Source organism: Equus quagga, chromosome 7 (assembly GCF_021613505.1).
Source record: "Equus quagga isolate Etosha38 chromosome 7, UCLA_HA_Equagga_1.0, whole genome shotgun sequence".
NCBI classification, from domain to species: domain Eukaryota; kingdom Metazoa; phylum Chordata; class Mammalia; order Perissodactyla; family Equidae; genus Equus; species Equus quagga.
The window spans coordinates 110,569,427-110,713,605 of record NC_060273.1 but is presented as its reverse complement, the minus strand read 5'-3'; the positions used below and the strand labels follow the sequence as shown (position 1 = coordinate 110,713,605).

At 36.2% G+C, this 144,179-nt stretch overlaps 1 protein-coding gene across 1 annotated transcript; it reads right to left on the bottom strand.

Annotated features, from left to right (window-relative positions):
* Positions 1-28,129: 28,129 nt before the first annotated feature.
* On the bottom strand, positions 28,130-121,343 carry ST8SIA4 (ST8 alpha-N-acetyl-neuraminide alpha-2,8-sialyltransferase 4). Its single transcript, XM_046665275.1, has 5 exons — positions 120,935-121,343; positions 114,469-114,600; positions 105,513-105,770; positions 79,672-79,965; positions 28,130-32,407 (listed from the first exon to the last, which is right to left on the bottom strand). Exons 1-5 carry the CDS (start codon positions 121,045-121,047, stop codon positions 32,125-32,127), a joined length of 1,080 nt encoding a protein of 359 aa, XP_046521231.1. The 5' UTR covers positions 121,048-121,343; the 3' UTR covers positions 28,130-32,124.
* Between the last annotated feature and the right edge of the window lie 22,836 nt (positions 121,344-144,179).

The following is a 144,179-nucleotide window of genomic DNA, read 5'->3' as shown; positions in this document are numbered from 1 at the left end:
ACAACTTTTATTTTGGTAGCTTCCTAGGGCAATAGTAGACAAGCACACAACAAACAACCCCCTCTCCCCAAAAAACACAAACACACGTGATGGATGTCACATAATTTTGTTTAATATAAAAATTTAGACTTTTATAGGAATAAGTTTATGAGCAAGTGTGATTATTTATATAGCCTTTCAATAGTCTCTGGTTTGCAGCATTTAGCTATAGAAAAATAAAGCCTTCTCTGACAAGACATTATGGCATTTCAAGATTCCTCTCTGCTACCACCTCCAACAAAAACCCTGTATGATTTGCTATTATCAGTTATAATTCCATTAAAAAAATACATTTCTGTGTTCTGAAATGGCAGCATATGTTCGAATATTTGATTCACCAAAAGAGGTACATATTAATTCACAGACAGTAACTCTAAGTTACTTTTTAGTTATTGTAGTCAAACAGCATGGGTGTCCTTGGACAAAATAACAAAGAAATCAGCAAACCAGAAAAGAAACTCTTTCTAATACAGAGGGAAAAATAATAGACATTGTTTGACTTTTTCCTTAATATAGATTATAATTTGGCTTTGGAGAGCCTCATTAATAAAGTATTTTTGCAGACAAGTTAGAAAGGTGATTTTCTGTAAATCATTGGAAAAATAAAAAATGAATGCTATAACTATGGCTTCCATCCATGCATTATATCATCTATAAGCTCAGGGAAGCAAGAACTGATTAGGGCTCCTCTACACGGGTCATTAGTTAAGCAGAAAGCATGTGGCTAGGAAAGTCATTTGCTATTTTTTTCTGGTAGAATGTTTTCTTAATGCATGGTACAACCTAGGTGACAAAATGGGAGCAATTTTGACTTTCATTTTATAAAAAAGGAAAACAAGAAAGGCCTTAAGAGCTGTCATTTAAAAAAATTTTTTTAAGCCCACAGTTATTCAGAAAGTTTTTACCATAATTATTAAATAGAAAGAGGAATCCATTAGCTAACAAAGAGATGGGATAAATCCAAACTGATTACTGCATAAATACAATTTACCTTAAATCCCGAAAGAACAAAGGCAATTTTGCTAGATGAACTACCCTCTCTCTCAGGACTATTTTTTTAATTGCTTCTTGTTTCACAGATAAATAGCGTCAAATAAAAAAACCATAGATTTGCTTATTAGATGTCACAATTGTGGAACAATGTGTTTAAAATTGAAACGGAATCTTATTAGTTGTACTAAAGTTCCATGCACACTTCTTACGGAAAAGTGTTTACTAGATTCTGAGGACATATTTCTTTTTCTTAACTTTTATGTAAAATTTCTTTTAGCATAATTCTAGTGAATTCAGTTCATGTCAGAGCAATAAATCTATATTAAGTACTTACTCTTTATAACGCACGATGCTAGATAAGATGTGGGATATGAAGATACTAAGACTTGACAGCTGGCCTCTAAGGGATCAGAATCTAGTGTGGGAGAAAGAAGTTTAGAGCAATTAACCATAAAGTAAGACATCGTGTATTAAGTGCTGTAATATAGAAGCTATGTGACAGGAGAGCAGAACAAAAGGAAGAATTAATTCTGACTAGGAGAGGGAAAAGATTCCTGAAAGTGATTTTGAGCCAATTCTTTTTGAAAAGCTCAGATTTTGATAGGTAAAGGAAAGAAGAAAACTTGGAGACCTACAGGAGTTAATGCATACGATGAGACGAGCGTAGAGTCTTCCGGAGGTTAGGATGCTGAGAGCCAGGGAGGAGGTAGCAGGAGTTGAGGCTGGAAGGTGAGGTTGAAGTTAGTTCATGTAGGACTTTGGACACAAATCTAGAGTATGGGCTCTATCATTTAAGTACTAGGAATCCACAACAGGTTTCTAAGCCCGGTAGAGCACAATCTGGCCTGTGTTTGGGAAGGTCAACTTGCTGGCCAAGAAAGTAATAGCTTGCAGAGGCAAGAAATTCAAGTTAAAGAGTTCATTTAACAAATGATTAACACGATAGCAGGAGAATGTGTGGAGTAGAATCACATCACAGCTGTGGCCAGGAAAACATAAAGGAAGGGACAAATTGCCAGAATCAGTGACATGGGATCTGGTGGGATATATGGAGTGAGGAACAAAGGTCAAAAATGATTGTGGATACTGCGAGCATAATGATGCATTTAAACAAGATATAGACTGAGAAGGTTTGGCAAAGTCAAGGTAAAAAATGTATTTTTTTTTTTAATATAGCAAGTACTTAAAAATTTGCTAGAAGTTAGAACGTTCCTGATGTCAGAGATCCTAAAGATCATCTAATCCAGTGGCTCTTGACTCTGGCTGAACCATAGAGTCAAATGAGGAGCAATTTTTTAAAAATCCTGATATCTGTATCCCCACTGCAAGAGATTTAGATTTCAGTGGTCTAACCAGGCATTCTTTTCTTTTATCATTTTTTTTAAATTCCCCAAGTGATGAGAGTACACAGCCAGGTTTGAAATCTCTAAAATAATCTATCTCCTTTAATTTAAAAAAATATTCTCATATTCAATGAGATTTCAATCCTTTTGAAAGGCTTTAATTTCTTTCATCTTTAACCAGATTATGCTGCTGGTTCTTTTCCCCACTTATCTGATTTCATTTCCTCTCCTCTCTCTCTGTTCTTTTCATACATTTGTCCAACGAGTCCAATCAGTAAAGCCCAGATATTGTTTAAGAATTTGGAATTCAAAAATGACTGGAACACGCCTCCTGCTTATATTAAATGTGTTTTCAGTGGTCACACTTATAGCTTTAACCACCGCATCTTTACGCTTAACTCTTAAACTATGTCCCTAGTCCAGATCTCTCCTACTTCCCAGCACTACATTTCCAATTTGCTTTCTAGATGTCTCATCCTGGATGCCCTACTGTCACCACACATTCAATATTTTTAGATTAAAAGTTACTTTCCCTCCAAATTGTCATCACTAGTTCCACAAATATGTAATGAGCATCTAACATATGTCTCGTTCATGCAAAACCATCCATCTCCTCATTCAAATTTAACTTCCAGAGTCATCTTTGCCTGCCACCTCTGTTGTGAGGATCCCACCAAGGCTATTCACGGTGCCATGTACAGCACAGGATTGTTACCAATTAACATTTCCTGAGGTCTTTTTAGAGGAAACAAGATCCTCAATTCAGGATCACTTTCATCTTTTTTTTCTTCATTTCTCACTCCCCCACCTACATCTAGACATCTAAACTGGAAGAATTTTTCTCTAGTCTGGAAGGTATGGCATCCTCCTCTTCCCTAATTTGATATTTTTCCCTCAAAGGTACAATTTATAATGTGATATTTTCCTCAAACATTGTATTACTAAACTTAGGTTTAAGGATACACAAAAACCAGAGACTGGCTGTTTCTTTCTTTTCCTCAAATCCCATCATGTGATGATGAACTCACTATTTCGTTTGGAAGATTAGGTGGAAGTAACAGGAGGGAAAAAATTCTGCAAATAACGCACTCTTCCCAGCTGTATTTTAATCTCTTTGTGCTTTGCTTCCTCATTAATAATATAATGATAGTTGCACCTATCCATCATGGTTATTAAAAGATTAATAAGAAAAATGAATAGACGACACTTGTTAACTCATCATTATTATTCTTTCTGATGGTCAAAGACTTCACCTTTGACATCTAGTTAACTGGTGCTATTTGTCACCAAAAAAAAACAGTCAAAGAATATGAATATTTAGGGAAAAAATGTTATGAGTAGAGCTGCTACACGGATCATCACCAAAAAGCATCTCCTGCAATATTAGTGAATGGTGGTCTTTTTGGGGCTGAGTGGCAGGTGATTCTGGGCAACTAGATCTTCCAAAGCAATCCTGGAGGACTGGTCAGATGTTTGATTAATTGCTGTTTTTGAAGCAGAAGGAAGAGTATCACAAAACCATGATCAAACACCAGACTTCCAAATAAGCTCAAATCCAGCACAGCTCCCTGCCAGCCAAGGTGCTCAGCTGTAAACTGGAGGTACTTACTTGCTTTCTAAAGTCATCAAAGAGCTTAGCCGACCAGCAAATGATAACAATAAACAGCTAACCATGCATGAAACAAGAAATCAGAATTTTCTACTTGTATGCATGCTTAAGCTAGGAGAGATGCCAGTCAATGAGCTTAAAAAAAAAAAAAAAGGCCGAGGCAACTGCAAGATGGTATTTAGAATCTCCATCAAGACCTAGGGAAACGTGCCCAGTGCTTTCCATGGTGGAGGGAAGCTATGGCTGTTGGAGGCTCTGGAAATAAGCTTCCTGCAATAAGCAGGGCCCCCTAAAGCAGATTCTAGCTGTTAAGTGGCGTAGAAGTGCCTTTGTTTGGTCAGGCAGAGACTTCCCTGCTGTGCTCCTGTTGGGATTTTTCATGCAAATTACAGTTGCCTGGGTTCAACTGCTTCCCTTGGCAAAGGGATTCTAAGGGCCTCACTTCTGACATTCTAAGTGCCCAGCTGAGTAGAGAGGACCAAGAGGCACTGGAGAAGAGGCACCTCACTCACCTGGGGAGGCAGGACGGAGTGTGGCTCTTAGCTCCTCCAGATTCTGCGTTTAGCTCACAGTTCAATTATTTACTGAAAGTGAGGAAGAAAATCATGTGTTTTAGCCCTTGATTAAAGAGAAGATAATGTTTTGTTAGAAAAGTCAGCTGCAGAGATTCCATCTGAATGTGGCTGCTGCTGCCGCTGAAAGGTTTTGATTTGGCTAATCACAGAGGTCTTTCTCGAATACTAACTAAGGATTCCAAGCAGAACAAATTCATTCCTGATGAAGTCTTGCAGCTGACAACGTGGAATAATTTGAATCACAGACCTGTAAAATTTGATCAGGATGGAATTAACTCTCCTGAAGTGCCTTGGCAACTCTATTTTCACCAAGGCATTGCAGAGACAGTGGGTAGCCAACGAAGGGCCATTTGCATCTACCATCTCGCTCAATGTCCTGCTGTCAAGAGGGATTGTGAGGGTCATGCCATAGAGAATATGCTTGCTTGACTAGGTCAAACTTAAAGATACAGTACAACACTCACACATTGTCTTCATTCCCATTTATGGCTCCATCATTTACAAAGGTGTCCAGACCTTTTTAGGATCCATTAATGCCAGGAATACCTCTTGGAGTGATGGTACTTTTACATTTATTGCCATCTGTGTAAAATATAATTTCTTCTTATTCCTCCTACACTTTATATCTCATACAGTTTAAAGAGTACTAAGTACATGGAGACAAAATTGGAAACTAGCGTAAAAGCATCTTCCCCAACCTTGAACTACACTGACCCCACAGTAGAATTTTTTTTTAAATGGCCTTGATGAAATATGTTGAATAATTCACTTCTGTTCTCAGAGCTTGCCGGTCAGGCAGTATTAGCCTGGCCTTCTGAGCTCAGGGTGGGAGTGAGGGGATGGAGCCAAAGAGGGGACAGAGACTCCTCAAGTTCCAGTTTAGTGGTTGTGAATTCTGCTGTTGGAAAAGAAGCAATTTGTACCAAGGCATTTCTTTTGTGTTTGCAAGAATATGTTAGAAATCAGTATCAGAACATTTTACTACAAAAAGGTGAAACAGCTGAAAAGATTCTTTTTATGTTTCATGTTATGGCCTGCTACTTTGACCTGCAGTGGCACCTACATTTCGTAGGCATTTGGTGATTCCAACACCAGGGGCCCAAACACGTGTGGTTTGGACCCACTCATTTTGCAGCAGAAAGCAAGGGTATAACACTGCTGTATTTTCCTTTTTTGTCTCTTTCTCTTTCTTTTAAACTTTTTTTTTAACCTTGAAAACCCAATGATGAGACAGTCCAAAATGAAGTTTGAGATAGTGCTAGAAGATGACAGTCCGGGTAGGAAGGCACCAGTTACTGGAGAAGAGAAAAGAACAAGTATGAACAGCACTGTTGCTAATGATGCAACTAGACTGAAGCCGGAAGGACGTCTCGTGGCTGAAGTGTTCAATGGTGAAAGAAACGTCTGATGCTGTACCACATACACAATTGAAATGCAAAATGTCAGAAGCACGAGCCAAGGTGAACTGGAAATTGTAAAGCGAGAAGTAGAAAGTTTAAATATCACAGTGCTTGGTGTTAGCAAACTAAAATGAACTGGAATGGGATGCATTCAGTCAGACAACTACAAAGTGTTCTACTCTGGAAATGACAAACTCAGAAGAAATGGAGCGGCTCTATATCAGGCAAGACATAGCACAGGGAGTTAGGGGCTCTCGTGCAAGGTCTGACCAAATTACATCAATCAGACTTCTGAGAAAACCTAACACAACCATCATCCAAGTCTGTGCTCCAACTATAGGTGCTGAAGAAGATGAGATTGAAAGATTTTACACAAGTATCCAAGAAGAAATTGATCATACACCAAAAGAAGACATGCTGATAACTATAGGTGACTGGAACACAGAGGTAGGAAATAGAGTGAAATCAAACATCACTGGAAAATTTGAACTAGGGGTCAGAAACGAAGCAGGAGACTGGCTCACGAATTTCTGCAAAGCCAGCAATCTGTCCATTGCAGAAACATGCTTCAAGCAACTGAACAGACAACTGTATACATAGATGTCACCAGATGGCCAATATAGAAATGAAATAGACTATGTAATTGGAAGCAGGAGATGGAGAAGCTATATTTTCTCTGCCAAAACAAGACCAGGAGCAGATTGTGGTACAGACCATGAACTGTTCATATCAAATATCAGAATAAAGCTGAAGAAGAGCACTAAAAGAATTGTCATGCCAAAATACAAGGTAAACTACATTCCAGATGAATTTAAAGTCCACGTAAAAAACAGGTTTACATTGTTAAACTTAATTGACCAAGAACCAGAACAATGTACTGAAACCAGAAATATTATTAAAGAAGAATGTGAACGGAAAATGCCTGAAGTAAAAAGAAAAGAAAAATCAAAATGGATGACAGAAGAAACACCAAAAATTGTTAAGGACAGGTGAGAAGTGAAAGTAAAAAGTGACAAAAGTAGGGTTAGAATCCTGAACACTGTTTTTCAGCCACTATCATGTAGAGATAAACAGAACTACTATAATAACCAATCAAAGAGATAGAAGAAAACAATAAAATGGAGGAACAAGAAGTTTCTTCCAGAAGATTCAAGAAATCAAAGGGAAATTTAAAACTAGATGGAATGCTGGGTGACAAACAGGGAAGCACATCATCTGATCTGATGGAGAAAGTAAAGGGAAGGGGGAAACAGTATTCTGAAGATCTATACAGAAGAGACAAAAGGATGATAGATTCCTTTGAAGAAGATTCCTATGAGGAAGAACCACAACTCTAGAAAGGGAAGTGAAAGCTGCCCTGAAAATACTGGGAAGAAATAAGTTACCAGGGGTAGATGGGGTATTAGAAGAATTATTTGAAGCCACGGAGACTGAATCTGTCAAAATCCTAACAAGAATACGCTAACAAACATGGAAAATAAAACAATGGCCTACAGACTAGAAACACTCAGTATATGTCTCAATCTCCAAGAACGGAGATGCCAAGGAGTACAGTAACTATAGGACCATTGCTCTAATTTCCCATGCTAAGTAAAGTGATGCTCAGGGTGCTGCAACACAGGGTTTTACCTTATATGGAGCAAGAAATGCCTGATGTCCAGGGTGGATTTCAAAAAGGGAGAGGCTCATGAGATCTAATTGCAATTTTTTGCTGGCTGTTGGAGTGCTCCAAAGAATTTCAGAAGAAAGTTAGCCTGTTTTATAGACTACAGTAAAGCCTTTGACTGCGTGGATCATGAAAAGCTCTGGGCTACTCTGAAAGAAATGGGCGGACCTCGGCACTTGATTGTCCTGACGCGTAACCTGCAATGTGGACAAGGAGCCACTGTTGGGACAGAATATGCAGAGACAGAATGGTTTCCTACAGGCAAAGGTGGCGGACAAGCAGGGATTTTATCTCCCTATCTCTTTAATCTGTACACAGAGCATATCATACAAAAAACTGGGCTAGACTCAGAAGAAGGAGGAAGGAAAACGAGTGAAAGAAATATCAACAATCTAAGATATGCAGATGATGCCATCTTACTGGCAGAAAGCAGCAATGACTTGAAACAATTTCTGCTGAAAGTGAAAGAAGAAAGTGCCAAAGCAGGACTACATTTGAACATCAAGAAGACAAGAATTATGACCACAGGGGCCAGCCTGGTGGCCGAGTGGTTAACATCACACACTCTGCTTCGGCAGCCCAGGGTTTCTCTGGTTTGGATCCTGGTAGTGGACATGGCACAGCTTGTCAGGCCATGCTGAGGTGGCGTGCCACATAGCACAACCAGAGGCACTCACAACTACAATATACAACTGTGCAGTAGGGGAGAAGAAGAAAAAAAAAAGGAAGAAGAAAATTGGCAACAGTTGTTAGCTCAGGTGCCAATCTACAAAAAACATCATGACCACGGATCTACCTAGCTTTAACATGGACAAGGAAGACACTGAAATTGTTAAAGATTTTGTCTACCTTGGTTCAGTCATCAATTTAAATGGAGACTGCAGCCAAGAAATCAAGAGAAGACTGACACTTGGAAGGGCAACAATGAAGGAATTAGGAAAGATCATCAAGTGCAAGGGAGTGTAGTTAGAGACTAAGGCCGAGGTTGTCCACACCCTCATATGCCCAATTACTATGTGCAGATGTGAAAGCTGGCCAGTAAGGAAGGCGAACAGAAAAAAAAATGGATTCATATAACATATGGCATTGGAAGGGATCTCTATGGATAACCTGGACTGCCAGAAAGATAAGCAAGTGGGTCCTAGAGCAAATTAAGCCTAATTATTGCTGGAGGCAAAAACAATAAGACTGAGGCTGTCCCACTTTCGGCATATCACGAGAAGGCAGGATTCTTTGGAAAAGACAATAATGCTGGGAAAAGTAGAAGGCAGCAGGAAAAGAGGAAGAGCAAAATGAGATGGACTGACTCCATAAAGGAAGCCACAGGCATGAGTCTACAGGAGCTGAGTAGGGCCGTTGAGGACGGGACAGTGTGGACACCACTCATTCGTAGAGTCGCCAGGAGTTGGAGCTGACTTGATAGCATGTAACAACTGCTACTTTTCCTCTTAGATATAAGGCACGATGAGGGAAGTTTCCGAGAAAGATATATTGGGCACAGCTAAGCAAATTTTAAAAGATGTGTATGTGATGTGGTGAGGGTTCAGGATAACAGTTGTTTGCAAAGGAAAGGAAGATGGAAAAAGGAGTATCCAAGACAGATAGTGTAACAACAAATTACTGAGATTCAGAGGAATGAGGTACATAGGAGATTTAAGAGGACTGGAAGGTGAAGATGATCCAAGAAAATCCAGTATAAAAATTGCTGAATTTTTGCAACAAACATATTATATTTTATTGATTGGTCTTAAAATTTGCTAATGAGTGATAACAAGGGTAACATTCTTACTAGAACCAGGAGTCAAGCGCTTGACCTCATAGCAACGAACAGGCTTTCACTTCCAGTTACTTCTCCAGTAGGATGACTTCTGCGTGTTCCCTGAGGCATGCAGAATGACACTGTGGGCTAAGGCACAGGCCGAAGGGTGCTGAAGCCTGTGAGTTTGATGTTTACTTACAAATGCATATGAGAGTGGGCATGCTTACTGTTTAAAACATTCTCTAAATTCGAAGAGAATTCTTTTTAAACTGAGGTTCGCTTTTCTAACGTGCTGCAAACATTTCCAGGGTGGAAGTCTGCTTTTCTTTCGGTTAGGTTATAATCCATTCAGAGATAAGCATAGTGATGAGGAAATTAGTCAACTCATGTGACATATTTTCTTTTCATATTCATACTTATGTTACCCTTTTTTTGAAGATGGAATGACCTAAGTAAAAAAATACAGTCTTTTCCCTATCACAACTCTATGCTATGGCTTAAGTTATTTTTAAAAAAACCTCTACTTGAATATAATTTTATATACACACATGTATATACGTTTTATGTATATATGTTTATATATGCATATATAAGCGAACCATGTTTATATATATACAGGTATATATACATGTGGTTGTATATAACCATTTATATGTGTGAAATATAAGACTCATATACAGAAGATGCTGAATGAAGAAGCGTTTGTTCTGAGTCACATCATACTAGAATACAAAATGGAAGTCTGTATCCCTGTTGAATCCTATGTCAGCATTGATTTAAGGGAGAGAAGAATTCTTTTAATAAGTTTGGAAGAAATTTTTGCATGTGGTTATACTTAACAAATCACAATTTTTCTTTGCTACAATTTGTTTAAAAATAAACTGTGGAAGAATGCACTGAAAATAAAAAGCTTCTTTAGGCAAATTGGAAGGCATTCCAAGTGCTATTCATATAAAATGATAAGCCCATTTTGTCTCTGCTTTACTGGAGCAATTATGACAAGTCACTTGATATCTCCGTGGGTTTAGAATATCCAGCTGGGAATGGAGATACTAATCTTGATGTGACTCAGAGAATTGTTCACATCTATCACTAATATCATGTATGTTTATAACATTTTCACGTAAACATTATAATGGCAAAATTAAAAAGAGAATATTTTATTTTTCTGATATTCTCCTGTTGAACCCAGAGATATAGAAATATTGATTATTAGAAAGATTTTAGATCCTTCAGAAAACGGTCAGTAAATGTTTTGAGAAATATCTATAGACTTTACAAATTCCTAGCAAATTGACTCTAGCCTCCATCACCACCTTCAGTCATGATAAAATTAGTTTCATGGGATATATCTCATCTCTTTAGTTTCTCTGTGGTTCTTGTAACTGATCACAGGCCCTTTCTTAAAACTTTCTTCCTTCAACCCCTGTGAAGTTGTACTTGTTTCTCCCATGACTCGTACCTTCTTCATTTCCTGTTACAGCTCCTCTTCCCCATTCTGCTACATAAATGGGGCCTCTGCCAAGATTCTGGTCTCTTTCTACACTTTCCCCCTCATATTTTTCATATACTCTCATGGTTTCAAATTAGACTACTGAGTTGAAAATTTCTTAACCCATTTCCTTAGCAACAGACCTCTCTTATGGTTCCAGTTCCAATTTCAGACTCTCCTCCTTAACACCAATGCCCTCTCTAATTGAAACCTCTAGGCTCCAGATCAATTCATTCAATGTATTCAACTGACTCCTTACTAGTTCCATCTTAAAATCAAAAAAATCTATAGCAATTCAACTTATCACCCAAAAAGCTCTTGATTTACCACTCTCTCAATCTGATCCTTTTCTGGTGTTCTTTCCTCAATGAATTGTATCACCCTCCATCTTGTTTCACAAACCAGAAACATGGGAATTATCTTTGACTCAGCCCCATATACAATACAGTCCAATCATCATTGTTGATTTAATCACAGCTACCATTGTCTTTCCCCATGCTACCACCATAACCTCCTGTTTTCTGCACATAAGCACTTTTTCTTCTCTACTCTGTTTTCTTTACTGCAACTAGAATCAAGCCTCATTTCCATTCTCTTCATTTATCTGAAATTTTATCCATTCTTAAAATCTCAGCTTATAGTTCACTTTTTCTTCAAACTGTCCCATTATTCCCACCAACCCTTGGATTTTATTTTAGATTTTAAAGTAGAAATATGATGGCAAGCTCTGTGCTTTGATTACACACATTTCACAGATGTGGGATCTAAGGCTCAAAAGAGAAATGATATACCCAAAGTCATCTAACTATTTGGTAACAGAGCAGGACTTTGAAACCTGGATTATGTGACTCAAAATTCATCCTTGTCTACAATACCACTTCCCTCAATGGTCAGTCTTTTCTCTAACATATTAGTGTTACTAATATGATACTTCTATCGTGCTTCCAATCTTTCATATTTCCACTTAAAGTAGAAAGTTCTTGAGAGAGGGACCATCACTGCATTCACTCACTTAACAAGTACTTGTCCATTATGTACCCAGCACAACATGAGGACCTAGGAACACAGTGCTGATATGTCAGATTTTAGCCTGTCTCCAGCATAAAACACAGTGTTTCAGGGGATCTTCTGAAACCATCATCTATGGTCTTTTACAGACTCTCAACCACCGACAGTCCTTCCTCCCTCTGAGTGACCTCTGACTTTTCCAGCCCCAACTACTGTCCTTTCCTGTTTTGAGGCTACTGTGTAAGTGAGGCCTGTAGAGTGAGCACAGCTAACTCATAAGTGAGTGTGACCTTAGGAGTCAAATTTCCTGACGTTGAGTTCCTGCTTCACTCTTCACTCATGTAACCTCAGATTCCTCATCAGTAAGATGAGGTGACATTAATACTAAAGACTAAATAAAGTCATTTACAGAAAGCTCTTAGCAGGACACATAGCACAGAGTAAGCTTTCACTAAATGGAAAGAAATTATGTTCTTTTTATTGTCTTAAAAAAATAGCTTGGAGATGATTTAAAAGTTCTATTTGTGTATGGTTTTCACACAGAGTGGTGGGTTTTGTGTTAATTGCCTATCATTATCTCAAAAACCCCTGGGGGTTTATAATGTAATCTGGGAGGAGATGGAAAGTGCCGCAACAAGATGATGTTTAGACCGAGTTTTGAGTGACGAGCAAGAAGATGTTAAAGAGATAGGGGACTGAGTGTAGAAAGAGAATGAATAGGATGTGGAGGTGAGAGTGAGTTTGGCTCTGTTTAGGAATTAATCTTAGAAATTTGTGTATGGATTTCTAGAGGAGGGAACAAACTGAGATGGAAAAGTTACTTGGGAACAGATAATGGAGGGTTTTGCCAAGCAGGTTAAGGAGTCTTGAATTATGTCAGAAGATTGATGGCATTATAAATAAGGAGTAGAAAATCAGCTTTGTCTTTGGATCTGCCCCTGTGTGAGAATGGAGTAGTAGGGTCAGGGAGACCAGACAAAGGATCCTGTAGTTGATCCTGTAGGTGAAAGATTAGAATATCTCAGACTATAACGGCAAAGGATTGGAGAGAAATCTATGTATTCAAGAGGTGTTTAGAGTTATAACCAACAACATTTGATTATGTGTAGGGAATGAAGAAAATAGATGACTACATTTTGGCTTTAGTACTTGGATGGATGATGATGCCACTTGTTAAGACAGGAAACATCATAAGAAAAAAATGGGTAGAAATGGGGGGAAATGTTTAGCTTTTAGTGTGTTACACTTGCCAATAAGCAGTTGTTGTCTGAGTCTGGAGGTGGGGAGATAAGTCTGGGCTGAAAGATCAGCTGAGAGATATTGGTATAGGGAGGCCACTGAAGCCATGAGAAGAGAGGAGAGTAGACAGTGGGAGAAGAGATGAGGATTGCAGCTCACCTGTATTTAGTGACTTACACAGGACCCCTCATGTGTGGTTGATATTCAACAAGTCCAAAATTGATTAAGATTTGATTAAAAAAGAAGAATATAACCTTCTAATTTTGAGAGTCTTCTCAGTGCAAAGATAGACTTCTGCAAATTAAAATTTTTAAAGTTTGGTATTAGCTTTCAATTTGATTTGGTCTGTCACTGCCAGGTAGTAGTTGGCTGGCGATGGCCTGACTTCCTGCCATAGCTTTAAGGGAAGAGCACTGAAGCTCCTTGCCTGTGGCCTGGGACACAAGATCCTAGCAACAGCTACCTCCAGGAGTGGCTGTTCGGAGAAAAATCTGTCCTCTTAAAAGTAATAAGCTTCTAATAGGCTTATTATTTAAACCTTAATAAGAACTTCATGAATAAATGGGCACCCAAGAAAAATCTATTTTGCTTTTGGCTACAGGAGTCATAACGGAAGAAAAGCAGAAAGAAGAAATAATTCAAGATTCATGGAAAGCAGAGGAAAATTAAATTGTGTAGACAGAAATGACAAGGTAACTAGGTCCCTCAGACTTGAAACACAATGTTAATCCTAGCCTTTGAGGCTACTCATATTTTAGTGATCTTGATGCCATCATCATCACAACAAATATTTACTTAATTGGAATCCAAAGTTTCATTGCACACCAATTTTAATCAAAAATCATATTACCTGCATATTAACATCTTTTAAAATATTAGGAACAAATTAATATTTAAATGCTGTCAGGTTTTATGTGCCATCTCCGGAAATGTGCGGCCTATGGATTATCCCAGCAGAATCACACCCTTCCTGTGCAATTGTGTCCTTTCTGATCTGATTCTACGCAGCAGAGGAGCTCCTTCAAGGAATGCTCTGTCCCTAAGCATTGCTAAGCACCTCCTGAAGGCAGCTTTACCTCACTGAGCCACCTCTTCGGGATCCCTGACTCTCAGGGGCACTGAAGTATAGCTTTGAAGTGATAGGTGACATTCTGCTGCTTATTGTGTTTTCATACAATGCAGCCCTTGACCATGTTGTCACTTCACATGAAGGGACTCAGATGGAGAGCAAGTTGACTTTTGCTGTCTCCTCAGAAATGAACAGGGGAGCTCTCTTTGGGAGAGTGAGATCTTGAATTTTCTAACTGGATTGAGCAATACTTCACCTGGCTGCAAACTACCATATGCTGCACGCTCTGCAATTGCCTTTAAACTTGCTAAATGCATTAGAGACTGAGAACGAGCAGTAGGAAAAATGTGGTAGATGAAATGAAATCTTTTTCACACTGCCCCTTTTATTATTACGTTATAAAAACCAAGGCTCAAAATAGATGGAGGTAGATTTATCTTTTAATGAAAATCGCCAGGAGGTTTGAAGTCAAATATTCTTATCTTTTTCTCACGTCTCCAGCGCAGGGCTCCTTTGCAGTGCTGACCTTGCAGTCTGGTCCTAGAGGGAGCTACAATGAGATTGTGGACTGACTTCCTTCAGAAGGGACTTTTAAAAGAGACAATGAAGCCCGCATGCTTCCTTTTAGGCTCCATTGTCCAAGGTTGTGCCTGTCAGCTTTTCTGGAGAGCGAAGTTCAGGGGCATTGTGTGCAGCAGACAGGAGCAAGTTCTCAGGACATTGTTAGCAGGCTGGCCTCAGCTGTTCAAGAGGTGACTGCAGTGCCTACAGGCTTCAGTGGGTACCCGAACTGCAGGCTGGAGGCTGGGTGGGTTTATACCACTGGGTCCTTTTGTCCCTTCCCGCGCCGGGGGCACTGCCCAGAGCAGCTGAGGAATACCAGCCAGGCTCCTCAGCACTCGGCAGGGCAAACGCCTTTTCCTACTGTCATTGCAGCCTCATGAGCCCTGAAATGGGCTCTCAGAAACCTGATTAGTACAAGAGTGATTTTCCCACTTGTTTCCTGTCTTGAGTTTTTCTTCTTACTTAAACCAGTGGGGAAATAATTTTATGCTTCTCTTTGTTTTTAGTTCCTTTGTGCCTGAATTGCAAAGTTCATAACAAAGAAGAGGTCAGGTGTTGGTGCTGGGAGGGATGAAAGCAGAGGCAAGAAGCAGAAGTAGGCAAGGGAATGGCATTTAGGGGAAGATTGTCATCAGTCAGCGTTTCCACAAATATCTGTAAAAAGATCACACTGGGGAAATACAGTAATGAGAATTTAATGTCAAAATGATTGTAATTTTATGCCTAAATACACTCAACATGACAAAGAATTCTCTTAATCTTAATTAGGAATAGGTGGGGGCATTGTAATTTTTTCCCACAAACTGTATATCTCCTGGAACTAATCGCCTTCCAAGAGCAATAGATAATAGAAAAACACGATTGCATCATATGTTCTAGAGAACGTAAATAGCATCCCACTGATTTCTTAACTCCCTGAACTGGAGCAGCATCTCAATCTAGCTGGTAGTAATTAAAATGCCATATATCTATCTATCCGAATGGAAGCTTTTACATTTTACGTCTGTTACTGTACAGTCACCTTGCTATGAATGAATTCCATGTGCAAATGGCAAAGCAAGCCTGAAGAACTGATTCGCGTAAGTACTTTTCCATGTATTAACCCTGAATGAAAGTCTCAATGAAATTCTGTGCTGCTTAACATTTTAAGGATTTCTGTGAATTGTTGAAACAAATATATCTTCAATGTAGATGTGCTTATAGGACTTACCTCTTGTAGTAAAATGCACCCCCTACCTATGCCTGCCCTCCTTTTCTAATGATTCACAGAACCACTTAGCATCCAGCCAGGGATGGCTGAACAGCTTGATTAAATTTAACCTTCTCCACTCGCCTGAAACTGGCAGATCTCCCCTTAAAACCTCCTGGAGCTCCCCTGAAACTAAGCATTGTTAAAGAGATTTCTCAAAAAATGAAAAATAAATTTTTCTTTCCTCCTCTCACTTAATTTTTTCCTATTCTAAGACACACTCCAACTTAAATTCAATTGGCTCCTGAAAATTATGTTCATAACTGGATCTGATTGAAAAAGTTTACTTTATCCACATTAGTGAAAAATATATAAAGATCTTTTAATAGTGAAAACTTATAAACTAGAATAATAAAATTAAAGCTGGAAAAGAAAAAAGCCGAAACCATCCGTGTGGGCACAGGTTTTAGTACGTGTGTAAGTTGGTGTGAAATGAGCACCCTGTCCTCCAATCTGAGCAACACACCTGTGCCCTGTCCTTTAGGAGAAGGCCTATGAGACAAAGTTAGAAGACTCCCATGTCTTAGATACAATTAGAGGAACATATCTGACACCATGGATGAAGAAAAATTAGACATTTTCAAGGAAAACAAAGTCTATTTTGTCTTAGTTGCTCGGTGAAGTTCTGTAACTGAGATCACAAAGTCTATATTTACTGTTTGTTGTTTTGTTTTATAGGGTGACCCATGATAATCCAAATTGACTAGTGGTACCACAAGGTTGTTGAGAATATTTGACACAGAGGAGGCATTTTATAATCCTTTATTAAAAGAGTGAGCAAGTAAATGAATGATAGCTTGAATTTAATTTATGATTATGGTGTGAGAAATTTATGAAAATGTGAAAGATGAGCTCAACATTTTTAAATGTACAGCTTTAGATACTTTTTTTAATGAATACTCAATGTTCCACTGAATTCTAATATACAAAATTATGAGTTTTAGTCATAAATAACGGGTTTGTTGAATTACACATAGGATATTTTCCCATGTTAGTCTCTTTATTGGCAATCAAAATTACAGATGTGAATATCATGGTAACCCTGAATCTGTACATATTTTTTAAATGTTTCTTTTCTTCAAAAACTGTTTTTTGAGCATCTACAATGTGCCAGAGACTGCGTAAATGCTGAGAATAGAGCAATGAATAATAGAAACTAGCCTTTCTGCCTTCTCAAGGTAACATTCTAGTAAATGGAAGTAGATCATAAGTAAGAAGTAAGTAACATAGATAACAGATAGTGATGAATGTTGGGGAAACAGAGCAGGAAAGGAAGATGGGTATAAATTTAATATAACATAATTAGGAAAGGCCCACTGAGAACGTGACATTTGGGAAAAGAACAAAAGATGGACTGAGTCATGGAGATATCCAGGAGTGGAGGGAACACTAAGGAGAGCGTATGGTAGAGCAAAGCCTCTTAGGCAGAAGAATGAATGACACTTCAGAAGAGCAGCAAGGAGGCCAGTGCGGCCGGAGTAGCGTGGAGAGGAACATGGTAGTATGCGAGGGGTCAGTGCCGCAGGTCATGGAGGGCCACTGTTAGGTCTGACTTTATGTCTGAATGAGATGGGGAGGTAGGTACTTCACCCTTAAATTTCCACTGCTTGGATACATAAATGTTATCTGAGCATCAAGATTCATTTGTCAGTTACTCTTTTGGAACATGAATTCAAATCAAGGTTAATCCCCAAGACTTCAGCTTTCTGAGTCAGGAGGAAGGGTTTGATTGTACTTTGTCACATAATTGTCCATATTGTGAAGACTTACAGGAGCATGAACGTTTGATGAAGCGCACTGGAATTAAAGCAATGTAGACCCAGTAAATTGGACCCAGAAGACCTACATGTATTTCCCATACTGATGATCATCTTGAAAATCTCAAGACAGGCTTCTTGGTGCAGTGGGCTGATAACAAGGGTGGAGTAAAGTGGGTGGGAGCCAATGCCCATGTGTCCAGGCCTTCTTCCCAGAGCCAGAATCAGGCTGGACACCTGGTGTCTGATTCTTCAGGAAAGTCTGGTGACCAAGGGGAGGAAGCACTTGCTTGGCAGTGACAACTCAGAACAAAGAGAGCAACACTTCCTTCCCACTGAGCCCTGGAGTCTGACTTTAGAACAAGACGTTGCCAGGGGCACCTGTGTCCTGGCACAGCTACAAGGTCAATATGGAAAAGCACTTTTCAGCCTCAAAATGGGTCCACAACACCTCCCCTTCAGATGAAATGATAGGCATTCTAGACCGTTTGTTGGTTGTTTCTAATTTTTTAAATTTGCACTTGAAAATAAAGTAATTTAGATTTAAACACATGGTGAAACACTTTCTAGCCCTTCAGACAGAAAGCACAGAGTGTTTGTGGTCTGAGTGTGATGGCCAGTGCCAGGTTACTCAATAGGAAGATAATCAGCATGAAAAGGACACAATTTTAGGAATTTGATAATTGATTTTAAAAATATAAATCCATCTTGGAGATTTAATTTATTTTCTTACAATTATTTTGCTACATTGTAGCATCATAGTGTTTCTATTTTTGATACTATATGGAAGGACACTATAAATTTTTGGGGTTAAGTTCTCTAAAGAATTTACTTCTTGCCTGGCTGGAGCTAACTTATATTACTCTCTCAAGCTGCAAAGATCTTTCTTTGCAGATAACCTGGTCAGGTTAACATATATAATGCTTCTCAATAAGATATTTTGAGATTCTGCTGAGCAAATTTTGGTTTGCAGCAATTTACGGCATGAGAACAAGCTAATACTGCCTAAAAGAAATAGTTAAGCAACTTGTCTTGAAAATACAAATGTTACAGAAAGGATCAGGTCAACACTAACGGATGATTAATAATTAACTCATTTTTACATTATTTGTATACTTATTATTTATTAAATATCAAACACTACAGTGAGAAGATAATTTCAAACTTCAAGCATTTTCATTGTTAATTACCATCTTTCTGTAAAATTAAATACATCCTCAACTGTAAGATTCTATAATTTTAGGTGAAATTAAAACAAAACAAATCTTTCAATTAATCTATAAACATTACCAATGCTAAATAGCACTCTGACTTTAGAGATGTTAGAATATTAAAATATGTGCACCTAGGAATCAATGGAAAACAGTAATTAAATAATTTAGCCAACTAAAAATATCACAGGCCTACCATGTGCCAGGTACTGTGAGAGGCACCTTAGCCACAATAGACAGGACTGATACAATGCAATCTCTGTCCCCAAGCAGTTAACAGTTTTGCAAAGTAGAGAGAAAACTAAATAAGTGATAGTGATAAAGTGAGATGGCACTTTTGATATGGGAAATGTAGATTAATGTTTGATCTGAGACCCAAATGCTAAATAAATGCTAGCCAGAGAATATGTAGTGGGAAGGGGTGTCAGGAAGGGTGTTCTAGCTAAAAGTAATAGACCAGAGGGGGTAAAAAAAAAAGGATGGTGCTGGAAAACTTGAGTATGGCTGGAACATACTGTTTGGCTCATAAAGTTTAGTGTCAAGAAATGCAATTAAAGAGACAAAAAGAGACAAGTTATTAAAGGGTTGAAAAGCGAAGAGTAATAGAAAACTATATTTAGATGTATGATAGCCATCATTTAATACAGTCAGGGTCCTCGGCACAGTAAGTACATCTTCTCCTTGAGATGCCCTGTTTCCTTCGGAGTGAATGAAATTAAATGTTTGTGGTAAGGAAGATGTTTTCCTGGAGGATTAACCTGTAATTAACAGAACTCTTTGACCTGAGACGTACAGGTGTGCAGTGTGCACTCAGAGCACATCTTGACGCATGCAGAGAAACTTTGGTTTTGCATCTTGAAAGCTGCAGGCAGGATCTTGTCTGAAAATTATTCTTTCACCTGAGTATTCCGACAGGACTTTGAAATGTACATTCACACAATAGAACAGTAAATAGGAATGAAAGTGAACCAAATAGTGCTACGTGCATCAACATCAATATGGCCCATAAATATCATGCTAACAGAAAAATTCAGTGTTAAAATGATACATAACGTATGATTCTACTTTTCTTGAGCTTAAACCATGCATAATAAACTACATATCATTTAATCATATAAACATGTGGTAAAATTATCATGGAAAATCAATTGTTCTATATTCTATTTTATTATGAATATATGTTGATATATATGTTAAAGTTTCTATAACTTATTTGTTATGAGAAAGTCGTGCCTTTGCAACATTTCTAATATCTAACATCCTCAGTGCATAGTACATTACAAATTCTTCTCACCATTAAAATTGTTTTCTATCAATGATCATATCTTAGCATGTCTAAGTGTCAGACTCTATGTGGATCATAACTCTCTCCAGTTAACAGATAACTTGAAAATCGCATATTTCACAGCAAATAAATGAGGGAGAAAGGACTAGACCAGGTCTTTTTGTCTGTAGCCCTGAGCGCCTGCCTGCATAGACATATCCACCTTACGTAACACCTGCAGTCTATCGAAGAAAGAATGTTTTGAGTTGTGCTCTCCGAGTCAATAGTCATTGGCTCTATACTGCCACTGAACACTTTAAAAGTGATTCAGGGAAATCTAGGAATTCAATATTTTGGAAGGAGTCAACCTATGTGCCCTTGATTTCTTTTTCCCAATCAAGGCACTGATTTTGATAAAACAAGCTTCCTTGGTTGAGAGTTTTACCTGCTTCAGAGCTGGGCTATTCAGATGATTAAGTTTTAGGCCTGGTCCTCAGCTTTCTCTGCTTTCCCACTTCAGAGGAAGAATGTATCTCTGTGAACTCCCAGGAGTCTCTTTATTTATCTTTCATATGGCTTTTCAACTGCCTTGTAATTAGCAATAGCTTTTTATTATGTTTTTCTAGGGCATCAGTTATGGTGCTTAGCAATAGCCACTCAATCCTATTGTCCTTAAAATTACTATAGGGGAAACCCTACACCTGTTATATGGCATTGGTTTACTATCTGAATTCACTGAGTGAGGATCAGGCCTATGAGAGTCTAGGGTGCACACATAAGTTACACAAATAGGTGGTTCAGAATTACGTATCAACTACTTATATGAAACCATTGTTTATCCCTCAGCTCACACCTATGGCCTCCTAGGGGGTTCCGTAGGACCAAGTGACGGAGAGGGCAAATTCAAGTCTGGTTCTCAGATGGGTCAGCTTAATAAATTGATGTAAGCTGAAAATGTACACTTGCTGTAATTCAGCTCAGTCCAGGTGTAGTCCTATAAGACAGTGGTGAGAGGAAATCCTCCTAGTGAGCAGAGCTGGGCGTAGCATCCTTGGTCATTCACTTTGTATCAAAGTGGCAAATGGTTTGACTATTTGGATAGGGACCTAGGCAGACAAAGATAGGAAGACAGAAAAAAGGAAATCTGGAGCATTATATGTAGATGGATTTGAGAAAAGGCACAAAGTTTGTGGATTATTGTGTGTCTCACATTAAAGTCTAACATAGACAGAAAGCCTCTATCACAGAAGAGAAGTTCAACCACCAGGTGGACAAGATTGCCCATCCTGCCAATGTCAATCAGCTCATTTCTCAGCCAGCACAGTGTTGATAAAATGGACCTTTGAACAGGTTGACCCCGGTGGTTGAAATGGAGCTATGCATGGGCCTAGTAGTGTGGGTTCCCTCTCACTAAGGTAGATTAGCTATTGTCACTGCTGAATGTACAACCTGTCAGTGACAGAAACCAATGTGGGCCCTCAATATGGTACCAACTCAAGCTGAACAATTTGGAGGCGTGTTGAAATGATACGAGGTGAAATTCTTGGACCCTTTCAAATTAGACCCTTTCAACTCTGGAGGAAGCAGCAACTTAACCTTGCCAAAATTAACATAATTCTGGATATGGATTTGCTTTCCTACACACAGTGTTTCTTCCAACCTTACCATCCAGTCTCTTACAAAATCCTTAATTCATTGGAATGGATCCTACAAATTTCCTCAGACTAACAAAACAATTTTACAGCAAACATGGTGAGGCAATGGGTGCACTACCATTACCATGGAATCTATTTGTCTCACTACACACTTTATCACCACAAAGGGCTAACCTGTTATAATAATAGAATGACCTCTTACCTGCTCAGTAAAATGACAAGTTCAGAGCCAAGACACCATGCAGGTGGTATGCTGTCATTTAAGATACATAATGTCCATTAAACTAAAGGCCATTTTATGGTGCTGTGTTGCTAATATCTAGAATATCAGGCCCATAACCAAGTAATAAAAGTACCATTGACTCCTTTTCCAGTTATTCTTGTCAATCCATTTTGGAAATTTGTATTTCCTGTACTCACAATTTAGACTCTGTTAGATTATAAGTCTTGATTTCTAATGGGGGAATGTTTCTTCCAGGGGACACAATAAAGATCTCACTGAACTTGAAGCTAAGATTACCACCTCATCAGATTGGGCTGCTCATTCCAGTGAGCCAATAGGCAAGGCAATGAGTTATCATACTTTCAGGAGTATTTGACACTGATCAAGACAGAGTTAGATTTGATACTATACGCTGGAGAAAGAAGCGAGTATATCTGGAACCCAGAAGATTCACTTCGTATCTCTTGGTGCTTTAGTGCCCAGAAATAAATGTTAGTAGACAATTAGAGCAATTAAGGTCGATCAGGGACAAGTCAACTAAGTGCTCAGACTCCTTGAAAATTTAAGTCACTTCTTAGTCAAGAAACCCACACTAATTGAAGTGAGGGGCCTCTAAGAAAGAAGGAGATGATGAATACCAGTTATGACTTGAGATGATTTACAGATGGTGGGACTATAGTTGCCAAACTAACCCCTTTTATATAAACTCTTCTGTAAAGTTGACAGCCATCTAACAATTTGGAGAGTTGCTTATGGATTGGAATTAATGGAGGGCACAAGCTTATTCAAGTGGTGCACTAGAAGGACTATATTAAACACCCTGTCCACTACCCCATTTATTTTCTGTCTCACCTCCCATTCCAGTCACTGATTCAGCAAACAATATGGTGCAGACTGTACCTCAAGTCAACCATGCAGTGCCTTTCTCGCGTACTGCTTGGGTTCTTCTCTGGCATATGCTTTGGGACATCTGTGGGAGCTAGCTCAGAACTCACATGTGCAACCCAGAAGTTCAGGGAGTTTATGACTCATAGGAAAACTCTCAGTGGGGAACAGGGTCTAGTGGGTAATTGCTTCCTCTTTACATCCCTTGAATCCTGAGATCCTTATCATAAATTTCCTCAGATAGTCCAAGTGAGATTGAGCACTCAGTATCCATAGAAGCAGTCAATTTAAAAACATACCTTTATATAGGTTTTCTCTCCTTTCCTGTTATGCTTTCTCTATGTCTTAGTCCATTCAGCCTGCTGTAACCAAATATAACAGGCTAGGCGGCTTATAAACAACATTTATTTCTCACAGTTCCAGAAACTGGAAAGTCGAAGATAAAAGCACCAGCAGATTTGGTGTCAGGTGAGGGCCTGCTTCTTGGTTCAAAGACAGCTATCTTCTTGCTGTGCCATCACATGGTGCAGAGGATGAGGGAGCTCTCTGGGGTCTCTTCTGGAAGACCTCTAATCTCATTCACGATGGCTCCGCTTTCATGACCTAAGAACCTCCCAAAAGCCCCACCTCCAAATGCTATCACATTGGGGATCAAGTTTCAATATGTGAATTTTGGAGGGACCCAAACACCTGGTTTATAGCACCCTGGTTCCTCACTCTGCTTCTTGCGGGCATTTGCGCCAATAGACTATTTGCCTTAAAATTCCTATAAGCTCTGTTTTAAAGAGAACCTACACTATGAATACGACATGAATGTACACATTTTTCTATAAATAGATTCCTTAATTTTATTATTATCTCCACGTGTCCATATATCTGCCAGTTAACAAAGCATCAGAATAGATAAGATCTCTGGAAATGGGGAGATAAAAGAAGACTGAAGAAAAGTTGTACAGAAACACATTTTAGACAAGAGAAGGAGCCTACAGAGGAGAGAGAAGCGTGGTTATTGAATGAGAAGTAATATGAGAAGACTCATGTTCTACGTCTTGGAAAGTTTGGGTAGGTGGATTTTCAAATTCTGGGAGTATCCCAAAATCAAACTTAAAAGTCATGATAATTCAGAAACATGTATTAGGGTGACAGAAATAAATCCTTTTTAAAAGTCATTACTTGAAAGGAAGTACAAGACATTTTCTTTGATGGTTCATTCCTTCAAGCTAGAAATGCAAAGTAAATATTAAGATAGAGATATTTGGGAGTGGAGGGTCTTGTATAATGGATAATTTCAGTAGGTCTGCAGCCACTTGGTCTTGGTGTAAGTGCTTGGTTTAGGGTAGACTTCAGTTTTCTTTAAATTTGTAATTCAACAATGGTCCTGGGGAAGAATGGTCAAGAGAGGGAGTGGAAATTGTGTAATTTCCATAAGCAGAGATTTTGAGTATTTCAGTTTTTTAGGGTGATAGTTTCTCAAACTCTGCTGTTTAACTTACTACTACTACTATTAATAATACAAATGCAGCTAGTTTCTGTTTTTGGGGTCTTCTGGGTTAATGAACTATTGCTTGTCTCGATTTTGCCACCTGACTACAAACCATGCTCGGTGTAGCCTGCATCTTCTGCCCGGCTTCCTCTCTGCTCCCCTAACTCCCTGGGCTCTCTAGGAATGGAATACTTGTCACCATAGGATATGAGTCTTTATTTCCTTGTAAGTGTCTTCCATCTAAATTTTGAAAACCAAGAGGAAAGACACACCTCATGTTTAGTAGACTGCCTAGTAGATAGTATTGATAAATGCTGGATAAATGTAATCATTTTACAAAATGAAGTATTTTTAGATTTTACATACTGTCAAGATTTGAAAATATACATATTAAATGCATTTATAAATTCACATAATAAAAACACGCCATCAGTGTCTGTTGAATTAATTAAAATTACCCATAAATGAATGCCTAGTATATTGATAAAAAGTGAGACTGAGAACTATGAATACAGACAGTTATTATAACAACTCAAGAGAAGAGTAACAATTCAAACAATGACCAGAGAAAAGCCAAGAGTATAGTTACTTATATTTCTTTTACTAAGCCTATGTTTTACATTTGAAGAGCTCAACAAATAAGGTCTTAAAGTAAAATAAAGGCTCATATTTTAAAAAGGAGAAATCTTGGGGCTGGCCCAGTGGAGCAGCGGTTAAGTGCACACGTTCGCTTTGGCAGCCTGAGGTTCGCCGGTTTGGATCCCGGGTGCGGACATGGCACCGCTTGGCAAGCCATGCTGTGGCAGGCGTCCCACATTTAAAGTAGAGGAAGATGGGCATGGATGTTAGCTCAGGGCCAGTCTTCCTCAGCAAAAAGAGGAGGATTGGCAGCAGATGTTAGCTCAGGGCTAATCTTCCTCAAAAAAAAAAAAAGGAAAAATCTTGACTTAGTAGAAGAGTGTTCAGAAACACTTCTACATATATGCACATGGTGAACATCAAACAGTGGAGCCTACATCTACCCTGTTAATTGTTCTGTACTTGAGAGACAAATGATTTATTTGAACACAATAACCTTATGCCCAATCACGGAGATCAACTAACATAGACTCCAAAGCAGAACGATTCCAGTGGTAGCTATCTTTCCAGGAAGACATCTGCTACCAGCCGAGTGTGTTTACATTTTGGCAGCACGGGCAGATGTGCTCGTAGACAGCCCATCTGTGTGGTGACGGGAGGCTGGAGCTAAGGAAGCTGCGCTGGACAGACAGCAGAGATCTTAATGTAATATACTGAGTTATTCTAGAAAATGCAAAGTAGCACCTCATAGCATTTTTATTTTCTTCCTGTGCTGTTAATGCCTTAAAGCTAATTTGTGTGCATTGCCTAGAATGAGCACTAAAGCTTAGGTTTGGGACTGCTCTTAGGAATGTAGCCAGGGTATGATTAATATTTTAGAAAAGAGTAATGATTGATGTAAAAATTAATATAAAAAGTTTAGAGAATAAATAGATATATGGGCTTAAATATTTTCATATTTGAAAATATTATTAAAATATTTTGATCTATGAGAAAAGAAAACACTGAAGAAAGTAAGCATCAACCTGTCTAACTGAAGCTCTCACTTGTTCTCTTCTCTTGTATTGTTTGTTATATTCAGAAGTTTTATTCAAAGTAGTTCTGTAGAACATAATTTCATACTTAATACAAGTTATATATAAAATTATCTATGACTTTTTAAACCATTGAAATTTCTTTCTCTATGCAAGATTTCTCAGATCTTTTTCTGTTAATGTATTTTCTGAATCTCTAAGGGAAAGGTACATGGAATTGTCACTCACGGAGCACACTTTTGTGGAGCATGTCCTGGACTAGTATTCTCTGATGTTTACTTGGGAAATTCTACTTTGGTAACCGAGTCAGAAATCAGCAATCTGGAGGCAAGAAAATTTAAAAAAGAGAGATTTATATTGGCATTCAATTCTTCCCAATAATTTATCTATCGAGATTCCAGAAATTGAGCAATCAAAAGACTGAAATCTATCTTTCAAGAATGGATCAAATCATAATTTTATTCTTATATCTGAGATTATGCTTTTGCTTTCATGGGCTTGTGCACGATGAAGCTAGTATAAAGTGGAAAACGTTAAGCTGCCCCCTTAATTTAGAGATTGGGTTACTCTCATTCCCAGGAAAAAAGGGAAACCAATTTAAAAAAAATCAATATAAAATGGATAAACTTAGCCCTCTGCAGAAGTTCAACCTTAAGATATTTCTGTAAATAGTTACTAATGGAGATGAATGAAACATCCAAATTCAATCAAAATGTTTGTATAGGAACCTTATAATTAGACTTTAAAATAGCTGTAATGTAATACATTTTGTATTACATCAAGTCAGATTCTAACATAAGAGTAATCCAGCTTGCATGAAAAAAATATCTGAAGAATCTGGAGCAAGAATTGGCAGTGTTTATGCAGCACCAGCCAGGGGGACTGCCACAGCCCTGGAAGGAGCAGATCTCGTCATTAGAGATGATTGTTCTAATTGGGGGCAGGGGTTATTAGACTGTTTCAAAGTCTAAATTATATATCCCTCCTATATACTTACCTATATTTTTGATCTGTGCTCATTAAAAGTAATTTATTTGCAAAGTTAACTTTCCCAGGGAACTTCTTGCGAATTAAAGAGGCGACATCAAAATGTGATGGTTAAGACAGTGGACGTTGAAGTCAGACAGACCAGTAGGGTTCAAATCCTGGTGTTCTCATTTCTGAGCCACGTGACATTTAGCAAGTTACATAACCTCTCATTTAATCTCATCTGTAAAGCCAGAATATTTTGAGTACCATCTCATAGGCTCATATGAGGTCTGATTATATCCCAAGGATAGATGGGAATGACCATATAGATCTTCGACAGCAAAAAGTAATTATGCAAATATAAATACGATCTATATTTGTTAACCTTTGTTAGTGGGTTCACTGTTGGTCTCTAGCAAATGTTTCAAAATCGCAGAATGGTAAAAGTGACCTCATGGAAATAGAGTTAATAATTTCTGGAGAAAATAGTGCAGAGTCTGAAAAGATAGACTAGCCACTTACAGAAAGCCATGAAAGAAGATTTAAACACGCAGTTTTTCAGAATCATCTCCTAGAAGATGAACTGTGAACAGTAGTAGCAAGTGAATGTAATAGCAGTTGAAATCACAAGTCAAAGGGCAGCCATAAAAATGTGCAGTGTGTAAGGAGCGATGGGCCTCTCCAGACATGATGCTAGAGTGACCCAGTGACAGCAGTCAGTAGGAATATAAATTGGATATAAATGACTGTAACTTGTGTAACACTCCGTCCTCTCAACCACAAACAGAATGCACCACACAAAAATTGTTAAGGATTTCCCAATGTTCACGGGGCTTTTGACAATGCTCAGATTCCCATGCATACACTTTAAAATAAATGGTTTGCCAAATCGCCAATGACAAGGGCTGAGAGGCAGGGATGACAAAAGCACTAGCTAAAGCTTGTTAAAAACAATCACCTTATATTGATATATAAATTGGAACCGAGGGTTTGAATATAAGAGAGAAGAGAAAAATTGAAAAAAAAAAGAGATTTAATTTATTTTACAAATGAGAAAACAGCAACACCCAATTCCTATACATGAACAATAGGGGAACAGTATTGGACAGCATGAACTTGACAGAATAAACCTCATTTTTCAATTCCACAAATGATATAAGAAATACTCAGTAGCAATTATTCTGTGCAGCAGCGCTAGCTCTGTAAACTTTTTTTTCCTGCTATATACATTTGAAACACTTGTGCTTTTGCCTACACAAAGAAACAGTATTTATTAAAAGGTGCTACTTCAATGGGAAACACAGGGCCTGGAGCCACAATCTGAAAACTAATTCAAATACATTGCCAGCTTGAAGACTTTTTTTAAAAAATTTTCTTTTTCTTTTTTAAGATTTGGACAAACTAGACCCTTATTGTAACTCTAGGTATGAACAACATACAATTCAGTTATAAAGCAGATCTCTCTTAAAGCAGGTTAGTAACTGAAGTCTCAAAAGAACTTCTTTATTCTAAAGTGGTCTTCTCTCCAGAGCGCTTCAGACAGCAGCCCCTGAAGATGTTGGCGTCACACAAATCTAGCGTGTGTATATTACAGACTCAGTGTGTATACACACAGATACACATATATAACATTATATATATGCATCACACACGTCTATTTGTACTATATAGGTATATCTATAGCACATATATAATAAAATATCTATTTCTAGGTGGGCTTTATTTGGATTTCCTTTCATCAAATATGAACAATAACCCTCTTTCACTCAATTTTTAAACATTGGTATATTGATAATGTCTCATGGGGAAACTTTCAAACTTGTAGAGGAAACAGCTAACTGTACATCACTCCTCCTACACCCTTCCACAATTATAGATACTCCCAACAACAACCACATGAAAACAACTCCTTTATGAACCAAATACCACATTGTGTGCATTATGACTAACTGGCTCAATTAGAAATAAATTACTTTGTTCACCCTTTTCCTGTGTAGTAGCTTAATAACTAGTTGGTATGTACACTACCGATAGCATTATTTAAATAAATTGCTTCTGTAAGCATATATGTAGAAATTCCCATTAGCAATTGATATACATTTCATATGATATACAATGCATAAATACATTTGAATGCCCAGCACTTTCTTTCAGATAGAAAAACTTCCACAGTAATTTCATCAGTCCTGTGGGCTGAATCATTAGATTTGCCCAGAAAAATCTGTTACTGATTCATTTTTTTATTCCGGCAACTTAATATTAAGCATGGAACAGGCTGGGTAATAATGATGAAAATGTTTCCATGGCCTATTCATGTCAACAGCACAGTAGCAAACATGTTCTCTAAAGGACAGGAATATTTCACAACCAGCTGCCTGAGCATTGCCAGGTACAGGGTTAAATGGTGAAAAAGAAATAAAAAATTAAAGCTCTGAACATATGATAGTCTCAAAAGAAACCACTCCAGATATTTCAAGTATGTATTTATAATTTGATTTTATCATGATCTCTTTTGCACCTGTATTGGTTAAATCTCAATTCTTTTTCTCATTCTTGCTGTTAGCCTTCGCTGACCTCCTTGCGCTAGCTTTGTCAGAAGACCACAGTGGACTGTGAAGGGGGAGTGTGGATGGAAAGGTATACTGCAGGGAATGAAATGGTCTTGTACAGTGTGTCTTCTTTGAACGCTAAATGCCTTTAATTGAATTCAGTCTTGAGTATTGAAAGTTCCCTGAGATGAACAAAAGTAGTCTCAGTCGATACTGAAGCCCTTTTTATATGCTGAACATTTTCAGAACTGGGCAACGTATTTAGAAAACACAAAGCATTGGGTAACAAAGCAATGGGAAGCTAAAAAGGCACTACTCAATGCATCTACGAGATAGACATCAACGCACGGAACAGTGAATGGCAGTGATGCTTTTGCTGTGGCCTTAAAATTGTTTAAATGCATTTGTTGAAAATGCAGTAAAAATGTCAAGGTACTTTGCTGCTGCTTTTTAAGACATAGTTTGAATGAATTCTGAGATGGATTTTACCTAAAAGAATTTACTTGTGACTTCAAAATATCTATTGAATTCAAATGAAAGACTCTTCAAACAACTGATATGCAAGTAGTTGAATTTAAGATTCTATAAATCACCTACTTTTGATTTGTTAAGTAAATCAGACTTTTCAACTTTACATTCAAAACATGTACCTAATTCTTTGAAAATTTCCAGTAGATAAGAGGTTAATGATAAAAGTTCATCATGTTCTATTTATTTTTAGCTAGGCATCTCCTTTATGCATTCTATTTTGTTTTCTTAGAGACACATGAATTATAAGAAAATATAGTCGTCTGTATCCCAAGGTTCTACTGTATTTTTAAAAATAATGCCAAATATTATTAATATACTGAGAACTACACTACTGTGAATATCCTTTTCCGTGATAATATGTATATACTCCATGCTATTTATTCTTTTTTCAGACAGTCTTTCCTAAGAAACAAAATGTACATACTCCCCATGCCATTTCTTCTTTCCTCAGACTGCCTTCCCTAAGAAACAAGAAGTCACCTAACTGGTTTCAGGCCAAGAGTAGAAGTGGGAACACAGTGCTTCTGCTTTCTAAAGAAACAATTTACCGTCAGAATTACCTACCAGTGTAGTACAAGTTACCAGAAAACTGGCTTATTAGTCAATTCTGTCACTTGTTAAAATTTTAAAATCATTTTATTAATAATTCCATGTGCTTCTTTGAAAACACATTCACGTGATAATGTGAATAAATTTAACCACAGAAAAAATATTGATCAATTTAATCCATTTGAAGTGCAAAGTATTGACACACAATTTCATTGTTAAACCTCTTAAAATTGATCATCTCTGTTATGGAAACAATACTCTCTTCATCTTGTTATTTCTGCACTAAGACAACAACAATAATATAAAGAGCATGCCGATATTTTCATTTGAATAAAGGGGGATATCAAAGAACTGGCAGTCACATTTCAGCCCTATGAGTCAAACATTTATTCTAAGGGGAAAAATGGTTCCACAAAATTATCATGAAGTGTAAAAGCTGGGGAAGTCTTCCTTCAAATAAAAATAAAGTTTGAGTTTGGAAAATTTAAAATATCTAGAGACAGCTTTTACATTAGTAACATAATAACATATTAATATATTCTTTTTTATGAAAGGAGAATGGTTTGTTGTGTAGTATAATCTTTGGTACCAAAAGTACATTATTTTCCCGCGCACTTTACCATCTCAGAGGACATAGAACATCTTTCCTTTAGAAGGGCTCAAGATTACTGAATGGTATGGTTTAGCTGGTACCTTCTACACCATTGGAAAAAAATCTGGAGGTTTACAGCCGTGCAAAACAAAACTTTTTTTACAAAGTCATTGTGTGTGATTGCACCTTAAAAAATATAAGAACTTTAAAAATGATTACTTGAAGGTTATCTCATTCATATTTATCTCAGAAAGGATTTCTAAGCAGCCCAATACCCAAACCAAAAGAGATTCCAGAAGACAAACAAAAATAGAAAGCAAAACATAAAATTCATGATCAGACTCAAGAGTCCTGACTGAAGGCATTTACTTGAGTTATTCAATCTTATGAATTTCACTGCTCAAACTTATTTCCATCTTGATTTCTGTGGACAAGGATGGTTTGATTTCCCCAAGGGCTGAGTTGTGTTCCTGGGTTCCTCTTCTAATGTGCTTGGCGTTGCAGTGGCAGCCCAACAGTGATGAACACATTTGCTTCGTTAACTAATGGCGAGTGCATTGTTGGATCTTGTAAACACTACTGATTATACATTCAAACTGTGTTCTCAGTGGAAGTGGCACTTACTAGGACCCTTGAAGTCAAAATATTTGATTTTTAGAGCACTTTGCAGGTATTTCATCAGCTGGTAGTGGATTTGTCATGAACGTCCTTTATCACCTTTCAGATAATTCGTGGATGTTGAAACCGAGTCTTGTTTTGGATCCTATTTTCAAATCTTAGGAAGCATCTTCAGAAAAGAAGTGCATATTTAGTTTGTTTGTATGGTTTCCAATGTGCTTTATTGCTTTACACACTTTCCTGTTGTCAGTTTCAGAGCTCCTCTATTATGTAGCACATTTAATGTTTTGAATTCTAGTGGCATTCTGTGAGGACTTGCATTGGAAAAGTACCTATATTTTAAGTCATCATAGTAATGATATTTGACGGCTTTTCCATTCAAATCCTTAGGGAATGGCCAGAATCCATAAAGGTGAATTTCGTCACAGAATCTTGTGGCGAGTGTATACATGAGGAGACCTGTGCTGGGTCTTTTGATGGGAACTTTGTTTGTCAGCCAGTACCTAGAAGAAAAAACACACACACAGAAGAGTTTAGAGAAATATACAAGATAACCCATAGCAAATATACTATATAGAATTAAAGTAGATGAAATTTGAAAAGTATCTTTATGAATAATAATCAAAAAAATGCTGAAGGAATAATATACTTCTTAAGAATTTAGAAATTTAATGCATTTATTTTATTTTTTTATCTTTTATTTTCTTGCTTATTTTAGAGGTCATATAAATAGCCAACGGACCTGAAATGTAGATAAATATTACTGTGGAATCTCGTATTCAAAATGATTTAGCAATAAACATTTATATAAAATAGAGAGTAGAATCTTCTCAGAAAGGTTAAATGTGACCAGAAAAGTCACAGTAATTGGGCAGTGAGTAAATGTTTCTCCGAGAAAAAGAGAATTTGAAACTATGCCTATAGGTTTTCAAAATCTCTAATGTTTCAAGTAAAAATCTAAACAAATTAATGTTTTGCCTGCATTATAATAACTGACTCATTCAACTTCAATTGTCCAAGCCACATTTTCCTAAAGCTAATTGAAAATATTGCCTCAACCCACAGAAGAACCACATTAAACAAATAACATATATTCGTTAACAGTTCACCACTTACGCAGCTTAACATTTTAATGGGTACAATATATTCCAATGCTGATAAATATTTTATATTATTCACTTTCAAAGGCAATAAAACACTCCAAAATGTTCAGATGCATCATTGTTGCCAAACTCTGTTCACCTGAATATCATGCAAAGTCACAGGTTTTAATCACTATGGGGCTTTCCGATACTTCTTGGCATATTCATTTTCTTATATGGAAACAGCTAAAAGAGGAAGGGTGTGGATTTTCTTTTACTTTCAAAGTTGTATAATTATAAATAGAATAAAGTTAATAAATTGCTTGTTTTTTAATTTTGTTTTTATTATTATCTCATATTAGGAAAATATATACCCTGCTATCCAAATGTAAGGGGAAGACTATTAAATTATGGGCATTGCTGTATTTAAACACTTGCCTTAGATTTTATATAATATTATTTTTTTATCTTTAAAAAATGGTTTATAAAGCTTTCCAAGAGAGATCAAATACATCCAGACTATTGAATACGAAAAATCAAAATTTTATTTTATTTCATTTGGTTAAAGAAATATTGAATTTTCAAACCTCACTACAAATACGCAAAACAGGGAAAATATACTCAGCCATTATCATTCCTCTTTTTTTCTTCTTTTTTCTCCCTTCTTTGAACCAAGATTGACCTTTCAAACTTTCTGTTTTTCTCATTGGGCAAAGGCCACGTGCTGAATGTCTTGAACAATGTGAAATGCATCATGGACCTTTTGTTATCACAAATGTTTTGAGAAGGCCTATTCTCAGTAAAGAAGATTTGCAAGGAATTTTCAGAGAAGAACATCTGAGAATTTTCTGTCAACCCGAAGGTAGCCGAATGAGTAAAGACCGTAGCACACATATTGTTAACATCATGAAGAAACCACAGACATTGATTCCGCGTAAGGAGCAGAGTTAAACTAGTTTGAAGGCGTAGAAGAGACTGGAATACAGCGTGGAGCTCTCAGCTTTGAGAAAGCAGGTGTTCTAAACATGAAATGACTATTATAGAAAATGAAGGTTTTGTGATTGTGATTTGTGTGTGGTTACATGTCAGTTGATGAAGTTGGTTAGTTTAAAAAAACGCATTTATTTGTGCATTTTTTAAAGTGGGTGAGGCAAGTTCAAACTCAGTCAAAAAAATGATTACTTCCATCAGGGAATGTCAACGATTGGGAATAGTTTGGCAGTATGAAGGTGATTCTGAATTATCTTATTCCTAAAGTGAGAAAAAAAATAGCTAGCATAAAATAATATAATGCTATATTATTTGTATGGGGCTCCAAGTTCACATTACATGTGACTTGAAGATCACATTATCAATAAACGCTTTCCATTTCCTAATTCTGGACATATTTTCTGGAAATCCACTGAATTATGGTCATTTATAGACAAAATATCAAAGGAACTTCCATATATAACACAAATAGGCAAGTGTAGTATTAGAAAGAAAAGCTAAAGGCGAAATTATTGAGCTGAATGTTTCAAAATAGTATGGGAGATGTACAATCACTCATTTTTTCATCCGGGCACCATATGAGATATCACAAACAGAAAATCAGTGAGGTCATCTTCTTATCCTCAAGTACCTGACATCTACAAGGGAGCAAGCGAATGAGCCTGATAGAGACATCAGCACATCCAGAAGAAAATGATAGAAGAATATAATTATTGGGACAATTCCCGACTCTGTCATGTGACTTCAGGGATGATTTTATGGAGGAGATAAATTTGTGAATTTTTTAATAGGGAGGATATAAATTAATTAATATTAGTAGAAATAGTGTTTTGAAAACTAAACTCTGATCACAGAGCATTCTATTTGAAAATAATTGGTAGAGAGGTTTTAGGAACTTGTATTCTTTTAATCTACGGCTAAAATACCAGTAGTAATAAACTTTGCTTTAGAAATGTTAACAGAAGAATAAATTAAGCTTTGTGATATCTGGCTTGTAACAATTCAAACGATTTCCAAGAAAAATAAACTACCCATTTGTCAGGACAATTTTGAAGAAAAAGCACAAAATAAACGCCATTTATCTTATTGATTTCTAAAAAACGTTACAGGAAAATAGACCCTAACAAATGGCATTGATATGTAACAGACAAATTGAAACAAAACCTTAGAGCAGGTCAAGAACTAAGGTTACAACTGAAAACATTCTGTGAAATTAAAAAACACTGGAGCTGATGCAAATGCAATCAGCAAGAGTTTAATATGTGCTTATTATAAATCTAGTGTGCTCGAAATTGTGTAGGGCAACCTAAATTACTGAGATTCAGTATCTGCTCAGGAACACATGTGAAAAGGACAAAATGGACAGAAGGACAAAAATGGATTTTATTTTTAAATCCTACTGGCATAATCAGTTAGATAATATCTGTCACCTTTACAAGGCCAGAGTATAATTTTAAAATCCATATCTGAAAGTATCCACTTAAATACAAGCTGACATTTAAAAACTACAAATTTCTTGTGAGGCGTTTATCAAAAATATATAGAATATTAACTTGTGTTTAATCCTAATTAGGAAAAAATTGAATTGAAAATAATTCATTGATAAAATAACGAACTATTCATACACTAACTCAGTACAAGCCGTTCTAATTTTTATCTCAAATTCATATCTACTGTAGTAAAATTTAGGAATGTTTTCAATCAGCAAATAATCTAGTTTCCACAGATGTATTTCTTTTTATAGAAATTGGTTATTTTAATTATAAAATCAATGTGGTCTCCCTATAGAAAATTTGAAGAAAAAAGAAATGAATGAAGAAGAAAAATATTACCTACAATCCAACCACATAGATAATTATTGTTATAATGTGCTGCTTTCTTTTATTTTCCTGGCTGTTTTGGATCTGACTATATGTAACAATCATTCATAGACATATATAGACTCTTTTTTCATCAGTTAGGCTAAGCTTTATTTCAGATTCTATTAATTCCCTCCCTTCCTTTCTGCTTTAATGTTGTAATACTCTGTCTTGTATGAAACAAACTCACCCCGGATTTTATGTGTAAATTGAACATTTCTAACTTTCTATATATACAACAGCCTCCCTAAGCCTCACTACTTGCCAGCATTGAAGCTCTATTCTTGCTAAGCCAGGAGTCTTATCCACTCTTCTCCAACATATCAGTCCCATTTCTTACTTCAAACAAACGACACTTGGAATGCCTTTACCCACCAAATCGGTGTGTGTAGAAGCCCATATTTATGGTCACAAGACATGGGTGTGAATCTGCACTATAATGCTTCTGAGTCCTTGGGAAAGCTACGTCACTTCCTTGGATCTCGGTTAATAATATTTAGCATACAAGGTTGTTATGATAATGCAAAAGAGACAGTAAATGTGGAAGAACATAGTATAAAGTTTGACACATGGTAAGTAGTATTAGTTGAATTTCAACATATCCCACAACTCATTCTTTTTTTTTTTCAGGTGTACATCTTTTATTTCTATTTCTGTGGTGACACCCAAAGTCTAATTGCTGTCCGTCACGGTACGCACCTGCCCTTTTACCCCCTTCGTCCTTCCCCTCTTCCGTCCCCTCTTCCTCTCCCATAACCACCAATCTATTCTCTCTGTCTATGTGTTTCTTTGTTGTTATTATTGTTGTTTTTAATCTTCCACATATGAGTGAAGTCATGCGGTATTTGGCTTTCTCCATCTGACTTATTTCCCTTAGCATAATGTCCTCAAGGTCCATCCCACTCACACATCCCACTTCTCTCTTGGTGCCTTCTGTTACTACATATTGGTTGGACAATTGTGGTCATGTCATTTAACCTCAATGGGCATGTTTCTTTGGTTGAGAAATAAAAACATTTCATTGTATGGCTTTGAGGTTTCCTCTATCTATAAGATTCTATTGCCATTTCAAATCTTCTCCCTTCATGAAACTCCACATTCCCTGAAACTGTGTGAAACACTCTTGGTCCTGGTCTAATTCCTCCTCATCATCCTGTTTCCCTTACCTTCTTTCAGGTTTCAATATATTGCAAAGCAAAGGATGGACTTAATAAATGCCTGTTAATTTTAAAACTAGCAATATGTTAGATTTTTATCTCATAATAAAATTAGATAAAATCTACCTGATGAGCCAAAGTATATGATTATTTCAAGCAACCAATGTTTCAAAAATAAAAGCAAAAGTGTTATATTTAACAGCATTTAGTATACTTACGACAGTTCACACTCAACATATTGGCAAACAAGGAATATTAATTTGTAATTATATTTAAAAAAAGTTTAAAAGTTTAGAAGTAATATATTTTGTCCTTTTAAAATAACATTATTCTTCCTAAAATCAAACATGAAAATTTCCAGAAGAACTTGAATATAGAGTATGGAATCCCACTATGCCAACAATTTTAACTTAATATTATGTTACATGCAGAGTCCAGGAATTCTTTTGTCTGGAACGTGAGATAAAGTACATAGTACAAGGTCCCTGTGCACTCTTAGTTCAGAGGATTCGTCTCTATTTCTCCCCTCATTTTTATCATCCCACGACTGAGCTTTGTGCTTGGTTGCACGGGAAAATTCAGTTAAGGGTAAATAATACAGCTTCTGGTTCTAAAACATCTACAGAAGTCTGAGATGTTATGGAAGAATTAGCTTTGTATAATTCATCTTTGCAGAAGATGTCTGCATCTTCCCGATTCTACACTCCACTCCGCCAAAACTAATTCTTTTATAATATCTGAGTATTATACACAAATTTTCAGAGGTTCTGTCCTCCATATTTGTCAATATGTTGGCTCATTCTTAGGAGGAGTCTATGTGCATAGGCTATAAAATATAAAACTTGAAGCACTCATCCCTGGGCATATTGAAATGGAATATCTGCTGTTTTCAACTGTTCAAATAGTCCTTTATAGTGTTCCCAGTCTGCAGCATGCTACACAACATGAATTCATTTTTTAAAGTGCATAAAACTTAATTTTGTTTTTAAAACTGTTTTGGTGAAGTTCATGATACCTTTTAAGATTATGACATGGTTTGTCTTGCCACAAAAGTAGGGTTGGTGACGACTTCTTTAAAAAAAATGGAATTTCTAGCAGAGCAGTCACTGAGAATAATTCAGTCCACCATGAGAAACAAAAAGTGACAGATGTTGAATCTCCTTCTCATGTGAGGCAACAAAGGGACAGACAAGCATATTTAATGTGATTTAACAAGCTAGGAGTAAACTCAGGAGTAAAAAATAAGCAATTTATTAAAAGGTAGCAATGATAGTACCAATTTATTGAATATTTATAATGGGCCAGGGACGGTGTTAAGAGCTCTTTTTGTTCATTTAATGCTCACCACAAACCTATCAATAGATATTATTTCACAGCGGAGGACACCGAGGCTTGGGGAGGTTGAATAACCAGTTTAAGGTCATGCAGATTGCAGGTGACAGGACCAGGATTTAAAGCCCCATAGATCTGGCTATGATGCTTTCAATTCTAACTAAAATGGAATTGGATTCTTTAGCTTCTTGAGAGCACCCAGCTTGGAATAGCAAGCCCTTGGGACCATTCTCAACACAGAGTTCATAATGGGGAAAAATAAAGATCTGTATGTATTTGGCGATTAACAGTTCAACGTCAACCATGTTTTACATATGGAGCTTTTTTGGCTTTTTTGGCTTTTTCAAAGGTAAATAAAAGGTGACCAGTATATAGGACCCACTTTTCCCATAAACACTCTCCAAAGTGTTTGAAGTCAGAATACGATTTTATTGTTTCAATACATAACTTACTTAACCACATTGCAAATGCCAAAGGCAGTGATGCTGTATCAAAGAGTGGGAATTTCCATGCAGATTTTCAATAAGCCTTCTTAAAGTATTTTAAGTGTTATTAAAATGAAAACAGGAATTTGTAACTTCAAGAGGTCAATTGGTGAATATTTTTTTTCTGTGTCCTTTGTATACAGAGCTTTGTAGTAAGCAGGTGATGAAAAGAAAACAGAAAATCCTTTCTGCAGACACCTTTTGTAGCATATGTACAGAAAATGCTATCAACCCTCGTAAGCCCAATTCATCAGAGGGATAGAGGACTCATGGAATGGCGAAATTGGTGGGAATATTACTTTAGGCCCAATTATCTCCAGATTCTACTTGGTACCTATTTATGTTATTTGATGTCTACTATAGGAATCAGGCTTTGACATTAACTTTGAGGGCCAGCCCGGTGGCGCAGTGGTTAAGTGCGCTCGTTCCACTTCAGCGGCCGGGGTTCGCCAGTTCAGATTCCGGGTGTGGACATGGCACTGCTTGGCACACCATGCTGTGGCAGGCATCCCACATATAAAGTAGAGGAAGATGGGCATGGATGTTAGCTCAGGACCAGTCTTCCTCAGCAAAAAGAGGAGGGTTGGCAGCAGATGTTAGCTCAGGGCTAATCTTCCTCAAAAAAAATAAAAAATGAAAAGGCTTTGAATTTCACCCTTCTTCCTTTTATCTGGCCAGGTACATAGTCAGGTTGAGTGTAGATACAGTGTTAAGAAACTCTTGATGTACCTATACTGTATAGGATTTATAGTCTCATATTTTATTGGTGAACATATAACTCTCATTATTGTGATATTAGTAATTCTATTTCATACTCACAGTTCCAAAGTACTTTCACATGATCCTTAGAAAACCCTGTGATATATGCTATAGTATATATTAATCGTCCCTACTTCACAGAGGATGTAGTTAATAGCTCAAGAAGTAAAATCACTTGTCCAATTTGCTCAGCCAACGTGTTGTACATTGGTGTGTTAATAAATGTTTAAGAGCAAACTCTGACTGGATGAGAGAGAGAGTTGCTGACTTGTACTATTTGCCAGTTTCTGAAGTGTAAATGTTCCCATTATAGATGATTTCAATCTACTAACCTAACATCAGTGACTACTGCGTTGGGAGGAGATGGCACAATCAGCTATTGCAAGCCAGCACAAGCCGGCTCCGGTGCATCACTGGCTGTAGAAAAAGATAGAAAACATTCCTCCTGACCTTAATGCTGTAAGGCTTGCACAAGAAAATTCAACATTAAAGAACTTTGCCTTTGAAAATTTTCCATGTAGTTACTTTACTCCATTTGTAAAGAGAAAAGATGAGGGTATAACTTGCATGTTTGCAAAAGAGAGCTTCCCTACATACTAATAAAGAAATTTAACATTCTTATATAACGAAAATAGAAAGAGGTGAGTGATGCTTCCATTTTTATCTCTTAGGATATTTAGCTCAGTGCTGGATACACAGTCGGTGCTTAATGATTGCTTACTTAATGTATTCTTGCTGGCATTTTAGAGATTTGTAGTGTTAATAAAATGGAGCATACTCATGGCTTGGCAATCTCTGAGTGACAATATTCAATAGTGGGAAAGCTTTGGAACAGCTGGAGTCTTGGCCTTGCTTTACCTTTAGCTAACTATACGATCTTGGGCAAGCCGTTTAAACTTATTCGGCCTTAGTTTACTCACCAACAAAAAGAGATTCTTACTGTGGTTTCTACTACAACTAAAGCTCTCATTAATAAGAGGTCACAAGTAATCTGAATTCAGACCGAGGAACATGAGAGTTCGTCCAGCTGTAGCAGTGGTCTGAGCTTTATGTCTTGCTCGTAGTGTTTAACCACTCCTACTTTTACAGAGTGGTCTGACATAACACGCAGCAGTAACATGATAGAGCTGTTCAAGAAAATCATCCTTGCTGAAAAACTGAACATCATTTCTAATTTCCTGTGATACTTGTCACTAGAGGACATAAAATTTTCTCTACTTACAAATTCATAATAAATTGATTTTTTATTATCTAAAAATTATAAAATTACCCTTAATAACCTCAAAGATAAAGCTAATGAAAGAGAATGATTTCACGGGAAAATGGAATCTTGCTGAGAAGTAAGAAAAATTAAACTAAAAGAAACAGAGGACACCTGTTAGACTTTGTTTACCATATACAGAAACCTGATTGGGATTTAAATGGGTCACTCCAAAACTACATCATATGTTGGTTAGATTTTAGTGAAGGAGAATTAAAATAATAATTACCATATAGATGGATTCTAACTGTATTTAAGAAAATATCTTTTAGAACTCCTCAAAGATAATGGTTAAAAACTTGAACTGGTGTGTGGGGGCTATGGCAAAAAATGAAGTAGATGTAATGCCGCAGGTTTTAATGACCTTCTCTTTTAACCCAATTGAATTCTGAAAGAAAACTGAAATTTAAAATGGAAACTGCCAGAATGAGGAATTGGTGACGTCCAAAGTGAAATACTGGAAACAGAGATGGAAGCCTAGAAGGGGGTGCTCTTTTGAAGTCTGATCATGGAGTCAAAGGAGGTTAATGCCTAAGTGCCTTGTGTATGATCCTCCTTATGATCAGATTGCTTTCTGAAAATCAAAAATTATGGAAACGTTACATTTTTTCCTATTAAAAGAGAGCAGTGAAATAGTTTTTCGCAGGACATGGAATCCCACAAGAAAGAAGAATTGAAAGCAAGTGGGGGTAGGTAATCCTAAAACTTAGCAAAAATGGATTAGATATTGGAAGATGAAAATGATAGCAGTGCTTTATCCATGCAAATTTTTCATTTACATAAACATTTATTGCAAGGAGGCACTTAGAGATTATACTTCCACATACCCCAGCCAACATCAGGACAGTTTCCCAATAAAAGTCCATTTTACTATGATAACAAAATGTAAACAACTCTTCTAATGGTCTGACAATCTCATTTTAGCTTGATTTGGACTATTTACAAATGGATATGCCCAATTTACATCAGTAAGTCAGGTTACATTAACCTTTCAGATAGGAGTTGTGCTAAAATCTATTTCAAGTGGAGTAAGGACCAACAAATGCGATCTATAATCCATTCAATAAGGTAAAATCCTTGCTGGCAAAATGTGCAAACTAAACATCAGCCAAAGATTAGAGCCTTCTCAAAGCCCGGTGAAGAAATAGAATCAAGACAGCCATAAGCAAGTTCAAAGTATTCTCTGAAGCTTTTCCGACAAGTATCAAAATAATAGCATTTGGGGAAGTTAGTCAAATTTATACCACTATTCTCTATTTTTATTCCTGCCATAAAGGGTGTGATGCTGAAGGGACTGCCCATTTTAGACAATTGCCTTTTCCTTGGCATAAATTTATCACGCAATAAAGGACTTTCTATAAGCACATAAGTGGAGAAAGGGGTTTCCAGCTGAGGGAAAAGCCCCATGAAGGAATATTCTGAGGCAATCCCAGGGATGCAGGCTTTGGGATCTGAATTATATTCCAAAGTACCTATCATTAGAAATACCACTGCTGTAATTCTGCTCTGCAAGATTAATTAAGGGATAATTTTAAATTTTTATCCCTGAAATGTTGAAGGGCTATGAGGTGATATATAATATTTTTCATTGTCAAATATCAGTAAATACTTGGGGTTTTTCCCCTCTAGATGTCAATCTCTATTTGGTGAAATCCAAACTAATGGAATTGATGATAACTTTTCTCCTTTTTCTCTTTTTAGCCTCATTTAATGCTGATCCCTTCAACAAAATTTTAGGCATAATCATTTAATTTATAAATCACATTTATAAAATAGTTCCTGAATGAAAGGCTATTAGTAGATATTTTTTAAACAATAATATTCATGTTCTCCTGAGGGAATAAAACAATCAGAAATACAGCTGTAAAGATAATTACATTATGTAATATACTATTCTTTGCAATAAAAAGTATGAAAGTGAGAGCAGTACTACAAAATCAGGCCATTGTGTAACAAAGTATACTTTGCCTGACCCTTGTCCCTATGGTGATGTTCGCCATAATATTCAGTTAAAATGCAATGTTGAAAGAATGAAGTTGGACTCCTTCATCACACTATACACAAAAAGTAACTCAAAATGGATCATAGACCAAAATTTAAGAGCTAAAATTCTTAGAAGAAATACAAGAGTGAAGTACTCTGACCTCAGGCAAAGCCTTCTTAAATATGAGACCAAAAGTGCAGCCGACAACAGAAAAAATAAATTGGACTTCATCAAAATTAAAAATTTTGCGCTTCAAGGATATGATCAAAAAAGTGAAAAAATCCACGGGAGAAAATATTTGCAAATCATGTATCTGATAAGGGACTTGTGTCTCAAATGCACAAATAAATCCTACAATTCAATAATAAAAAGAAAAATCAACTTAAAAAATAAACAAAGGAATAGACATTTTTCCCAAGAAGACATACAAATGGCCAATATAGATATGAAAAGATGGTCAACATTATTAGAGATCAGGGAAATTTCTCAAAACTACAATGAGATACTTTTTCACACCATCTAGATGATTATAATAAAAAAGACAATAAGTGCTGGTGAGGATGTGATGCAATTGCAAACTTCATACATTGACAGTGCCTGTCTGTGAGAGTAAAATGGTGTAGTTAGCCCCTTTGGAAAACAGTCGGGAGCTTCCTCAAAAGTTTAAACATAGAGTTAGCATATGATGCAGCTAGTTCACTCATGGTATAAGATTCTTTCCTCAAGCAAACTTTAGTTAGGCTTCTCTGAGCCCTCTTCTCAACTGGGCCTCTACTTTGGCCTTCTATGTCCATCCTTGCTGAGTCCAGTTTTAGCAAGAATTCTGCCAAGTTAGTTTAGTGAGAATCATTCTGTCCTTGATATCTGACCACCCTTGATAGCTGATCAAATTCCTCATCCCCATCTTTGATGTCTAAGTTCTTCACCTATCTTTAACAGAATCTTGTTAATCCTATTTAGCAAGAATGTCTCTACCTCTGATGTGTTCTCTTGTCAATTTTCCAACCTTCACTCTCCTCTTTGGCTATAAATCTCCACTTCTCTTCGCTATGTTCGGAATTGAGTTCAGTTCTATACTGAAGTCTCTTTTGCGCTATTGCAATAGTTTCTGAATAAAATCTGTCTTTACCACTTTTAACCAGTGTCTGACTCTGTTTCTCTTTGACGATACTCAAGAGAATTGAAAACATATGTTTGCACAAAAACTTGCGCACAGATATTTATAGCAGCATTATTCATAATAACCAAAAAGTGAAAACAGTCCACATGTTCATTAACTGATGAATGGATAAATAAAATGTGGTATATTCATATAATGAAATATTACATGGCAATTAAAATGACATACTAATACATGTTACAGTATGGATGAACCTTGAAAACATTATGGTAAGTGAAAGAAGCCAGTCGTATCAGACCACACGTTACTACATGATTCCATTTATATGACATGTTTGCAAGAAACTAACCCGTAGAGACAAGAAGTAGATTAGTGCTTGCCAAGAGCTGGAGTTGGGGATTCGGGGGAAAATAAGGAGTGACGGCTAATGGGTATGGGGTTTCTTTCTGGGTGAAGAAAATATTCTAAAAGTGATTGTGATAATAGTTGCACAACACTGTCGATATATTAAAAACAATTTAATTGTATACTTTAAAAGTGAATCATATGGTATGCAAATTATATATCAATACAGTTATTCTATAAAACAATGCAATATTGAGCGTCTATACCTCACATTGGTAAGCAGATAAATTCCTGAGTCAAACATTACTTTCTTTTAATATTATAAATCATTTACAACTCTCAAAAATTAAAGAATAGGGAATTATAACCCTAAAGAAACTAAAGAACAATTTTAAAATCAAGATATCTATCATCTACTTATCTACTTATATCATTCATTTATACATCAGTTATATGAATCAACTCTTTACTATTATAATATTCCTCAGAATGAGAAATGGAAAAAATTAATTCAGAAGCCAGTATAAAATTGGCTTTATTGTGTTGTTCAACTGAGCAGCTTTGGTACGATGGAAAATTCTAGGGCTTAGAATGAAGTCAGCTATCAGAGAATGAGCTCTGAGTTTCATTTACTTTGTGAGACTCGCTGTTCCTTCTCATGTCTCTGTTTCAGTTTCCTACTCTATAAATGTGAACTAAAACAACTTACCTTCTGGGAATATTGGAGGAATTGAAAGATATGATACAAATAGCAATTCACTGTGAATTATGAATATATGCAAACGACATTTAATATATCATGCTGATGCAATCGTATTAGGAAAGGTCAGGCACATTACTTATATACATGTCTATACAAGACTCAACTAGTGATCCTGAGTACAGTTTAGTTTAGTTCTTGTTTTTGTTTAAAGAACTTGATGAGTTATTGCTTGCATTATACAACTAGTGCTTAAAAATCATCTAGCAAAACAAAACAAACGAACAAACAAAAAACCCAATAGTTACTTCTTTTAAACTTGATAAATTTTAAAAGGCAAGGAGAAATGATCATTAGGTTTCCATCTAGATGTGAACTATACAAGTCAACTGAATATAGCAATCATGAAATTCACATAAATTTAGAGGCACTGCCTAAAGACAACCATTTATTTCATACGATTTGTTTTCTTTTAGCTATACTGATATAATAGAAATTCAGGAATTAGAATCACAAAACTTTTTTTCCAGACTCTTTGAATAAGAATACAAGTTGATGGAGATAATTAGCTCAGACTTCATAACAATAAACTTATCAAGAGAGTGAAACATAACTTTCTTTAAAATGAAAATGTAATTGAAATGGCTTTTTGTTGTTGTTGTTCAAGAGGAATATTTCCATAATAAAGACTTTCAAATCACTTGTCTGATGATTGATACTACTTAGGGGAAAAAAAATCTGAAGACAGGCAATCTGTGGGAGTTGGTTTACAAAGCATGTGTACAGTATTCTTGACCATCTGTTTCTCTTTGTGTTAGCATATTCACATAATATTGTTTTGTGTGCTGACTCAAACTTCATTTATAAACTTTCTTAATGGATGAAACATGCATAGAGTGCAGAAAGCAGGAGATGAATCTGGGGAATACACAGGTTCAGAAAAGGTGTATACACTACTGGAGAATAAATTACATTTAAATTTGGAATAAGAGTGATTAGGATTAAAATACTTCGAAATCTCACACTGAATTTCTAATGATCTTGCTTAACTAATAAAACACCTCTAAAATGTCTCAATTGCTCTCTTAATATTCATCCCTTCAAATAAAGAGGATAAATGAAATTCAACACCAAAAAGACTGCAAATCGTTAAAATTCATGGGCACTCTGTAAGAACTGTCCAGAGGGCCCCTCATTTTGTACAAGCATGAAAACAAGCCTATAGAATTCCTTAATTAAATAAAATCTACCTAACGATTTCCTCAAAATGGCAGCCTATGTGAGAGAGTTGGTTAATAAGATGCTTTACTAGCTTGTTAGAACCAGTGTTTATTTACTGAAGAAGGGGAAACAGGAAAATTTCTGGACTGGAGTGGAAGTAGAAGAAGCATAATAAATATTATAGTTGTTTTGACTGGGTTTAAGTCATTGTATTGAATTTATTTTGAAATTCCAAATATAATTAAAAAAGGGCATGAGATCTCATGGTTTCAAGAGAGGGCAAGGTTTACAAAAGCTTTCAGGAGGGTCTATGAATTCTACCTGAAAATAATAGCAACACTAAACTTTCTAAGTTGGTGATGTTGAAATGTAGTAATGAACGCAGGAGGAACAAGTGCATTGATGGCTGTCTTTGAGAGTTCACATTTCGGTTATTAAATTCTGTCTAGCACATGGAGTTTCCAAATTGCTAAGTGTTCAAGAAGTCAGAGTTATCTAGTCTAAACAGTTGCCAATTAGTTTGCTCTCATAGACCTTAATTTAAAGAAAGTTGAAATGCTCACTATGCTCGTTCCATGGCTAGAATTATCAGGTCAGGGACAGACTCTGAAAGTTCAGGGCAGTGACTGAACTGTAGACATTGAGTGGTCTTTTAGGACTGGTAACTGGTTGTGGTGAGGAAAATAAGTTATATTATTTACAAATGGAACACCAATGTATAGATAAATGTGCATTTTAGAGCTACAGAATTAAGATCTATCTGCCTTAGGTAGTTCTTTCTTGTCTTTTTTTTTTTTTAAAGAAAAGAGCATTTAACTAACTTATAGCTTATAGAGAGCTTTCTCTAAAACTGAATTGCCAGTAAGGCTCAATTTAATTTGAGTATATTAATGTCAAAAATATAATTTGTAAAATCTACATAAAATGTAATTTGGCAGGAGAAACAGATCCTTGCAGAATAGTTCATTTCCTTCTCTCTTAACGTTGCATCAGCACTTGCTGCATTTCCAGAACTCCAGTTCTTTGAAAAGTATTCTGACCAGAGACGAACACAGGCAACTTGATACATACACTAGTTAAAAACCCTCTTTTCAAACTGTGATGGAACTTTGGTTGCTTTGGAATGACCTAAAACTATTTTTTACATGTGGTTCTGTAGACTAAGGAAACTGGAACTACACTGCAACACTAAGTGATGATCTTTCAGTTTTTATTGTCACATACTCTGGCCAGTTTCCCTGCTCCCTATCTTGTCCATCTTTAAGAGCTGACTACATATTCCAATGTGGGAAAACAGTGCTCTTTTTCAAACCAAAGTTCTACATAAGTTTCAATCTCCAGATGATTCATCAAAACAAAGCTGGTTCAGAAAGGGGAAAAATTACAAATTGCCTACATCTGTTCAACCTAAAACATTATTCATAATCTGCCAGTGATGATGGCTAAGCCATCTGGGGAATATGATAGGTGTTTGGGGGAAAAAAAATCTGTCACAGTGCAATGAAGAAATGACACGTGTGAAAATTCCAAGGTTACCTCACAGTTCAGTGATGGCTTTCAGGTATTTTGGGATAGACAAGTTCTGAATTTATATACACACAAACTAGAAACACTTATCTACTAAACAATTTCAGATAGTAAGCGTGAACATATTTGTCAAAGAAATTAATGAATTATTGGAATCAAGAGTTTCTGAGATAAACAAGTGAAACAAATTATTACATGTATGATTAGGAAATAGGATTTTTCATTCTAACTAATAAAGTGAATCTCTATAAGCATACTATTAAGTACGGCTATATATATAGTTTATGTCATACATTATATTTACATATATATTATATATAATACATTAATATGTAGAAATACATATGTAAATAAACAATATAATGTATATGCAAATATATATTGCTAGTTTGCTATGCAAATATATATATACACAAACATCCCATAGGTATATTACAATTATTTAAATATCAGAATACATAGTTGACAATATTGCCTAAAATCAAAACTAATTTGGGATAGCAAGACTTTTTTAACTAGTGTTAGTTGAATCAAATGTTTCTCTCATTTCCTTTTTGTTATTAGAAGGAAGCCTGTTGGGTGACAACGTAGATCTGCACAATTCCTGATAAAACTCTGCCTAAGATGAGGGATTTTTGTTATGAGATGCATTTCAATCATTTTCATCAAGAGTTTATCAAATTCAACAGTGAATTTGGTACTTGACCCTGTTTCCTACTGTTTAGAAACTTTTAATACAAAGTTAAAAGAAAACAAATTTGTTCTCAAATTGATTTATTACCACCTATTTGGATACACCTGAGGGACCACGCATGTTAATTCTTTATTAGGAAAATGCTCATATAATCACTAATCTTATTCATGAGCTTCTCTTGACATTAGTGGTACAAGTTAGAAGTTTTCAAATTCTATTATAAATTTTGGCGTTAGTGCTATAAATTGATAAAAATGATGAGCAAAGAACTAAATATGAAATAATTCTTTTAAATCTAGATTATGGAATCCTCTCTTTTTCAAACAATTCATTGAAACACCTCGGGGATCCACAGCAATTTTGTCTTCATTGAGGAAAGAGTAAGACAACTGAATATCTTAATTCTGTAAGGCTTCCAAATATTTCCTGCCCCTCTCAAATAGGGCCGAAGAGAATTATTGAACTAGTTTGCTCCCAGAAAATGCTCAGCAATCAAAGATAAGAAGAGGTACTTGGGTCACATCCACTCATCTGTATATTTAGTGTAGACGATCCTGTTGAAAAGATCACATTCAAATGGGACTGGAGCTGTGCATTTGTATTCATTCCACCATGGAAACAGTTTGAATGCTTTCCTCTGGAGACTTATGTGTCTCAGCGACAGCTGCATTGCCACAATATGCTGAAGTGGCTCATCTCGACAGGTCATATCCTGGATTTCACATTCTGAATGGCAGCTGGGATGCCAGAGAGTTTTCTCACAGTGCGTGGGCCCTGTGTTTAATCACACCCTCCCTGGCTTCAGAGACAAGCTGCACGTGTGGCTACAGGCCACTCTATGAAGTCCAAGATGTACCTCTGTCGCTCTAGTTGCTCCCTAAATAGCACTGACATTCATGGCTGCAATTTCCGTGGCTCTAAAAGAACAGTGTGGAGTGCTTTTGAAGATGACAGATTTCCTGTGCTCCACGATAGCACTCTTCCCTGACACCACGTGCCATGTACACTGTTGGTAAACAGTGGTTAAGAGATTCAAGTTTCAAACTGAAATCTATATCTACATCCATTTATCTATGTATTTACAGAAGTAAAAATTAAAACACCCTAATTTCCAGTTCTGGACATCTCACCAATCAGCAAATCTGTGATTTTAACAACAAAACATGAGTCCACTCCCATTAACTGGAAAGTAAATTACCTGTCCTGGGTGAGTCCTTGCTTCTTTCTAGGGGTGAGTTTTCACTTCTCAAGTTCATTACCAACTGGCGCCTACACAAATCAACCACTATGCAAAATCCTAATGAGCTGATGGGTGATAAATTAATATGTGCTGACGTGAGGAGTATTTCCCTCAGCCTCTCAGGGTCCCTCTTTTGTGCCAGGCAAGCAGTTTTTCAGAGCATTCAGTCAGAGAACCTGAGAGAGAAACTGTCTGCTACTCCTTTGCAGTCTCAAAGCTCCACTTTTCACACCTCGAAGACTCAAAAAGCAATACCGCTTTGAAAACCTCTGAGAGCAGCTCATAATGGAATCAAAAGTTTTTGTGTTAGATGGAAACATAGGTTGAGTTTAAGATTTCTAAGCACATCTTTGCAAAAAGGCTCCTCTCAGGCCAAAAGCCGAGATTGTGCCCTAGATTTTCTCATTTGTGGGGCTCCAGAGACATCTAGGGCCATGTTCCATGATTAAAACTTCAGTTTGCCCGTCAAAAATCTAGGTAGAAAGCTCCAGAATTCTAATAGAGGAGGATGAGCTGTTTGCATGGCGTGTGGCAGATCCTTAGTCCACTGGTGTCACTTCGAGTCAAAAGAGGCAAAGGCCTTCAGCTAATTGAGCAGGGGAAGAGTTCAGTTTTTTCAAAGGCCCAGATTCCTGTGAAATGTTCTTAGCAAGCCTGAGACTGAGGAGAATTTCCATTAGCTTAATTATTACAGTCAGGAAAAGAAGAGAGCCCTGTCAGGTGACCCACTATGCAATGCTGATGAATTCTGATGCAGACAATATTTGAGCCCAAAATACAGTACAATGATCCTCCTATGGACAGTGTGGGAATACGGATTTGTAGGTATAGGAATATTCCCAAGTTACAAATCGTTACTCATGAACTACGAATATCCTGCATGTAGAAACATCATTGTATGCCCTCACACCCACAGCCCTCTGTGCTCTGCCCTCTCAGCAGAATTACCAGAAGGGTCCTAGTGAATTACAGAAGCTGGTGAGACCCTGAGAGCTCTGTGAACCAAGCACCCCTCCCCAGCACTGTCTCTCTCCCCCTTCAAAGCAATTATCTTTAGGCCGGATGCCCTCTTCTCTTTTTTTCTCTCACGGATTATAAATTTAACCTTAATCCTTTTTGAAACATAAGCACATATATCCTCTTTGATCCATTTTTCTTGACTCCTCCCTACTGTTGCCCAAATGCTTTGATAAATCTTTTCATTTACTTGAAGTTTATTCTTTGCCTTAATTCTACTTTAGGGCACTAAAGAAAAGGTTGAAGAACAAAGGAATTGACAGTGACAAATCTATAATAGGGAAAGGAGAGTCATAAGTTAAACAGAAAATGGACGTAATAAATTACTTGTGTCCTTAACCTCCAAATGCCTGTACACATCCTTTAGAATTACCACAATGTTTCTCTCTAGTAACTCATTCTCCTCTGAGTAAAACTGATTTTTCTAAAGCACAATTAAACAAGATAAAGAAATACAAATTCTTATCTATTTGTTATTTATGCTGTACTATTAATAGTGTAACAGTGATAGTTTTGCAATCTTTGGCCGTGAATATGCAGCATTAGAGATAAGGAGCTCGTGTGTCCCAGTCTAAGAGTTTAGCTCGTTATAAAAATTATAAAAATGTTGTATGAGATCTGTTCCAAAGGGCAAGCAAGTGAAAGGCAGCAAAGTTTAGCAAGCTGTATCCCTGTACAGTAGTTATGGACACATTGGAGTCAGACTGATGGGTTTCAAGGCCCAGTGCCACCACTTACTATGTGTGCTTGTACAAGACATTTGATTTCGTTGTGTCTCACTGCATCATCAATAAAATGGGGATAAGATTTACCTTATAGGATTGTTATGGAGACTAAGTTAAAACTTGCAAAGTGCTGCAAGCAATGCCTGGCACATAGTTAGGACTAGACTATTTATCGTTGAATAAAACAGCCAGTAAGGAAGCAATTTTTGAAGCTCAATCCATTTCTAAGTTAGAAACTGTGCATGTGCAGCAAATATCTATATAAAACAAAGATTTTATTCTTCTGAATTTAGGATATCCTTTCAAAACCTCAGTAGACCTATTTTATGCCTTGTAATATCTTTGGATGGTAACATATCGCAATGATGCTTGTGAGTTTAGGCAAGAAGTAAGGGATACTTCATGAAGAATGACACGGCAATTCATTGTTATTTTCAGTGAAGATACCTTTCGAATGGTTGCATTATATTGTCTACGTATGTGTGCATGTGTGTGTATATGTGTGTAGACATGCAAAAAGCATATGTGCACAAATACAACTAAAATTAATTTCAAAAAAGATACAGACAAATGATTTCTACAGAGGATTAAGTAAATAATCATATCTATTCATATAACCATACTTACATATGACTTCAAATATAATTACTATTTTTTATTATATTTACTTAGGTTGTAACTCTATGTACAGTGTTTTAATAACAAATTGCTAAAATATAATGTGACCAATACCTCAGTTCTTAAAATTTAGACCCAAAGGTTGTCAAAATAGATCCTACTGTGAATACATATAGGACCTGATTCAAGTGTCCATTGACAACTCTCTGTAACAGTGTGAGTTGAAACTCAAGTTGCTGGTTTTACCAGTGGATCATTAGTTACATTATATAATTATATTTATCTGCATAAATTAATTTTGGAAAGATTTCCCTTTTTTCATTTATTGCTCCAGTCCCCCAGCAACCACTTAGTTTTGAGGGTCTATTATTTACCAGGTACCCTTCTGGTGAACCACTGCAGAACAGAACAGACACAGTCTACCATCCTGTAGAAAGTGACAATCTCCACCCCATAACTGAGCACCCAGTGAGCTGTTTCCAAGCCAAGCAAGGGAAAGCATGGAATGCCTTGAAGATGCCAGATCAGGAAAAGCTCCAAAATGTGACTATAAAAATACTAGGATTATATCGTATGAAATTAAATATTTCCCAATTCTACAACATCGTACCTGGATTCTTGAACAAGTTTCTTACTCTTTCTGAGCCCCAATTTTTCTCACCATAAAAAGAGACTTATAGAACCTACTTGTTATGAGGATTAAATGAAAAAATAAATGTTCAGTAAATGGAGTTATTCTTACTGCCATTGTCCTTCCTCTAGTGCAGAGACACACAACTCTTCACCAGCATATCATCCCAGCTCAATCCTACTTCATCACATTCACTTTTCCTTCATTTTCCACTATCTCTGCTCCACTGCTTAAACTTCCAGTCAAGCTGGAGTCCAGTTCTTAGCTGGAGAAAGTGTTCCTTGATGGGTCAGGCCCGATCATCTCTGAGGAGGCCCCAATATAAATTACTTCATTTTAAAAACTCTTCTCATCTCACTCTTGATCTAACTTTCCACAGATTTTTCTCTTTTTTTTGGAGGGGGTGACGATGGGTAACATAGGAGTTGAGACACGATGGGAATCCATATAAGCAAATGAAAAATATTTGAGTATGGTCTCAGAATCTAGAACTATAACTTTGTTTAAAACATTGATTCTGGAAAAGACTTAGAATTTCTCTATGGGTTCTAAACGGAATCCAGTTTCATTTAAACACTACCTTTGTCTAAGTAAATACTGGCTATCGGTAACAGAGACTTCACGTTTGGATACATTAAATGTGTTGTGTTCATTTACACTTAAAGCAAGAGCTTTGATACAAATCAGGCAACACTTTAGGTTTTACCCTTTTTTTCTTTTCTTACTTAACTCCATATGGACTAAGTTTTCCTTTTGGGTCTCTGCTGGGGCACCACAATTTTTGCAATTATACCTAAAATGTGATACTGTATATCTGGGACATATGCCTGAGGGAAGCCTTCCAAATTCTTAAAAATATGTTGGGGATATTTCAGTATCACAGATGTTTCATTTTCAAACATGCTTTGGGTCACTGCAACTGTATTAATGAGAAGAAAGATCTGCTATTCCCATCAATGAAGTGAAGGAAATTGTTCTTATTTTCAAAGTGTGGCTCTCCTTCTTTCAGTTAATGTAGGTTAGTGCACTAAAGCATATTGCAGTATTCTGAAAATTCAATATGCTCTCAGCTAACTTCCATGCCTTTCTCTTTCCGTCTCTTCTTGCTTTTATTGGCCTGCTTTAGGTCACCATTAATTTGCACACGGTGTAACAAATTAACCTCTAAAATATTCTTATAGGTTCCAGTTACCCAGTGCAACACTAATTTTATGAAAGTACAGCTCTGATCTTGTCACTTCTTGCTCACAAGCCTCTACTGATTCTCTACCTTCAAAACAATAAAGCTCATTACATCTTTCAAGTCTTTTTAGAATCTTAGACTAGTCAAACCTTTTAGTAAATTCTCTCGTTGTTCTTATTCAATACCTACTTTTCTACTCTAATGATTTTGTTCATCCTCTCCTCTATGGGGCAAACAAGTTTCATTTACCCTGCTACGCTACCATCTTCCATTAGGGAAATCCAATTCACTATTCAGGGCCTGGAATGCCTCCTTTACTGAAATATCTCATGATGTACCCTGATGAAAGTAATTCTTCTCTTTATAGCACATTGTTGTATTCATTCATTCATTTCATATTTAATCAGGTGCTAGACACTGTGCTATGAATTCAAAGGTTTTGTTGTATGTGTTGCAAATTTTATACACTGTTATTGATTAACACATCACCTCAAAGGCAAAATTGAGAAGCCTTGAAGGGCAGAGATTAAATTAATTGATCTTTACATCCCTGGGACCTAGCAGGGAATTTTGCATGTAGAGGAAGACAATACATCTTTCTTAAAGTGAAAATTCCTAGCCTATTGTGGACTTCTGGTTCAGGATAAATGACACAGAGACTTTTTGGTGATTTACATTATTCTTTCAGCTATTGTAAGTTGATCTCTAAAATAATTTTACTGGTTTTATTGGATGCCAAAATGAATACCTAGTATAATAAGTTAAATTTTTGCTTTGATCCATATCCATTGTAAAAGGTAGTACAGAATTGAGAGGAAGAGTACAGATTATGGAATCAAGCTGCTTCACTTGGAGTCAGGCTTTGCCTTTTACTAGTTGTGTAAACTTGGACAAACTATTGACTAGTTCCTTCCTCAGTTTCCCCACGTGGAAATGGAAGTAATAACAGAACTAGTTGACAGGTTGTTTACATAGTGTGAAAATCACTTTAATACTGACTAGCACATAGTGAGTGTTACATTAGTGTTAGCTAATATTACACAGGCTAGTCCTGGTGGCATAGTGGCTCAGAGTCTGCTCTCTCACTGCTGAGGCCCTGGTTTGTTTCCTGGTCAGGAAACCATACCACCTGTTGGTTGGTTGTCATACCATGACGATATGTTGCTCTGATGCTGAAAGCTATGCCACAGATATTTCAAATACCAGCAGGGTCACTCATGGTGAATGGGTTTCAGAGGAGCTTCCAGACTAGACAAACTAGGAAGAAAGGCCTGGCCATCCACTTCTGAAAAACTTAGCCATGAAAATTTTGTGAATAGCAGTAAAGCATTGTTTATAAAAAGACCAGGCAGGGTTCTGCTCTATACAGACCCTGCTGTATAGAGGGTCACTAGGAGTCAGAATTGACTAGACAGCACTAACAATAACATGACAAAATACTATATAATGAAATGCCACCTGTCTTTACACATGCATTTTCTCTGCCTGAAATACTTCCTGCTCATTCCTGGCATTAATGAAAGCATCAATTTCTCCAGCAGGTCTTTTTCTTCTAATTAATCTCCATTCTCACTTCCTCTAGCAATTCTGCTCCCTCCCCCTATCATGGAACTTATTACACTTTACTGAAATTTCCTGGTATGGATATAATCATCCAAGTGAAGGTGAGACTTGTGTCTGTTTAATCCAAATTTGCACCCCCGACTTAGCAAAGTACCTGGCACATAGCATATATTCAAGGAAAGTTGAATGAATAGATGAAAGAATTAAAGAAAATTGAAGTTTAGGAAATCAACTTAATCAAGTGAGTACTAACATAATAATAAGGAAGATTACTATAAAATGCAATCTAAATATATATACACATATAAAATGTATTCAGGTCTATGTTTAATAGAAGTAGAAAAGTCAAAAAACAAAAGACCAATAAAAGGAAACAGAACATGAAATCTGATAGTGACAAAAGGAGCAATTGTTAGCTCATGGGGCGTGGAAAGAGAGTAGAACAGTTTAGGATTTAGCATTTCTTAAAACTTCACTTGGATATTAAATATAGTAACCTCATTGTTATCTATCTCACATAAAAAAGAAATGTCCTTTTTGTGACAATAGCTGTAATTTGGTATCTAATGGGGACATTAAAACATAGCTGCTGGAGGGAATTATTGTGACATTTTAATTTGATGGCTTTGAATGCTTAAAAAATATGCTTTCTGCCCTTAATTTTTTTCTCATTCTCAAGTTGTCACTCCTGATGAAACTGACCCATCCTTCTTGTATTAATTTTTTCAAAGCCATAAAACAAGGGAGAAATGAGAAGAAGTCTTGCAATTTATATCCTTAAATTTATAGCTGCAGCACTTTTCATTCTAGACATGATACTAATTTGGTCTTTTCAATTTGTACACAAAGTTCTCAATCACAAATTCTAAAGAGATCCATAAGTTCAGATCTATTAGCAAGTGGCCATTTCATTAACCATACAAAGTGACATTTCTTTCTCAGATTATGTGGTATCATAAGAATACATTTGGTCTTTGTCTCCAGTTCCTGGCACAGAGCTCCTAAAACCCTTGGCATTTCCTGAGTGGTAGGCGTGTCTTTTGTTATTCATAACAAGTGCCCTTTCAATTACACCTGAGTTTATATCAATGAAGTGACTTAAGTTGGGGCCGCTAGATGCCTCAGGACTGGGGCTAATGATTGGAAAAGCCAACTGGTTAGAAGGTGAGAACTTTCAGCCCCACCTCTGACCTCCAGAAAGGGGAGGGGGTCTGGAGATTGGGTTATAAAAGCTCTTGAACAAGGAGATTCAGAGAGCTTCCTGGTTAATATACCCACCAAGGTGATGGAAACTCTTAGCCAGCTCCCTTTTCCCATTCACCCTCACCACACCCTGCCATATGTGTGTCTTCCACTCAGCATTTCCTAAGTTATATCCCTTATGATAAATCAGTAATAGCAAGTAAAGCACTTTCCTGAGTTATGTGAGTTGTTCTAGCAAATTATCAAACCTGAGGCAGGGGTTATGAGAACCCTTGATGTATACAGAAGTACAGGTGGCCTGGGACTTGCCACTGATGTCTGAAGTCGGGGCAGGCATATGGGACTGTGCCCTTTAACTTTTGGGATCTGATGCTAATTCCAGTTAGATTCTGTCAAAATTGAATTAAATTGGTGGACCCCTAGTTGGCGTCCAGAGAACTGGGAAATTGGTTGTTGGTATCAGAAAACACTCCAGAGACTACCATATGGCGAGTTAGTCAATTGTTCAGGGAAATGATAGATATCTTGACAGCCAAGCATGGTTCTCTATTTATTTTGAAAGAAGTTGCCGTTTTTCTCAAACATAACCAAATTATATGGGTAAATGAATAAGAAAATGGATAGGAAAAAGCATTAATGTTTTTTAAAATTCTTTTTTTTTAAAAAGTCACAGTAAGTGTGGCCACCAGAAATTGGAACACGTACGATGCTATAGAAGGGGAATGTTGGCCAATTTGCTTCATGCAATATTGATATTACTGGTAGTTGAGGTAAGTTTCATATTCATTCATACCAAATTCTCATCAGAAGTTGTACTTATCCTTCATGTAAAAAGCTTAAGATGAAGTTTAAGATAGAAAAAATCATTACAGATACTGTGGTTGCCAATTAGTATTTCAGAAATAACATAGTAAAAGACAATAGAGATTTACCAACACCTAATGTAGAGCGGTTTCATCGGCCAAGTTTGGAATGGATGTGTTTCCTCTTTTGGGGATGCATTAGACATATTTATCCATTATTAATATGCACCAAAATGGAAAGATAAACCTCAGATGACTTCAAACCAAATTGAGAGAGATATAGAAGTAGAGAGGAAGATAAACTCAAGCATCTGGAGTGCAATAATTTCTGATATCAGAGTAAAGCCTAAGATGTAATTTCTGGGTCTCCTATTGGTTTTTCTAGCCAAAGTTTTTATTTATTTCAATATATTTTATTAGAAGCAACTGCTATTAATTTAAATAAACCAGCAGAAAGGGGGAGAAGGGGAAAGAGGAATACCTGGAGAGAGAAATGAGTTTTTCTTAAATACCCAAAGGGTAATTTATTGAACCTGTTTTTTACTGATGCGTTAATTAGAGCTAAGTCTTAGCACTTACTGTGTGCCAGGTACTGTTCTATATGCTTTACATGTAACTCACATGATCCTCTCAGCAACCCTGTGAGGGAAGTACTTTTAATAACCCCATTTTATAGATCAGAAATCTGAAGCAAGATGAGAATAAAGAACTGGCCCAAAGTCATAGAGTTAGTCAGCTGTGGAACTGGGAATTAAAAACCATCTCTCTCCAGAATCTGTGCCCTAAAAATTATGTTGAGCTGAATCTCAGTAATGCTATTAATTTGGCCTTGCCATTTTTAGTTGGCATTACATCAATTTCAAATTTAAAAATTAAACTACTAAAAAGTAAAACGTGACTGAGGATCCAATACCGCATTTTATCAGCTTTCTTGCGTATTATTCTGAGATTAATCATTAGGTGTGTTGCATTAACTAATAAAAAGAAAAACAAGAGAGAAATTGAAATTCTTCTAAAATCTATTGGAAAAAAGGTTAACATGCTTTTCTCAGTTGAATATATTACTAAGTGTAACCTGGAATTAAACAACTTTCACTTTTCTATGGCAAATGTTAAATCCCATATTGACTTCTTCAATTTGTCAAAACAAAGTTATCATTCCATATCTCTGAAGGGGACAAATAGTTTTTAGAAATAAAAAATAATGTAAACAATCAACTTTAACTACACATAATTAGAAAAAAAGTTTCTAGAGAAGCATTTTATCATCTCTAGATTGTATTTTTACTTAGATTTGGCAGAATAATGCTGATACTTGGAAAAAAATAAAATCCATCAGAGAAAATTGCCACTGTTCTGTGCTGATATTAAAATGGAACACTTTGAAGACTTAATTTCCAATTTCCAGGTAAAATACTCCCATGCCAGTTATTGTCACTATTGACTTTACTCACAGGCACTCTAAAGGAAGACTGGGGAATTTTCTCATTAGTGCTAAAAGACACACATACACCTTAATACGTGAGGAAAATAAGATACCATTGTGATTAGTAGCTCTACTTTCCACTTGTAACAGCTGGGTCATCATAAGTGTTAGAGGTACTTTGAGGAGTCAGTGTTGAACTGATTTACAACGAAAGAAAGAAAAAATACAGATAGATAGATAGATAGATAGATAAATAGATAGATAGATTCCTGTAGTTTTATTTTCCATTCCACACTCTTTCTTTAAATTTGGGGAAAACACATAAAACAAAATAAGTCAATTTATATCTTAGTCTTATGCATCCATTTCTACCCCCAAATTCTGTCTCAAGGATAATTCTAGAATACTAGAGCACCATCTATTTTACCTTTTTCTTATGTTAGTTTTTTCTTTCATAAACTACTCACCCCAAACTCAAAGTCCTAACCTTCCCCAAACAATTGAGCAAAAGAGATTATTTCCTTTTTGCCATGGATGGAGAACTATAAATAACAGAGGATAGAGTTCAACAACTGTTTCAAGTGATTCTCCCGGGACAACACACTCACACGTTCTTCCATTTTGCCAGTCTTTTCACAGACAAAATAAACTAAATGGGGTTCATACATCCCCATTTATTGAGTAGCAGCAACCTTTCACTAGTATTTTAATATTCATCTCCAAATCTTATCTTTACTTGCTTTTCCTAAATCAAATATACATTTGCCTTTTTTCTGATTGCTTCTTTCACCCAGATAAGACAATTAATGGAAACAAATGGCACAGATTCACCACCTGTAACATTTAATAATTCTGTGGCACTGGGCAAAAGAGGTGAAATATTTCAGATGCAATGGTTACAACGGAACCACATTCAACTATAAGAATCAACTATAGGAATGCATTTAAGAGGAATTAGATGAATTATTTTATTTGCCAGCAGCACTATTTTATTTTGCCAGAACAGCTCTGTAAAATCACAGTTTTCTTGACAGAATCATTCCCTTCAATTATAAGAGTAAAACTGCTAGAAGATAAAGTATTGATGAACTATGTAGGATCTCAAGTATTGTTGAGAAACATTTGGTTCTAATTCTCTTTGCTGATGAGATGCTTTTTATAATGGAATGAAGAAGAAACAGTATTTCAGTGTCTTAACCTAAAACATCTTTGAAATAAAAAACTGAGAGTTATAGTAAAACATCACAGATGAAATTAATTTTTATTTCCTAAAAATCCAAACTGCTACTTTGTACACATACATCTTTTTTCTATTTAGAAATGAATCTTAATCTGTATTAATAATTAGTTCAATGAGTTCAATAAAATACTACATTACAGTTCTGCAACTAAATATAGAATTAGATGTACATTAAGTGGAATACACACATGCATATGTACATATATACAAACATGTATATATGTTATAATATTTTAGTATTATCAAGCATTAAAACTTATTTCTGTTTTCTGTATAAAACTTTTACCAAAAATTATTTTTTCTTTCTATGTATTTAGTTATGCTAAAGGAAATTACTAATACAATTTTACTTTCTCAGATAGGTTATTATCATTTTTACTAATATCATCTTGGTTTTTATGAATAGTATTTAAGAAATCAAATTTTTCCAATAGAGTAAGTAAACAGTCTTCTTACCTGTGAGAATCAATGTCAAAACTACAAAATTTCTAGAATAAAATGGAAAATTTTAACTCCTGTTACGATGCTTTCAAGCATTTATAATAGAGGAATTAGTATATAAGAATTTTGCCATATCATAACTATTATTAAGAAGATTGGGAGTTCTTACATTTTAGAAAAAAAGATGAATATGTAGGTAAATAATAATAGGTTTAGAGTAAACATTCATTTCCGACAAGCATCATAAAACTTGACTGCCATTCAACAGCATTTAGCCAGGCCAAACTCATTAGCAGGGTGAAGAATTTGAGCACTTTTTCTCTAGTCAATAATATTCAGAGACTCCACTTCAGGGATTATTAAATAAAACACCCTTTATGAATGCTTATATTTGATCAGTATAATAAACCAAAGAAATGAATTATATAAAAGTTATTGATTTTGCTTTTATATATATCACTGTTGTCGGTGCATTTGTATTAGCCAATCTAAACTATGATGACAGATAGAGTAAAAAAAGAATAATTCTAATAAATGAGACAGACATTTCTGGTAGAGTTGCCAGTGTGATGGAAAGGTTTTCATTTAATAAGCTTGTATGTTAATGGCTTGAATTTCTCTGTAACACAAGCAAGAATCTCCTTGATTCACAAATTTATTCTGGTGGGTTGGAGCTATCTCTTATTGGTTCACAAGAGCCATTGTTAAATTTTCTTGAATTTTATAAGCTGGCTGACATCTCATCAGTAGCTTGAAATTGGACATGGTGGGAGTATTTACACTATGGAAATTGACAAATGCTATAATCCTGGTTTGTTTGTTTTCCCTGAGAGCTGATTAATAAACATTTATTAGCATACCCTACTTGAAAAGAACCTCCACTGGTGAAATGCTGAGTAATTTTCTGCAACTATTTCACAGTTTCATAAGCTAATGACGAGAGCATGACATGTGGTGTCAACAGATAGGTGTTTCAGACCAAGCCGCTACATAGAGAGTCTTACTAAGTCACTTAACCTGCCCAAATATGCCTTAATCTCATTATTTTTAATGAGATTAAATGATAATCTTTGACTAGATGCTATGCAAAGTCTTCTCCTTTCAAAGACTGCCTGAATAAATTACCATACATGTCTATAACTCATTTTCCTCCCAAAAGGTAGAACAATGAATTTAATGGTTAAGAACTGGATAAAGCAGAAAACCAGGATGAGTCGGGCTGATTGTTAAGATGGAAGAGACAAAGGGGTACATGGACTGTGAAGAAGTGGATAACAATGCCTAGACCATAGAAGACAGAACACTCAGTTCTGGCTCACAGTTATCAAGCAGAAATAAAAGTCCAGTACTGCCAGATCTTCTGATTTTTTTTAAAGAGTCAACAAGAATCAAAATTTTTAATTTAAAGCCCTTGGTTCCTAAATGCTGGCAACAAACTTCATTTTCAAATATCTGTGTTGTTAAATAGGTCAGTAGACTGGAATCAAATTGTTAGTCATCAGTTGCTCCTCTTATTCAATAATGAGAAAGAGAAACAGAAATGCTAATAAGGTGTTTCTACAAGAGAAATGAAAGGAATCAGGGATTTTAATGAAGATCAATATCATATTACTTAGACTGCTAACAAAGAGATAAGTAAATGCAAAATAGACACTAAATAATATATTAAAAATTCTATCTTGACCAGAAATAATATCTAAATTACACTCTTCTCATTCCAGTCCCAATATCAGTAACTGATTATGGTCGGAACACTACAGGGAGCACTAAAGAAAAAACCCTGCTAAATTCAATATTAAATTAGTCACAGTACTACAAGTCATTTGCTTATTTAAGAACGCAATTAGTTTAATCTGAATTAAAATAAAGACTTTTTGGAATTTTTGGAATTTCAGAGACTGAAGTGTAAGTCAACAACATTGTAGTTACTTAGAATACATTCTGTGGCATTTTTTTCATGTCTATCCTCATGAATATTTGCTTTGTATAGAATAATAAATGCAGACAATAGAAAACAAAATTGTCACTAGGTAATTTCAGCAAACTGTGAAACAGTGACATTCTGATTCTAACACTGTCATTCACAGTAAACTTCCCAGCAAAATTATTTAAACCCTGTTGACAAAGTTTGCTCTAAAAACAGAGGATTATTTTCTATTCTTATAACCTTTCACCAACTTAGAGTATGTAAGTATGTAAGTATGTAAGAATTCCTATTTAGTTATGATACACATTTCACTTGTTCTCTGGCCAAATACATATTTTAAAGTTCCTTATTGTGTTTCGAATTTCATTTAAAATAAAATACTTCAAATTTAGATGGTTTCAGCTTTACAAATAAGATGGCACACCACCAATCAATTTTCTAGAAGAGATCTTGATTTTGCTCTGCAGATGTCAGCTGAAAGCCTGAGTAGATGAATGAACTTGAGTTTAATGAAATGCTTCAGAACCCTGCTATGTCTCTCTTAGAGTTTTTAAAAAAGCACAAATATTGGAATTCTATTTTAGAATGACTTAAAAACTTGTATTGGAAGTTTGGAGTATAAATCCTTAGCTAGATAGGCAGTTTATTTAGTTGTTTCCTCTTCTTATCTGTGAAAAATAATCTTTTTATCTCTGGCCAGGAAACACAAGCCAGAAACAGCTTAAGATTTGTGACAATTTATATCAATAGGAATGCATTCACTTTCTGAATATCATTTTGGCAAAGGGTACAAAGCTATATAAATTAATAGGTTTCATTACATTGAAAAATCATACATCAAAAGGAATGCTAAAATGGCACAAATATTGTCATGCTAATAAAGCAACACTCTTCTATAGAGATATTGGTGGACAGTGAGCTGCTCCTGGAATCAGCGATTCTGGCTCTGCCACTGAGTGTCTACTTTTGGATGAGACTCGGCCTCAAAAGCCTCCTTTGTACAATGAGGGGTTTAACTAGATTATGTCAAAGGATCATTAAAATCTCTTCAATCTGTATTAATTACCTATTCATAATATATTTATATATTTTAGGATAATTATATCATTTTAATATTATCCCTACACCTAAAACCTTTTTTTAACTATTTCTGACCCTGATCTTTCACATTATGTTCTATACAGTTTTATTAGTGAGACACAGCAAAATTATCTGATGTATATAACGAGAGCTTTTAATGCTTTTCAGATGGGTTTAGATTTTTCTAAGCGGTTATGAATTTCCTCGCACCTTTCCAACATTTTCAAATATTTCCTACTTATTTTAGGGAGGATTATAGGGCTATTTTTAAAGAAATCCAAAGCAGAGGATACAGTTGCTTGATGAACATATATAAGTACATGGCTATTTTAGAGTCTTTTTAGGGTAAAAGATGGGGGATTTTCAAAGAACTACAAAACTTGTTTTCAATATATTACTATAGTGGAATAACGAACAGGTTATAAAATGTTCCCTAATATCATCAACCATCAGTTTGGTTAGAAAGTCCCCAGTCATACCTAAGTGTTAAAAGGTCCAGAACTTAGAGCGTGCTTGCCAAATTCCCCTAGCAGTTCACATCATGGTGAGTCACAGCGCTTGGGCAATGCGAAGTCATTTCCTGATACGATAACTGCTGGTGAGGAAACCACATGGCCCCCATCATCTCCTGGCCACAAGGGGCAGCAGCACATTTGAATAGTTTTGTCTGGCTTTGAGTCTCTTTCCTAGTCAGCCTGTTTGCTCTTGTAACATTCCTGTCCCCAGGTTATTTAACAATATAAGAAAACCAATCTCCAACATTTTCCTATTACATAGATCCAAAATAGTAAAACAAAATGAAGAGAATTTGTCTACTGTGTCACTTTTTTCTTTTGTAATTGCTTCTTCCTGTTTTATTCTCCAGTAAGTCCTGGGCCTCCACCTAGTCTACTTGCAGTCACAGTATGCCTCCTCATTGTCACGTTCAGTGTCTCACTGCAGTGAGAGATACAAGTGCTCAGTTCCTGTGCACACTGAGTTAAATGAGAAAACCAGGATAAGGGAAATGTCAACCTCTGTATATCACGGTGGGGAAAGAAGAGAGATTCATAAATCTATTTGAAAATAATTTTGTCCTGTCACCTTGAATTATTTCTAAATAGGTTACTCATTTCAGCAGTTGCATAACTGTTTCCTTCTATCACCTTCCAACCCTTTCTAGGATAAATTTTAACATGTAGAATCATTGTTTGGATCCTGAAGCTTTTTGTAAATTGATACTCTGATTAATATTCACTTTTTAAATCAAGCCATAAGGTATTGGAGTCATTTTATTTAGAGTTTTCAAAAGAGGACTATTATTCAATATTTAGCTGTGATACAACTTGTGAATAGGTACTACTATAAATTCTTTTTTTTTTTTTTTTTGAGGAAGATTAGCCCTGAGCTAACATCTGTCGCCGACCCTCCTCTTTTTGCTGAGGAAGACTGGCCCCTAGCTAACATCCATGCCCATCTCCCTCTACTTTATATGTGGGATGCCTGCCACAGCATGGCTTGACCAGCAGTGCGTAGGTCCGCATCCAGGATCCGAACCGGGCAACCCCAGACCGCCAAATCGGAACGTGTGAAGTTAACAACTGCGTCACCAGGCTGGCTCCTACACTACTGTATATTCTTGATCTATGCTTTTAGCTGACCTTTAGTCCTGCTTGGGAACTCTTCTGGGCGGCTAGACTCCATGACCCCACTCACATATCCCACTGGAGGTATTCCAAGCATTTGCCAAATCCCTTGAATTAGCATTCCCAAATTATTTGTCACCTCCTGATGTAAATCTCTGGACTATGAAGGTGGTGATTCTATCACTTGAGGAAGCCCATGCTTTTGTTACCTTCTTTGTAACTTCAGACCCAATCCAGCTCCTGGCACAGGGCGCACTCTCTAAATGTTGTTGAAAGAGTGAATGTGCAGAAACACATCTATTCATATTTTCCAAACATGGAATGATGTGATTTAAAGTATTTTGCTGCTTCAATATAGACTTTTTTAATGAAAAATTTTGTATTTCGTTTTTTATCCTTTCTGATGGGAATGCCATGCTTTGTGCATTGCTAAAATATTTGTATGAAACATATTCTGTGTTAATTATTTCCCGTAAAATAATCAGCTTACTTATTTTGAAACTGACAGCAATTAGTTGTAGGCATCTGTTCTAGGGAAAAAAGAAAAAGAGAAAATATTTCCCAGCTGAATAGACTACAAAATGTGCTTAGCAGCATTGATGCTTCCTAGTAGTGACTTTTATTAATGGAGACCTGCTGAAAGATTATTTGACTACAATACATATGGATTACGCTAAGTATCAAATTCTTTTTTTTTGTAAGATGGCTCTTAAGAAGCAAAAACAAACATAAGAGTTTTGGGAAAGTGCCCACATCTCACCTCAATTTAATTTTATTATTTTAAAATAGGTACTGCCAAACATTTATAATGACTATACAATTTTCTCAAGGACTACTGAGAAACAGATATTTTAACAGAAAAGATCAGCTCGTCATATTGTAAAAGTTTTATATGTGGCTATAAAATTATTTCTGCAGGAAGTTTACAGAACTCTACTGACAGGAGTAAGATCATCGATGGAATAAAATGCAAAATCATAACTTCAGCTGCAAGTAATAATTTTACTTTAAGTAAGATCCATGGGAGCAACGGGAAAAAAAGAAGTTAGCTCCTATTAGACTAACTTATCAAAAATATTAACAGTGTAATATAGAAGTCCTTGTATTTTAGATTACATAAAGAATATCCAGATGTCACATGATTGTTTTAGCTATTTAATTTCACCCAAGGTTGTAACTGGCACAAATATCATTGGATATCTGAAACAAGGAAGCTCTAAATCTGAACTCAGTTGCTTGGTGCTATAGCCTAATTAATTTTGCAAATTTCTCTGAAATTGTTATGAAGGCCAAGCAAACTCAGTCCATATAATTGATTCAGTGGAATCTATAGAAGCCAAGTACCTAAGAATTCCTAATTACTTTATTACACTATCATTGTATTACTTTATTTTTTATAGAAGGAGAAATGGATTCTTCTGATTTTACCAACTCTAGAGTGACATCAAAGGGCAAAATTTTCTTCAAGAGTGTGCTTTACATGAGTAATTACAGAATGGGACAAGCAAAACGAACCATGCCTTCATTATGAAAACAACTTCGTTTTGATAATGAAAATCTATACTGCTTGAAACAAAACCAATTTATTCTTGGTAAGAAATTAATGATAAGATAGCAACCGCCAGCACAATCTCTCTCTGCAACACATTCCATTTGACCATCAGTATGGTCACTGGATGATGGTTTGGAAGATAAAAGTGGAAGCAGGGTAGAATTGAGTGATTGTACCTAAGTTCTTAGTATGCTAGCGTTTGACTCTCCAGGATAATTTAATCAGGAAATATAGCCAAATAATATCTTGCTGAGGTAATGAGGTCTTGTGTTGAAAACTCATGCGAAAACAAGAAAGCGGCAGGCATTTAGCCAATAAAGAGCAGTGACTAGTAACCTAAGGTTTTTTGGTACCAACCTTAACCGTGATGCCTAACTTCCTGATCCAGCTGAACAAAGGTGCACAGGGACAGAGCAACACGAGCGCAGAAATCAGCAGCGCGGCTGCTCCCACATCTTTTCTACTTCTTACTCCCCAAATCTCCAAAGTCTATTCATCGGGACTTTAGGATTGCTTTCCTTTAATCACGACAACTTATTTGTCACTAAGTAAGAATTAGCTATCAGTTATGCATACCTTACTATTTATCTAAGTTATTTTATTATCTCTGTCCTGAACATTTGAAGTTTAGGTGGTTATTTCTCATTGAGACTGAAATCTGTTCAAAGCACATAGGAGTAAGGTCTTTTGAGGAATCCTTCACGGCACATACAAAAATTCTACCATATAAGTGGAAACTTAATTTATCAACAAGTTGTAAAAATGTTGTATAAGAAGGCTAAAGTTCTTATGATATGATGGAAACTATCCTTTCTTAAGAACTGAGAAAATACCTTAGGATTTCACTTTCACTTAGGCAGCTGAAGTGACAGTCACAGAATAATACCATTTGGAGGAAACAATTGTGACAAGGAACACTGATCTGAAAAAACAGTATAATAATTTCCTACTTATTTAATGTGATTTGATTGTTTTTCAAAATGAACTATTGAACAATATTTCCCACATGTATCGACAAACATATATTGTGTGTAAATATAGTCTTCAGGAAACCATATTGAACCACAAATGCCCTATTTTGAAGGGAGAGCATACTCACTTATGAATGCATAAGAGAGAACATTATTCAGCATATTAGTGGGGAACAGAGAATAGCCTTGGCTGTTTGGGACGCACATTGATGAAGAGAAGCTGGCAGCGGTATCAGACTCAAACCACTGTGATGTGGTTTCCCTTGTTACTAGTGAATATTGGTTTTCACTAGGGCTCTACAATTTTGATTCTTCTCTTTACCCTCTGAATATTTTTCTTGATTTATTTCATCCATGGGACATGCAAGTTTAAATGTCTTATTTCTGAGAAGTCAATCCCAGGTATATGGCTCCAACCAGAAACTATAGGAAATAGTACTTCCAGCCTGCCCCTGGACAATAAGCTTTTCAATTCTTGGTTTTCACATAAACACAAAACTAAAAGAAATTGTCAAAGGGACTTTTTAAAAATATTACATAGTCAAAGTCCTTATTCTGGTACAATATGTTTATTTACTCAGATTTTTCAGTGTTTTGGGGTTAAGGCTGTCAAGGAGAGAGAAAAAGAGAGACGGATCTTTACTTGATCTCTTGCCAATAGGAATCATGGTGTGCTGGAACACAGGCCTTTGACATATGCAACAGACCTTATTAATAACTTGTTTACTACATGAAAATATGAGTAATCGAGCCCTAAGCCTTTTGCCTTATTCTCTTCTCATATATTATTGGTATCCTGAGTTGGCATTTCAAATATCTATAGCCATGATCTGGAAGTTGTAGCCTGAGGTTGTGATCATCTGATCAAACATATTAGGAGCTAGAGTCAGCCAACTGAACTATAATCAATCACATGGATACACCTAATCTGAACTATTTCCTTCAAGCTAAACCACATCTAAATTATTCTAGAGAGATAAGAAATAGTAAATTTTTAAAGATTTATGGGATACTTGATTCAATAATTTTTCTCAACAAACTCAGTATCTAATCATGCTCATTGTTTAAAAATTCATTACTATATATTTGCTTTTTATTTTAAATTCACAACCAATTATTTTAATGTATATAAGAAGTCTCTGAATGTAGTAATTCCCTAGTCATCTGGACTTAAATTAGAGTAGCTTTATGCAGATTAATTCAATATGAATTTTGCATGTTGATCAGTGTTCCTCTTTTTTCCTGAAAGGTCAGAGAAACAAGGGAATTTCTAAGGTTATTTACGTACTTTCTATCGTTCAGTGCAACAGTGGGTCTCGTAAGCAGGAGGGCAATAAAACAACAAGAAGCATGTAATGAATATAACCTATGAAATAAATTCATGAATTTTTCCTGTAGTTCTTAATTATGGCAGTGTAAACCTTTGTACCTTTGTTCTGAATACTAAATTTCAGTCTTGGAATTAAAAAATAATGAAAATCAATTTCTTTCCCAGCCAAAGTGTTTAAAATAATCACTCTTCTTCTAGAAAGCACCATAATAGATTAATATTATTTTTTAAGTGAATAGATTAATCTCTCTTTATATACAGACTTTGAAGATAAAAATCAAGAGGTAATACCAAGTTACTAAATTATGGAACTAAGGCAACTTTCTCAGGTGCCCAGGATGAATTTGTAGATGTTCAGTCTGGATATTCCCAAGTGTCACACTTCATTATTATGATCCATTTTCTTTTTAATCAGAACTTAGAACATTCTAATAACACCTTATGCAGGTAAAATTTAGTAAGTCTTCGGTTCATAATTCTGTGGATACTGGGCACAAGTTGGTTCTTGATATATACCAGTTGATTAATTAGTAAATTGCTGGGAAGACAAGATATCCAGGTTCTATCTTCATTATTTGAGATTCAAGCCTTCCTTATTGGCATCGTTTCCCTCTGTTCCAGCATAAGCTTATGGTGAATTTGATTTCCAGAGGTAACTAGATTGATTAAAAAAAAAAAAATCCTTTTCTCCATTCTGCTTGCTGCCCTGCTTCTTTGATTGCTCTAAAGAACTAATTGTGAACCAAACTTCAAAGTCTTTCTTCAGCACAACTTTGGCCTTTTTCAAACTCCATTCTTCACCCCTTTGCACCTGTGCCCCAGCCTCCACCACAATGAAAACAGAGCTTTCATGCTTCTTCTTAGGTATATATAGAGATGAAAAAATCAATCTTTGCTCTCATGGAACTTACAATATAAACAGACAGAGAACAAAATGAACAATAATCATACATTCTGATGACTGTTCTATTAGAGACATGCACCCTTTGTGAAAAGAATACAGAGAAAAGACACCCGGATCAATCTCAGAGACAGGGACAAGAACGAAGAATTGTGCCTAACTGGAACTTACTTTAAGCTGAGGCTCGAAGGAGTGGAAATGATCCAGGTGGAGAAGAGAGAAAAATGCATACCAAAGAGAAAAACCAGCATATGTCAATGTCACTGAGCACCATGAAGGCTTCCCCACTCCTCAAAGACATTCTAGATACTTTGCAGAGCCTCTTAGTCTCAATGAGAGAGAAATAAGAATTGCAAAGCATGTTGGCCAAGGGTGCCTGGCAGCTCTGTTTCCCATAGGTTCCTGTCTGAGCCATACACCTTTGAATGACTTCTCAGATATAAGTCATTTACATTTTCACATTGCATAGTGAAATACGAATGATGGGAGCTGCTAGGAAATAATATTGTGACTCAAGGGTAACTGGGTTAAGATATCAGGAATACTGCAATGCCAGAAGGGTGGATATCCGAGTCCCCAATAAGGGAAGGAATATTCCATCATGGAAATATCATGAGGTTTAAAAACAGTATCTAGCTAGGGGCTGGCCCCGTGGCCGAGTGGTTAAGTTTGCGCGCTCCGCTGCAGGCGGCTCAGTGTTTTGTTAGTTCGAATCCTGGGCACGGACATGGCACTGCTCATCAGACCACGCTGAGGCAGCGTCCCACATGCCACAACTAGAAGAACCCACAACGAAGAATACACAACTATGTACCGGGGGGCTTTGGGGAGAAAAAGGAAAAAATAAAAAAAATCTTAAAAAAAAAACAAACAGTATCTAGCTATTCAAAAACATAAAGAAGGATACATGTTTTATAAAGAAATATTACAGCTGTGTTGCTCATTGGTCAAAATAGAAACCATATGGAAATGTTTTTGGCATAAAACTAAATTTAATACAAGCAAGTCATTTTCAGAAAGCATTCGTGGCGAATGTCTCCATTTTCAAAGTTGTTTTTTAAAATTGCTTTTCCTTATATGACTTTGAATTGATTCAATACCCCAAAACAATCCATTTGATTAACAGTGATAAACTCTAATTTTGTGAAGCCTACTAATGATCTAGTTCAGCCTATACTTTTACTTGGGACTCTATGGGGAGCCTAGTCTGATTTAAATTGGTCTGCAAGCACACACCATTCACGTGAATTAACTTGCAGAGGATCACCCTAATTTTATACAGCCTTTTATCTTTACACTCATTTAAAATGGACAGATTTTCATATTTGAAAGATGAATGTAGTAACTAAAGTCTGAGAAATGGTATTTTTGTGTTAGTCTTAAAACTCGACAAAAAGCTGATGCTGGAAGATGTGTGACAATACAACCTGTTTATTTGTTAAGAATCAAAAACAATCACACTTTGTAACAAAGCAACTAATGCGTGCCTTTTTTCTTTTTTAGATAGACTTGACCAATGAAATATTTCACAACAGAATGACAGCTGCACAGATAAGAGGTGAGCTAGAGATGTCACTTGATTTGATTTCTGCCAGGCTAGTTATTCCTTCCTACATTTAAATCCACAAGTTAGGAATTTTGACCTTGATCATTACATTGTGAATTAAATACTCAGCTAGTTTATGGGCTGCCTGCCAAAAGAAAACCCTGATCAACGATCCAGCAAAACCCTGGGAAACTTAGGAAGGTATATTAAATGATATCCCATTGTTCAATATAATTTTATTTAACGACAAAAATGGAGAAATAAGTATATTGCTCATGAAATATGAATATTAATTAGAATATTATCATATATTCCGAATAAGAGGAAATAATTCAAAAGTTATGTAGTCACTTACAGTAACGGTGTAAAAGAATACTTATCCTCTCAATGCAAAATGAAATTACCAGGAATAAATTCAAGATAGCACAGCAAACAACAACAACATAAATCTAAAGTGGGAGACTTTTGCTATATATTAAGCACAGTAAAGCCAATTTTTGAATATCCCAAGTGACAACAAGTTGAATATGAATCAACAGTGTATCATCATTATAAGAAAAGTCAATGTATTCTTGGTACAGTGTTTGACATGCAAAAGGTCTGGCAAAGCAACTTGCGTGGAATAAGTTCACATACAAACTATATTATATAGTATGTACATAACAGTTGTCTTATATTAAATATTTGTGTAAAGTGTATATAAAATATTAATGGTATGTTAAATATTGTTATATGCTGTGTGTGTATGTATATAGCATGTAGGTTGTGAAAATAAATAAAGGAAACCTCACTTAAAATGGAGTCCGGAAGCCTGAAGGGGGAACGCCCACCTGTACCACTCACTGCAGCCCGAATGACCAGCAGAAAGAAGGAAGATAAAAGCTATTTTGACAAGAGAAGATGTTAATGGCATGGGAGTTTCATCTCCTGCCTTTAAGAAAACGAAGATCCCTCCTTGACCCAGACGACACACTAACCACCACTTGCAGCCAACGAGAAACCACACAACCTCAAACTCCTGTTCTTCGCCAATGAACTTTTGTTCATAACAACCCTCCCCAATTTCCTCCTAAAACCTGATAAAAGCTGACCTTCCCTTTGTCTCTTCAGGCTTGCCCAGGTTTCACCACAGCTTGCGTATCCTGAATTACAATTCCTCTGCCATTCCCAAATAAACCCATTTTTGCTGGTAAAATAACTGGCTGTTTTATTTTTAAAGTAGACATTACATACTACATTTATTTTTCATATATGCAATATTTAAACACTACTCTAGAAATAATTTTCCAAAATTTGCATTTATAGAAAGAGCCATGCTTTCTTAGAAGTTTAAGAATTGTAGAAATTCAAAGAAAGAATAAATTCAATAGATTAAATGGCCCCATAACAAATATATATACCTGTATCTTCCATATCAATCTATATACATAATACATACATATACATATTTGCATGTATATATGTGTTTGCTTGTGTCAGTGTATCTTTTACTATAAACAGGAAATATTTAGTTGAGGGTGGGTTAGCTTAGTTATGGTTTTAAAGAATATAAAGAATATTTAAATTTCAAGAGAAATGACTTTAAAGAAGGAATATTCTAGTAAGCTACCTCAATTATTGTGAGGATCAAAAGTTAAATAAAAAGTTAAAGAAGACATTCCTGAGGATGTTTATGAAAATTAGCCACAAATGTTTACTGTGGCTGTTTGAATATTCATTTGAGTAAGAGCAATTAAAGTATAGAAACAGGGAAACTTGGAGCCTAAAGGAATATGAACAATTATTATATCAATACCCACATTTCAAATGATACAATTCTGAGACTCAAGAATGTAAATAGTCTTGTCCACGGTAAATAGTCTTGTCCACCCATAGAAAGGGTTTGTTTTGACCTTCCTCAGAAAACAAACTCCCACATAAGTCTTGAAAATTCTCTAAGCCAGTGTTCTCAGTCTGCATTAATATAAACACACATTTTAAAGAGAGTAACATTTTCTCAGAACCTACAAAATACATCTGTGAACTCTAATTTGAGAAACACTGCTGTAGGTCATAAAGGGTATACCAAGCATTTCAAATAAAACTTCTTAATTTCAAGCAGATTTAAAGCATTCACGTAGTCAGTTTACCTCACACTAGCACATTTTTTTGGAGGGTGTTAAATTATCCTTCAAACAAAAACATTTGGGAGATTTGTCAAATATAAGGGTTACATATGTATTCTTCACTGAAGCATAAAGAACAAAAGTCACAAGTAGAACGTGCATAAAAATTTTCAAAATCTATAAGAACTAAATGTACCCCTTAAAAATCATTTTGGTGAAGATATTTGTTTATAAAATTGTTGGATAACTTTAGAATTATTAACTATGAGGGTGACATCACAGAACATTATGTACTTTTATTTATCTTAATAATCACCAGTGAAACCTCAATTCAAGCGTTTACTTTGATTAATACAAAGTATCAGCTTATTAATTTAATGAGTATAGTTCCTATTATATGAATACTGATATTAAAACAAATTGATAATTAGACTGTTTTGACAAAATAGGACAAATGCAATATTTTTGTTACAGTAGAATTAAAATAATAAAACTAATGGATCATATAAATTTATAAAATTAAGACAAATATTTTATTTTTGGTTTAAATATTTTAATAATAGTTTATAATAATTGCCGGGGGCAAAGGATTCAAATATAAATGTTTAAATATTATTTCCAGAACTGATTATAAATAAATTTAAAGTTTAAATTAATTAAGCTCTTAAATATAAATATCTGAATAAGAGCGTTATGATAAAGGATTAAAAAAATAGAAAAGAACTATGAGAGCAAACTTCCCAAAGTGCAAACTTCAAAAAGAATTTCAGAAGAGTACATATTATTCTAGCCTACAGCTAACAATCTATATGTAATATATTTATGCATATAAAATATAACTTTAAAAAATGCTTATTTATCTATGTATCTATTTCCTGGAAGAATTCTTAAGAAATTATCTATGGTAGTTGGTAGTTGAACCAAGGATCTACTTTTTGCACTGCTTGATTTTTTTTTTCCCTATGTTAAAAAATAAGAAAATAAAATATAACAATCCCACTGAAAAAAGTACTTGGCTATTATGAATCAAATTATAGTAATTATTAAAATAGGACTTTTTTACCTAACACTAATATTTTATAAAAATATATTTTGATATGTCATATAATAATTAAAAATTGTATGTTAACTTATGTAATTGGGTTAAATTTTTTTTCAGGAGATTTTAGGTTGTACATTGATACATTAGCTTGTACATTATAATTTTATTACAAATGCATAAGCAATTAACCGACTTTTTTATCGTGTAGACACATTTTTAAAGTTTCAACAAGTCATTTTAAAATTTAAAAATCTCCTCTTCACTCTTAAAGTCTTACAAAAATTGTTCCATTCTTCACAAGGCAAATTACAAAATAATAATAAATATATGTAGACATGTAGGGCTTCTGAAGAAGTACCAATGAAAAGCTTGCAATTCCAAACGTGCTTAACACATTCATGTAGTCTCTTAAATTTGTAATTATATCTTTTATTTGTCCCCATTAGATTATGCTTTCATTATTTTGTAAGATTATTTTAAAATTAGAATCCAGCTGTATTTTTTCCCTCTTGTTTCACTTAATGTGGCTTGTGAAGAATGACCATAAATTAAAGCATAATCTAAGAATCTCTCTGAGTTATGTGATCGATGGTTATATTTCTACAGTTTTTTAAGAAACCTATAATTAAGTGGATACTTAAAGTGAGTAAGCCATTATAATTTTCAGAGAGGGAAATGTTTAAATAATGAGGCTGGACAATATGAAAAGTACCTAAATGATTCTCATTGTGATCAAGAGTCATTTGCTTTCCAGATCACTTAAACTTTCTACTTATAATTGCAGTACTGGAAAGGCCTTCACATTTTAACTTGGTGACTATGTGTACCCTAACATGCATGTGCTGGGGGCTGTAAGCCTTTCATGAGAGACAACAAACTCCAGTAGTCCACAGAGGAAATGAAACTCTCTAACCTATTTTCCTGAATTGTATTAACCACAGGATTTCAGAAATGTAAGACAAATACTTAAAGAACAGAGCTTTGGGAAATTTGCTCTTGCTTTCATATCATGTGAATCTTCTTTGCTTCATCAGCGCTCACACTTCCTTATTTTCCTGGAAGAATTTTAGTAGTTTTGTAGAGTACAAACATGATGTTGAAATGCTACATTGCATGGATTAATATATTAATTTCATTAATTCCATAAGTGAATTCACCTTTCACATACACCACGTGTACAAATTTCCAATGTATTTGAAAGGTGAAAGGGAACTCTAGAGCTGCTTTTTATATCCTGGGCCACAGTTTAGAACTCAATCACTTGACACATGGGAGGTACTATGTAGATGCACAAGCAGGAAAGTAGCAAGGTGATTTCTTTCTGTAGGATTCAAAATCAGTCCTGTCAAAAACACCTAAAGCACAGTAATCAAAAGAAAGCATACCATTAACTTCACCAGAGGTCAGAAGTTTGGCCTCGTTGCTCTTTGCAAGAAAAAGCTTAGGAATTAGTCAAGTAGTTTATATTTATAATAATTATGGAGAAAAAATGGATAAGACAAAACATAAAAGGAGAATATTAGTGAACTAATTATTAAAAAGCTCTGTACTTTCTGTGTAAAATATCTGTAAAATCCTATATGAATTCACAGTTCTTAATCATATATACTTCTATCAGGATTCTAACTTACTGATATTGCTCTATTCAACCAAGCCTCTTGTTTTGTGTTTTGCTATTAGCAGTAAATGGAGAAATATAAACCAGAATCTAGGAACAAAAGTACTAACTCTAAAGTTTATATGAGAGGCAAAAAACTCAGAACAGTCAACACAATGTTGATGGAGAAGAACAAAGTCAGAAGACAGACACTACCCCACTTCAAGTCTTACTATAAAGCTACAGTAATCAGGACAGTGTGGTATTGTGAAGAACAGGCAAATAGATCAATGGAACAGATAAAGAGCCCAGAAATAGAGCCACATAAATATAGGCAACTAATGTTTGAGAAAGTAGCACACTACTATAATGGAGCAAAGAAAGATAGTCTTTTCAACAAATGGTGCTGGAATTATTGGACGTCTACATACACAAAAATCAATCTAGACACATATCTTACACACTTCACAAAAATTAACTCAAAGTGGATCACAGATCTAAATGTAAAATGCAAAACTATTTATAGCAGCTTTATTCATAATTACCAAAACTTGGAAGTAATAGGCGAATGAATAAATAAACTGGTACATCCAGAGAATGGAATATTATTCAGCCCCCAAAACAAAGGAGCCATCCTCAGTAGTTTAGTGGTTAAGATTTGGCACTCTCACTGCCACGGCCTGTGTTCATTTTTCGGTCAGGGAACCATACCTCCCATCTATTGGTTGTCATACTGTGGTGATAGCATGTTGCTGTGATGCTGAAAGCTATGCCACCAGTATTTCAAACACGGCAAGGTCATCCATGGTGGACAGGTTTCAGCAGAGCTTCCAGACTAAAACAGACTAGGAAGAAGCATCTGGCCACCCACTACCCAAGAAAATTGCCCGTGAAAAGCCTATAAATAGCAGCAGAGCATTGTCTGACACAGCACTGGGAGGTGAGAGGATGGTGCAAAAAGATTGAGCAGGGTTCTGCTCTGCTGTCCACGGGGGCACCAGGAGTCAGAATAAACTCAATGTCACTAAAACAACACCAAAAACGAAATGAGCTATCAAGTCATGAAAACACACAGAGGAAACTTAATTACATATTACTAAGTGAAAGAAGCATACGTGAAAAGGCTACATACTATGTGATTCCAACTTTATGACATTCAGGAAAAGGCAAAACTATGGAGACAGTAAAACTATCAGTGATTGCTATAGGTTATTGGAGAGGGAGGGATGAATACGCTGAGCACAGAGGATTTTTAGGGCAGTGAAATTTCTCTTTATGATACTATAATGGTGGATATATCTCATTATACATCTGTCAAACCCATAGAATGTACAAACTAAGAGTGAACTGTGGTGTAAACTATGGACTTTGGGTGATAATGATGTGTCAATGTAGGTTCATCAATTGTAACAAATGTATGACTTTGGTGGAAGATAGTGATAATGGGAGAGGCTGTACATGTATGGGGGCAGGGAGTAGACGAGAAATTTCTGTTCCTTCTTCTTAATTTTGCTGCTAATCTAAAACTGCTCTAAAAATAATCTATTAAAAAAAAGTACTAATTCAGAGTAATCTTAAATTTTCTTATTAGTTTCCTATAGTCAAGGAGTACTTCAAAGTATTTGTTTTGAATCTTAAAATGCTACCGCTTGAGTGTGTGTATATGTGTATGTATGTGTCAGTGTGTGAGTGTGTAAGATAGGACAAAGTGACATCTTTCAGTTTTTCTTTGAACCAAATGATATCAACATTGACAAATCAAAAATTAAGATGTGTTCTTAGCACAATGCATTATAAAGCTTTTGTTAAGAACCCATCATTTTCTTTCAGAGTCAAATTGTAATTATCAGGAATCTTTGTAACTTAAAAAAAATTACTGACTTATCCTCCAAATGAACTTATTTTATCTTACTTTGTTGAAACTTCATGTCAAACATCAAGAGAATGCATGTTGAATAACCATGATCTAATTATAAGAATGCAATTTGTGTGCCGAATAACACATCCAAGAAACTGTCCCGAGGATTAAACAAGGAAATGGTAAATCCTTGAAGGGAAGCGTCTCAACAACAAAACAACACGAAAGCACTTTAGCCCAGTCCCAATTACAGTATAGGAAGCAAACTATTTTTAACTCTGGGTTTGGAAACCCTTTTCTTTTAGGCCTTCTGGCCATTGTATTTAATAGAGTCCCTGAACTTGCTCTTCTTTTCCACGTCCACTGATTCTGCCCTACATCTTTACCATCTTCTGAGTAAGTTAATCAAAAAGCTTAATCGGCCTTCATACCTCTAGCATCTCTCCTTGCCAGTGCAGAGTCTGCAGTTACAAGATTTACTCTCCTAAACTCACACATCTAACTGTGCTTAAAACAGGATAAAACTGATTCTCTCCCCAGCTAGATCACAAGTTATTTTTCCAGTGCTCCACAATGGACTCCATTATTCCACAAGTTTACCATATGCTTAATTATTTCCTTGCCTCTCTTGGCTGTAATGATGCAATTACATTTCTTTCTGTTTAGTTTTCTCTCTCTCTCTTTCTCTCTGTCTCTCTGTCTCTGTCTCTTTCTCTCTCACGCTTTGTCTTTTTTTTCCTGACAATTGCTACTTTGTTTTGAAAGTCTAGTTCAAATGTTAGACTTTTAAGACTTCTTTGCTAGCCTGAGGGACAGATCCTACACTCCTGACAATATAACTCCTTACCGTTTGTTTATGCCCTGGCTAGTTGTACATGCCTCTGTTTCCACCAGAAAGCTTACGCATTCCTTTAAAGGAGTGGTCAGTTTTTGTTATCTACAGTATCTGACACGCAGTGGATATTCAATAAACATGTACATTATTGCTTATCTTTGTGTTGTGTATTTTACTACACACAAATGTATGCATGACTGTGTCTGGTCTTTTAGTCATTTGACACTTTTAAACAAGAGTCTATTTCTTAAGTTTTTCTCCTGAGCTTGTGTTAATAAAAGGGAAATGTTGACAATTCATAAAAATGGCATCTGTGACTTTTGGGGAGAAGCATTAAAGCATATTATCTCAGCCAGCCTTCTCTATCACTAGTAGGCCTCTTAACTACAGATGGGGCTTAATTGCTCCTCAAATACACCTAACATTTATGCTTGCACAATATTGCCCATTAGCCATTGAACACTTCTGTTGGTATTTTCTTACCCCAAATTTATCAATTTTACTATCAATTCTTATTACTCTTTACCACAGCAAAATATAAAAATCAGTAGCTTGTTCATGAGAAGACATAAATAAGCTCCAAGTTCAAATATTTGCTTTTTCAAGACAGAGAATGAGCTAAAATAATATAGAACATAAACAAAATTCAAGTTGGTGAATAGAGTAGCCATTATAAAATAATGGAAACGCACATCCGTTGGGAGATTACTGAGGCTCCTTCCTGTCTAGGGAAAATGTTTGGTTATGTGTTCCATTGTGCCAAGGACAGACTGGTCCTTTCCAGACACTTACCCTCTGACAGCATGAATAAGTCTCAATGATGGATAGGCAGTTCGCACTTTCAGTTTATTCTTAAGGATTAACGCATTAACCCACTCCACGTGCTTCTCTCCTCCTTTGACCATGAAAGCAGGGATCCAAAGGACACTGTCATTCAGCATGGAAAGTCTATGCACAAATTTTTCTCTGTCACTCTCATTCCGAAAGCCTCCAAATGCTCTTTGTACCACTGATGGATTCATGGTAATAAAATCTGATTTAGTTCCCACATCTGCAGCAAACTCCACCACAGGGGCTAGATTACACCTGAAGAGGAAAAAATTAATGGACATATGAAAAATAAATATGAAACATTCACTCCTAAAATGGGGTGCATGAAAAGAAGAATGGGGAACGAGCATGTTTTTTCCACCAGGTAGAAAAAAATAAAGATAATCTATCTGGTAAAATTATATTCTCAATAAGTCACCACATATTCAAGAATATTGTCTTCAATAAGGATGTGCACTCTTAGTATAGGGCTCCAATTGTTATTTACATTAATTCAATCTGCTGTTCTAGAATACTCTGTGAAGTTATCTTCATAAAACCACGTAATATGAATTCTTAATCAGTGCATTTACGATGGGAAATTCACAAAGGCTCTGTTGCCATGCAGTAGGCAATCTCAGCCACATGCTGTTCTAGAAGTCAGTCAAACACATTAGACCTGATATTCCAATCTGCACCACCTGCCAAGCTTAAGTCATTTCAACAACTTTATAAACGTTAAGTAAGTGAAGATGGCTTTTCTGTATCCTAAAGTTAACTGAAAAGTATAATTCTTTATAATTTTCCACAAACATATTTGTATTTACCTTCTATAGGCCTAAATAGGAAAGAAAAGTAAGAAAAATAGAGTTATCATTTTTTTTTTTTTAAGATTGACACCTGAGCATCTGTTGCCAATCTTTTTTTTTCCCTTTTTCTTCTTCTTCCCAAAGCCCCCCCCAGTACACAGTTGTATATTCTAGTTGTAGGTCCTTCTAGTTCTGCCATGTGGGATGCTGCCTCAGCATGGCTTGATGAGCAATGCTAGGGCCATGCCCAAGATCCGAACCAGCGACACCCTGGGCTGTGGAAGCTAAGAGGTCACGTCGGCCTTCTGTGGAGGAGAAACAGAATTTGTTGTCCTGTTCTCTCCACTGAAGCTCCAGGGCCTCACAAAGTTCCTGGGCCTGAATTTATTCTTGGAACCTGATTTCATTCGTGCATTATGAGAAAACACTTTGATTTTCATCTTCAAGCAGTTTGTGATGCTTCTTTGATTTTGTCACATGGGTCTTCAGACACTAGACTTAAAAAAAAAGCTTTTTATTTTAAAATATTTTAACTTGCTAAGAAAGGCAAATTTTAACTAGTTGATAAGCAAAAAATGAAAGTTCAAAAAAACAAGAGTTTGCTGATTTGGAAAAAATCGTTTGAATCTATTCAATCTACACCTTCATGAAAACACAGATACCCACAGAATTTCTTTTTCTTTTCTTTCTCTTTCCTTATATCAGCCTTTTAAGAGGAAGGAAAATAAACTGACTTTTTCTTTCTGCATTTTTGCTGATTTGACACCATTATGACAGTTTTTTACATTTCTCTTCCTTGTGCATTTTATCACATTAATTAAATTCTCAAACAAATTAAATTTAATTAAAAAGTAAAGAGTCTACTCTGCTATTAAAAATACTGGCTTGTATATCCTTCATTATCTCTCTTAGTTAATATATCTTGTTACTTCCTAGATCTCTCACAACATTTAGCCACCACAAAAAATATCTTTCATCTCACACAGTTACTCAGTCTGTACTATCTAGGATGAGCTACTGAGAGAAAACAAATAAAAATTAACACATCATATTACTTGGGAACAATCTTTTCAAGTTATATCTTTATATATATCTTTCTATATATCTTTAATTACACCTACTATATTATATGGTAGAGTACTTATTTCTCTCTATCCATGACCCACACACTGTTTGAGATTAGATATTATTCTTCCCCATCTCAGTAAAGATATTTTGAAAGGGTCTGCCCCAGAAAAGAACAGCTACACGTGCACAGAAGCCGAAGTGAAGATCTTACTGTGGAACTCATCAAAGACTGAGGACATGATAATTTTTACAGTCCTAAAATGCACTCCATACCAGCTTTAAAAATAGTCTAAAATTCTGACCAAGCTGATTATAAGATGAATCTGGATGCTGTGGAGAAAAAGCATTCTCAACATCATTATTACAGACACTTCTCCTTCCTCAGGTGAAAAATAAACAAAATTTGTTAACATTACAGTTAACATGTTTCTGTCGGGGGGATGGCTTCAGATACATCTTTCTGCTATAAGAATTCCTCGGTAATTCTTTTCAGAGGATTTCTACTGTAGAAAGATAATATCTATACTTCATTTTCTCTATAATTATAAAAATAATCAGAGCCAAACCAGTTAAAGAGAGCAAAAAAACATTCTACTGAATTATTTTTTCAGGAAAGAAAACCAAATCAATTACTTTGTGCTTTTCATTACTTATCGCATACTTAAAAACCCCTCCACCCCCATGTTTGCTAACACTCGCTCTTTTAGGATTGACTCAGCATGTTTCTTAAACATGATTGTCTGGCCATCTGTCTTTTAAGAGACAATAAGGTATTCATTAATAAAGTTGGGTGTCGAAAGACAGGTACTTTCCACTTTGGAAGCAAAAGGAAACTAACAGTATAAGAATATTTCTGGAGAATAAGGTTGATCTGGAAGACAAACCAACAGAGTTGACGCAATCAAAGAATGCTGAGTGACTGTGATGCTACCTAAGAAAGCACCAGGAGATCCAAGAATAATCAATTTCCGAGAGCCTTACCGTAAAGCTTTTATGACCTAAGCATGGCCCAATTAGGCTTTGTGAGGGATGGAAATAGGGGTACAGAAAATAGCGTGACAGAAGGACACACTGCAAAATATAATCTATGTTGGCTCTAGGAGTCCGGCTTGTTCATCTTCCTTGGAGTGACTATGTTTACTTTTTCACTGGAAGGGAAGATTAAAATCAGGTCCCTATGTGGCCAGTAAATTAACTCTGTGGTTGAGTCAGATATTTAGTCAAATAATTAGCTGAATGCCACATAATCAGGGCAAGCATTAAGAAAGCCAAAATAACCAACCAGCTGTGTTGCACTCCAACAATTCTGCCGTCTTGGTGTGAACTTCATAGTGTTACTACCAGCAATAACTGCTGATTGAGCAAGATTATAAATAGATTTGCAATCGTACATTCCTCAACTTTCTTTTTAAAAATCTTCTTAGGGGTTATAACATTCAAAAGGATCCAGAATGTGTAGCAAGAATTTATGAAGTAGCACATTATTTCACATGTTATTCTCAGTCTCATAAAATTGAAGAGTGGCCAATTTTTAAATGATGGATTTTTAGGAGTCAAAACTACTGAGTTCATAAGAATCTTTAATACACTCAAGCTCTATTTCTTTAGCCAAATTAAATTTTTTGTACTGTCCAACTATTTTTGGCATATCAAAAACATGAAAACATATGCACAGAATTAGGTATGCTGGCCAAACTCTCTGTGTACTCTAAGATGCCCAAATTTAAATTTACTTGTGTTTATTTTCCATCATTGATTAAAAACCTGCAGGAATGCAGCTAGCTCCACTGGTACTTCTAGACCTCTGAAATTTCTTCTATCATCTCACAGTGGATGTGATTACCTCTCAACACCCTTTATATGCAAAATTGAAGGGACTTTCATTTATTTCAAGGCTATATAAATTTTTTTCAATTCATATGGAAGAAATGCTTATTTCATGTTGAACACCTCAAGATCACAGAATTCCCTAGGAAGACATATCTCTTAAATTTGTCAATATTCTCTGCATTCCCTTAAGTTATAGCTCAACAGTCTAAGATACAAGGAGTTCCCTCTTTCAATAGTTCAGCAGATATGTCTTGAGAGTTCATTGTGCAAATACTACACCACGTGCTCAGAACTCTTTTTCCAGCTATTTTGCCATTTGTGCTATTTTGCAATGATATAATCTGGACAAAATATAATCTTGACAGTTATTACTAGTAATATCAATAAGATAATACTCATTCACTTAGCCATGTGTTTACTCATCCCATGTGCATATTATACATTTGTGCTAGCTGTAAAACTAGTCATCTGAGTTACCTTGAGGTAATACCTGTGCTGTGATACAGGAGGTTGTTGATTACATCTTTATACAAACAATGTAGATTAAATGAGAAGAAAACAATATCGAGTAGATTATACATTAAACTCTAGCCTTTCTCACCATTAGTTAATGTTCAGACAAGTTCCAAACATATGATTTGCGTCCTTTTTCTCTTTTGGTCAATCCCACTGTGTATTTCTCTGTACTAACACTGAAACCCCTCAACCCAAACCATCACTACCAGTGAACCACATTTGTTACTGACCATGAAGTGGGAGATAGCCTCTTCTCTTTTCTGCCCCCACAGGAAACTTATGGTTCCTGTCTGCTCCCATTCTGTTTTTGAGCTTGAAGAGCCATGAAAACAAAGAATCTGTGATACCTGTCTTTTTTTAAGCTTTGCGGTTACCCTCTCAAAATTGATAGTGGAAGCTGAAACATACAACCTATCTGTCTCCCCGACTTTCTTGAGGTGAGGGTAGTAGGCCTCAAATAGAACTGAAACCAATAGTTTTTGCAATACTTTAAGGTAAGAGTAATATTATCCCCACTTTAGAGATGAGGAGCTAAGGTCAGCATGGATAAGGAACACGTCCAAGGACACAGTGTACATATAAGAAAAGCACGGCTACTTTAGAACGACTTCAGGACAGGAGCTTTAAAGGACACTATTGACACATGTGATTCTTCAAGAATTGGAGCAAATGTCTAAATGTTCATCCTTCACCCCAACCTTCCTGTAGCAGAAAGAGCGCTTCACCAGTTAGTCTTAGGTTTTAGTCTCAGACTCCCAGGACTGAAACATATTATACAAGTCCTCTCAGCCGTGGCATTCCCCAAATCCTGAGCAGTTATTAAACAAAGGGTTTTAGGTATCTAAAACATAAAAAACAATATTTACACCTCAGATCTCTTGAGGGGAAGGACTTTCAAAATGCTGGTAAAAAGGTTAAATTGATGTGACTCTGAAACATGAAGCACAGGATTAATAGTTGATTTATATGTTGGATATCATTATGTAGTAAACAAAGGGTAAGAAATAGAGACGCGACATCATGCTGAAGATTTGCATTTCAGTATGGTGGATGCGCACAAGAAGACACACACATCACATTTTATGCATGCTGATAATTAAGGAAATCCTCAACTTGATAGAAATAAAAACAAATGACGCTTATGTCATGAAAATAACTAAGTGACTAAACAGAAGAGGAAAGTTTTTCACAAACCCAGATTTGTTTACATTACTGGCAAAGGTGAGAAGAACAGTGTCATGTTATTTCTAGGGAAATCACAGGACGGAAAAAAACACTCAAATCCACTCTAGACGACAAAGATCTGAATACCAAGAAATATGTTAGACTATGTCATTCCCATACTTTAGTCAAAACCAAAATGTAGTCATTGGGCAAATTTGCTACAACTACACAGATGTTACTTAATAACAATTTTGAGGCTGAGGGGAAATCATGCCAAGGAATGGATATATTGTGCTTAATTCAAAGAAAATGTTAAATATGCACCTAATATATATCTAACTTTTGCTTAAACTTTGAGGAATGACAGGTATTCAGTTTAGTTTCTGCCCTCAGGCATCTTTTCAACAGTAGCTGCAAGGGCCTTGTCATTAACATCCCAATCTATGTGACCTCAGGCAAGTAACCTAACCTTTCTGAGAGGCAACTTTTTCTATGAATGAGGCTATTAATAGTGATTGAATTGCTTTTGAGACAATTAAATAAAGCAAAATATCTGAATTTCCTCTCAGAATTGCTTGCTTAAAATTGTTAATAAATATTAGCTCATGCTCATCTTTTTACATGCTCTTTCCTTTTACAACCTATTGTGAGAGGCAAAAGAAATGCATGCAGGCAAATCAAAGAGCACATCAGATAGAAAGAAGTTACTGAGCAACAGTGTAGGGAAAAAAAGATTTATTTATAGAACATTGAATAAACCATTTTGCCTGGAATTTAGCCCCCTGTCTGAAACCAACTATGGCCTGAATGATTGATTCAATGGTTGATTGCGAACATATTGAATATTAGAGAAAACAAATTTGACCCCTTAAGCAACGTGAAAACTTGAAGTTCATAGACATGGCCAAGTGTACTTAAGACAAAGAATACAACACAGGTGTGCAGGAGAAGTCAGAATAAGGCTCTACAATTAGAACTTTGAAATAGTTCATATATAAGGTAGTAAGGTCTTTCAATATGACAGTGAGAAGAAGAGATAAGTTTATTGAGCACTTATTATGTGCCAGAAGTTGTTCTTATTTGCTTTGCATGTAAAATCACAGGCAATTCTAGTAATAATCCCATGAGACAGGCACTATCCTTATATTTCCCTACTGAAGAAGTAACTCACTCATGGTAAGTTGTACAAACTCACATAGTTTATAAGCAGTAACGGCAGGTTTTAAGCTCTTAAACGTTGTGCACCTCTTAATGCCTGTGAATGAAAAGGAAGAACTAAACCACAGAACAAATTTAGAGACCTTGGTCACAAGTTCAGTTGCATTTGAATGTGATAACAACTGTGGCTTTTATCTTCTCCTTGATTTAATTGGTTCACATGCATGTCTGGTCTGAAGGTCTGGTTGGCTAGGATGGAGGTTTCATTCTTCCTCACTCTCCTGCGAGCATCTCTCCATAAAGATCAGGTCTTGAGTAGGAGATGATAATCCCACTACACAGAGAGTCATTCCTAGCCAGAGATTTATAAATAAGCTGTGCACCTCTGAAAAGCCACCAAAGCAAATAGACATGAAAATGTGAAGAAAAGAAAAGGTTGATCCTGAAATTTCTTACCAGTGGAGTATGGAAGAAAGGTGAGGTGATTAAAAGTAGAAGTACACATTCTAAGGAAGGTAAGGGGGAGAGAAAGGGTAGAAGGGAGGGAAGAAAGAAGGGAGGCAGGCGATACCATTTAAAAGGGTAGGACTAATATTCAGAACATGTGAATTCACTTGGAGATTCTATAGTAAAGTTAGTGGATTACATTCTCTTCTCTAAAACAGGGAAATTGTCCCAGATGAGAATGAGAAGTAAAGTTTACTTATTAAGTTTAATTTTGAAATAAATACATTCAACTGTTTAGGTGTTTCTTCTCTTTGTCTTCTGGAGATTTATTTCCTATTAAAAAGTGTTCCCCCACTATGAAAAACTACATATGAACAAATGCTGAAAGGACAAATCTCCTTTAGCACTGGAACTCAGATCGTTCTTAAAATAATGAGAGGATACTGAAGTTCTCTCAAAATATTGAGAGTACTGGAAGGCTATTAGTAACTTTCATGAATTTAAATGTAATATAAATATTACATCTAATATGATATAAAGCAATGGATTAAAACTAAAGCTTAAAGGTGCAGAGTTAATCCAAGATTGCAGCTAAGGACTAAAATTTGACTCCATAGACCTCTACCTTAGACTCTCATGATTAACTCCAGCATAAGAATAGTCAAGAGTCTAGGAAATCAGAAAGGGTGGTTCTGGTCAGAGATTTTCATTGCGATTCCACATTTTGATCAAGCTCAAGTTTAGCATTTATCATCCTTCTCCTTGGAGTCCACTTAATTTTGATTGCTGTGACTATTTACAAGTTATCACCTGTTTTTCAAGAAAGGATACAAAAATAGGGGCCGGCCCGGTGGCACAGTGTTTAAGTGCACACGTTCCGTTTCGGCTGCCCAGGGTTCGCTGGTTGGAATCCCAGGTGTGGACATGGTACTGCTTGGCAAGCCATGTTGTGGTAGGCGTCCCACATATAAATTAGAGGAAGCTGGGCATGGATGTTAGCTCAGGGCCAGTCTTTCTCAGCAAAAAGAGGACTGGCAGCAGTTAGCTCAGGGCTAATCTTCCTCAAAAAAAAAGAAAAGAAAGGATACAAAACAAAAAATAGAGGAAGGGGTAAAAGGAATAATGGAAGGGGTAAAAATTTGCAAAAATATGTTTAAAAATATATTTTTATCAATTAAAATAAAGTCTCACAGCCTTTGGTTGTCTCAACGCACAGTTGTGTGTATTAAGCAACATAGAAGGTAAGAGGTTTAACTGCTATTCTCTATCTGGGGCTTGACAATATATTTATAAAAGTTTATAAACTTCATGAACATGTTCAAAACTTGACATTATACTACATGAATTTTCAAAAAATTTAAATATGACCTATTTATTTCACCCTTTATCACAATTAAGAACTTATATATGATTGTTTTCTTTTTTACAAAAGTGAATATAGATATACATAGGGTAGTAAGACTAATATTTATTTGAATTATTACAAATGTCATGTATCTTGAAATTGCATACAGAATGAATACTAAGCATACTCTTTAAATCTTTCTCTGTAATTAAAAAAGGAAGGATCATTTTTATTTTTCTGAAGGGAGTGGGAAAAGAAAGTTCCGGCAGTTCTTGAGAAATTTCCTATTCACTGTCCTTGGTAAAAATTCACGATTGGTAGATATTTAAGGCAAGGGGGTGGGAAACCAAGCAAGAATTTTTAGAGTGTATTTTCAGGCACACTTGTCAGAATCAGAGAACAGGACTACCCCATCGATCAGTGGTTGCTGAGCAGTTACTACTGTTTTACAGAGAGAACTGATTCAGCTTGAAATTTATGTCCTTAAAAATTATGCTGTGCATTAAAAAGAAGGAAACAGCATTCATGAAATATTATGGCTGATACTTTAATCACCCATGTCAGAAAACCAAGGCAGAAAAACCATAACTTTTTTTCTTTGCAATCCATGGTGTTGATAAACTATGTACAACGGGGTCATTACAGGGGCTGTGGGAAACATATCTGAGTTTTCTAACTTCTAGTGATTACACCACCAAATTTGTCACAGTAACATTGCTTTGACATTTAATTTTCCTGTTTAAGAAAGTAAGAAATAAAAATATTTGATTTGTCATTATAAATTATAAATAATACTTTTCTTTTCATTTTTTTTGAAAGTACAATCCAAGGTTGAAAAATGATTTCTAACTTAGTATATATGATTTATTTGACAGTTGGTCCCAGAAAGAGTTGGTATAATGCCCAGAAGATCTAGGCATTCTGATATCAATCAAGCATTTAGAAATGTATCGTATCATGAGTGGATAAAAATGAATGTTTTATTTTCTGATATCACAAGATAGGCCAAGGCAACTTCACATTCATTACATTATATTTATTTTAAGTGGATCATTCTCATGTTCTATTTTAGTAGAAAGCCACATTTTGACTTGGCTGAAAGGCCTTGATCTCCATAATTCTACCATCCTCCATGCTTGGTTCATTACAAAGCCCTGAAAATTCCTCTCAGAAAATTTCTCCTGAATATATTCTTTCCTCTCTTTGCCTATGGATAGTTCTCAGCTTAGCCACCACCATGTTTCTTTCAACTATTATTGGAATAATTTCCTAATTGATTATTTTTCCAACTATTAGCTGAATCCATTGGTCCAGCTAATTGGTGGATCATGAATTAAATTGGGGGTCATTGATCAGCAATTTTTAAAGAATGAAAAGAATAGCATGGATTATAATAGAAAATGACAGTGGTCCTTGCACATAGTTTTATGAACACTTGTTTCAGCTTCACGTGCGCGCGTGTGTAGCAATAGTAGCAGTGGAAGCAGCAGTAGGAAAATGTCGTGATGTAAGTTCTATTTCTCATTATGCGTCTTCATTAAACAGTATTGACAAATGCTGTTCTAATCAGTTCTTTAACACAAGGACTCCAACTGTAGTATTCTCTGTTTCAAGGATGTCATTATCTTATTAAAACACACATTTGATCATGTTACTATCCTAAGCAAAAATTTTTTCTGATATCAGTCCAGGGTTTTCAGAACTTGTCCCTACTCTTGCTTTCCAGAATTTTCTCTCTACACATCCATTGCCTATCTTAGATCTGAATGGCAACAGACTACTCTGTGTACTTTTCTGTCTGTGTTCCTTTATTTATGATGATGTCTCTGCCTGAATGACCTCCCTCTCCAAGGCACTCTAACCTCCAACCTGAAAAAGTCATAATTGCTCTTAAAACTCAAAGGTTAATATCCACTGAAATGCTTTCCATGATTTCTTTGTCAGAACAAATTGCTTCCGCTGCAGCATTTAAAATATTTACTTGTTTCTTTACTCTATCATTTATGAAACTCTGTCATATTTAGTTGCTTGTATGGAGTTGATATCTTTAATGAAATTAGTAGAGCTAACCATAATAATAATGAGAGTTACTCTGTGTATGTGAATTGAGAACCTATTTACAATGGCATTTGACCTGTCAGTCTGCTATGTGCACTGGTGATGCTTGAACCAGGTCCTGAAAACATATAGGCCTCTATACCAGAGATTAAGGTAACTAAAAAATGGGTAACTTTGCTTAAATATTTCCCCATTTAAACAGACAATGTATTCTGGGCTTATGATTATAAATGACAAAGAAAACAATTCTGCTACCGGGCTTGGGCCTCCAGGCTGTCAGTTTGCAAGCTCTGCACTAAATCTTTTGATTCCCTCTGCCATCACTTCAATTTTCATTTCTACAATGTTAGTTCTGTTAAACATGTTAAAGATTGTTCCATTACAAAGTTAACATAGTGTGTGTTTTGGAAGGTGAGCTAAGGAAAACAAAAGGTACTAATAAATATATGTTAAGCTAAAAACTGCCTTTTAACTGCAGTTGTTAACATGTTTAAATCTCAGAAGTTGTGCTAATTAAATTAGACCAAATTTGAAAAAAAATCATCCTTTTAAATTGGAATTATGTAAACTAAAACAAGAAATAGGATCTGTTCCAATGGTGTGCCTATTTTAGGTGAGTAATGTTTTCTGTAAGCAGAGCCATCGTCATTCAAAATAAGTTAGGAAACTAGAGAGATTCTAAAGGCTGGTAATATTCTTTTACTCTGATTTTTCAAAGCAGCTATAAGTCAAAATTTACCGATAAGAAGATCTGGTACAAAGGGATGATAAGTGGAAAAAAGAAACTACAATGTTTAGTATGCTTCTAATTGTTAGGATCCCTCCCCCCTTTATTTTATTAAAATACAAGAATTTCAGTTGGTGGTTTGTAAAAGTGAAACTCCCAGTTCTTCCATAACCAAGATAGCGTTCTGCTTTTTGCCGAACATTACATAAAATATTGAGATACGCTTAAGTCTATTATACGTTAAAATTGCCCAAGACTTAGAAATCTTCTCACCGGGTAACTAAAGAAGAGATCAGAAATACCTTTAACATAAAAGGCACCAAATTAAGCATTCCAAATATTAATAGTTTTCTTAAATTACATGTAGAAGATCATGCCTGGAGAATTTGAAGCATTAAAGTAAAGGGCCTGGCATGTGTCTACACATGTTAGAAAACTGAGTAGGATTATTATTAATGATCTCAATCATCGATGCGGACAAGCAAGAAAAGCACAGCCACACAGTACTTTGAGAAGCTGATGTACACAAAGAATAGGGCAAGAATATCCATAAAAATACGACATTCCTGGAAAGGGAATTATTTTTTTCTGTCCCAAATAGAACTGCCTTAAAACTCGCTTTCATTCATTTTTATAATTAATTCCTTCTGTCTCCCTGGCAGCAATGCTTTATTCCCAGCTCTATTATTACTGTTACTGTACTATTTCATTTTTCTTCTCTCTATGTCTGTCTCCTCCATCATACTGCAAACTCTAAGAATACCATGTAATTTATCTTTATATCCCTAATACCTACCAAATACCTCAGAACTTGGCATCTAGTGGCTGCTTGATTACTGTTTGTTAACAGAAGAAATACTTGTTGAATTAATGTGACAACAAATTAATGGAACTACTGCTTCCATTTTTAAACTTCAAATAAATGGATTTTTAAAATTTTTTAAATAGGGCTGGTCCTGTGGCCGAGCGGTTAAGTTCGCTTGCTCCGCTGCAGGCGGCCCTGTGTTTCATTGGTTCGAGTCCTGGGCACGGACATGGTACTGCTCATCAAACCAGGCTGAGGCAGCATCCCACATGCCACAACTAGAAGGACCCACAACGAAGCATATACAACTATGTACTGGGGGGCTTTGGGGAGAAAAAGGAAAAAAATAAAATCTTTAAAAAATAAAATTTTTAAATAATCATATTTAGGAGGCATATATTTATACCAAAGGTTATACTGGAACTCAAAAACTGATTATGGGACTCTAATTTTGAACTTATTCCCCAAACAATTTATGAATTACAGTAGAAAAATCACTCTGAACTCTTTATAGGATCATCATGCTTTTGACTCAAGACTGTATTGTTCAGTCTGATTGTTTATTTAATTCACTAAACATAATAAGAGCTATCAGTTATTATCTTATGCCAGGTACTATACAGACTATAAGGAACATCCAAATAATTGAGTATTAGTAATTACATTTTATAAATAAGGAAAAAAAACCCTTCAGTTGACAATCTTCAAAGTTGGGATTTGAACCCAACTTTGAATCTAAAACATCATGAACCCAAAATTTATTGCACAATATTTATATTACCTTTCCCATCCACACTCCGGATTTTTAACACAACTTTTAAAATTAAAATTGTTTTCATTCCCAATTTAAAGACATTGTTACAACTGAAATTTCACAATGGTGTAAACTATTACAACCTCAGTTAAAAAACCCACAAACATTATTTGTGTTCACTGCATGAAAAAATACACACACACAAATAAACATTAATAATCAGTACCAAAACCAGAAGTTAAGCTAATTCTGAAGTCTCCCTCTAAAAGATAATCACTGTTAACATTTGGTACTGTACTGACTGCTCATACTCTAAAAAGAAGTTTCCAATAATGGCATAAGTCAAATAATATACTGAAAAGATTGCATTCTGTGGTTCCAAGAATTTTGGTGGTTGCCAGTGAAGTAGATATGGGAAGTGGGAAGTCTTATCTCCTAGAAAAGCGTCAAGGTCCTTTCCCCAAAACTATACTAAATGATATTGATTTAAAACATCCTCTCTTCCTTTTGATATTCCTTGTGTGTACTGGTTCTTCTTTACATATTCTGCACACATCATGACTTCCCAAAGCCCTGACCTTATCACATTGACAATTATTTGTATGAGTCATTAAAAATAATCCTTCTTTTTCTTTGGCTTAAAAGTGATACTCATCTCCTGATTTTAAGTCTCAACATTTGCTTGCTTACATCAGGAGCAAAGGCAATACTCCTGGACCAAAGGAAACAAAAGGCCAGATTAGAGGATTTAGTACTAAGTGGAAAAAGTTATTTCCACCAGTTGACTCATGAGGGAGGAAATTTATTCATAAAACATGGCAACCAGAAAGAAAAAAAATTCAAACAACAATGCAAGTTGACAGGACCTATTCTAAAGTGTCTGTTGAATTGTAAGAAAATAGAATCATAGAGCCAGAAAGCAATTTATGAGTCCAACTAGTTCAGCTGCCTCACTTGGCATATCAGGAAACAGAAACCCAAAGTGGCTTACATTACTTGTTCAAAGTCACACAGCTATATATAGCAGCAAAGCCAGCAGGAGGAGCCAGGTTTCTGAACTCTCAAATGAGTATTATTACAGTTCATGGAGGAATACGGACTGCTTAGCAACAATGGCTTTTAACTGCAATATTTACATCTTCTCAATACCTAGGTCACAGAAATAATTTTCACACCACAAGTATACTACACATATGTCAATCCTAAGCCATCAGAAGGAAGACAGATTTGTATTGATTGAGTAACTAGTTTGTGCTGGGGTTTATGCTAGACACTTTCACACATTATCTCATATTATTTCTACATCCACAAAAACAGAACATAGAGATTATTTTTTTCCTATTAAATGTGAAGAAACTTGGGCTTAGAGAAGTAAATAAATCACCTGAGATTAAACATACATATTAAATGGAAAAGCTGGAACTTGAATTCAGATCAATATGATTTAAAGCTTCATCTCATTGGATTAAAGTGCTAGCTCCCTTGAGAGAAAAGGTCATGAGTCTCCTACTCATTCATCTGTCTTTAGAATATTTTGACATACTCTTGGCACACAATAAGTACTTAATAAAAGAAAAGAATTCTCAAAAGATGGTCCATAGACCACAATTGGAGAAACTACTCAACACTATAAAATCAGCTTGGTGTGTTTTTATTTTGTATTTCTTGGATTTCAAAAATTTTTTCCAACTTTATTGAGCTATAATTAACATAAAACATCACACAGGTTTAAGGTGTATAACATGGTGATTTGGCATACATATATATTGTGAAATGATTGTCAGAACAAGGTTAGTTAATACATCCATTACCTCACGTAGCTACCACTTTTGTGTGTGGTTTTATTTGTTAATCCGCTTGTTTTGTTAGCCCCTACTTTGAAGAATGGCTGGTACCTTGTGGAAACAGCAGATATTAAAATGGCATTCCCTCTTCTATCTTTCATGCTAAGTCATCAAAATTTGAAATGTACCCTAATTAAGACAATCTCTCATTGGTCTTCATGTTTCACAGTAAACATACAACTTCTCAATCTAGTGTAGCACTGACTATTATTTCTAATTGAAAAAGATAAGTGTTTCCAATCCTTATTTGAAAATAAGGTATTGGACTTCAAGTAGAAAAGTTAAAAAGCTCTATTGTTGTTCCCTGCTCCAATTTACTGTGTACACTCAGAAAGTCACTCTAACTTTCAGTTCTACGGAAAAATGTAATTTGTTAACCTAAGCCTATCTCAGAGGTACCAATGGGAACCAATTTGGATTCTTCAAGATTCACTTTCTGTCATCCAAAAATGGTCACTTTTTAAAACACAGCATTCATGTTCATTATCTTTTGCACTTTTCATTTATCATACAATTCATATCATTCCTTGATTTTCTTAATTTGCCATCCACATCTATCCCCACTGTCACTATCTCTGTCCTTCATTACCACCACCTTTCAACTGCTTTCAGGATTACCATCTTTGTCCCTCTTTAATTTATGTATCACCTAGAAATTTTCCTGAAGTTTAAATTTGACCATGCCTCTCCTTTACCGAGTGGCTTCATGGACTATCTGAAACGTGAAGTCCAACCTCCTTAGCAAGGCACAGTGGACCCTGCATTACCTCCCTCTCCAGCCTCACCTGCTTCCAGTGACCCCCACAACCTTCTATTCCAGGATGCTGAAAGATCATAAGAAAGAAAGATCAAAGCTATGCTACGTAGCGCTTGAAACAATAGGTACTGAAAAGTTTGTTCATGTTTGGCCTTGGAGGACATATTTTGGGCCTGCGTCAATTTACAGGTGAGTTTGATAGTTGAAAAATAACAAATACTTCAAAGCCAAAACTGAAGCTATATTTTGCAAATCTATAGAAGGACTAATCACCCGCCCATTTGCTAATGCTCATTTGATGTCAGGAAAGGATGATCTCTACAACTTCACATTAATATGAATCATACCCCCCAAGCTTGCTTGATCATCTTACTCTCTCCTCTGACTTAGATTTCATCACATTTTGTTTCCTTTAGTATCTTCCTTATTGGGTGCTCTTTGTCTTTCCTCTCTTTGATTTATTTATCATCATGATTCTTGCATGTGCAAATATGCTCATGCTTCTAAACCTCTAAGTATGTTCCTCTCCTGCGACAACAACATCAAAACCTCAACAAGAACAAAAAAATAAACAAACAAACCAAGAAATTCTAAGGATCTTTCTTGGACTACAAGATACCATGTAAATCCTTAACGATCCTTTATCATTTAAGCTCAACATACCTTGCTATTGCACCTTTCACATTGTTCCTCATTATGAACCTGATAGTAGAGTAGTCCCAAACTTTGTCTTATCCTAAGACTATGGAAAGTATTCGTCTTTGTGCTCACTGGTCCCTTTGCCTTAGATTACTCTTTTCCATGTGTTGAATGACTAATCATCCAGATGTATGATGATTTACTTGCTCTTTCTTGTTGTGCATTATAAAATGCCTTTATACTTAAACAACTGTTCACATGTGGATAGGTTCCTAGAACTGGAAATGATGAATAAAGGAATACACTATTTTTAAGGCTTGCGAGATACTATCAATCTGATTTTTGGAAAAGTTGTATCAATTTACATTTTTGAAAGCATTTTGTTGGAGTGCCAATATCCATGCAATTTTACCCAACTTTACACTTTACAATATTAAGAATTATAAAAATCTTTGCCAGATTGGTAATGAGAAATTTTATCTGTTTACAATATTTCGTTTTGAGAAAATGGAATAAACATTTTAAAACCATGTTTTAAAATTTAAAATAGTTTGTTATTGTTATTTCCTTTAAAAAAATTATATCTTGTATCCAAATATCTTTTTATCCAAGGAAGGACATGATTGAAATAAAAAGTTAGAACCTTACCTCACATCACAATCCATAACAAATTGCATATTTAATTTTAAAAATCATAAATATTTAGAATAATATGAAAATTCTGATTTATACGCAGAACATGAATTTTATGATTGAAGTCAAGAGAAATCACAAGGATAATTAGCTCTATACAACTAAAAAATTTCATAGATCAAAAATGTGAATATTATGTAAAAATAAGGTAGAAAATATATGCAGCAAATATCACGTAAGCAATGTTGCTATCCCTAACATATAAAGCAGTAATTTTAATCAATAAGAATTTTTAAAAATCTTTCTAATGCACTGGACCTGGATTCCCACCAGAAACTTAGTTGCTTGCAGTTAAAACATTTGAGTTTAAGAACAAATATATTTTCTGTGAAAGTGGAGGGGGAAAGAATTAAGGCTATTTTTGTGAATGTAAAGAAGAAGGTATAATTTTTCTTTCCCAGAAAAGAGGCTATTTTGCTATAAAAGAGTTAGCATTCATAGAAGGTCAAGAGGATGATTTAGAGTTTGCCATAAATTATCCACCAGCGGAGGATCGAAAATTGATTGAGTTATAAAAATGCATTGTATCGGGCAAGGCAAGTCAATTCCTCCATCATTTTCTTTTGTGAAACATATCATTCCTTCTCTTAGGAAGCTAGATCATCATAAAGTAAAACATTTTTATCTTATTACTTGAGTTTCCTTAAGAAATATATATCTTCACTACAATTATTTCTAATTTTATGTGCTCAGATTTTATAGACACTCCTATCTATTTGAGCAGTGTCCCTGTGACTTTGAATTTCATACTATCTAATATGTTATTCATCATCAACTATATACGTATTTGATAAATTTGGGGAAAGTTTGTCTTCTTGTTTATAACAGACAAGGACAATTTGCATTTCTAGTCATTGGCCACGGCTATTAGGAAATGCAGGGATAAATTTAATTTTCAATTACAACAGCTAACTCAGACAAGATATGTTTTAGTATCTATCATTCATCATTAATTTAGCTTTATAGCTTGTGCATTTCTTTACTATACTATTTCCTATCTGATACTTAGAAAAACACTTTGAAATGATAGGCCTATTATTATTTTCACTCTACAGTGGGAATGATGGTGTTCAGAACTCTAAGATATTTGTCCAATATTACTTTTACAGTAATTGTCAGGAACCCAGCTTTTTTGATCCCCAACATCTAAGACATTTCACTATACTACTCTTCATAGTTATGTATTTTCTTAGTAATTGTAAGGATTTATATGATCTTCGCTTATATATGACTCCTCTTACATATTAACTTTGGAATTCAGTGTTGTATAAATTCTAAGACAACAATACATAAACACAAGCCAAATTTTTCTCAAATCCTACAATAATTTTTTCATTCAAGAAAATAAATAGCATATACCTCAATATATCAATTTAGGTGCTAGATCCTGAAGATACAGGCTAAATAAATCAGACACAGTGGGGAGTTCCAGCTTGCCTAGAGCATATTGTCTAGGCATATTGAGATGACCAGTACCTCTCAAACCCTAATCCACATAAGAATCACCTGTCCACTGTGACCAAATGCATACTCTGACTCAGCAGGTCTGGTGCAAGTTCTGAGATTCTGTATTTCTAACAAGCTTCCAGGTAATGCCAATGCTGGTAGCTCAGAACCACAATTTGAATGGCAAAAATTTACTTACATAAACACATTTATATTTAAATGGATATTTTAATTGATCTCTCATTACTGTTCTTAGATTCTTAGGGAAAAAATATGAACCAAGAGGAAATTAGGAGGGAATTGGTCAAACATGGCAGGAACTGAGGATTTTGGTTAACAAATGAAAAAATGAGCAAAGGGAAGAAAGTGATCTAGGCTAAAGGGAAGATGGGGACTATATAGAATGGAGAAAAGAGAGGTCCAAGGAAAAAATAAATAAACAAAATTCAATTTGAAATTCCAACTAGCCAGAACAGAAATAAGAATGTTTTGCTGCTCTTAGTTAACCATTTCTGAATCTCTCAAGTCATATTCACTATTTCTAGTATCTCTGTTTACCCAGGGAGAACTGGCATTTGATGGTCGAAAAATATCTGTTGCCAATTGCAACTGTCAAATAACCCCTCACCCAGAGTCCTCCATATAATATCAGGGACAGTACGCTGTGAGGCCAAGTTGACAGTTATCAGGATGGACACAGTCTCTCTTCTATGGAAAACCAGTCTTAACAGGCTGTCGGACATCTCCTGCAATCCCTGGATAGCCCAGAGAACGGAAAGAACGCACCATCAGTCTTCCACACCAAGGTGAGGGAAGAGAAGAAAAGGGAAGATGGAACCTGGATTGTTTTCCACCATCCCTCAGCATCAATATTAGGAAATATCTGAATATTTTTCCATTCTCATTAGAAAACCACCATTGTTAAGCTTATGAAATTCTTGAGTATAGACAGTAGCAATATTAGAATGTGCTTTTTTGTAAATACACATGGGAGTAAATTATCTGAAACACTTGAAAAATAACTGCAGGAAAATTTAAAAGCACTTTAAATATTGTTTTGCAAAATCCAAAGCAATTTTCACTGTTAAATAGTTGTATTCTTTAATGTAAGATATACGCTTACGATAATTTTACAATCATACAAAGTAAAAAAAAAAAAAACCCAAGAAAATATTCAAAAGAACTTTTAATCAGATTGCATGAAGGTAGCTTTCTAAACTTGTTTTCCTTTGCCTATGGTGATATATAAAAGATATATGCTGTCTTCTAAACTCTAACTTTTTGAAATTTTACAGCGTACTTTTAGATAAGTAAGTGTACGTTGGGTAAACTCAGGGCAGAGATTTTGTAGAGGCAATTCTGTCACTCACGGCTCTGTGAGTAGGTAAGTTGTAACACTCTAAGTAGAGAGAAATAGTTTGTACAATAATCTCAGTTTCTAAATTGGAAAAGTAAAGTAAAGAAAGGGCTACAACTTCATCCAATATCACCTACGATGAACTCTGCTTGGACACTTGGACTCTACACTGGGCGATGGTTTTCCTGTGCAGCACTGATCCTCTCTCTCCAATATTTAGCAAATGGCAGGCCATCCAAATATAAAATATAAAATTAATATCAGTAGAACAATTTCTCTAATGTTTACCAGTTCTTTTAACTTGATTAAGCTTTGAGCGCTATCATTTTCTTCTTCACGTAGCACTAAAAAGAGTTATTGAAGTTAAATTTGGCTCAGAGATGATACAATTTGGACTGTTCCATAAACGGTATGTAAAGTCTAAAAGTGGGTCCAACTATCCTACAGTCCAGCTAAAGTCGAAATTACCATGCTTTTTAGACTGAGTGGAATATCGCTCCACACCTTGTAAAGATGACTCAGTCTCTTAGTGGTTTAACTATTTCTACAAGTTGTGTAGCTATCTGGTGTGTTCCAGTTAGTGTACGGCAGGCTGCCAGACAGTTCATGGCACTATACTGTACCTTATTAGTTTATCTTCTTAAAATGTATTGTGTGTGATATCTAAAGCATGGTTATCTATGTAAAGTTATTCTGAGATACTTCAAAGACTTCAGGTAAAATTCTGAATTTGAACAATCTCACTCAGTACTAGAAGCAAATATTTTGTAAATCATTCTACATAATTTGAAATAACAGAGCTTGCTATGGACTAATATTTTAAATTTATCATGTGTCTTCAGAGATTCTTGTTTCAATGATTATTCCTGACCCCACACAGCCCCAGGCCTCATTTCATGAAGGACTGTAAAAATATAATTTCCATAATTGTGTTCCTCTGCTGCCCATGGGTGGCACTCATAAAGGTTTGTTGAATGAACAAACTAATATAATAAATTATTAGTACCTTTGAGAAAATAATTTAATGTTCACCTTTTCCTTTTTTTAAAGATTTTATTTTTTTTTCCTTTTTCTCCCCAAAGCCCCCCAGTACATAGTTGTATATTCTTCGTTGTGGGTCCTTCTGGTTGTGGCATGTGGGACGCTGCCTCACCGTGGTTTGATGAGCAGTGCCATGTCCACGCCCAGGATTCGAACCAACGAAACACTGGGCCACCTGCAGCGGAGCGTGCGAACTTAACCACTCGGCCACAGGGCCAGCCCTTAATGTTTACCTTTTAACAGATTATTTTCATTTTAAATGACCATAAGACTAATACCAAACAAAGGTGTTTCAGTGGGTAGAATTATAGGTAATGCAGCACCTGATGGCAGGATTTTAGAGAACTATTTGTGGAGACCTCTAAATTTACTGGGCCTATAAGTACTTGTACAGAGGAGTGTTTCACAATTTTAAAATCATATATATTTTCCTTCTTTCTTTCTACACACATCAATACAATTGATGCTAGAAGTGTAACATTAGTCAACTGAATATTTGGAATGTCTTTTTATTAGTTAATAAAACAAAGCTATTGTTAGGCCTAAAATTGCACTTTTCTTTACTTAAAAACACCATGGACATAGACATTATTGGATAAAGAAGAGCTTATCCCAGAGAGGAAAAAGAGAATATTGGAGATAAAATCATACACTCCACAGAACATTCTTTTATATGGATCCTGGACTATGCCCCCTCTATGGATGCAGAAGCACATAAAGGGAAGTCATGGTTTCCTCCAGTTTCAAGATATCATGTCCAGAAAATTCAAAATGCCTATCAATATCTGAAGAATTAGGTCTAATGGATAATATTAAAATAATATTTCCTTTCCTGTCACTTGTGACAATACGGATGGAACTTGAGGGCATTATGCTAAGTGAAAAAAGTCAGGCAGAGAAAAAAAATACCGCATAATATCACTTATATGTGGAATCTAAAAAAGCCAAACTCATAAAACAGAAAGCAGAATGGTGGTTACCAGGGGGTGAGGGGTGGGGAAATTGGGGAGATGTTGGTCAAAGAATACAAGCTGCCAGATGGAAGATGAGTAAGTTCTGAGGATCTAATGCCCAGCACTCTGTGATTATAGTTAACAATACTATATTATATACTTGAAAGTTACTAAGAGAGTAGATCTTATCTGTTCTCATCGCAAAATGATAATTCTGTGACCTGATGAAGGTGTTTGCTAACGCTATGGGGTAATCATACTGCAATATGTCAGTGGATCAAATCAGTACATTGTACCCTTTAAACTTACACAACCTTATATGTCAATTATATCTCAATAAAGCTGGAAAGATAAAAATCACATTTCCTTTTTTGCCCCCATTTTTTTTCTTCTCAAGAAAATGCCAGAGTAAATTAGTTAAAATTTTGCTTATCTGGAGCCATATGACAACATCTTTAACGTCACAAAAACTTTATCATCCTTTGTGAATCTTCCCTATCAGACAAGATTGCAGGTCAAGAGAAGTAAGATATTTTCAACTTGAGGGAGTGACCACCCATGTTTATCTGTCTTAGCCAAGCTTCCTTTCTTGCAACATGGCATTCATTAATTGAGGAACCACGTACTAGATGTCTTGAGGGTTGCACATATGAAAAACACTGATCAAGTGAACATAACACTATTATCTGAATTCTGATCTTAGGCACTTTTGACTAAGCAATAAAATTATTTTTCTTATGTTTATTTTCTATTATTTAGGTATATATGTATATGAGACCTAAATTTTATAAATCAGTTCAATATTTATTCAGTCATTAGAGAATCAAAACTAGGTTTTAATTTATTTTCCTATCCTTATTATTATTTTTTTTACTTGAAGCACACGTAGTGATATTGATCAGAGCTCCTATTTTGTGTAATATCCCACAGAAACCAGCATTCAATTTAATTGACTAATTGACAATACAAATAGCCACTGAGAGACAATCTCTTCTAGAAGAGGAAATGCATGGCAATGTGTATGTGTGTCTGTATTTGTGTATAGCTACCATTATTTGTGTAGACATATGGGCACTTTTCACAGGCTTATTTTAAAATATTTGTGTGGGATTTTAAAAATAATATTATCCAAAACTACACTTCAGGGGCTAGCCCCACGGCCCAGTGGTTAAGTTCAGCACGCTCTGCTTTGGCAGCCTGGGTTTCGTTCCCAGGTGTGGACCTACACCACTCATCACTGGCCATGTTGTGGCAGCGACCAAAACAACATAGAGGAAGATTGGCACAGATGTTAGCTCAGGGAGAATCTTCCTGAAACAAAAAGAGGAAGATTGGTGACAGACGTTAGCTCAGGGCGAATCTTCCTCAACAACAAAAACTACACTTCACAGGACAATAATGCCATGTATACGGCCTCTGTCTTCCTCCCCCAATAGGACAACTGTTTAGAGCAAGAGATTCCTGTTTGCATGTAATAATGGTCCTGGTATCTCACTAAACAAAGAAACAGCATTTCATTTCTTCAAAGCCCTTGCAAAAAAAAACAAAGGTAAAGTTTAGAATTTAATTAATGTTGAATGGAAGATTTTATCTAAAAATAACGTTTTGGTTTATAAAGTTAGAGGTCAACTTGAACGTAATACCTGGCTGAATCTGATCCTTGAGGGGTCACTGAACTAATTACTGCCTTCTGCAAGCAGACCAGGCATAATTTCTCTCTCCCTTAACAAACTTACTATCTAACAGGAAAATTGAGAAACAAACAAACAAACAAACATGCAAACAACCACCAAAACTGTCTACACCTGTGCAGATAAACACACAATACGTCTCTGGGAAGTTGAGAAATTTGAAAAATTCTAAAGATTGTTACTAAAATTTATGAAATTTGATATGGATGGGAAACTATTTCAAGGAATGAGGCTTTGACTTAGTTTTAAGTCAAAAATCCTTCTTAATGTTCCAGGGCAGAAGAGACATACGTAAATAACAGAAGGCAACACATACTTGGGGAAGGAGAAGGTATTTGGCACACAGATGATGAGCCAGAATGCCATGAGAAAGACAAGATTTAGGAAGGATGGAGGTTTGGTATAACCATATGTCATTGCAGACCCTGGTGTCCATGAAATTCAAAGGAATGGATTTCCCAAGTAGCTATTACAAAACAAAGATGGTTTTTCTGCAGAGATTATTTGTTTCTAATGATAAGTGGACCTTTAGAAAGTTTTTCTTGGAAAATCAGAAACCCAATCCTGGGTTCCATTTCCCTAGAACATACTTTAATCTAGAATATTCCAACTTCTATTTTTGGAAACTAGTAAAAATGGGGGAAACAATTCAAAAATAATTATGGTGATCATTTTTATGGCTTCATTAAGATGCTCATCTTCATTTTTTAATATACTTCTTGGAAAGACCGCAACACAAGTATAGATTCATAGGATTGGTCACTATTGTGTTCTTGTTAAACAAGTTTTTAAAATAATCATAGTTTACAAAAGCATAAAGAATCTCTTGAAGTTCTATTCCTAAAAACACTCTACCATTTGCAAATGCCCAAACACCAGGAAGTGACTTGCAACAAGTAGATGAATAAATTCTGGAAATCTAATGCACTAACCATAGTGATTACAGTCAACAGTACTGTATTATAAACTCCAAAATTATTAAAATAATACATTTTAATTGTTCTCACCACAAAAAAGAAGCGATAATTATGTGATCTGATAGAAGTGTTAGCTAACACTAGAGTCTTAATTTCAGAGTCAGAGGTGGTGCTGAACCTGATGGATTATCTAGACCTCAATGCTGAAGCTTAGAAGGTCAGAGGAACAAGGAATCAGTCACATTTGGATCCAGTATTTCTCCAGTACTAATCAACTTTTAAAATTCTCTTCTTTCCTTTGCAACAATTTCTATTATGCTCTAAATCTTTACTCCTTTATTCTCCATGCCTTGTGATTTTAGTCTCTTCAGAAATTTTAGAAGCCCTACTTTTTCTTCACAACCATACTTCACACAGACTTTAGGCTTTGAAGCTTATGACTTTCACTGCCATTGTCACTCCCTCAGCAAATATTTCTACCTCCTCCTCGGACACAATTCTGTTTATATATCTACATGTCAGCAGGGTTTTTCTCTCAGTCCAATCAATTTAAGAGTTCAAGTTTTTAAACGTTCAACTGATGTCAGATCAATCTCTGACCCTGCACCCAACTAGGAAACAGTAAGATAATAAAGTGTTTGTAGTTACATTCACCGTTATGAATTGTATTCACCTGATAGTGTTCTATTGTGATTTTTCCATGGCTATTAGTATTTTATGAAAAAGGTGTTGCCTATTTATGGTTAATATTTATATAATTAATTATATTTATTTTTAAGATAATGTTTCAAAAAGATTTTCACAGGCTGGATGCCAGTGTATTTTCAAGACTTTAGGTTATTTGTCAATGTGGCAAATCAGCATACTTTCCTATTTATCTTTATGTGGTGCTATTTCATTTTTCAATATACAGGTTTTATTCATTCAGTGAATTTTTCTAAAAAACTAAAACAAGCTAAAAAATCTATTCAGATATATGAATAAATTAAAAACTGCTAATATTTATGATGCTATCACAATTTTATTTCTACTGCTATGTTTCTTTCTGATAATCAAAAGTTAAACACGTGACTCATCAAATATCTGCCGACCGTCAATGAAAAACAAACAGGCGTGTTTAATTATGTGAGAAAACTCAAAAACTAAAATGTATGAACAGACACAAATACCATAAATAAATAGTAGTGAAGGCAATGTGGCCCACGATATTAAATATAAACTTACTACATTATGTTCTTAGAATCTAAATAATCTAAATAATTATCAGTAAAAACATAAAATTAATTTACATCTGTTACATCATTCCATAGTAATGTTCATAATCTTTATGAATAAATTAATTAATATAATTTATGAATATACAGTGAATTAGGGATATAATTAAGTGAATTTGTTCATCCACTAATATAAATAACTAATATAAATAATTAATTCTTTATATTAGTGAATGAATAAATTAATATTAAAGTAATGAATATAAAGAAGAAATATTAAGAAAAATAGTTTTCTTGTGTAAGTATTAAATCTAATAAAATTTCTATTTAGCCAAAACTTTAAAAAGCTGGCATGAATCTTATTGCTGCAATAAGATCACCTTTTTCAAATAATACAACAATTTTTAATTTTATGTTCCAGAGTAGATGTAAATTTGTATACTATACAGAAAAATATATCGTAGATAAATGTTTGAGTTTTCTATAATTCTTAATCTTAATATTAGATTTAAACATTTCTGCTAGTTTTCTACTCTGAAGTAAAATATCTTTGAAGAAATTACTATCTTCCAGAAGAGAAGAAAGCTCACCTTATTACAAAATTGTGACTGTCGATCTCCTTTCCACATTCACTATCTAGCAGAATGCCAGAATTTCCAACCACTGCACAGGTCTTAAATCTCCGGTTTTTCATGGGTGAAACTTCAGGTAGGAGGCTATGCAGATCCTGGGAAATGTTCAGTGTCCGGCGCCTGTCGAGCACGTAGTGTATGACATCACCAGGCTTAAAACTGCTCTTGACCACTGAGACATCTCGTTCTGCATCTAGGAAACGAAGAATGTTCTTCCTACAGATGAAATACAAGCAAAGTTTTCCATTAGTGACAATATATCCAAGAACTGGTGATATCACTTACAAAGTAATGCATATGTTAAAATGTAAATTGGTAAATTATTAATCTTAAATTGTCAGGTGGTAGTCAAACCAACAAATTAAGTATATTCTATAGAATATAATTTAAAAAAATCATTTGCACATAGTTTCTCAATGATTTTGTAAATAGCTATAGCATATTTCCCTACTTGTGGAGTAAAAAAAAGACCCCATCTATCAAAATATATAGAAAAGTTCGTTTATTAAATAAAATACATTTGCTATGACTTGACTTTGCATAGCTAGATATCTGCTAGTTTTAATTAATTTTCTATAGTCATCTATTCTGTTTAATGTTGCCTACTTAAGATGAAGAGAAATAACTTGAACTTGTTTGAAATTATACCTTAGTTAACTCTATTAAAAGGATTCAACTTCCCAATAAATTTATATACATTTATCCAAATTATGTGTATACTATAATTATTTGAAGAAGAGTTAAAACTATAGCATTCAATGTATATGAAAGTTTTCTTCCAAGCTCAAGAATCCAGGAAGTAAGACGGGTACATTAGAGGAAAAGATGGACAGATAGAACAAGAGGACTATGCATGACAGAGACAGCTAATTGTCCCTTAATATTCTTTCTTCCCTTCTTCCTTTGAGTATTTGAATCTTCCCTTCTTCCCTTAGTATTTTGGTACACGGATGCTCAGCTAGAACATTTCTAAGTTTCTAAACCCAAGCGCAGCTGGGTTTGATCATACGAGTTAGTTTTCTTAAGTGGGATATGAATGGATCAAGTGCGTGACTATAGAAGAGAAAAATAAACTTCCAACTTGTCTGACCCACTGTATTTTAAGGTCTCTTTTTTATGGAAGTTTAGCCTATCCCACATCTAATAAATAAATTGATAACAGATGTGAGATGCTATATAGACATATATGCATATGCTAAGTTAGATGATGGAAAATGACAAAATAGATATAGCTGGCTGGAAAGTTGGTGACCCTTGGCATGATACAGCAAAGCACCTGATAAAACTATTGTCTGCCATAATTTGGGAGTCACACCCTACATCTAATTAGCTTGTTGCTCTTGGAGAATCGGTTAAAAAGTGTTTGTATGTTGTTTTATATTGGTTACTCCTTTTAGCAAGGCGAAGAGGTGAAGCCAGGCATGAAATAGCCAAGTTGCAGGCTGAGATGGAAGGGAATGTATCTGGCAAGAGCCTGTAATCTAAATTGCGTGAGTCTAGTAAAGGGGACCTCGCAAATGTTTCTAATACCCCAGTTAGCAAGAGATACAACTATAAATCAGAGCCATCCCAGCAGCAAGAAGGATATTCCCTTCCCACCTAAATCTGTAGATTCAAATGACTTAAGAGTAGCTGCCACTAAGTTGAGGGAAAGGATGGATAGGCCAGAATAATTAGAAGTCAGACAGCTGAAAAACTATGATCAGAAGGAATCTGTGGGTGGGGTTATTTATACCAGGAACTAACTACCAAGGAAATATCCCAGGAAGCTAGTAAGTTTATGAGGGAATTATATTGCCAAAGAAACTATGAACCTGGCCTACAAAAGTCTGGGATTGCTTGATCCCCAAGCTACCAAATATATACCAGCCAGAAGCCATCTGAGAAAGCTCTCCTCTAGGTTGGAAGTTGGATGTTATTTACTGAAGTGCTTTTATTGCAAGCTTGTATTTTCAGAGTGCTAGAAACAATGCCATTATTATAACATTCAAGATATGACAGATATATTTTCCCTCTAGTGCTATTATTATTTAAGCTTTATCACAGAAATCATAAATTTTGTTACTGAGCACGATGTATGACCTTCTCCCATCTCTCCACCAAAAGGGCAATTCCCCAAATCGCACTTACTAGCCAGAAGCATAACTAGCAAGGAGGGATGGGAAATAATTAAATCATATTTTTCCTTTTGTTTTCTTTGTTTTGGTTTGCTTTAAATAGGTACCAGTTTAATGTGTGGTCTAATTAGAAAGCCAAGTGAGTGAAACCTTTATTTGGCCAGATTTTATATGACAGGGATAATGTCCATCAGCTCTCTGAAAAGGAAAATATTTTTTGCATTTTTTTCTCAAATATTCAGATGTCAGATTCATAAGGAGTGAAATTTGTACAGGAAAACGTGTATAAACACCCTAAAAGTAAAATTTAAAATTTAACAGAAATACTATCAGACACAATAACAGTTCATCTTAACAAAAATACAGATTATTCAACAATAGAGTTGCCGGTGAAATCAGAAACTATTGGGCAAATGAATTGCAGAAAATTGAGAGATCTTTCACTGTGTTGAACATAACATGATTCTTCCCCAAAATTAACATCTAACATCAAAAGCAGCAATCCATAGAAACTTTTGTACACACTTACTAACTACCGTTTATTTGTTCAGTGAAGAAAATAAGTAATGCCTGACACCTGTATTTCAACAAAAATTTTTCATTTCCTGTGACAACGACAAGACTTGCTCTAAAACGAAGACTGCACGGATGTGGTCAAATCACCAAACTAGACGGCATCATCATCTTCCTCTGAACATAATTTAAATGGGTTGCTTTAGATATTTGAAGATATTACTCACAAGGAGGGGCATGTTTGCAAGCACGAAGTGATTAGATTAGAGGTCTAGATTTGAAAGAAGATTTTTTAGCTTGGAAATGCAAAAGGGAAAATCCCTTTACTTATGAAAAAGGTTAACACTTACATGCTTGTCAACTGATAGCAAGAGGGGCTTTCCAATAACAGCACTGCTGTGGTATAGAAAGTCAGCAGTAAAAATGTTTTTGAGCATGAGTCTTCTAAATTCTTGAATAATGGAACATCTTTAATTTATTCACCCAGGGAAAATTGATATAAAAAAGTGGACTATAAGAGTTCAGCAAACTTTTAAAAGATATCACATTGTCTAACTCTTGGAAGAAAACAGCTTAATGAGATAAAAAGTTATTAAGCGCAGATGACACTATTGTATGTGTTCTTCCAATGCTGTGTTAGAGACTCAACACGGTTTATTTTTTTAAATGGCAGCAGTAAAAATAGTAAAAGTGCTTTCCAAGACAGAGTTAAAAAATATCAATTCACATAGACATCAAAATATAAAAATATAAGTTTCTTAGGAAAAACTCAGAATGACTGTTAGTGGAGTATTTACTTTTTTAAACTGAAAGAGGCAGGTGGGAAAGGAAACCTTGAGTGTCTCCATCGTGTTCTTTTATCTCACAGAGAACCAGATTTTTAGTTTCTATTTTAGGGCTTGAATGTATGGATGGAAAATTGTCTGAGCTAAGATTCCTGATGTTGGATGCAAGGTAGAATGAAAATAATTACTACTGGTGAATAACATTGTGACTTCAATGATTAATATTTTTTGGAAACAGTAAGAAAAGGTTACTTTCTCTTTTTTCTCTCTAGCAGGCAGTAGGCATTTTTTAGATCATAGAGGTAATGGACTATAAAAAGTTCTGTGTATTTGCTAAGGCTAGTTGTTGTTCAGACTATGGAAAGAAGAAAACTAGTGCTTGAATATAATTAACTAAATGTCACTGGAAGCATGAAAATCTCTTGTACTTACATTGAACTGAAACAACACTGAGTATCACCAGGGACAACATATACTCTTTTGCTCACAAGATAATTGACATAAATGAAAAGAGTAGGTTATACAAAATTACTTCAGATTGAGAAAGAAAGAAAACTCAATTTAACTTCTGGGTTTTAAAGAAACGTGAATCAATAAAAGCTAATGTTTAATATGCTGGCTGTGACGGTACAAGTTTTCTTAACATCAAGTTAGTACCAGAAATGTAAAGCAGGAGTTGTGTTTCCTGTGTCTGACTTCAAAGAACAACAACAACAAAGATTCCTTACTGGTCTTTAACTGTCATTTTGCAAGCATAATATAACTTTTGAAACCCCATTAGATAAGCAAACATCAAAATTCAGCAACTTTTAACGATAAAGATAACTGAAAGAATCTGAAAATATGTTTCACTTTCAGTAAGACTAAAGAACTTAGTCATAAAGATTATTTCTTGCAGGCAATGTTGACTTAAACCGAAAGGCCGGTTTAGACTGTTAAACTGACAGGAACAGATTCTATACAGAAACTTTTCAACTGAATTTTCAAGTAGAACTTCCCTTTCAACACCACCCGTCCCTTGAAATAGCAGCTGCAGAGTCCCGGAGAACTCATTTACTACACATTGTTTTCACTTGTGAAATGTTAAATATAGCTAACCCATCACCAGGTGCCACTCTTTCTTCTCTGTACGTTTCTTGTCAACAACAAGCATACGTGCTGGGGCAACTAAAATTTAATCTAAATGACATTGTTGACTCCATCAGCAAGTATGGTGAGAAAAATCTTATAGCTGGAATGCATTGCAAGGTGAGAAGCAAATTAGGTTATGAGACATATATTAGGAATCAATTTTTACAAACTTTTGACTCCAGACAAAAATCACTGAATCAATTCAATTGTTACTGACACGGTTTACTAAAGAGAAAAAAAAAGTTTAAGAAATGCCAAGTGTTTCATTATGCCTACAAAAAGCAGAGAGAACACACAATTTTTTGTCTCAAGAGATTATTTCCACAAGGCAACATGCCTCAAAGCTCTGAAAGAACATAACCCGTAGGTTGTTAGGGTTTCTGAGCTTAGGGCCTTAGCTGTTAAAAGATATTCTAGTATCAAAAAGAAAAATCCTGAACATAACCAAATGAAAGGAAAAATTGTCTCAAAATGTTTGAAGAAAAGCATTTTTAAGTTTAATTTATACCTCAGATGGCCACGTGATATTTGGCCCAGCATTGGGTAATACTGGGTGAATAATATCTTATGTTTTATTATTTTAGAACCAAAAACTATTGTGTACTCCCTAAAGATACATTTTAATAGGATGCATTTTTAGTATTAAATATAGATCTCTAAGAAATTGGTTTCATGATAAGAGCTCTGGTTCTATAGTCAGACAGGCCTGGCTTTGAAGCTTGATTCTGCCACTAATAAGCTGTGTGACCCAAGACGTGATGTACTGGTCACTTACTGAGCAAAGTAAGTAAAAGAGTTGAATGTGGACCTTTTTCTCAAGTAATCAACAGCAAATTCTTTTCAAAGGGTAGGCACGTATAAATTTTCAGTTATGTTTAGTTAAAATGCAAGGCTTATCAATTTAAGAACTTTAATATATGTTGATACTAAGAGTTGAAAATATTTTTTCTGATTCATTATGATGTGCTTACTCTGTCCTGATGACCTCATACGTTTCTATACATTCACATTTGGTATCGTATTTCTTTAGGTAGTTGTAATTCTCTGTAATTGTAATTCTTTGACACACGAAAAACGAGAGAAAAGAAACAACCCAAAGATGGAAAAAAAAGTCAAGTCACAAGTGTTGGACATCACCACATAATCTCTCAGTACAATATTCACGGATTTACTCACAACATCTGATGCATCTTAAATGTGTCATTTCTTAGCTTACAATAATAAAGAACAAACTACTGCCAATAAAATTGAGCCTTAACCAAGTTATTTTAATTGTGAAGTTAGCTATAGAATACATAAAATCCCCTAAATCTTGATGCATCTTCAAAGCACAACGAACTACTATGTGGAACCATCTCTCTTAGACAGCTCCCAGAGGTACAGTTGCCTGATGAATATATATGAATCAATTCTTGATGTGCCTATGACAGTAGCAGAGTACATACAGGACTGAGAGAATTAGTAATAAGAAAACTGTGTCTACAAATGTAGGGAAAAAGCAATTTATCTTCAGTAACTGTTTCACATTTTAATGTAAATAGATAAATAATTTATTAGGAATGTCATAAGAGCATTATAAGTTTAATGAGATTTTTAAAATGAGAAATATTTGTAAGCATGGTTCAATCATGTAAGATCAAAAATGATTAGTTGTAATGTCTTAATCAAAAACTTCAAAGTAGAATTTTGAAAAGACTTGTAAAATATGCCCGCACCCACTCACAGACACAAAATAACATGGTTCTTCATAAATGCTATAGATGTGGGGAAGAAACAAAGAAGAATAATAACCCAAAATACTTTATGATTAGTTTCCAGTATGACTTAAGATAAACAAAAGCTAAGCTAACAATCGGTCATTTTTGTATTCTAAATTTGTTATTACAGATGTCAAATGATTAATACTCACTAGTCACTACTGCCATAGGCAATTAGAATTTTTATGAACTGTTTGCACATCGCACAATAATGATTTTAAAAGTTATTATTTCCTTATACGGAAGTGACAACTTTGTGGGTATTATTCAATATTTGCTCACTGTTTTGTTGTTTTCTTCTTCATCTGTTAAGGAGAACCATGCGAAAAGACTAACATTTCACACATTTCATCTTATCAGCTGTTATAATTGAAAATAGATCACCCTCAAAGATATCACTGCAACCGCTCTTAATTTGTAAACTTGCAATAAGGAATTACTTGGGTCAATTTATGATTAATATCCTTAGCTTGAATATCTTAAAAATAGCAAAGTGTACCTGTGTAGCCTCATGCACATCCACAGTATTCATTTTTGTATAGATACTAGGAAGGCATAGCCAGATATATTAATTAAACTATTGCCAATTACTTATTAAATTTACTTAATTAGGCTTTACTTTATTTGATATATTATTTAGCATGTCTAGATATATTAATTAAACTATGCAATTTCTTATTTTACTTTACTTTCTTCCATTACTCTCCTTTTCCTGATCGGTACAGCCTTACCTAATTGGCTCTCTTCTTGCCAAATAATTCGATTTGAAAATTCTCTTTTGAGACATCTTTATAGATCAAATATTTCCCTTTTTAATCACACATGCTTCTCTCTTTCCAATCTACCTCCAAGAAATATGAATCCTTACTCTGTTCTAAACTAAAACACACCTGTATTTATGACCCTATATAGTCCCACATCCTGTTGTTTTTCCTCATAATTATCTCATCTCTTATAGGATTTCTAAATTCAAATGTGGATATAGCGGTGTGAGATAGTGAGGCAGATATTAGATACTAGGTAAGTATCATGAGAGAAGGCATGCCTGGAGGTAAAAATGTCAAACTGGAGAGACCATGGCTAGTGTTGGTTTTAGCCAACTAGTCCTCAAAAGAAATTCAGGTACAGAGTAGTCAAATTTTTCAGTTTCTCAAGAGTATATGAAAATCAGTACTTTTATAAGGAATCTCCTAATTTTTAATATTGCCTTTAAATTCTTTTTCTAACCAGTTGAAATAAATCTTGCTTGCTGACCACATTACCCCCAGAAGACACCAATTTATAAACTCTGTCTTCAGACTCTACTCATCTTGTACTCTGCCTACAAATATACAAAGTGCCCCCTAAACCGAAAGCAACCAAACATACACAACTTGACATTGCCAAGGTTTGATTCCTGTTTCCCTTTCCAGCCATGGCCAAAGCTTTAAACAAAATACTTTAACCATTCCTGCATTTCCCTGACACCCATCCCTTTTTAATTTCCAGACATTGTTTCAAGTATATTTCAACATGCAGTGAGTGCCTTTGCTGCAATGCATTCTTACTCTAAAGATGAGTGTAGTACATTTTTCCTTCAACTGGCTTATAATCTACATTATATGTAGGTGTGGTCCAAGAAGTGAGTAGGTAGAAACCCAGACAAACAGATCAGCAGCTTATCCTCCTAACCACTAACTTACTCTTACAAAATCTGCGTTAATATCAAATCATTTAATAATCAACATTTTGCCAGTACTAGAAAAATGCAATGGTATTACTATGTAAAGTATGGTTGTTCTCTTGAACTTTTAAAAAGAGTTCTGATTTACTGAAATGCTCTGATTTAAACATACCAACCAACACAGCAATGTAACTACAGAGAAAAATGATCTTGCTTCCTCCATAATTAGAAAGGTCTGGGCCTAAATTTCTTACTAGTAACAGGATTATAATTGAAGAAAATAAGATATAATGGGTATATGTAGGCAATGAGTTTGATTTCAAGAGCTTATTTCAGCTAAAATGCCAAAATCTTACAAAGAATAAACCAGTACTCTAATAAGCTCACTTTCTGATTTTTACCTATTTACGATATAATTATTGAGAATTTTATTACAGGAATTCACATAGAAATACTCATTCATAGAGTTAGTCAAATTTACTTATAATTGTCAGCAAAATAGGAGTTGAATAGACTCTGTTTTTATCTAGTGTGAGAAAACACAAGCTCAGTATGAAGACTCAATAGGGAAGTTAAAGATAATTCTCAAAATGTGTCCATCCTGAATAATAGAGCGAAGTATGTTAAATGTTAGTATTCTATTGATATTTAGTATTGAATTGAAAATTTAGCATTCTATTGAATATTTGTACTTAATATTGAATATCTATTAGTTTGAAGATGGTATATTCAAAACTCACATATTCATCCTTAAATTTCTGACTGTATAAAGATTTCAGTTTTATGATTTCACATCCTTCAATGAGCCACATTAAGTAGAATTGATTCACCCTTTTATTAAAGTATTCATACTTAAACTATAAATCAAGCATTCATTATAAGTTTGCCAAGCCCAACATATTTGAGAACATGATGTGAAATTTATTATGCCTTATTAGAGAAACTCACCTTATTTCCAGGACCAAAGAGGAATTGATTTTCCAACCTTCTAGAGAGTGCTGGAAGATTGATGAGCCAGCCTTTCGAATGATTTTATCAGAACTATTGACAAGCGACCGACTCAAACACAGTTCACCATCTCTGAAACAAAACAAAAATGCCAGCTTTGTGAAAGTAAGAAGCATTTTGTCGAAGCAGCATAATTGATCTTTTGATTTAGATTACTGGTGACAAATTGTAGGTACAACTTTTTCTAGATGTTAGAATAAGAGGTATGACATGATGAAAGGTATTATAAGGATTAAGTGAGTACGACTTCATCAGGACAATCATTTTCACTTATTCTTTTTGAAATAAAATCATTTTCATGTAAAGAAAAGGGCTTTGTGGTATTTAAAGAAAAAAGTTCTCATCAAAGTTCTGTTCCCCTTTAGTCCCTCCATCCCCACTATGTCTAGACAATAGAGACAGGATGTTTGGCCAATTCTCCTGCATCTGTATAATCGTGACTCCCAAGATTGTAATTTGATTTTCGCAGAAGGCATAGAGACATAGTGGGAGGAGCTTTTGTTTGGGAGCAAGAAGACCTTGGAATATCAGTTGATCTGGGCAGGGGTGATTCTACCACTTGCTAACCTTTATGTCCTTGGACGATGTTCTCTTTCTAGGTTACACTGGCCTTCCCTCACTTTGAAAATTGCAATAACATTATCTAATATGCAATGACTTTGTGAGGATTAAGTGGGACTCTGTATGTGAAAGTAATTTATAAAGCACTATCGAAGTGCTAATTTCTAAAATTACCTTGGGTCTCAACACATCCCCAGGAGACATTTTCCTGATAGTTGTTGGTGGTGGGGAAACAAAGATTGTAGTGAGGAGAAAACTCATTTCATAGACATTATTATTGGTATTTTCCACCACATAAAAAAATAAACTGTGCTACCCCTCCAGTCAATAGTGTCAGGCAAGTATATCATGTGGCATGGTGGTAGCAGCGGTGCTAGTGGTAGTGATAATGGTGACAGATACCTATGATAGCATTTATGCCACTAGGACATTTACAGCTCAACCAGTTCATTATTCAATAAACTATTTTCTTGGCACTTTATAGATGTAAAGCTCGACTCAAAGAATCAAAAAGCCTTCTGTTTACGGCATAGCTCTTCAATATCTACATTTATTCCTTTACGTTACCTCTTAACTTTTTAGAATCTCAAAAACATAGTTAAGAAGTGGCATGACTATTTGCTCAGTCACAAAGTCTAAATCTGTGTTTATTATGTAGGCAATCCTCTCCTACTATCAATGGAAACATGCCTGTGTAACAGCTGTTAGATGAATTCTGTAATTGGAGGCTTACAGTTTGTTATTTTGGTTTGCATTCTTTTTTAAACATGTTGTTCAAATTTGAAGCAACTCAAAGCATCATATGCAACTACTCCCTGTGAAATTTAGAACTCCATAAAAGTTAATATTTTAAATTATCCTACTGATGAAAATGATACATTTATATTTCTATGCACAGCTAATGATAATCACTTTATGGAGGTCATTTAGGATGCAAGGAAACACAGGATGCAATTTACTACTCAGTGTCCCAGAAGTCAATTTTTATATTACATATCTAATGATAATAACTATATATGAATGAAAGTGTGGATATACATGGAAGTTAACCTTCACAATTTTCGAGATGTGCCTTCAAAAGTATGGGCACAAACTCTCACCATTTCTAGGGGTAGGGATCTTTCTGGTCTTCATGTTGTTAATAACTGGCCTGTCAATATCTTTTCCTAACCACAGACTGCTATGATGATAATAATTATTTTCACCACCCCATAAACTTTTATATGAGAAGTAAAAATATACATGGGCTGGCATTTTTAAATCTCTGTGGAAGATTGCAGTACTGACATGTAGATTTATATACATTTTTACATGGCTGAATGATTGCTATGATGTACTTAGTTGTATGGAGTCTTTCCAGAACCTCTAAGGTTAAAAAACAGAGGTTTAAAAGTTTAGATCAATTTTATATTAATGAAATACTACCATATTACTCTGCTTTGAATTATTTTCATTGAACTGCTGATGAGCCAAATTCTGGACTTTTAGCACTGGAAATAACTTTGAATGAAAATAACTACAACTAGTCACACTTCTTGACGTCAATGGAATTCATGTGTGAGAAGGCCAGGCTTAGTGCAATCTTAGGTCTGGAGCAAATTTCTTTGTATAAAGTTAAATGGGTCCCAAGGGATTCTTCACTTGTGACCTTGGTAGTGTTCTGTCTTAGAAAGGGCTTTTCCTTCCCGTGAATGCAAGGCATGAAGGATGTTGCCACCCCCTACTAGTTTCTCATTCCAGATCAGACTCAGTTGCTAAACAGCTGCACTGACAACATTCCTCGCATAGGGCTATATACAGGAAGATGCAATACCACAAAAGAGAAAATTACAAAACATATCAAGGAAATAATACAGCATAAAGCAATATATATTATAAAGTATTCCTGCTTATATGGAACTAAGACAAACCCACTTAGATCCGATACTATGTGATACTAATAACAGAAACTAATCATTAGTTATGTTACTAGCATTTACAGATATTTTTCTCTTTGAGATATGAGTTGCTAGGCATATCCCTACGATGTGTTCTATTAGCTCTGCAGTACATAACAAACATGATTAATTTTGTTTCATAAAATTAGGTCTCAAAAGCCCTGCATTCAACCCCACGGAAATCTCTTCATAACTTGGCTTTGGAATGAATGTGTTCCCTTTGGATTACTTTACATTTCCTCCTTTATATAAGATTTTAGAAGTCATTTAAAAGACGAGAACTTGCCTCAAACTAAACCTGAACACAACCAGCAGGAAATTTTGTGTCTTCATTACCTAAGTGTCAAACAACAAAAAATAGAGATAGGATGTACTACCTTAACTGACTGCTTATGACTTTTAGTAGAATTCTACACGTCAATATGAAGTAAAATGCAGATTCTGAGTTTTCAGATTTACAGCAATGCGTTCTACCCTAGAAGACACTGGAACTATCTTTGCTGACAATGGTGATACTCTAAGTGGGAATGTTATATCAACTGTCAATTCTATCATGAGTTTCAGAACTAATTCTGGTGATCATTTAGTGAGCAACCTAATGTACACAAGTTAAAAAGGAGATCTCTAGATGAAAGAAAAGTAAGTTAAAAGTCTCATTTTTGATCAACTAGGAAAATAGTATGTGGCAAGTTTTAAGGAGTAACAATGAAAACAAAAGTTTGTATGATATGAAAGCTTGTGTGACAATTTTCAAATACATTCTCTCATTAAATGAGCATATCCACATCTTTTTATCTGTAGGATCCTTAAGTTAACACACTTCCAATTATACCGAAAGAGCACACACAGAGCCAGTGAAATCATGGGCCAACTGTGAAGCACGTGCCATTTTCCCATTAAGAAAAAATGTCAGTCAGGAACAGACCACTTCATACCCCAATGCCCTTTGCGTTAAACTTTATTAACTAGTCATCATACCAGGCAATTCACAGGTTTGCATGGAAGGAAATAGCAGTTTTAAATGTGTAAGAATTACTTGACCTATTCTCTAATAAATTCCTTATGAAATAGGTGCTGCTAGTATTCCTCTGGAGCTATGAGAATGTGGATGGTTGGCAGGGAAGTTGTACTGGTGTGCTCTCTTTTTCCTTCTGCGTGGAATTCTGCTCGATATTGTATACAAGAAGAGTAATGGCGCACAGACTCTAGAGGGGACTCCAGTTAAGAGAGGGGCAGGTCGCATAGATAAAGAAACTGCCTGCCCATTGCAAAATGGTGGCAGTAAGGCTAAACATGCATCTAGGAGGATGTTCTAAGATACAAGGACTATGCAAGGCCCTTAACTGAATCTACAGCCCACACGCAAGGCACGCAGTGCCCCCCAAAGGTCAGAGACTGCCTCTCTTACCTCACTTTTGATTACTGGCCTGGGCTCTGGGGCCAAACCGCCTCTCTAGTTGACTCATCTCAAAGCTAGTACCTCCACGTGGCTTGGTTAGAAAGAGAGTCAATGAGACGATTAGATCTTTTGATGAGTCAACTCCTCCACCAGAGGCTCTATTTGCGAGTTGAAACGAAATCACAAACTAGTATCACAAGCTTTTCCACTGAACGTTTCATCCCAAGGGAAAAGGGAAAGAGCGCTCAGGGGGACCAGCTGTCCTTCTCGCATTGCTCCGGGCGGCGTCTGTTTCCCAGTCTCAGGGAGGAGTCGGCGCGGCCACAGCAGCCAGGACGCTGCGGGGCACCGGCGGAAGCGCGACGCCGGCAGCGGGCTCTCTGCCTCGCCGCGCGTGGCTGTAATTGCGGGGTTTAATAAAGGAGGAGGAGCCTGGTTGCCGGCTGAGCAGCAAAAGTCATTTTTTTAAGGGGCCTGATTCCTGCAATAAAGGCTTCCTCCTGTCTCCTCACTCATTCCTCCATCCTCGCTGCCAGCTCTCGGGGAGGAGGGGACAGAACCGGGGCGCACCTCTCTTGCTGTCTGATTAACTCAGGCGCTCGCCCCGCGCTGTCTCGGAGCAGCCGGGAAGAACCCGCAGCTCATCCTGACCAGGGTGCGAGCGAAAGCCACCCGGGCCAGCGCCACTGTCACCGCCACCGCCACCGCCGTGCCCGCGCCGCCTCCTCCTTCTCGACGCTGCGCAGCGCCCCCCGGCCGCCGGCGTCCAGGAAAGGAGGAATGTCGCCAGTGAAACGTGGGGCGTCCCGGCTCTGTTATTCCCCCCCCGAGGGACTGGGGGTGCGCAGCTCCGTCTTGCCCTCCCTGAGGTTTAGGGAAGGCTGGGAGGGCGTCTGGGCAGCTGGCGGCACCTCCTCTCGCTCGCCCCGCCCACTCCTGCTCTCCAGGGTCCCGAGCCGGGGCCCGAACCCTCAGAGCCCTGGCCGGGTTCGGCCGCTTTGTCTGGGCTCAGGCTCATCTTTGGAGCCCACCAGCCCGGAAGGGAACAAAGAGCCTCGACCCCCACGCCCCAGCCTCCGCCTCTCCCCCACGCGCCGGTTCATCACCTTCCTAAAGACCCCTTTGTCTGCCTGGGAATCACAGGTCTGGCGGGGATGCCCACACCCCTGCCCCAAGTCCTTCTTTTCTGACAATTGAACTGGGCTGCATTTTCAACGCACCCACTCCCTGTGTAAAGAACCTCATACAGTTTGGCATTTTTCCCCCAGAATAGACCATTTATAGATTTAGTGATGCATAACGAACATCAAGCCCATTCCTTATTAGCTTTTTCATTCTCTTCCCGTCCCTTTCGACTGTATTTCTGCTTAGTTTTCTCTAACATAGCAATTCCTTCTGTAAGGCTAAGACTGTATCGTGCTCACTTAAATGCTCATTACTTAGGGAGGAGCAGGAATATTAAGAAATGGAGTGCATGAAGTTTGTGTGTGTGTGCTACAACAGCAGTCCTATGCCACACACACACACACACACACACACACACACACTACACACACACAGAAGCAAAGGTCTCCCTTCGTTTTAATAAACATCAGGGAAAATAAAAACCAGACGGGCATCTCTGCCAGTGTGGAGTTTCCAACAGCGCACGCCTCCGGATGAGGGAGGATTTCGGAAACAGGACTTTGAACAGAGTTGACAACCAGGTTCACATCCTCAGAAAACGCTTCCAAGCTCTGTAAGCAACACAGAGTTGCAGCCACCTCCTGGGTAAACTTCAAAGACACGGAGGCCGGGGGGAGGGAGGAAGGAAGTGCGATATTTAGAGAACTTCGTGGGGCCGGGCGGGGAGAGACTGAACTCATCTAGACAAACTAAAGAAAGAGCAGAAATATAGTCTGTGCGAAGCAACAGTACCCAGTTTCTAAAACTGTAACCATGACGCCCATCCGTTTAACCCACGAAACAGCAAATGAGGAAGTATCCTTGGTTGTACTGGAGTTACTAATTCAAATTAAAATGCATACATCTACCGACGCCTAAGAAGAGTAAAGAACAGAAGAGATACATTTCCTGCTTTCTGGGCTTTACTTCAGCCTTTCAGAAAGCCAGCTTTCTCTAGTGCCTCCGTGCAGTGATAAGGCAGAGAAAGAAGGGCAATCAGATGGTGAATATCAAGAGAACTCGCTTGAGTTCTGCCCACGGATTAAAAGGACAAGGGCACACATTCTTTGTTGACACTTCTGCAGTGACTTCTCCTTTGGCGTGCGAGCCCCGGCGCCAACACAACCGTCACTACCACCGCACAGGGCAAGTTGAACTCCTACTGAAAACACGCTGTAGAGAAGCACACACACCACAACAACAGCCTTTGTTATTTAATTCATGAGACTAAACACACACAAGCTCATACGAACACACATACTATCCCAGCCCTCACTCTATCATGTTCAGATTTCATTTATGGCTTGACTTTTTGTCATATCCTGAAATTAAGCTGTGCATTTACCCGATGAGTTGCGTCTCCTGGTGCTCCTCAGTTCTTGCTATTTCTTTTGTCTTATAAAAGATCAGGAGCAGACTTATCGTGCAGATTGTCCACCTCTTCCTAATGGAGCGCATCTTGGGTGCCCGGAAAAGTCCTGGTTGCCCCTGCTCCCTCACCTTCTCTTGGTGAGGCTCCGTTTTGAGGAGATACAGTCGACGGGAGGATTCTGTAAAATGCGAGGAGAGCTTGAAGCCGGGATCTCAGGAGCAGGTCGCAAGGGTCCTCTGCGGCCGAGCTCGCGCTGGTCCTCCAGCGCTGCCCTGCGCTCTCCCTCGCCTTTCGCGCCAGCTCTGCCCGGACACTCCGCGCCGCCTCCCTGGGGCTCAGGTTTCTTTGCAGATGAGACACCTTGTGCCTTGGAGGTGGCGGCCGCTTCTGCAGCTGGGTTGGGGGCGTCACTGGCCCTTCCCTTTTTCTAGCAGGGAAATGATGAGCAAAACCAGCCAATCACCGGACTGAGGAGGCGGAGGCTGCTGTTTCCTTGCTTTGCTGGCGGCTGCTTGGAGAGTAACGTTGCCGGCGCTGCCTGCGCTGGAGCCGAGAGAGGAAGCTCACAAGCTCACCGTCGTGCACACACTCACACACACACTCGCACGCCCCAGCGCTCAACACCCTAGGGAGAGCGCAGCGTGCTAGGAGGAAGTCAGGTCGCCCTCCCTGGACACCAAGGCATCAGCTCTCCTGGCCAGGGGAGCGCCGAGATTGCCCGCATCAGCGGAGAGGGCATCTCAACTGGGGACAGATTAGAGAAGCGTCCTGCTCAAGAGATGCTTCGGTTAGAGCTGGGGGCGGGTTACAAGACGGGTAGCTTCTTTCAAGCGCTTTGCTAAACATACATACACTCGCGCACACACGCACATACACGCGCACATAGGCGCGCACACGCATACGCATGCCCTCCCAAGTAGAGTGAATGGGGAAGGAAGAGGAGGATGTTTTGTACACAGCTCAATCTGGAAAGTACAAATACACACATGAACCGGTTAGTCGATACTCAGGGAGGGTGGTGGATGACTACCCTGGCTTAGGATCCTGCGGGAAACAAGTGATGACAGAGGTGTCATTAGGAACTTCATGGATATTTATGTGACGCTTTCATTGCCACTTGGAAACTCCTCACGTGGAAGTCAAAGAAACTCCAATCCCACTTAAACTTCACTGCGGAGAAACAGGATTCTGCGAAAAGCAGCCACCAAGAACCTCCTTTTTAAATACACCCATACCCACGCGAAGGAAGGAAGGAAGGAGGGAAAGGAGGAAAGAAGGAAAGAAGGAATGAGAGAGAGAGAGAGAGGAAGAGAGAGAGAAGAAAGGAAGAAAGAAAGAAAAGAAAGAAAGAAAGAAAGGAGAAAGAAAGAAAGAAAGAAAGAAGAAAGAAAGAAAAAGAAAGAAAAAGAAAGAAGGAAAGAAAGAAAGAAAGAAAGGAGAAAGAAAGAAAGAAGAAAGAAAGAAGAAAGAAAGAAAGAAAGGAGAAAGAAAGAAAGAAAGAAAGAAAGAAAGAAAAAGAAAGAAAGAAAGAAAGAGAAAACAAAGAAAGAGAAAGGAGGAAGAAAGCAAGAAAGGAAGAAGGAAGCAAAAGAGGAAAGAATGAAAGGCAAACTCTTTTCCAAATAGTCTCAATGATGGGTATTTAACCTCTGACTTTCACATCCTCCTCCCCTCTACTGTTTGCCTTATGTCTATTGTATTGTGTGGCAGGGACACTTTTCTAGACCTGGTTTAGAGTCTTCAGTCTGAGTACTCCTCCTCGGTCGTTTGGTCCCCGCCCTCACCTGGAGAGAAGCTTGCTGCTCTGATTGTATCACGCCTTGGTTTGGCTCCTCACCGCGGGGCTGGTGGGGATGGGTCAGAAGGCAACTCCAGCGTGAGACAGTATCTGGGAGCCGCAGTCAACCACTCTTCACCACTGGGGTTTACACCTCCTCAAGCCCGAAAGTGGTGAGGCCCACCACCAGTCCTCCACCAGAGAGGGACAAAAGGGAGAGTTCTGAGTTACCCTTCCCCTAACAGCTAACGTTAACAGCCAGGACATTTGCTTAAAAACCCGGGGACCCCGCCAAGGTTTGCCCTTCTTCGCCTAGGGTTTGAGAAGTTAAGAACCTCTCATTTCTCCAGCCTCATATTCACAGCAGAGCGAACTAGGGGACAGGGTCTAAAATGCTCAAAGGAGCAAGTAATTATGAGCCTTTATTGACACTACAAGTGGCCCCCTGGGAGCCTTTCTAGTTTATTGATGTCTAGGCAAATCCAGCCTGCATTAATGCATCTCTATCACACTGAGTTCTCAACTAGCAGAAACTGCAAGAATAAAACAGCTTCTTATTTAAGTTACAAGGGAACTGGGCCAGGGAGCGGACAAGGCATGGTTAGGATGCTAAATTCTCTAGCTTAACTTTTGATTTTTAAACTGTAAACAAATATATTTTGTATTTTAAATAAAACACCACTTGCTGATGACGATGAAGTAATATGCATTACTTCATAAGTTCATCCAACATTTCTTGAACAATTACTATGGGCTAGGCAATGTGTGAGAGCATGAGAAAACAGAGATGAATAAAAGATAGCATCTAACCAGGCAAAGTTCACTCACTCAGAGGCGACAAACTGTAAAAGAAATGTTGCAATATGGAACCATAAACTAACAGTAGCAATTTGAAGTGCGTATGTGGTATGTAGGTAAGCTAACGGGTAGAAGCAGATGGAGTGTTTAAGTCATTTGGGAGCAAGGAGGGTGAGCTTCCTGGGGGAGGACACGCTTAAATTGGGGTCTGCAAAGTTAAGGAGTAAGCCTGGTAGAGGGAGGGTAGGACATTGCAAGCAGAGGAAAGAGTCTGTGTGACTTCAGAGAGGAACAAAAGGAAGTATTTCAGTACTGTTAGAACAGGAAGTGGAAAGCGAGAGCGGTGGGACATAAGCTTTCAGTGTGGTCATAATGTTCTATAGCTCCACAGTGTCAACCATCTTCTCTAATGGGAAAGTTGCAACAAGAAAATCTTTGAGAGGAAAGTGTGTCTAATTCACGTATTAAGCTTTAAGTTAAAATAGGGGAAACTATTCACTTGGCTCAAACAAAACAAAACAAAACAAACCCAACAACAACAAAACTAAAGCACACCAAGAACTAGTTATGGGAACACGTAGGACAAATTTAAATGTCTAAAAGAGAAAAAACAAGCTCTCCAATTGTATAATGCTGCTGTTTCTGAATTCTTTAAGAATAGTGCATTTTATATCGAGATGAACACTTCTGATGACTGGTAGTGGTTCAATGAGACTCAAGAGATTCCCTTCCCATATTTGGACAACTTTGTATTTAGAGTGTAATTTAGTGACATTTGTTTAATATTATTAGATTCATGAAATATGCATTCATAACAAATTGCCAAGTAAAAAAAATATATATGTATAGGCCAACACTTAGGCCAAATTGAGGACAGTATGGTTCTTCTCACTGTGCAGTTAGGTACAAGAAGTATAAATATCCGGAAAGGAGTCTTGTCCATGCAAGAGTCTTTTGGACTCACCTCCTTCCATTCAAATGCCCATTTTGATGATCCTGAGAAATTAAAGTTGTTCCTAAATTTCCATTCTATCTTTGGACTGAATGTTCCTCAATAAAGATAACTCATTTGTCTTTATTCAGCACAATTCTGCAATTACACAGTACCCTATGAATAAATAATGCAAGTAATGGCAGCTGGTTTTAAAATGCTACTTTATCCTTTAACTTAATGTAAATCATGTTTTAATTGCTGGCAGTGCCCTCAACTTTAGCTGGAAAGAAATGGAAACACTTGGAGTCTCATAGAGGGTTTTAATGGCCCATGACTTTTATTTAAAAGACTGTATTTAGAGCGGTTTTGGGATTACAGCAATATTGAGCAGAAAGTACAGAGACTTCTCATATAGCCTCACTTTCAAGCGTGCACAGCCTCCCCCACTTCAACATCCCACACCACAGCAGTACATTTGTTAAAATCAATGAAATTACATTGACGTATTGTTGTCACCCTCAGTCCATAGCTTACATTAGGGTTCACTTTTGGTATTGTACATTCTGTGCACTTTGACAGATGTATAATGGCACATATCCACCAATTTCACTGCCCTAAAAATCCCCTGTGCTCTGGCTATTCATGCCCCTCCCTTCACCCCAGCCTGAGGCAACCACTCATCTTTTTATTGTCTCCACAGTTTTGCCTTTCCTAGAAGTCATATAGTTGGAATTATAGAACACGTAGCTCTTTCATATTGGCTTCTTTTACTCAGTAATAAGCTTTAAAGATTTCTCCATATTTTTTCATGGCTTGAAAGCTCATTTCCTTTCAGCACTGAATAATAGTCCATTGTCTGGATATACCGCAGTTTATCCGAATACTTACTGAAGGACATCTTGGTTCCTTCCAAGTTTTGGCAATCATAAAGCTACTATAAGTATCCATCTGCAGGTTTGTGTGTGGACATAAGTTCTCAACTCATTTGAGTAAATACCAAGGGGAGCAGTTACTGGGAAGATTGATGTTAAGACTATGGTTAACTTTGTGAAAAACCTGAACTGTCTTCCAAATGGCTGTACTATTTTCCATCCCGCCAGCAATGAATAAGAGTTCCTGTTGCTCCACTTTCTCACCAGCATTTGGTGTTTTAGGTGACCGTTCCAATAGGTGTGTAGAGGTGTCTGATTGTTTTCTTAGTTTGCATTTTCCTGATAACATATGTGTGGAACATCTTTTCGTATGCTTATTTGCCATCTTTATATCTTCTATGGTGAGATGCTTTCAGATCTTTTGCCCATTGTTAATTTGGTTGTTTGTTTTCTTACCACTGCGTTTAAGAGTTCTTTTGTGTATTTTGAACAGCAGTCCTTTATCATATATGTCTTTTGCAAATACTTTCTTACAGTCTGTGGCTTGTCTTCTTATTCTCTTGACAATGTCTACACAGAGCAGAATTTTTTAATTTTAAGTCCAGTTTATTCATGTATTCAAGGATTCAATTATTTCTTACATTGATTATGCCTTTTACGTTGGATCTAAAAAGTCATCACTGAACCCAAGTTTGTCTAGATTTCTTCATGTGTTATCTTCTAGGAGTTTTATAGTTTCCCATTTTATACATATATAAATATTCACATGTGGATGTCTACTTGTTTCAGCACCATTTGTTGAAAAGGTTATCTTTTCTGCACTGTGTTGCCTTTGCTCCTTTGTCAAAAATCAGTTGAATACACTTGTGTGCATCTATTTATTTCTGGGCATTTGATCTGTTCCATTGATCTATTTGTGCATTCTTTCACCAGTATCACATTGTCTTGATTATTGTAGCTTTATAGGAAGTCTTAAAGTCAGGTAATGTCAGTCCACCAATTTTGTTCTCTTTCAATATCGTGTTGGCTATTTTGGGTCTTTTGTCTTTCCATATAAACTTTAGAATCAGTTTGTCAATATTCTCAAAATAATTTGCTGGGATTTTGAGTGAAATTGCATTGAATCTGTAGATCAAGTTGGGGAGGGTTGACTCTTGACAATATTAAGTCTTCCTATCCATGAACATTGAATTATTTCTTCATTTATTTAGTTCTTCTTTGATTCCTTTCATTAGATTTGGTAGTTTTCCCTATATAGATCTTCTATGTATTTAGTTAGATTTGTACATACGTGCTTCATTTTTTGAATGCTCAAACAATTTTGTTTTAATTCCAAATACCAATTGTTTCTTGCTAGTACTCATGACATTTTCATAATGAGAATGTTGGTGTATTAGTAAAGAATCTCCAGAGAAACTGAACCAAAAAGAAGTGTGTTTATAGATAAGAAACAGATTTATTTTAAGGAATTGATCATGTGATTGTGGACGCTTGGCAGTTTCCAACTCTACAGAGTAAGCTGGCAGACTGGAGACCTGGGAAAGGGAAGAGTCGATGTTGCAACTCAAGTCTGAGGACATTTGGAGACAGACATCCTTTTTCCTTGGGGAAGCTCAGGCTCTTTTTTGGAGTTAAGGCCTTCAGCTTATTGGATGAGGCCCACCCACATTATGGAAGATAATCTGCTTTACCTCCAGTTTATTGATTTAAAATTGATTTCATCTAAAAAACATCTTCACAGCAACATCTAGACTGGTGTTTGACCAAACACCTGGGTACCGTGGCCTAACCAAGTTGGTACATAATCATCACAGCTTAGCTGGTTGACGTTCTTGTTAACGACCTTAGAACATAGTGAAAATTATTAATGCGAAGACTTTCACCTATGAATCAATGGTCAGGAAAAGCAAGAAGCATATTAATGAGAAAATTCAGCTGTTCGCCACCAGGCAACTCAATCTCTTTTATCTTTTTCTGGACAAAATATCCAGTTTTTAAAATTTTACTTTAAACTAATTCATTTTGCCCATGTAAATCTCTTTAAAAGCTTCACAACTGTTTTTTCTGTATGTATATTCATTATCCTTATGTTACTTTTGTTTCTTTTTTAATGCATAATAACCAAATATAATAAGGTTACAACAGAAGTGTGACCTTGACTTTAAGTACAAGATACAATCATGAATCTAGTACAATTTCTGGAACAACAGGAAAATTCCATCATTGCCATTCTCAATTCTTTCCCATTATATAACCCATGCCACTTAAATCATCCTTTGCATTTAGTACTTTATTATATTTAAACACGAATGTCCTTATAAGACACAATTCTTATGCACTGTTAGTCAAATCTTCTTCAATTTGTAATATCCATTTGATGTGTCCTCTGAGACATCTTTTAACTATGGCTAGTCAAATATATCCTAATTTGGAATGGACACTTCAACTGCTCACGGTCCACATTTTGTTTATAAACACTTTCCTTTAGTTCTATTGTCCTAGCTCTTGCTATTTTATTTCCTACTGCACAGACCCCTGAAATGTTAAAATAAACAGATACACAATCCCATGCATATTTTGGGAAGTCTTATATATCCTACCTTATTGCCTAGTGATACTTTTTCTGTATTCTCCTTCTGCTGTGTGTCTGTGCTCAATGGTGATGGGAGGAACTATCTGGTAGGAAGAAAATAACCATCAGGCTAAATATTACCTCAAATTGCTCTCCTATTGGATAGTGGTAATTTACGAGGCAATTTTCTGTGTCACTATCTAGAGAGTTTATTATTTAGGGTTGTAATTTCTTTTCTTTCTTTTCTTTTTTTTTTCCTGAGGAAGATTCACCCTGAGCTAACATCCATTGACAATTTTCCTCTTTTTTTTTGCTTGAGGAAGACTAGCCCTGAGCTAATATCTGTGCCAATCTTCCTCTATTCTGTATGTGGGTCGCCACCACAACAAGGCTGATGAGTGATATAGGCCCAGCACCTGGGATATGAACCCGTGAATCCAGGCCACAGAAGCAGAGTGCACTGAACTTAACCACTACACCACCGGGCTGACCCCTGTAATTTCTTTAATCTTTGTGGACTTTCTGAAAGTCTCTCTTGTATCTGATTTAACCAATTTCTTTCTCTCTCTTATTACCTTTCTTTTATCCTATTGCTCAATCCAATCACCCACTTTATTTCTTCTTTAATGTAACCCATCCTCCTTTCATATTACTTTCAATTCATCGTAATTAAAGCAAAAAAGAAATAGTAGTACAAATTGTTCATGGTTAAAAAATTATTTGTGTAGGTCTATCTCTTTCTAGAAATGTACATCTATGTACTTGCTTTTTGAAGATTTTAAAGAAAAATAACATAGAGGTCATTATTAACTGGAAAACTTGTGATAGGATGTAGGCTGCAGAAGGCTTTTGTTTTCCACAAAATGGGTTGAAATCAAATACCCACAAACATGCATACCCACATACACACTCACACATATAATTAGTTGCTAGTAATTCAAGGTTTTTTTTTCAAAAATATCAAAAGACTTGCTAATACAAGACTCACCTACCCTGATGGTAACAATTATGTTGAGTTAAGTAGCAGCTGTTTCATTTCTCTCCATAATTTTTGTTTATTCCAGAATTTTTTATTCATTTATTTTATCTATTTGGCCCCTGCATGTATTTGAGTTTGCAATCCTTCGGGTAAATAATTCTATTAAAGGATACACACTTCACAATTTACCTGTTTAATAGATTGAAATTTTGATCATCCTGGCTTTTAAAAGTGAACACTTGAGCAAATAACTAAATAAAATCCTTATGAACTAAAATTTTGAACGCCAAGTCTAGAGATGCCTAATCTGTCAGGAGGAGAAAGTTGCTCTGTGAAAATGAATCGACAGATACTTCCTGGGGGGAGGCTGTGGGAATAAAAGAAAAATAATGAGTCTAATTCACATCTGACCTGTGCCTCATAATATAAATAATTGATCTATCTTCTGTAATACCACCATCATATTTCCCTGCATTCCACCAGAAAACTTTATGTAAATACCTATGGACAATATAGGCATTGTGCCTAAGCACGTGCTCACAAATGTACAGCTTTTGCAAATTGTGATTGCTTATATTGGTTGCAGTTGTGATCCTATCATTAGAAAAACAAATATATTTTAAAATTCTACTGGTAAGACTCAAAATATCTGGGGATTTTACACCTCTTGTGTGACCTAAATGTAAAACTTTTTACCTTTTGATACCATGTGTTAGATGGGGCACAAAGAAGATAGATTAGAGTTAGCCACTTAAAATCTCTTTGACAGAGGAGTAAGTTTACAGGAAATTCTCAGGAGTGAATGGATTATTACAACATTTCTGATGTGTAAAATTCCCGTGGAGATTAACCTGGAACCCATGAAGATTACGAATGTCCTCGGTATTACTCACGGTATTATTGCTCACTGTTGAGGCGAGCAGAGGTGTTTGGGAAGCTGATGATTCTTGTCGATGGATGTTGAGATCTGTTTGAAGATGAAGTCACCCATAGGAAGCATCAACGCTAGCCTTATATCGTCACTTCTCTCATGGCAAATGTTAGAACAAGTGCAAAAAGATATTTCAAACTACCAGTTGATTCAACTACCCACTTAATCCCATGGTACAGTTATTCCCAACCTGTAGTCAAGGGATCAAAGAAGGAGCTGGAATCCCACAGGAGACTTTGGAAACCATGTACTATCATATTTTCACTTTACAGATTAAAAAAATGAATAGAGGGTTGTAAATTGATTTGCATATGATAGTCACTTATTTTTCATTAGTAAAAAAATATTTCTTAAGTACATATCATTTTCCAGACATTATACTTGGCACTGAAGATACAGCAGAGTACAAAACAGACAAATGTCCTCCTCTTGAGGAGTTTAATTTCTAGATGTAGAAAGGTATGATAAAAGGAAAAAATGGAGGCAATTACATACGATGATTAGAGCTGTGAAGGAGTAAACAGAGCAATGTAAAGAGGGTAATAAAGGAGCTCTTTGAATAAGTTGATCAGGGAAGAGTTCTCTGAGGAGGTGACATTTGAAGTGAGACTTGCAGAATAAGAGGGAGCTAGCAATGCACAGGAAAAGGCAAGAGCATTGTAGGCTGAGAGAATAACAAGTACAAAGGCCAGGAAGGAGAAAATGACTAGGCAGAAATGTCAGAAAATAAGGAATATAATGGAAGCCATTATACCGTGCATAATAAATTAAGCAAAGTAGAACACCTTATAAGAAGGTATGTGTTGAAAGCAAATTTCTGAAATATTTATACCAAAGCCTGGGAAAGCAAACTTATTTTGGACATGTACTAGTATTTTTAGGCAAAGCTACTTGTCTATTTGAGGCTTGAGCTCATGAATTTAAACAGAGACCTGTCAATATGGTTATTTGACTACTTCCAGTTGAGTTGAATTATATAGGTTTTAGACACAGAATGTATATACTTGAGTTCAAGCAGGGTTGAGGTTTTGCCAGACAAGTATGGCAGAGGGAGAGAAAACCAGAGTTGGAAGTGCTTAAAAAACTCATGAAAATATTGATGACCTGCAAATCTAAGATGATAAAAGGGGGAGTGAAAATAGAAGGGGATAGACACATAAAGATAAAGTCTACAACCCAATAGGATGAAATCTTAGTACACTGAAATAATTTTAAGGGGCTACCAGAGAAAGTGAGCTGAAAAGGTGAGAGAATATACTCAGAGAGTGATGTGCTTGCAATTTGGATTTCAGGGGAAAATAAGTTAATGCCAGTGCAAGATACAGAATTTCTGTTGGAATGGAAGACTAACGGGAGACTAAATTGAGGTGAACCCACATTTTGCTAGAGAGGAGAAAAACAAGAAGCAGAGAAAGACTAGGGTTTTGGATGGATCATCTATGTGATTATTTAAAGTCACCATGATTGATGACAGGAGTAAGGATGGATTACACAACCTGAGCAGGTCCGTAATCACTGGGAGTAAATAGGTGGTCTGTATATGTCAGCTTGAGGGTTGGCAGCAGGAGATACCATTGATGGCACAAGCTCTGAAGGAGATGAAAAGATGTTTTGTATATGTAATCGGGAACCCAAAAGGATATCTTTCCTATTACTGGCCATAACTTACATAAGGTATCGAAGAAAAACAGCCTTCACTTGTGAGGGCTTGCTGGAGAAGGAGCGATCTCCCCTCAAATGCTCAGAAGTGATCACTAAGTGATGAGAAGACTAGTTACTTAATCTTAAATTATTATACTCAAAAGGCATAGAAATCACTTTTTTTAGTAACTCTGGATTGGAGACATCCTCTTAAGATTTTTTTCTTATTTTGTATTAATGTAAACTTTAAATAACTTTAATCCTTTTTATTTTTTCTACAATGTATTTTTCACACTTATTTTACACATCTAAAATGGATTCAAATTTGCTGTTAAATATTTCATTTGGATTATTTCCTTATCCTGTATATGAATTTTATTAGTTAACTTTACTATAACAAATCACCCCAAAATCAAAGTGACTTACAACAAACATTTATTTCTTGTTCATGATAGATGTCAGTGGCTGTGGGTCAGCTTCTGTGGCTCTGCTCCATATGTCTTCTCACTCCAGATTCCAGGCTCAAGGAACGAGCCTTATTTAGGACATCCAAAAAGAGAGCTGGCAGAAGCTCTTTATGCCTCTTAAAGTTTCTTCTCAGATATTTCTGTGTGTTATGTTCTCTCACATTGCTTTGGCTAAAGCTTGTGCTGTGGCCAAGCCCCAAATCAATGAGTCAGTGAAGTAGCACCTCCTTCAGGAGGGCCCTGCACACCACATGTCCATACATGAGGCAAAATGAAGTCTTTACTAGAAAGAGAAGAGAGCAAAAATTTAGCAGCAAAAGCAAGATCTACCATTCATAGGTAGCACTGATACCTCACACAAGATAAAAAGATATAACAGATAAATCGTTAAGAGACTAATACTCAGGTGATAAATCCACATTGGGTGGAGAGACATGTATCTGCCATGGATAGTAATCCAAATGCTGACAAAGTCTGCAGGGTCTGGAGGGATGGGAGAGTTAAAGAAAGAATAAATGTCAAGAATATTTTTCTGTAAAAATCATAGAAAATAAAAACAGGTGAAGCAATGGGAATAATACTGTTAGAAAAAAAAGGTTAGCTAGTCTGTAGCCCTGAAACCCTCAAAAGTGGCAATTCTTCTATGGTCAATTTTTCATGATCCAATGTCTGGCCACCAAATTTACTGACTCAGATATATGATTTTTATCATCACTCCACAAGTGCTCCATGTGTCAAAGGGGAGACTTATGTTACTAAGCCCTTGAAGCTAATAGCTTGCTTTATTTATCTCAGCATAAGGATGGTTTCGCCAGTGGGGTAAATGTATTTGAAGGCTGATGGCCAAAGCCCTCTTTCTGTAAGACTGTGCTTGGCTAGGAGCTGCCAAATCATATCTTCAAGTTTCTGTTCTGTAGTGTTTCTGATTTAATCTTAACCCTTCTGATCGACACATTTATTCTTTAGCATTCTTAATCCACACAGTCAGGTTACATTTAGGTATTCACGGCTAGGTAGTTATACGTATTCATGTAACATTATATCTCTGCTCTTTAATTTTAAAAAATCTCTCTCAGGAGGTAACCATTACCTGACTCCATTCTAAAAATTTAGAGGATTTACTTCATTGTAATTCCAAAGAACCAACATAATATACACATATTCCTGAATCTTAATCTTGGAGAAAGTTTTGCCTTAATTATATCACTTCAATAAATTAGCAATATTTATATTTGAAAGGTAGTCTTCAAAACTCTGGAATATCAAGTCAACAACCCAAAATATTTATCTGATCAGGGCAGAAAGACTTAGTTAAACAAAGGAGCAATTAGCTATGAGAATAGAGGTGTTTACAAAAGCAAAACAATGAGTTTAGCTATTCTTTCTCCTTGTCCACTGTGGACTTTATCAAGAGTTATGTTTGCTTTATTGAAATAATAATTTATATTCAGTGAAATATAGTGTTCTTAAGGGTGGAATTTGATGAGTTTGGTAAAATCTATAAGCACTCTGATCAGAGCACAGAACATTTCCATCATCCCAGAAATGCCCTTTGCCCCTCTCTCAAGTCAAACTCCATTTACCATATGCAACGATTATTATGAATCTCACCATCCATTAGTTTACCTGGTTCTTGAGCACTGTAAGAATGGACTTTATGCAGTACATACTCTTTTGTGACTTGGTTTGGACAGTTTTCAATGCCGCGTTTATCGATAGTTTGTATGATCTATCTTTTTTCTCCTTTACTCTCAAACTATTTTTGCCCTTATGTTTAAGGAGAATGTGTTGACAACATACATTTAAGCTTTAATTTTTTTAAATCAAGTTTTTCAATTTTTAAATTTTAATTAGAGTTTCTAATCTATTAAGTCTGTTTTAGTCTTTTTAACTTTAACCAATTATTAATATATTTTGGTTTACGTATGCTAATTTGATATTACTTTTCTACTTGATCCATTTTATTCTTCTTCTTTTCTGCCTTTCTCACCCTCTTTTGGATTACTTCAATTTTTTTTTAACCATTTGATTTTATTTTTATATATTAAGGTATATTTCTACTTATTTTATGAACTGATTGCTGTGTGTGTTAGAATATTAATTCTTAGAACATTCAATTAATATTATGAAACCATGTAAAATGTAAGAAAATTACAAGTATGTAATTCCATTTATTACCTCTGTCCTTTGTGTTGTTGTCATATATTTTCCCTTTGTGTATATTATAAACTACACAATACATTATGGTTTTGCTTTAGTTGGCTGAATTTTTAAAAATTTAAAATAATGCAAAATAAAAATGTGTTTATATTTATCCATATATTTATATTCTTTTGGTTTTTTTAAATTTATTACTTTGTGCAGATCTGAATTTCCATGTGGCACCATTTGTCTTCTGACTGAAACACTTCCTTTAACATCCCTTATAATGCAGGTCAGCTGGCAACGTGTTCTTCATTTCACCCAACTTTTTGAAGGATATTTTTGCTTGAAATAGAGCATGGAGTAGTCAATATTTATTGTTCTTGTTCCATCACCTTACAAATGTTCTTCCATTATATTCATTTCTCCTTTTTTTATGAGAAGGCAGCCTTGATTCATGTAGTTGTTCCTCCCTACGCATGTGCCTTTTATTCTGGCTTCCTTCAACATTCAACTTCTTATCTTTAATTTTCAGCGGTCTGATTGTTACGTGTCTAGGAGTTGTTTAACAAGCTTTCTTGATCAGTAGGTTGATGTTTTTCACAAAGTTTGGGAAAGTTTTGGGCATCATTCTTGCTCTTTCTGACCCATTTTTTCTTTCCTCTTCTATGAAACACCACAGACGTGTATCATATCGCTTGATATTTTGACACTGGTCACTGAGCTTGTTTTTTCTCCCAACTGTTTTTTCTTTTTTCTCTTTATTCTTTAGGTTTGAAAATTTCTATTTGGCTGGCTTCAAATTCACTAACATTTTTTCACAAGATATATAATCTCCCACTAAGCTTGTCCATTAAATTTTTCATTTCAGATATTGTATTTTGTATTTTTGTGTTTCCATTTGGTTCGCTTTTATAGATTGTTTTAAATCAGTTCTGAGAGTCTCCATCTGCTCATTCATCACATCCAGTTTTCCCTGTGACACCTTTATCATATTTATTATTTCCGTTTTAAAGTCTTTTTTGGTAATTTCTCTATCTGAGTTGTCTTGGGATTTATCTCTGTGTGCTCTTTTTTCTCTTGATTGTGGGTCACATGTTTTGTATGTCTCTTTTTTTCTTACTGTGTAGTGGCTCTTGGGGATAGACAATGCATTGTAGGAAGTCTCGGATATGTTGTGACTCCAACATCTCCTGTCCTCACATGACCTCTGATGTCTCTCTTGGCTCTCCTCATGTAGCAGTTACTCTCTGCTAGCTCTTATTAAGACTCACTGTGTACATGTGCAGCCCTGCCCTCAGCAATAATGTGTAGGAAAGCACTTGCTCTGCATATTTTTATCTCCTTTACTTATCCTGCAAATTCCAGCCTATTCGCAGGCCCAGAACTCCAATATCTGCTCTGCAGTTCAGCAAATTGTGTTCTGTTTGTCTTTGAACTTCCTGCATTTCAATGAACAAAGTAACATGCATTCAGAAACTACTGTGAACATGAGACTCGCCTCAAGCATTTCCCTTCTCTTAGGGATCACATATGTGTTAGTTCATTTCCTCTAAGAAGCAGAAGCCAAGACACGATTAAACATGCAAAAGACATACTGGAGGAAGGGACAAGGAAGAATCCAGCAGGCAGCCAAAGGGGTCAGGGAGAACTGGCAGACTGTTATGCAAGTCTTACCCTTTGAAGGAAGAGGGAAGGAAGGAGGGTTGTATAGAAAATGAAATCTCAGACTTTCGTACAGTTCTATGAGAGTTTCAGTCAAGCACATGGAGAATCCTGAAGATAAACTTGCCAACAGAGGGCATTAGTATTTCTGCCATAATTATTCATTAGTTGAGAACAGCCCATAGAAAGTGTGGCCTTGGCAGGAATGAGGCAGTAAATTCAGAGTGTAGTACATGGGGTCTTCTATGATTTATGCTTTCTGCAGCAGGACATGAGAGTGGTACACTTTCATGGCCACTCATCACTCCCCATCCCCACCTATCCTCTGGACCCAGATTTCCTTCTCCACACAAGTTCAAGGAGAAGTTCTTCTATGATTTTCATGGGCCTCTCTTTCTGTGGGGAATCTTCTGAGACAGTGGTCAGTTGAACAAATGTAGCTTTTGTCACTGCCGTTGGTCACAGGGCCATGTCCTATACTCATTGTCTACCTCCTCCTCTCACCCTCAGCTATCACCTTTGAAGATCTTGGTAACTTACCTGGTGGTTTCACCCAAACCTTCATTCATGAGGGTTCTGATTCCTTGTTATCATAATCTTTCTAGGACAGGGTTGCTGCATGTGTCTCTTCACAATTACATCAGACGAAAGGATAACAGAAAGCATCCAAGTGAAGCACACGAATTCCACATTTATTCCTCCCTGCCCCCAATGAGTATATCATCACACCTGCAAAGGTATTCTCATCCACTTGGACGTTTTTCCAAGTCACCTCTGGTGAAATTACTAGGAGTTGGGCCACACCTTGCACCTGTGCCCCACTTTCCATTCAGGATTGCATCTTCTTTGCCTGCTGGGTAGACAGTGAGCCAGTTCCAAATCTTGTTGTTTTGGACTTATCAACTGTTCTTTTGGACTTATCCTTGTACCATTTGCATTATTTCACATTATTGGGAAGGTAACAATTTCCATAATTCTCTGAGAATTAGTGCCTATGACAGCCACTCTGACTTTGCCATTCATTATGGCAGTTGTACCCGCTCTGCTTCTGATGGTTAAATGCTGCCTTTGGCCTCTGTATTTTCAAGATTCTATCATCCTTCCTACCTTCAGAGAACACAGTTCAGCAACAGCATTTATTACCACGAGCCCTACCAACAGAGGACACTGCTATTGAGCTTCTCAAGGATGATGGTGTTTCTCACCAATGCACTATTATTGCTTTTGTAACTGGGGTGTATTTCAGGCTCTCCCTCAGAACATGGTTAGCTGGTGGGATTTTCTGGCCTTACGTAGCATATCCAGTAGCTTAGCCACTTTTTTGTAAATTTTTTAAATTCCTTTTGTCCATGCCTGCCATGGCAGTTTTGGCTTTTCTACTTTACTTATTATGGGTTATCACTTTCTCCAAGCTCCCAAGAATCATCTTATCAGTGTCTTAGCACTGTTTTCCAAGGTCTTTGTCGAGGTCTCAAATCCTTTATCATGAGACAGTTCTCCCCTAAACTAATGAATCCTTATCTAGTCTCGTGTTCTACCTTTTTCTGATATAGGACCCTCAGCATGTGGTCCCAATCATATTATCCTAACTCCTTCCAGTGTATATTGACTAGGTGCTGCAGAACCCACTAGAAGTTTATTGGGAGGTGTTCTCAGGTGCCTTTGGGGGTATGGTCCCTTATCTTCCTTAGCATGCCTAGCCCTCCCCCAGCTTGGAGGCTAAAAGCAGAGCTACTGCCAGGTTCTTACGGGTGTTCGTGATGCCTTGTGAGGCAGGGATCACTGCATCCGTTTCAAGCAATGGAGGTGTGCTAGCCCTCACTAGGAAGGAGAAGACCTCTTCTTCAAGCCCAGAGGATTCAAGTGATATACAGTTAACGTTTATGAATTCATCAATCCAAACGTCCCGAACTCAAACCTCAGGGTCTCACTCTTTCTAACCAGGAATCTATCACTGGCATAGACTTTGTTGGAAAGACTGGCAATTCAACCTTCTCTGGAAGGTTCTCTGCTACTATTGTAATTAATTCCTGGGCCAAATTCTCAGTATTTTTCCTGCCTTCAGCTGCAGGAGATAAGAGTCTTTTTATAAGCTGCCAAGGAGGAGGCTCTCTGAATTTTACACTTCACCTTCAATTGGTGATTAATCACCCACAGCCTTTTATTGGTCTTCTCTGATGCATCAAAGCCACTTAGTAAGAGACATCTGATGCGATTTCCGTCTAACTAATACTTCCCTCAGCCACTCAAAAGCCTGAGATACTGCACCTGTGAGCGCATTCATTTGCACTAGCATACCAAACCAACACACCATAGGTGAGAGTTTTAACAAATGCACTTCTATAATTGCAGTGCTCCACCTACTGCCAGTGATGGGGTCCTCCTTGCCAGCTTGCCTGCAAGGCAGCCAGTTTACTATCCTGCATTAAAAACTAATTACTCAGACCATTGCTGACACTAATTGTCTTAAGTCAGGATCTCTGGAAAGCATTCTGAGATTGAGATTTACATGCAATAAGTGTTTTGGGAAGTACCCTCAATATCAACATTTTGCAGGAGTAAAGGCACTAGAATTAGACAAAGAGAGAAGCTGAGCTTCAATGCAGTTAAAAGGATGGACTCATATTGTTTCATGGGAAGCACTGGAGTGGGGATGGCCCTTTAGAGTGGCTTGGCCTTGAGACAAGGGAGCATGACAACACCCCTGTATTGACAATGGGTAGGTTTCCACTCTAGGATGGGACATGACCTGAGTATAAATGTTCTCTTAAGGTAAAGGAAATTTCTAGAGAGGGACTCAGCTCCTGACATTCCCAAAAGGTGGAGCAATGAGTGTCTCAGTCCTGCCGGGGAGTCTGGCTGGTGCATTGTATTATCCACTACAGAAAGTGATGGAGAATAATGTTGTGGGGGTTGGTCACTCCTTCTTGCTTTTGCATTCATGAAGATTTTAGAACCTTTTTTCTTTCTTGTTTTTACTATAATTTGTGAGAGTATTAAGTAACTTGGTTCATGTTTCACTAGGTTTATTGTGTACTGTTGTTAATCTTGACACACGTGACAGCTATTTTTAAGTTATACATGTTGGAGTTTGTTGTTTAACATTTCTGTGAGAATGACAATATGTTTCTTTCAAGAAATCCAGGATTTTATAGCAAAACGGTAGCTTATTTCTGACACGTCTTACAAAGGCTAACTTCAGCAAGCCCAATATCTCTGTCAGCTTTAGAGAGCTGTTTAATTAATTCTTGAAGGCCCAAAGGAAAATAAAAAGAAATGAAGAAGAACATAAATGCCACCTATAGTTTTAAGTGGATTTTGTTCATCTTGCTGTTTGAAGCAGCCCATTGTTAATTTTGAAAATCTTTTACAATATTTAACTTTCAGACCACCTTTAATGTCACTGAGATTTACCATCTAAATGAAACTATCAAAATAAGAGACAGCGATGTAAGTGGCAAGCACTTCTGCTCTACATTCTCTGTGCAGTGGGATAATAAAGCTCAGGCCCATTGATCCAGGCCCCACTGTATAGGAGCATCCCATGGCTCATAGCACAAAATCCCCAAGATGATATGTGGAGAATCACACTCTAATATGATATTTTAAGCCCCATAGTAAGGTAATGTACAACACTATGGCTTGAAGAAGGAGTACCTTTTTTTTTGTAAGAGATTGCACATTCAAATACATTGAATGCTTAATGTGGCATTTATTTGGATGGGCAATGAAAGATTCATATAAATGTTCGTGAATGATCACACGGTTGCACATAACATTCAGCAACACTTACCTAAATGTTTTCATATTGCCATGGGATAGATTCCTATCTAAAGCCTGAAAGTGTACATCTGAATGCATGATTAATAAAAATAGATCTAGTTGATTTTACTCTAGCATCATCTACTCACTCTAATGTTTACATAGGTCTTTGTATTGTTTCCAAATATAAAAATAAAATGTGGTATGAGAGCTGTAAGAATATTTTACAGGTTATTCTGAAAGAATGAAGAAAAAATACAAATGAATTAAGAGCCATTTTGTATATTTTCTTCATAGGTTAAAGAGAGACTGTTTGCAAATGAGTGTTTAGAGTTTCACCTTGTGAAAATGGAGGTGGCTCAGTCACCTTTGAATACTTGGAAGAGTCCTGACACAAAAGGCACAAAATTCTGCTTTATTCCCAGTTTCACCCAATGTGACTGCACAGCTGAACCAAAATATTCCTAATCACTGGAGGAAGCGCTTCACTTTGAGGGTAGAGGCTAATTATCAAGGGAGCATAGGAATTTTACACACTCTAAGTATCCCAGGAAAAGAAGAAAGAAAATAAGGTAGCTGTGGAGAATTCCTCATGAATCAGTCAAGAGCACACTAATTATTTGGCTCCTGCCTTAGGACCAATAAGAGAGGTTCAGAAAAAGCCAAAAAGAAAAAAAATCAATCTGATTCCTGTGGATTGGGAGGCAGAGTAGGAACTCCTTTAACAAAGTTTAATTATTTAATTATTGCTGTGTATAATATTGCTTTCTCTTTAGAAATGTTTACACCAAAGAGTAAGGTTGAAAAATCTCTTATCCCTTGTGTGATTAAAACTGCTAATTAATTATCACACTAATTGTAGGGTTTTCACATATGATTCTTTGAAGTATCTGAAGTCATTAGTGCTCATGCGTCTTCACAGCTATCCTTCTATGCCACTGGCATGTAAGGCCTTTGGGGCAACAGTAGACACTCTAAAGATTTAATAATAGCATACAAAAAATATACTCCTGCTTTCCTTTATCTCAACTTCTTGAGTGTTTCCCATTCGAATGCATTTCTATAGCTCAACCTCCTCCTCACAACACCTCTCCTCTCTACATCCTACAAAATGAACACGTCTATGTTAATTTATCAAACATATTCATTGCATGTTGTCCATCTTCTTGTCAGTATTTTAATAAGGCCTAAAGGGTTAATATAAATGCTATTGTGATGGTTCATTTTATGTGTCAACTTGTAGGGTGTTTTTAGATGAAATTAACATTTGAAATGATGAAATTTGGGTAAATCAGGTTGCCCTCTAGAATGTGGGTGGGTTTCACCAAATCAGTTGAAGGCCTGACTACAACAAAGAGATCAACCTCCCTAAGCAGGAGGGAGTTCCTTAGCAGACTGCCTTTGGACTTCGTCTACACCATCGGCTCTCCTGTGTCTTGAGCCTACTGGTCCACACTGTAGATTTTGGTCTTGCCAGCCTCCATAATTGTGTGAGCCAATTCCTTATGATTAATCTCTCTCTCTCCATATGTATCCTAATGGTTCTATTTCTCTGGAGATCCTTTGCTAGTCCATATAAAACTTAGATATTCAAATTAGATAAAAGTGTATTTCAGAAATTTAACCATGATTACATTGTTAGTTTCTCTCCATGGTTTTATCTAGTTCCTTAAATTCTCTCTGCTCGGGTAGCAGAGCTTGCTTAGTGGAGAGATAATATCACTAACTGCGTTGTCAGGGCAGGTTTATGACTACACAACAGCTATCTCTCTCAAGAAAGTGACAATGAAAGCAGTTTATTTGATATTTGAAAGCCAAAAACAGCAATAGCAAATGGAAAAGGAAGAAAGAGGGAATTAAAAATGACTAAAAATATTAGTATTACCTGTTTTAGAAAAAAGTGACAATTGGTAGATATAGAATAGATAGATAAGGCAAAAACTCCTGAAGCCACTGTTAAAACTTGACTTTTCTTTTAAATTTTCCGGCTTAACACCTTTCTAGCTGGGAGAATCAGTCAGAATATGCAATGAAATTTAAACTTTTTATTTTTTTCACATGATTGCTGTTTTAATTCTCCAAACAAGCAACATACAAACTTAATACGTAAGATCGTTTTGGCTAGAGCAGCTGTTCCTAAGGTATGCTTCAGAAGTAGAACTTGGCCATCTTAAAACACTGAAGAACTTCTCTAGTCCATTAACTTCTCGTAGATTATAGGGAAGAACAGTAATCTATCAGTTCTGTTGTGGGTTTTTTTCTTTTTTCCAGAAGTGTCCAGTGGTGTTCCTCAGGAAAAAATGTGAATAGGTAGCGAGTTTCGTGATAAAAAGATTCTTCATAAAAACTACATAAAAGACTTACTCTTCCAGGTAAGGTCTTACTTCCCTCCACAAACAACTAGAAAATTAGACAAAACATTTATTTTCAGATAATGGACAATGGTCAACACAGGACTATGCATTAAGAGAAACAGAAGAGGTAACCTCTCTCAATCACCCTGGCTTTCTGCCTACAGGCAATTTCTAAATCCTGGAGCAGGGAGAGCCAACGCAAAAGACCTGTGTCGACTTTTGGATTTGAGGAATCAGAGTTTGGAGTACGGAGAGGTTGAGGTGGCTGGAATAATTGGAAGCAGATTACCAGTGATGGGAAGGTTACATAGCAAAAGAGCTCTGGAAATCTGCATAGGGATCCTTTGGAGTCTGCTTGTGTAGGGTGAAACTCTGTGAGAGTAGGTAAAGGAAAATTTCAGAGGAAAGAGTAATTACCAGGTACCTGTAAGCCAAATAATTGCTATACCTCAAAGAGGTCCGTGGATCCTTCCAAAACCCAACAACCAAAGTGAAGACACCTCAATAACTACATGGGGTATTTAGTAGAGATGCAAGAAAGGGCATGCTTTAGTCATTGGGTTGAACAACTTCTAAAGAAGAGATTACTCTAGACCAGGGGTCAGCCAACTAAGAACCAAATTTGACCCACTACCTCATTTAGTAAATAAAGTTTTCTTGGAACACAGCTCTTCTCATTTATTTGCATATTACCTACGGAGGCTTTTGTGCTTCAACAACAGAATTGATTAGTTGAGATAGAGATCTAAATAGCCTGCAAAGCTTAAAATAGATACTATCTGGCCTTTTACAGAAACTTTGCTGATTCTTCCTCTAGACTCACCCTGATCAAAAGGATTTTCATGCAACTCAACAGCCTGTCAGCCAATCAAAAAACAATTCTCAGGTATGGACCAAGATGATAACATAGGAAGTTCCTGAACTTCTTCCTCCCATGGACACACGGGCGAATAAGAAAATGCATTAAAAAAGGTAGGAATGACTGAGACACACTCTTGCCATAAACCTATCTGTGAAAAAGCACCATACCATCGGGAAGGAACTCCCAACTGCCAGCGTCAGAGGTTTGCGTCTATGAGCCCTACAAGACTATAGCAAAAACAGCAGTTGTTAATGAGGCATAGGCACTCCCAGCGGCTACCCTCACAGGGCTCAGTGTGGAGGAAGCAGGGAAAATCTCCCATCTGCCAGTCTTTCCCTGGAAGGGGTCTACCTGCATACTTTGAATGTGCTGCCTAAGAGTTGGGGGTTTCTAATTTAGCATATGTCTAAAAATATAGATACTATTTTGTTATTTTTATCTTTAGATTGTAGAGGTTTTGCGATTTCTATTCTCATTTATATGTTCCATAGTGATTTTAGTGGAATTTGGGAGATAGATAATGAGATACTCTTACTAGCTTATCTCATAATTGAGAGATTGACTATATGTATTTTTGACAATTGTTTTATTGGGATCATCATTGTCTTAAATTTAATGGCTACAATGCTGTATTCATCTTACTGAAAGCTGTTCTCAAGTTAGTTAATAAAGCCACGTCCACTGAACACACCATTCCTTTTAGATTTCCTCCCATCTTCCCACGGTAGGTTAGAAGGATAATCTATATGCTTTGATTGAATGTTATTATTACAATTTCACCTTTAAATAGTTTAATACACTTACATGACTAATTGTATTGAATTTATATTTTCATATAACATTCTAATTTTCACTGGATTGCATGAGTCCTGTACTCTTACCTGAAAGTTTTAGCCACTTAATATATAAACTTTTGCCTTGATTCTACCAATACTGTGCTGTCTAAAAAGTTCATTGCACCTAACTGGAATATGGTGTATTAAATGACCTCAGACTCTGGTATGAAAGACATTTTTTGAATCAAGTTCTAGCATTTTGTTTGAGCTCTAACAATGCAAATTATTATGTACTACAGTTCTTAAATATACTAAAAAAATAGGAGGCATATCACTAATTGTGCCAGGTGGTGCATTTCATTTGTAATGACAAAGTGTATTACTACATCAAATGAGTTTACTGTAAGAGAATGTTCAGAATTCCTATCTAGTGCATCACCAATTTCTTTAATTACTCCCTGTTAACGTGCCTTCAATAGCAATACGTGGTACTGACGAGATACCCAGAATTAAATATTTAAATTATATTGTGTATTTTTTTATTAAAAGAAGTATTTAAATAAAGCAAAAGGAGCTCCATATCCAAGAATCCTCAGTTATGTGAATGAAGATTAAAGCAGTGCATGTTCTCTCTTAGGAAGTTGAGAGTAATTGCTGAGTTTCTTTAATAATGAAAAATTGGATTC

Coding starts and splice junctions, on each gene's coding strand:
- ST8SIA4 (XM_046665275.1), bottom strand. CDS start 121,047: ATGCGCTCCATTAGGAAGAGGTGGACAATCTGCACGATAAGTCTGCTC. Junction 114,601..120,934: donor CAGGAGACGCAACTCATCGG/GTAAATGCACAG, acceptor GTTTTGTTTCAG/AGATGGTGAACTGTGTTTGA. Junction 32,408..79,671: donor CTTATTCATGCTGTCAGAGG/GTAAGTGTCTGG, acceptor TTTTTCTTCTAG/GTACTGGCTGACAAACAAAG.